Source organism: Nerophis ophidion, linkage group LG06 (genome assembly GCF_033978795.1).
Source record: "Nerophis ophidion isolate RoL-2023_Sa linkage group LG06, RoL_Noph_v1.0, whole genome shotgun sequence".
Lineage (NCBI taxonomy): Eukaryota > Metazoa > Chordata > Actinopteri > Syngnathiformes > Syngnathidae > Nerophis > Nerophis ophidion.
The window spans coordinates 61,090,387-61,213,080 of NC_084616.1; the positions used below are offsets into that span (position 1 = coordinate 61,090,387).

The 122,694-nt window shown below is 40.2% G+C and overlaps 3 protein-coding genes and 1 long non-coding RNA gene across 9 annotated transcripts in view; 1 reads left to right on the plus strand and 3 right to left on the minus strand.

Annotated features, from left to right (window-relative positions):
• The first annotated feature begins 7,007 nt into the window (after positions 1–7,007).
• On the plus strand, positions 7,008–28,506 carry LOC133555053 (mitochondrial glutamate carrier 1-like). 3 transcript variants are annotated; one of them, XM_061904484.1, is made up of 9 exons: positions 7,008–7,152; positions 8,200–8,325; positions 19,475–19,530; positions 21,712–21,802; positions 21,898–22,016; positions 25,036–25,231; positions 25,303–25,460; positions 25,536–25,611; positions 26,752–28,506. In XM_061904484.1, the coding sequence occupies exons 1-9, from the start codon at positions 7,130–7,132 to the stop codon at positions 26,909–26,911; spliced, it is 1,005 nt and encodes a 334-aa protein (XP_061760468.1). In that variant the 5' UTR covers positions 7,008–7,129; the 3' UTR covers positions 26,912–28,506. The 3 variants fall into 3 exon arrangements, with proteins under 3 accessions (XP_061760468.1, XP_061760469.1, XP_061760470.1); XM_061904485.1 differs by having other exon boundaries at positions 25,039–25,231; XM_061904486.1 differs by lacking the exons at positions 7,008–7,152; positions 19,475–19,530.
• On the minus strand, positions 22,545–24,225 carry LOC133555054 (uncharacterized). The gene is made up of 3 exons (XR_009807265.1): positions 24,042–24,225; positions 22,948–23,714; positions 22,545–22,857 (listed from the first exon to the last, which is right to left on the minus strand). It is a non-coding gene; the product is annotated as an uncharacterized LOC133555054 (long non-coding RNA).
• An 11,511-nt stretch (positions 28,507–40,017) lies between the features above and the next one.
• tspan2b (tetraspanin 2b) lies at positions 40,018–76,203 on the minus strand. 2 transcript variants are annotated; one of them, XM_061904489.1, is made up of 8 exons: positions 75,957–76,201; positions 55,706–55,808; positions 48,215–48,312; positions 48,056–48,130; positions 46,634–46,717; positions 42,493–42,549; positions 42,325–42,408; positions 40,018–42,243 (listed from the first exon to the last, which is right to left on the minus strand). In XM_061904489.1, exons 1-8 carry the CDS (start codon positions 76,023–76,025, stop codon positions 42,178–42,180), a joined length of 636 nt encoding a protein of 211 aa, XP_061760473.1. In that variant the 5' UTR covers positions 76,026–76,201; the 3' UTR covers positions 40,018–42,177. The 2 variants fall into 2 exon arrangements, with proteins under 2 accessions (XP_061760473.1, XP_061760472.1); XM_061904488.1 differs by having other exon boundaries at positions 48,056–48,312; positions 75,957–76,203.
• Positions 76,204–88,463: 12,260 nt separating this feature from the next.
• Positions 88,464–122,694, minus strand: part of ngfa (nerve growth factor a (beta polypeptide)) — an 89,133-nt gene continuing 54,902 nt past the window's right edge. For 2 of the 3 annotated variants that reach the window (XM_061902298.1, XM_061902299.1), the window contains 2 exons: positions 101,638–101,746; positions 88,464–89,703 (listed from right to left, as the gene is read on the minus strand). In XM_061902298.1, the coding sequence (XP_061758282.1) occupies positions 88,901–89,692 (792 nt within the window). In that variant the 5' untranslated portion in view covers positions 89,693–89,703; positions 101,638–101,746 and the 3' untranslated portion in view covers positions 88,464–88,900. The remainder of the gene's footprint in view (positions 89,704–101,637; positions 101,747–122,694) is intronic. The other variant, XM_061902300.1, reaches the window with a different exon arrangement.

Sequence of the window (122,694 nt, forward strand, 5' to 3'; positions counted from 1 at the left end):
GGGGATTGAACCAGGAACCCTCAGGTTGCTGGCACGGCCACTCTCCCAACCTCGCCACACCGTACCTGGACAGTGAGTACATAAACATGGTTAGCAAGCTAAAGAAGACACTCCAAACTCTGCCTCTGCTCATCTTTCAGCACTGAAGGTACAGACTCTGTCAATTCTCTTATTATACTATTTCATTCTAGACTTCTAGAGTGTTTGATTTTCACATCACTCTAAATGTATAGACTATAAAGTTCACAAACATAAAGAGGGATCCCAGTGGGCCAGGGCAATTTTTCCTTATCTCAAAACTAAAACTGGGGAAATGCGTAGAGTTTTCTGGGCTTCAGTATAGTGTTGATCTCCTGAAGACATGATATTATTTCACAATTCCTTGAGAGAAAAAAATGCCTGGTTAGGGATGTGTATAGCAGTATGTGTGCGGTATATAGTGACATGACATATAATCATGTCATGTGTGCCTTGCTTGAGTGAGGCCAGGTTTACGGCTATGTTGTGACATGTTGTTTGTATGTGGTTTGTTACTTATGTATGTTATGTTGCAGCTATTGAAAATACTTTTGTCGATTTTGTTCTGGCCCAAAATAAATTGGCCCTTTGAAACATATATTTGTCTTTGTGTGTTGTAAGTAGATCACATGGCTTAGCAGAGTTCAGTGATGCAAATGCATGTCAAATTGATCAACGGGTTGTATTATTCTCCAGTGCAATAACAGTACTGCAATGAAGGCTAAAAGGGCATTAATGGGAGCCTTAAAAAAATGTTTGAAAAAAGTGTGTACCCCGCCTTCCGCCCGAATGCAGCTGAGATAGGCTCCAGCGACCCCCCGCGACCTTGAACGGGACCAGCGGTAGAAATGGATGGATGGAAAGAAGTAAGTAAATAGTTACTTTTCACAGTAATACATTGCTTTTTGGTGTAAGTAACTGAGTTACTTTTGAAATAACTGTATCTAGTTACTGGTTTTCAGTAACTTTTTACAAGACCACATTAAACATAAACACATCATGAAAATGTAACTGACCAAAGGTAATTATTCAGTAATTGTTGTTAATGAATAGAACTTGAATGCGTCATAATACAATTTAATGCAGCCTGTCATGGGCACATATACTGGAGCACTGTCAAACAGTGATGTGTATAAAACAAACTGTCGCACCATTTTTTTTTTTTAATAAACTGCCGACTAGACCAGAGTGTGGTGAAGCCAGAAGACAGCTAACGTAGGCTCCAGAGTTCAGTGTGACCCGTCAGAGGTAATGTAACAGATATTAAATGAATGAACAAGTATTCTGTACTACTGGTAGTATTGTTTTAGTCCGTGGTAGTTTTACCTTCTCATCAAAAAGTTTTTGATGTCCAGGACCCCTACTGGCCTCCTTAAATCTTTTCAGGTGTCCGGACTTGTGTTTTTTGGGGGGCATCCTAACTAGGGCTTGGTCGTACGAACTATAACTCATCCGGCAATATACAAACCCCGTTTCCATATGAGTTGGGAAATTGTGCTAGATGTAAATATAAACGGAATACAATGATTTGCAAATCATTTTCAACCCATATTCAGTTGAATATGCTACAAAGACAACATATTTGATGTTAAAACTGATAAACATTTTTTTTTTTTTGCAAATAATCATTAAGTTTAGAATTTGATGCCAGCAAAGAGTGACAAAAAAGTTGGGAAAGGTGGCAATAAACACTGATAAAGTTGAGGATTGCTCATCAAACACTTATTTGGAACATCCCACAGGTGTGCAGGCTAATTGGGAACAGGTGGGTGCCATGATTGGGTATGAAAACAGCTTCCCATAAAATGCTCAGTCTTTCACAAGAAAAGATGGGGTAAGGTACACCCTTTTGTCCACAACTGCGTGAGCAAATATAGTCGAACAGTTTAAGAACAACGTTTCTCAAAGTGCAATTGCAAGACATTTAGGGATTTCAACATCTACGGTCCGCAATATCATCAAAAGGTTCAACCAACATTGAATGGCCGTGACTTTCGATCCTTCAGACGGCACTGTATCAAAAACCGACATCAATCTCTAAAGGATATCACCACATGGGCTCAGGAACGCTTCAGAAAGCCACTGCCACTAAATACAGTTTGTCGCTACATTTGTAAGTGCAATTTAAAGCTCTACTATGCAAAGCTAAAGACATTAATCAACAACATCCAGAAATGCCGCCGGCTTCTCTGGGCCTGACATCATCTAAGATGGACTGATGCAAAGTGGAAAAGTGTTCTGTGGTCTGACGAGTCCACATTTCAAATTGTTTTTGGAAATATTTGACATTGTGTCATTCGGACCAAAGGGGAAGCAAACCACCCAGACTGTTATTGACGCAAAGTTCAAAAGCCAGCACCTGTGATGGTATAGGGGTGCATTAGTGCCCAAGGCATGGGTAACTTACACATCTGTGAAGGCACCATTAATGCTGAAAGATACATACAGGTTTTGGAACAACATATGCTGCCACCCATGCACCGTTTTTTTTCACGGACGCCCGTGCTTATTTCAGCAAGACAATGCCAAGCCACATTCAGCACGTGTTACAACAGCATGGCTTTGTAAAAAAAGAGTGCGGGTACTTTCCTGGCCCGCCTGCAGTCCAGACATGTCTCCCGTAGAAAATGTGTGGCGCATTATGAAGCGTAAAATATGACAGCGGAGACCCCGGACCATTGAACGACTGAAGCTCTACATAAAACAACAATGAGAAAGAATTCCACTTTCAAAGCTTCAACAATTAGTTTCCTCAGTTCCCAAATGTTTATTGAGTGCTGTTAAAAAAAAGGTGATGTAACACAGTGGTGAACATGCCCTTTCCCAACTACTTTGGCACGTGCTGCAGCCATGAAATTCTAAGTTAATTATTATTTGCAAAAAATAAAATAAAATAAAGTTTATGAGTTTGAACATCAAATATGTTGTCTTTGTATGCATTCAATTGAATATGGGTTGAAAATGATTTGCAAATAATTGTATTCCGTTTATATTTACATCTAACACAATTTCCCAACTCAAATGGAAACGGGGTTTGCATTTTGGCTGAATATCGATATACGATATATTTTAGAAAGCGAATTTAGACAAAGTCAAACCCAAATATGCGTGTCAAGTTGTTTTATTGAAACCCATACTTAGTTTCATGCATAGATAGACGATAAGAACCCTTGAAAATATTATAAGAATAATAAAGTATAATTTTCAATCTTCTTTAACACAAACCTTTAACAATGCTCAAATCCCCAGGTAATAACAAAAACACAAAAGAAAAACCTTTAAAATAAAGTCCAATGTTAGGCCAATATTTTAAACATAAGCAGCAACTTGAAAATAATTTACTTGTAACAATAATGTTGTTTTTTTATCTCAACCTTATAAAAAGTGTATAAAACGATGACCAAGCTGCCGAAAGGACGTTCAAAATTGGCGTCTGTATAACAATGGCGACTGCCACACAACACAAACTGCTTCCAAATAAATTGTATTTCATTCCTAAAATTAAAATATAACCTTATAACTACATGTTAAAAAACTGGATTATGTGAAAAATGAATAATAAGAAAAAAAGTATCTGCAGTCATCCATCTTTGTGACTCTGAAGAAGCCAAAGAAAGAAGCCATCAAATGCCCAGTTTAGTAAAAGAAGAAAATGAGAAACGAGCACCTAATAAAGTTATGCAGATGTCTATGAGTGACGTGGCAGCGAGAGGCTAATTATTAGCCTGTTGCATAACACCCACGTCACTGGTATGTTGCTATTGGACACAGAAGACGCTATATTTGGTTTTTAGTTTTGCTGAAATAGCAACTATAAAAATGGAGGCATGATGTCATGCAACTAATTTCCCCCTTAGTCTAGTTTGCGTTTGCAACACAAGCAGTGCAAATTCACAGCCTGTGGCATTTTTTTTTTATTGCTAAACGCTATATGCTAAATTAATTAACTTCTAATTTACATTACTAACATGGCACTTTGTAACATACATGTGATATAGCTTTTTAAATAATTTGTAATGTGTCATGCTTGATTAATAGGATGTTAACAAATGTTAATAAAATGAGCATTATGGGAAATTTAATTGGATAACTTATTCATGTGCGATGTACAAACCCTGTTTCCATGTGAGTTGGGAAATTGTGTTAAATGTAAATATAAACGGAATACAATGATTTGCAAATCCTTTTCAACCCATATTCAATTGAATGCACTACAAAGACAAGATATTTGATGTTCAAACTCATAAACTTTATATATTTTTTGCAAAATAATAATTAACTTAGAATTTCATGGCTGCAACAAGTGCCAAAGTAGTTGGGAAAGGGCATGTTCACCACTGTTACATCACCTTTTCTTTTACAAGTGTTACACGCTATTGTAACTCTTGTCTCGCTGAAATAAGCAGGGGCGTCCATGATAACGTTGCTTGGATGACAACATATGTTGCTCCAAAACCTGTATGGACCTTTCAGAATTAATGGTGCCTTCACAGATGTGTAAGTTACCCATGCTTTGGGCAATAGTACACCCCCATACCATCACAGATGCTGGCTTTTGAACTTTGCGCCTATAACAATCCGAATGGTTATTTTCCTCTTTGATCTGGAGGACAACACATCCTCTGTTTCCAGATATAATTTGAAATGTGGACTCGTTAGACCACAGAAGACCTTTCCACTTTGCATCAGTCCATCTTAGGTGAGCTCGGGCCCAGCTAAGCTGGCGGCGTTTCAGGATATTGTTGATAAATGGGTTTGGCTTTGCATAGTAGAGTTTTAACTTGCACTTACAGATGTAGTGACCAACTGTAGTTACTGACAGTGGTTTTATGAAGTGTTCCTGAGCCCATTTGATGATATCCTTTACACACTGCTGTCGGTTTTTGATGCAGTACCGCCTAAGGGATCAAAAGTCCGTAATATCATCGCTTACGTACAGTGATTTCTCCAGATTCTCTGAACTTTTTGATGATTTTACGGACCATAGATGGTAAAATCCCTAAATTCCTTGCAATAGAAATATTCTAAAACTGTTCGAAAATTTGCTTACAAAGTGGTGACCCTCACCCCATCCTTGTTTGTGAAGTACTTAGCATTTCATGGAAGCTGCTTTTATACCCAATCATGGCACCCACCTGTTCCCAATTAGCCTGCACACCTGTGGGATGTTCCATATAAGTGTTTGATGGGCATTCCTCAACTTTATCAGTATTTATTGCCACCTTTCCCAACTTCTTTGTCACGTATTGCTGGCATCAAATTCTAAAGGTCATGATTATTTGAAAAAAAAAAAAAAAAAAGTTTATCAGTTTGAACATCAATTATGTTATCTTCGTAGCATATTCAACTGAATATGGGTTGAAAATGATTTGCAAATCATTGTATTTCGTTTATATTTACATCTAACACAATTTCCCAACTCATATGGAAACGGGGTTTGTAATTGTGATCTAAGTTACGTAGACCATCAATCTATTTTCTACCGCTTATTCCCCTTGGGGTCGCGGGGGGCGCTGGTGCCTATCTCAGCTACAATCGGGCGGAAGGCGGTGTACACCCTGGACTAGTCGCCACCTCATCACAGGGCTAACACAGATAGACAATTTAGTGTTGCCAATCAACTTATCCCCAGGTGGATGTCTTTGGAGGTGGGAGGAAGTCGGAGTACCCGGAGGGAACCTACGCATTCACGGGGAGGACATGCAAACTCCACATAGAAAGATCCCGATCCCGGGATTGAGCCCTGACTACTCAGGACCTTTGTGTTGTGAGGCAGACACACTAACCCCTCTGCCACCGTGAAGCCTTAAATTACGTATTTTATCTTGTAAATTCATCTGAAATATTTTGAAACGAGAGCACCCTCTGGCCAAAATGAAGAGTCAGATATTTCCACAGCAGCCACAGACATGGTTTTGAAGTTGGATGAGTTGTGAAGTGAAGTGAATTATATTTATATAGCGCTTTTCTCTAGTGACTCAAAGCGCTTTACATAGTGAAACCCAATATCCGTTACATTTAAACCAGGTTGGGTGGCACTGGGAGCAGGTGGGTAAAGTGTCTTGCTCAAGGACACAACGGCAGTGACTAGGATAGCGGAAGCGGGAATCGACCCGGCAACCCTCAAGTTGCTGGCACGGCCACTCTACCAACCGAGCTATACCGCCCCCAGTTATATAGATTATATAGAGATTATATAAGATTATACAATATACTGTATATATATAGAGAGAGAGAGAGAACAAGAGAGAGAGAGAGAGAGAGAGAGAGAGATAGAGAGAGAGAGACAGAGAGAGAGAGAGAGATAGAGAGAGAGAGCAGAGCGCGGGTCATCTTAGGGCTAACACATATAGACAGACAATTTTCACACTCACATTCACACACTATGGGACAATTTGGTGATGTCAAAATATAAGAATATATAAGAATTATATGTAAATAATTATATAATAAAATAACACAAATAATATATCATTATATATTGTTGTGTTGGTGGCGGGGTTTGGCGGTAAGTCTTTTTCAGGGATGGGGTGGTTTGCCCAGGGCGTAAAATTAGCCAGCACTGCCTTTGTGGATACGGGAGAAAGTTTAATGACTTGGACACGTATGCACGTTATTGCATCAGGCACACTTTGACTTCCCTGAGGCGAGCTCAACTGGTTCACTTTTTCTGGCAAACCTACACATTCTTGGCCATCTCTTTTCTTCCATTAGGAGTGGTAGAAGAAGCGACACTTACATGTACTCAATAAACTGATACCATAACCATATATGGTACTAAAGTCCTTAATCTGTTGTCCAATTTTGTAATTACTTTGTAACAATTATTTTTCATTACTTTGGAAATATTTATTGTACTATTTATGGACTTAACCGAACAAACTACATTCCACTGATGGATGTGCACAAAGTTACAGGTGATATCTATGATTGTGCTTTTTTGACTTGGGTGGAGACTGCAGAGTGATGAGAGTCGGATTTCACTCTGAATGAGCTCAGTTGGAGTCTCTATAAATACATACCACCTGTCTTCTCAGTGTCTCTGCTGTGGCGCCTCAGCCTGCTTTCCCTCCATCATTGGGCTTTTGCGACCTTCAACACCACAGAAACCATGGCTCAACAGCAGCAGATTAGGTAGGAACCTGTTTCTAATATATGTTTTCATGTCAGATTATGTGGTATATTATAATAATACATGATTTGTTTGTGTAAAATATGAAGGAAATTTGGTTTGTTCAATTTTCATAGCTAATAATAGGGGATGCCTTATTTAATATGTAGTATTACGTTGATATGTCAGGTTATTTACATTTGTTCACAATGTTTTTGCAAACCCATTCATAGCCATTCTCAAATTGTCTTTGATCTTGCTGCGTCAATGATTTTATAGTTTAATCAGTTCTCCCGTCTAAAGGCAAAACCTAGTAACTCACTTCTAGCTGATTTTCAGAAAACAAAGGAAAACCAATCTATCTTGATGCTGTCTTACAAAGATCTACAAAGTCATCAAACGTATAGATGTTTTCTTGAGCTTTCATTTTCTTGCCGATTGAGCCATGGATTGAATCTGCTCTCATGAACGTGTGCCCTTTCTCCAGATATTTTATCATAATCTCGGGTGAGCCCCATTCTGCGTTTGCACATTGGGCAAGAGCGTCCAGTTTTTATTTTGACCTCCACAGTTATCTGCCCAAAAGAGTATGCAAGGGGAAGAACCAAGAACAATACATTTAATGAAGGTGCTTGCAACGTCCTGGGCCAATCTTCCAAATATCCCCTCGTGCCATAATATCACATAATCAAGTTGACCGTCGGCCCCATTCGTGCAAATGTCTCATTAAAGACAATAAGGCGATTGACAAAGAAGCTTCGATTGGTCCCTTGAGATCATAGTTTTTCTGTTGTATCTACGCGGTTATGTGGTAGTTGCTAGGTCCTGCCATGCGCGTAACAGCTTACTTACGGAACAAATTACAATATCGCATACACTAATGTAAAGCATATCACCTAGGAACTCCAAAATTATTATCAGCTCAGTTTTGATCAAAATTGAGTTACTGGGTGTTGCCTTTGGACGGGAGAGCTGAAGTTACATAACTACAGAGTCACACTTTACAGTATGTACAGTATGTAGTAGCAACAGCAATGTCTGGTATTTGAATGAAGTTCTTCATTCTCCAGCCTTCCGGCTAAACTGATCAACGGGGGGATTGCCGGCATGGTTGGAGTCACCTGTGTGTTCCCAATCGACCTGGCAAAGACTCGCCTGCAGAACCAGCAAAGAAGTCAGCAACTTTACAGGAATATGTAAGAAACCCCACATAGCAACAGAGACATGACAGGATACCTGAACCTCTAAAACTTGTGCAGCCCTGTTCATTCATTATGTGTTGACAGGCAGCACGGTGGCTAGGGATTAGTGCATGTGCCTCACATTACGAAGGTCCTGAGTATTTCTGAGTTCAATCCCGGGCTCGGGATCTTTCTGTGTGGAGTTTGCATGTTCACCCCGTGAGAGAACGAGATAGACACAGTTTGGTGTCTGGTGTTATAAATCAAAAATACATGGTGAAGATGTACAAAAGTGGAAAAACCAAATGTATAATCTAGTGATTTTTGGACCCCTTAGTGAGAGTGAATCAGACAGTGAAATAGGTGTTAAAGGCCTACTGAAACCCACTACTACCGACCACGTAGTCTAGTTAGATAGTTTATACATCAATGATGAAATATTAACATTGCAACACGTGCCAATACGGCCGGTTTAGTTGACTAAATTGCAATTTTAAATTTCCCGCGAAGTTTCTTGTTGATAACGTCGCGGAGACGCGTGCACGTGACGTCACGGACTGTCAGGAAATATTAGCTCAGCACCAGTTACGGCTAAAAGTCGTCTCTTTTCATCGCATAATTACACAGTAATTTGGACATCTGTGTTGCTGAATCTTTTGCAATTCGTTCAATTCATAATGGAGACTATAAAGAACAATGCTGTTGGTGGAAAGCGGTGTATTGCAGCTGTCCTCAGAAACCGAGACACAGCCGATGTTTCTTTGTTTTTAACACAGAGCGGTCAAGCGAACATGTTTCTCTACGTCAACCAGCATGTTTTTGGATGGGAAAATTGTGATATATACATCATTGGATTATTCGTCCTCCTGCAGTAGCTGTTTAAAAGGCAGCTGTGAGCTTGGCTCCTTGGCTTCTCTCTGAGACACTGCGTGTTCACCGCAGCCATCCGACCTCGAGGTATGGCTTTAAAATCTCACTAAAACACTATTAAAACAATAAGCAGATAAAGGATCTTCCAGAATTATCCCAGTAAATGTGTCTAATTACATCTGAAATGTTCACACTGCCGCCGCCTGGAGCCGTCGCTTTTAATTTAATTTAATTTTTAATTTTTTTTCTAGTCCTTCGCTATCAATATCATCATCCACAAATCTATTATCCTCGCTCAAATTAATGGGGAAATTGTCGTTTTCTCGGTCCGAATAGCTCTTGCTGCTAGAGGCTCCCATTAAAAACCATGTGAGGACGTGAGGAGCCCTCACCCTTGTGACGTCATCGTCTGCGACTTCCGGTAAAGGCGAGGCTTTTTTATCAGCACCAAAAGTTGCGAACTTTATCGTAGATGTTCTCTACTAAATCCTTTCAGCAAAAATATGGCAATATCGCGAAATGATCAAGTATGACACATAGAATTGACCTGCTATCCCCGTTTAAATAAGAAAATCTTATTTCAGTAGGCCTTTAACGAGAAGTGTATTAAGTCATTTTACCAATGTTTCGATTGTGGTTTCCTGCCGGTACTCCGGCTTCCTCCCACTTCCAAAGACATGCACCTGGGGATAGGTTGATTGGCAACACTAAATCGTCCCTAGTGTGTGAATGTGAGTGTGAATGTTGTCTGTCTAAATGTGATGGCCCTGCAATGAGGTGGCGACTTGTCCAGGGTGTACTCCGCCTTCCGCCCGAATGCACCTGAGATAGGCTCCAGCACCCCCAGCGACCCCAAAAAGGGACAAGCGGTAGAAAATGGATGGATGCTGTGTTGACACACATTTGTTATATTGGTGTTAGTTCATGAATCAAATTCTCTAGCGAAGTCATTCTGACAGCGCAAGAAATTCATTCCTGCTGTTGCTGCTCTTGCCAGCAGTATTTAAATATTTTAATATGTCGTGTTTGGCAGGTCAATAGTAAAGTACTGGGTGACTGTATACTTATTTTGCTGTAACTGGTGATTCCGGTATTGCTCTGATTCCGGTAATACTCGTAGTCTGCCAAGTGACATCTTACCAGAAGTCAAAAAGACTGGTGCTCAAGGCGCCGAGATCTTCCTGCAAGAAGCAGATACGGGCAAAAAGAAAAAAAATTCCCCAATGGAATAGATCTCTATATTTTATCACAAAATGATTTGTTGAGTGATATAAAGGACTATACGTCCCTGGAGTTCCCAGACATGTCAAACTATGCTCCAGATGTCCTTTCTACACGACAAAACAGATAAAAACTTAGAAAAGCATGAGAGTCTACAACTTCTTTGTGTGTGGCTGGGTCCAAAAAAATTAGTTTTAAGGCACCCTGATGCAAACCCCGTTTCCATATGAGTTGGGAAATTGTGTTGGATGTAAATATAAACTGAATAGAAATATTTGCAAATCCTTTTCAACCCACATTCAATTGAATGCACTACAAAGACAAGATATTGGATGTTCAAACTGAGAAACTTTATTTTTTTTTTTTGCAAATAATAATTAACTTAAAATTTCATGGCTGCAACATGGGCGAAAGTAGTTGGCAAAGGGCATGTTCACCACTGTGTTATATCACCTTTTCTTTTAACAACACTCAATAAACGTTTGGAAACTAAGGAAACTACTAATATTTGAAGCTTTGAAAGTGGAATTCTTTCCCATTCTTGTTTTATCAACCAATGTTTACTTATATAGCCCTAAATCACTAGTGTCTCAAAGGGCTGCACAAACCACTACGACATCCTCGGTAGGCCCACATAAGGGCAAGGAAAACTCACACCCAGTGGGACATCGGTGACAATAATGACCCAGTGGGACGTCGGTGACAATGATGACTATGAGAACCTTGGAGAGGAGGAAAGCAATGGATGTCGAGCGGGTCTAACATGATACTGTGAAAGTTCAATCCATAATGGATCCAACACAGTCGCGAGAGTCCAGTCCAAAGCGGATCCAACACAGCAGCGAGAGTCCCGTTCACAGCGGAGCCAGCAGGAAACCATCCCAAGCGGAGGCGGATCAGCAGCGCAGAGATGTCCCCAGCCGATACGCAGGCGAGCAGTACATGGCCGACGGATTGGACCGGACTCCCTCCACAAAGGAGAGTGGGACATAGAAGAAAAGGAAAAGAAACGGCAGATCAACTGGTCTAAAAAGGGAGTCTATTTAAAGGCTAGAGTATACAAATGAGTTTTAAGGTGAGACTTAAATGCTTCTACTGAGGTGGCATCTCGAACTGTTACCGGGAGGGCATTCCAGAGTACTGGAGCCCGAAATGAAAAAGCTCTACAGCCCGCAGACTTTTTTTGGGTTTTGGGAATCACTAATAAGCCGGAGTCCTTTGAACGCAGATTTCTTGCCGGGACATATGGTACAATACAATCGGCAAGATAGGATGGAGCTAGACCGTGTAGTATTTTATACGTAAGTAGTAAAACCTTAAAGTCACATCTTAAGTGCACAGGAAGCCAGTGCAGGTGAGCCAGTACAGGCGTAATGTGATCAAACTTTCTTGTTCTTGTCAAAAGTCTAGCAGCCGCATTTTGTACCAACTGTAATCTTTTAATGCTAGACATGGGGTGACCCGAAAATAATACGTTACAGTAATCGAGACGAGACGTAACAAACGCATGGATAATAATCTCAGCGTCTTTAGTGGACAGAATGGAGCGAATTTTAGCGATATTGCGGAGATGAAAGAAGGCCGTTTTAGTAACGCTTTTAATGTTTGCCTCAAAGGAGAGAGTTGGGTCGAAGATAATACCCAGATTCTTTACCGTGTCGCCTTGTTTAATTGGTTGGTTGTCAAATGTTAGAGTTGTATTATTAAATAGAGTTCGGTGTCTAGCAGGACCGATAATCAGCATTTCCGTTTTTTTGGCGTTGAGTTGCAAAAAGTTAGCGGACATCCATTGTTTAATTTCATTAAGACACACCTCCAGCTGACTACAATCCGGCGTGTTGGTCAGCTTTAGGGGCATGTAGAGTTGGGTGTCATCAGCATAACAGTGAAAGCTAACACCGTATTTGCGTATGATGTCACCTAGCGGCAGCATGTAGATGCTGAAGAGTGCAGGGCCAAGGACCGAACCCTGGGGAACTCCACACGTTACCTTAACGTAGTCCGAGGTCACATTGTTATGGGAGACACACTGCATCCTATCAGTAAAATAAGAGTTAAACCAAGACAGGGCTAAGTCGGACATACCAATTCGTGTTTTGATACGTTTTAATAAAATATTATGATCGACGGTATCGAAAGCAGCGCTAAGATCGAGGAGCAGCAACATAAATGATGCATCAGAATCCATCGTTAGCAATAGATCATTAGTCATTTTTGCGAGGGCTGTCTCCGTGGAGTGATTTGCCCTGAAACCGGATTGAAAGGTTTCACATAGATTGTTAGACGCTAAGTGTTCATTTAATTGCTCCGCAACAATTTTTTCGAGGATTTTTGAAATAAAGGGAAGGTGAGACACCGGTCGGTAGTTTACCATGAGGTCAGGATCGAGGTTAGGTCTTTTAAGTTCCTATGCCTTGGGCACTAATACACCCCCATACCATCACAGATGCTGGCTTTTGAACGTTGCGCCCATAACTATCCGAATGTTTATATTCCTCTTTGTTCTGGAGGACACCACGTCCTCTGTTTCCAAATATAATCTTCAAAAAACGTGTTTTTTAAATCAACGTCGCTAATTGAAATTGATTTAAAACAATCTAATATGTGCTTGCCCCATAAAACAACACAATTTTAGGAAACTTTTAGATAATAAATATTGTAAACTAATTATACAATACAATTTACTACTTACAACTGCGATAGTTTTATAAAGTAATACAATAGTAATGTACATGAAGCATTGTAGAGTGGACTGCCACGGTAGGGATGGGAAATAAGATTTTGTAACTGAAATTTTTGCTTGAAACTTAAAGCATAACAATTAACAGAGAGACAGCTCTTATCTCAAAACACTCTTAAGTTGGGGCCCTCTTAAGTTAAGATACCAACAGCGTGGATCAGAGGGTCGAGCAGCCGTCCAGAATCTTGTGTTAATCACATGGGAAATAGCTCTGAAGTGAGAATTTTTTTTCGTCAAAATCTGATCTCAAAATCATCATTCATGCGTTCATCTCGTCACGCCTTGACTATTTTAATTGTGTTTTCATTTTAATTAACAAGTCAACTCTAAAGAGACTTAATACTCTGTAGAATGCAGCTGCCAAACTTTTGACTGGTGCGCTCTGAAGAGCCCACACTTCCGCCATTCTATTAAGACCTCATTGGCTTTCAGTCAAATTTCCCATTGAGTTTAAGATTTAAATCCTGAATTTTCATGTGTAGCATGGTGGGTGTCAGGAATCGTGAGTGTAGAACTCAAAACATGCAAAGACGGAAACCAGCTGACAGTCATCACCTCTTTAATGTTAAGATGAAAAGACAACAAAAAGTAATTGAGGCAAAAAAACTAAAAAAAAACACACTCTGAATAAACGTAGGTGAATACAAAAACTAAGGTGCGTCTGGCAAGATGGACCGACGTGGACAAGGTTACGAGAAGCGTGGTCGAAAAGACCGTCTAAATCATGAATGTCAAGGAACAACTTGTGCAGTGACGGTGTTAACCAGTTGTCGCCACTCAGCCTAAATAGCCGGCAACTAATTGAGATGAGGTGTGGCCAGACTCCTGGGGCCAGTGGCATGTCAAACTGTAGGAGAGAGAGAAAAATCAGGCGAGGAGAATGGAAACTCAACAGCAGGGACATAATCTAACAGTACCCTGCCATATACGTACGCCTCCTGCATCGCATCTTACTAGGCCTGTCTGAAAAACCTTGCAATCCATCCTCGGGATCGTACCCTTCCCAATCAACCAGGTCCTGAAAATCCCTGCCCCTTCCCTTCTTCTCACATTAAAGATGGCTTTGACCGTAAATGCAGGGTGACCTTCGACCAGCCACGGGGGAGGAGTGAGCACCTACGGAGGGCAGATTGAGCTTGGGGTTACTGGCTTGAGGCGGAAGACACGAATGATCAAGTTGCACTCGAGGGATTTGGGAAGGCAGAGTTTAATTGCAGCACGGTTGATGATCTTGACAATATGGTCTATAGCAATGGTTCCCAAACTTTTGCAGGCTGCCCCCTTGGCTCCCCAGTGAATCACCCCCCCCCCCCCCCCCCCCCCCCCCCCCCCCACAGACACATATGGAAACAAACACCTCTTTCTTGATATTTGGTATGGTGCAATTTCAAAAGAGAAAGGTTAAACACAAATGTGTATTTCACAAATAAAACCCAATTTAGTAAACCAATTTATTTTTTTGCAGTTTTAACTGTTTCAGCAATATAGAATGGTAAATAAACATTCCACCAGTAACCTTCATTGTCTCACACTTAATATTAATGGGATGGATGTGCTCGGTGCAGGGACATAAGCTTCTCAACATCAGGCTGGAACTCACTAAGAAGAAGTTGTAGATCCCCGCGGTCAGTAATTTTCAGTCGGTTTCTTTGCTTGGAAAGAAGCAAGGCGACTGCACTGAAGCCCCGTTCTACTAAATATGATGTTGGGAAGGCAATAAAGTACATCTTGACCTTGTTCCACATCACTTGATAGCAGTCAGAGATTTTTTTTTGTAACCAAAAATCTTGATATGACTTTTTGAACTTTGGCCTTAGCTCAATGTCATTTTGAATTGAAATCAGTTCTTCCTCTGCTTTTTGTCTGCTTTATCAGAGTGCATTTTCTTCAAATGTTCCAAAAGCCTCGAAGGTTTCATAGCTTCATTTGAAAACACTCTATCACACATTGGTTGCTGTTGGTTGTGTGGTGCTGCGACAAATCCATATTTCAGATATTCCACACTATATTGCCGACACTTCTTTTTTGTTTGCTGTACCAAGGCCATACTTTATTCTGGAACAAAAAAATAAAACCATGTAAAATACAGCATTTTATCGCATTTCATAAATAGGCCTACTTAAAGACAAAAATGACAACATTGAAGGTATGAAAAGCAATTTACCCTCTCACGTATTCATTTTCTTCCATTTACTCACAGAAAATGGTGGCGGACGTGATCTAAGGCACGCCACCCTCGCCACCCACACAATGACACACGCGCGAACACGCATATATGCACACACACACACACACACACATGCACACACAGGTACAAAGTCATATACATTCGTAACAATATATATTAGTGAATGCACCACCCTAACCAGCTCAACACAACACAACACGGCGCGTTCTGGCGAGTCCCCAATTTCATGTTGACTTGAACTCAAGATGATGTTGACCGCCAGAATGCGGTTTTTATTATAAGATAAAATTCTGAACATTACATGCTTGAAATTACAAACATGAGCTTTTGCTTTTGTAGTCTATGCTGTCGGATCTGACTGGGCCAGAGTGGCGTGTGGTAACCGGACCCTGATGCGTCGTCCACTGACTCGTCCTGCTGCACGTGTTGTGTACAAATCGTCAAACAAACGTTCAAACTTCTGACTGCGACTTCGGACTGCCGCCCCCCTACCGCCCCCTTCTTCCTCACCGCCCCCCCAGATCTTTCCACCACCCCCTGGGGGGCGGTACTGCCCACTTTGGGAACCACTGGTCTATAGCGAGGGCTAGGTCCCAGGAAAACACCACACAGTTTGTCCCACCTGGTAATGTGGTGTGGGGACGCAACAAAGGTTAGCGAGGCATTGGTTCCGCTCGCATTGGCGTCTGATTCCAGTGAGGAAAAAACTGGAGGCTGGTACACATATGCTGCATGGAAAGGTGTTAGACCTGTGGCAGAGCAGATGACGGAGTTGTGGGCATATTCGATCAATCCATCTCTTCCTCTTCAAACCGCGTATCCATCTACACAGCTCCACATTCACTATCACATTGTCACTTTCTGCCGGAGAACCTCTCAAAATAGCTGAGAGCAGACGGCTGCGTTGGCTCGTTTTATCTGAGCGCTCGGACTTCCCGAAGGGGCGGCAGTAGAGCTTGTGGTAGGCAGGACGCCAGCAAGCAGGGTGTTGAGTTGGACCATCAATGTGTCTTGTCATTCCGACAGTTTGTAGCCCCAATCTAATGGTCCTCCTGCTGGCCGATGCATCGCGCCAGACCTCAGGAGGCTTGTTCAAAATGTTTAATTTCTTCGAGATCCATAATCTGACCGACACCTTCCGTCAGGAATCGTAAGTGTGGATCTCAAAAAAGGCAGAGACTGAAACCATCAAACAGTCATTACCTCTTTAATGTTGAGGTGAAAAAACAATCAAAATTGATGGTGAATACAAAACAAGGTGTCTCTGGCAAGTTGGAGACTGGCAGACCTGATGTGGACAAGGTACTTAGAAGCACGGTTGAGAAGGTTGTGTAGATAATGGACATCAGAGAATAACTTGTGAGGTATCGGTACTAACCAGCTATCGCCACTCAGCCTAAATAGCTACCATGTTTTTGGGATTTAGGTGTGGCCAGTCTCCTCGAGCCAGTGGAATGTCAAACTTCACGAGAGAGAGAAAAAAATGGCAAGAGCAGAAACACAACAGCAGAGACAAAATTTAACAGTGTGTCCTCTCAGTATATCACTGATTTGTTGTTCCCCTACACTTCAGGGCGCATCCTTTGGTTTTCAGGCAAAGGTCTCCTAAAGATCTCCAAAACTAATTTTAATAACCAGGGAGACCTGACATTTCAGGCTGTAGCTCCCAGCATCTGGAATGACTTGCACCAGTCTATGTGTGCTTGACTGTTTTGACTCTTTTAAAAACAATTGAAAACTTCGCTTTTCAGAAAAGCTTTTAGTCAATGGTCTTTTTAACTTTTTTAAATCCTTTTTATGATCTTGCCCCTGTTGTTTTAATGTATTTGTTTGTTTTAATTCACCTTTTGTCCAGCAGTTTGTGATTTTTATCTGTGAAAAATTAATAGAATGTACCGGGGGCGTCGCCAGACATATTTCACTGGGGCATGTGCCCCACTGTTAATCTGCAGTGCCCCAGTGAAAATTTCACCAATAAAAAAAACGCTTCTGAGTTTTAAGTCTACATAACATAGACACCAGCGAACATATTACTTAGTATGGTAATTGATGGCTACTGTATTCGTAACAATGAGCACATGGCTATTTAATATGGTAATTTATTCACATGTGGATAGAGACTTCAGTTGAGAGAGAGAGAGAGCGAGAAAGAGAGAGAGAGAGAGAGAGAGAGAGAGAGAGAGAGAGAGAGAGAGAGAGAGAGAGAGAGAGAGGCGGGATGCGAATCACTGCGTGAGGAAGGTAACGTTAGCCAACAACAATTTGTTAATTACATTATTTTGATTTTGATTTGACTCAAACTGTAACTCCTAGATGGATTTAAGAAAGTTATTCGCCCGCAGAAGAGAAGAAGCAGCAGAAATGAGAGATGTAAGTGAAGTCCTAGCTGGCCAGGCAACATCATTGTCCTAAGTTGATGCTAAATTAGCTAACGTTATTCCTTTTATCAAGACAGACATATTAATTAAGTTGATGCTAAGTTAGCTAACATTATTCCTTGTATCAAGACAAACATATTCATTTGCTGTGCGAGCTGTCGGGGGAATTTCCAATGAACATGAAACATAATGTTGGTTATTGTCTGCTGGTTCTGCATCAATGATGATTTGGAGTAAGCATGTGTGAGTTGAGTTCTTCTAAAATGGTTTATCTTCAGGAAGAATTTTTTTTTTCCATATCATCAAGTCGTGAGCCAAATTTTTTAAATCATTCAAGTTTATTTCACAGACAAATAGCATAGTAGACTTGTCTTGTTAATCGGTGTGACTTTGAGTAAAATAATCTTGTTTTGTCACCAGAAAAATGGCTACAGCTAAAGCATCTGGTTTTCTTTCCAGAAAAAATAGTAACATTTCTGTATTTGCTTTCAGAAAGATTGCTGAAAATATCGGGTTTTGTTGCCCCATTTAGATTTTTTAAAAATATATTTCCATGTCTGTCCTGAGTCCTCCTCCAACTTGTTAGTCGGTTTGCCTTTTGCTAAAATACTCACTAATAGACACTAGAAAAATGGCTAAAAATATCTGGTTTTGTTGCCACAATCTGATTTTCTTCTCTCTAAACTTTTATTTTTTTCATGCACACATCTGACAGCGACTCACTGAAAATGACACACAATCCACTTTTATGTCACGACCCAGCAGTTGGGAACCACTGGTCAACTGTATAACAGTTACTGTAATATTTCCATGTCTGTCCAGAGTGATTGACCACTTTGCAAAAATACAGTTTACTTCCCAGAAAATGATTCCCTGAACAGACACACAACAGTTGTTCATTTATTCTACTACTGTGGCTTTATTGTTTTGTGTATATTTTATAGTTTTGTGTATCTGAAATAGGATTAGCCACATTGCCGTAAATGGAAATTAAATAATATAAAAGAACCCAGAGATGTAGGGGCGCTTTATTTTTTGTTTTACTTTTGTAGATGTTAAATTTGCAGAAGATTACTGCAATATATATTTCAAAAAGATTCATTGCTCTTCCTTTTTGCTTTTACCAGTTGCAGTTTAGAAGTCTGGAGTAAAAAAGTGCACAAGTAGGTCAAATGCATTAGTTAATTTCAGGTGGTTAATCAAAGATCCATACAACATAATCTGATATGATTTCATAGTTTAAAGCACTATTTATGTATTTTTTATGATAAATAAGTGCTAAAAAATGTTTTTGCTTGCGCGCTTTGCACACGCACATGAATTATTTGTGCCCCAGGTGTGCCCCAGTACAGTATTACGTCTAGTGACGCCCCTGAAATGTACATTTACTTGAGGGTTTCTAGTATGAATCCAGCTTCCACTTTTCGAGTCACTACCGTTGTGTCCTCGGGTAAGGCACTGGACCTACCTCGGTTTGATTGCTACCCGCACTAGTGTAAGAAAGTGAATTAATTTTTTTTGGTGGTTGGAGATGCCATAGGCGCAACTTTGCAGCTAAGTATCAGTCTGTATACCTCAGGGCAGCTGCGGCTATGGATGTATCTTACCAAAACCAATGGAATGTATAATAATGTATAATTCTCTATGTAAAGCGCTTCGAGTCACTCATAAAATGTATTATTATTATTATTATAGCCACTGTATTTGTCATGTAATTTCTTAACCTCCCTTTACCTCCTGAAATTAATTCTTTTTCTTTTCTACCAGGATGGACTGCCTAATAAAGACCGTTAAATCCGAAGGTTACTTTGGCATGTACAGAGGTAATCCTCATTTATTCTTTAAATGTCCATTTGTTGACTGTGTGAAAACAAAATGTGTTGTAAATCATCCATCCATCCTTTTTTCTACCGCTTATCCCTTTTGGGGTCGCGGTGGGTGCTAGAGCCTATCTCAGCTGCATTCGGGCGGAAGGCGATTTACACCCTAGACAAGTCACCACCTCATCGCAGGGCCAACACAGATAGACAGACAACAATCCCACTCACATTCACACACTAGGGCCAATTTAATGTTGCCAATTATCCTAAATCAATCATCTCTAATGTCAGCTGGACTCAAATGAGGTAGTAAGTAGTGAAGCCATTCTCATGGTAATGTCTGTTTTTTTGTTGCTCCAAAGATGGCACTTTTACGAAGTTGTCAGGTGTGCATTACATCGAATCATATTCGTCAATGCGGTAGCAGTCGAGTCAGACATGACTTTAGCGGTGTCCTTTTAATACAAGAGATAGGTTTTGTTTACCTTAAATAGGTAATGCTGGCATAAGGCAAAGACAACTCAGGTCTGTCAGACTGAGGTTAAAGAAGGTTAGAAGGTTTGTGCATCGGCAGTACTTTCTTGAGGATCTCATTGCCTTGAGCCTTCACCTACAAGTAGCAGATTATTTAGCATATGTTATTGACACTTTTACAGCAGGTAGTTGTTTTTGTAATGGTTTATGTTCACCGCCTGCCAGGTGAGGCACCCATCGGGCAGCTTCTTTCTAAGGTGCTGCAGGCCAAGTTTCTGCATGTTTCTCAGCCACGTTTACACATGTGCTATCTTAGCTGCAGTTTCCCTTCCAAAAAGAACATTCTTGGAAATGACATTGGTCCAGTACTCCAAAATTTTCCTCAGAGAACTCTCCTGAAGGAATCAATAAAGTACTATTTATCTATCTATCCATCCGTCCGTCCGTCCTTCCATCTATCTATCTATAAGGAGAGTGAAGTGAAATGAAGTGAATTATATTTATATAGCGCTTTTCTCTAGTGACTCAAAGCCCTTTACATAGTGAAACCCAATATCTAAGTTACATTTAAACCAGTGTGGGTGGCACTGAGAGCAGGTGGGTAAAGTGTCTTGCCCAAGGACACAACGGCAGTGACTAGGATGGCGGAAGCGGGAATCGAACCTGCACTGCAACCCTCAAGTTGCTGGCACGGCCACTCTACCAACCAAGCTATACCGAGCTATCTATCTATCTATCTATCTATCTATTTATCTATCTATCAACACATTCTGGAGTTTGTCTTTCAACTGGGCCTCACATCACCATGTCTATTTTGTTTCGTTTTAGAATTGTTAATGTCCATCCATCCATCCATCCATTTTCTACCGCTTTTCCCCTGTGGTGTCAATTTATATAGATAAAGTGACACATCCTAGATAAAATGAAATACGTTTGCTCTATCTAATCTAGTGTTTATATGTTCAATAGTTTAGGTCAAATAAATTATATCATTACATTTGCAAAAAATTAAATACATTAATACAATTTCAAGGTCTACTATAGAGGGTGTGTGAGGAAAAAAAGGTGTTTTACATACTGGCATTTACATAAAAAGGGTAGTTACTCTTTCAAATACTGTATATCTGTGTACACATCAGTTATTACCTGGGGTGCTGAACATTTTTTATCCACATCCTAAGTGCTATTCTTATGACCAATTCTAAAATGATTCAGAATTTTCAACATTAAAAGAAAAAAAAAGAAAAACAAATATATATATATATATATACAGTATATATATATATATATATATATATATATATATATATACATTAATAGTTTAAATAGTCTCCGTGTTTTGTGGTGGTTGGAGATGGCATAGGCGCAAAACACGGAGACTATTTCATCCCTTCAAGTCTGTTTCGCAGGTTTCCCTGCTCTTCAGGGGAGTTATATATGTGTGGGTGTCATAGGAGCTTGCAAGTGGGGCTGCTGTATTCTGTAACATATAATGAAAACGTTTTATAATTTTTATACTAAATAATATATCGTGAGAAATTAGTTTACATAAAGAATTGATTTTGAATCAAATTGTCAGGCCAAGTATCTGAATCTAATCGGGACTTGTAAGTTTCACACCCCTAGTAATAACAGTAATAGACCATGTTTCATTCTGAAAATGAGGTAATTGATGCAAATGTGCTCAGCATGATAAAATGTCCACTGTAGGTGCTGCTGTAAATCTGACCCTAGTGACTCCTGAGAAGGCTATCAAACTCGCTGCCAACGACTTCTTTCGCCACCAGCTAAGCAAAAATGGGTGAGTATATTCCACTAGAGAAAGACTGAATCCAGCCTTAAAACCCAGCAATAAATCGGTTTTATCGTGAAAAATGTGCATGTGTGTGTCCTTAGCGCCAAGTTAACAGTGTTCAAGGAGATGCTGGCAGGATGCTGCGCCGGGATGTGCCAGGTCATTGTCACCACACCCATGGAGATGCTCAAGATCCAGCTTCAGGATGCTGGCAGGCTTGGTAAGGCTGTCAGTATTTAAACATCCATCCATCCATCCATCCATTTCTACCGCTTATTCCCTTTTTGGCGTCGCGGGGGGCGCTGGCGCCTATCTCAGCTACAATCGGACGGAAGGCGGGGTACACCCTGGACAAGTCGCCACCTCATCGCAGGCCAACACAGATAGACAGACAACATTCACACTCACATTCAAATACTAGGGACCATTTAGTGTTGCCAATCAATATTTAAACACAGATACCTTATTTTTCGGACTATATTTAAACACAGATACCTTATTTTTCGGACTATAAGTCGCAGTTTTTTTTCATAGTTTGGCTGGCGGTGCGACTTATACTTAGGAGCGACTTATGTGTGAAATTATTAACACATCACCGTAAAATATCAAATATGATTTAGCTCATTCACGTAAGAGACTAGACGTATAGGATTTCATCAGATTTAGCAATTAGGAGTGACAGATTGTTTGGTAAACTTACAGAATGTTATGTACAGAGGAGGGAAGGAGGCGACAACCAGGGCACAACTGCGGTTCACAAGGTTTATTTAAACCTTTGATGATACATGGCGTTTGTATGCTACTCCAAGTGAATGAGTGATGACTATGTGTAATATTAATATAAATGTTACCAGGGTTTGTTGTCTGAGTGTTGGTTGTATCCTTCGTCGAATCCAGAGGGGCAAGGCGAAGAGGCAGTTCGTGAGCAGGCAAGATGTCGGGGGCAGGAGCGAGGCAGCGTGGTCTGGGTCCGAGCAGGGAGGTCGTGGATCAAGGAAGGCAGCTAGGAATCCGGATGGATGTCGACAGGCAAGTTACGATCACGGAAGACAGGGGAGTCACTGTGGAAAACACAAGGGACATGAACAAGGGAGACTCGGAGAGAGCAAAGAGCAAAGCACAGGGGAGGGAATGCCAGACGTAATGCTTACTGAGAAGATAGCGACTTTCTGGCAAAGGTTCCACGGGTCTGCTGGCTTTTATGCTGCTCCCTCTCATCAAATCCAGGTGTGTTGATTCTTGACAGGCTGCAGGCTTGTTGCTGCTTGGGCGTGCTGCACTCAGCACGAGTGAGGGCGAGTCTGAATGCACTGTCAACAGAGTCCTCCAGCCGCCGAGGAAACGCGGGTTCGACTCCGCGTCGTGACACAGCATGTTCTATATGTTATACTTATTTGAATGTGAGATGGACCCGAGTGGTAAAACATTAAAATCTAATGAACATGTTGCTTAAAACAAATATAAATATTAAGAACCCAATGTAGTGAGAGCAGCTGTCTTAAAATAAGGAAAGATGATTATACTCGTTCACAATTTATTACAATATAAATGAAAAACTGTCAAATTGTCAACACTAAAAATACCAATTGGTAACCAATACTAAAGGTGAGGGTACAGTCCCGACAGACGTAGTGGGTCTATATCCTGGCTCCGCCCACTTCCACGGCGTCCTCCTGCACACACAATTAAAATGGAGGCAGGCCACGGGGATAGAATCATCTAAAACCAAGGAGACGTTAAACCGGTGCTGACGTCACACTTACACGCGAGGCAGGGTTTCCGCGTCAACGTATTGGGCACGCCCACTCTCCTTGCCAGTCTCCGGTCACTCGCGGGACCTACGTAGCCGTACCCGTCCCGCTCCGCCTTCTGGTCACTTCCGGGGGTCGCCGAAGGTCCCTGGGTCCAAATCGGCCCCCTGTCCATCAGTGTTAATTTTGACAGCAAAATTTGATTTAGTTTTAGTCATAATTTAGTTATTTAAATTGTTTTAGTTTTAGTCTAGTTTTAGTTGACAAAATATCATAAGATTATAGTCGACGAAAACTACAGTAGATTTAGTCGACTAAAGGGTAATATGTAAACTTTCCCTTCAATTTCTGAAAGTCAAAGCAAAACAGCGGAAACATCCCCGATACAAGTCGTATTTTGATGAAAATCATGTCTCAAATTTAGTATATCACGAGTGAGCCGTGTAATAAACGGGATAACGTCGAGTGAGTTGTATGTTGTGGAAAATGCTTACCTGTGTGTGGATTTCGGGGGGATTTGACTGTAAATGTCGCTTCAAGTTTGTTGTGTTTTTCCCCATAATCCTCGCGCTGCATGTCTTACACTGCGTCTTGTTATCTTTTACGTCAAATATAAAAATTTCCCCATATGTCCTCTCTCCTCTTCCTCCCCGGCCTTGACATGTTGTCTTCTGCAGCGCATTCCCGGGTCAGTCTCAAACGCAAACTACGTTTACGTAACTTCCTGACCACGTCGCGCTGATTGGTTCTCTTCCCAACTCCTCCCGCCTCTTCCTGACGAAATGAGTTTCGATTGGATCTCGTCTCTGGCAGACATTTTCGTCTCGTTTTTATTCGTTGACGAATATGTCAATACACCTCGTCATCGTCTTAGTCCACGTAAATTATTTTTTATTTAGTTATTGTCTCGTTTTAGTCAGAGGAAAAAGTTTTTTGACGATAACTATGAAGAAAATTTTTCGTCAACAAAATTAACACTGCTGTCCACAGAACCACACAGCCAGCGTACGACACACGAGCCTGCAAGCCCACCACCCACCGTCCATGAATTGATTAACGTGGATCCAAACTTAAACAAGTTGAAAAACTTATTCAAGTGTCACCATTTAGTGGTCAATTGTACGGAATATGTACTGAACTGTGCAATCTACTAATAAAAGTATCAATCAATCAATCAATCAATCAATCAATCAATCCACAATTCACGGCACTTACTTGGGCGGCAGAGTTTCTTCTGCCCCTGCCTGTTGTGGACGTCTTGGAGTTCGTTCCGGTAGCCTGCAGGGTCTACTGTGCGGTCTGGGGGGTTCCTTCCCAGCCAGTTCGCGTCCACCTGGTCTTTGTTTTCCTTCTTCATTAGGCATTTTCGGCCGGTGCGACTTATACTCCGGAGCGACTTATACTCCGACAAATACGGTATATATTGAATAGATGACATATTATTTTTGACATAGCGATGACATTGTCTTCTTTTGCTTCATCCTCCAGCAGCCCAGCAGAGGTTGATGCCCAGTGTGGTAACGGCTCTGAAGATGGGTGGAACCAGTGCTGTCCCCAGCCGCTCCTATAACAGCAGCCCTGCGCCTCAGGTCACGAGAGTATCAGCCACACAGATCACCAGAGAACTGCTCAAGACCAAAGGCATCACCGGGCTGTATAGAGGACTTGGGGCTACGTTAATGAGGTAGTGGCACATCAGACTCTTCGTGAGTCTACATTGCTGCAGTTGACATGCTTTTCTGTCCCCCTCCTTAGGGACATCCCTTTCTCGGTTGTGTACTTTCCTCTTTTTGCACATTTACACCAGCTGGGCCAGCACTCATCAGGAAACCCTTCGGTGCCGTTCTATTGGTCCTTTGTGTCTGGCTGCTTGGCTGCGTCCGTTAGCGCGATAGCTGTCAGCCCTTGTGACGGTCAGTGCAATCTTTGTCAAAGTGAAGCGTTTAAGTGACGTGAACTCAGGTTGCATTTCTGTCTCTCCTACATAGTGGTCAAAACAAGGCTACAATCCCTCAAAAAAGGAACTAATGAGGAAACCTACAATGGAGTGGTGGATTGTATCAGGTAACGTGGACACCTTTCCATTTTAGAAATATTATGCAACTTTGATTTATGAACTGAATTAACTTGACAATGTTCCTAAATAGATAGTTTGTTTATTGAGGCTAGTTTGAATGTAAATTTTAATAATGGGTTCCCGCCTTGACAAAAGTCCATATTTCAGTAAATGTTTGTACACTTTGAACGCAATATAACACACAATACAGTACTCTTTATCAAACAAACATAACAAAGTCATACCACAACAAGCTTATGCCAATGCTTTGCTTACACATACACACTGTCACTAGCCCTGTGGAGCACTCAATTGGAAATCACAAAACTCCTTAGCTTTAACTTTAACTACGTTACAATGATTAGGAATAATAAATAAAATCTGCTTTACCTTGTCTGTCTACCTTGTCAAGGAGGGGGTTGAAAGGAATGGCATTGTCGAGAACGCTGTGGATACTTCCTGAATGTATCAAACAACACAACGCTTGTCCATTGCTTTCTTTGGACTCATATTGAGCTAGCAAATCTCGAAAAATATTTTAAAAAGCCCAAAACACATAAAACTCAAACAAAGCAGCACCGTATCTTACAGCAGCATTCTGGCAACATAAATAAACCAGTTTACCCACAAGATATGCGCTTCCATTGATGGGTGGATAAAACATTTGTACATGGAAACATGATTTGTACACCAAAGCATCATTTTATTATTGAGGGACGGCGTGGCGCACCGGAAGAGTGGCCGTGCGAAACCCGAGGGTCCCTTGTTCAATCCCCAACAAGTACCCACGTTGTCACGTCCGTTGTGTCCTGAGCAAGACACTTCACCCTTGCTCCTGATGGGTGCTGGTTAGCGCTTTGCATGGCAGCTCCTTCCATCAGTGTGTGAATGTGTGTGTGAATGGGTAAATGTGGAAGTAGTGTCAAAGCGCTTTGAGTACCTTGAAGGTGGAAAAGCGCTATACAAGTACAACCCATTTATCACATTATTTATTTATTTATTTATTCCGTGTGTGGTTTGTGAAATCTAAAAGTTCGTAGAAGGAGGGGTTTATAAATTGAGGTTCCATTGCAGCTGAATTGGCTAATTAATGTCACAAAGTCTTGACCCAAAGTAATCCTAATCCCATATGTTTCCTTTCATTGCAGAAATATCATGAGAAAAGAGGGAGCCTCTGCTTTCCTCAAGGGGGCAAGTTGTCGGGCCCTTGTCATTGCTCCCCTCTTTGGCATCGCCCAGGTGGTGTACTTTGTTGGAGTTGGAGAGATGGTGCTCGGTTACACTCCCTATAAAATCTACTCTGCATAGGGGAGGTTAGGTGTAAAGTATGGAAGGGCCAAAATGCGCCTCTATGTGGTCTCAAAGTCAGATTTCCTCCACTGGAATTATTGATTAACTAACTTGGGCCCCTTTCCCTCCATAATCAGATTTACAGAATGTCAAAAAAAACTACAGTCAAGAAAATAAGTATTTCAACACCCTGCTATTTTGCAAGTTCTCCCACTTAGAAATCATGGAGGGGTCTGATATTTTCACGGTAGGTGCATGTCCACTGTATGAAAGAGAAACTAAAATGAAAAATACAGAAATCACAATCCATGATTTTTTAACAATTTATTTGTGTGATACAGCTGAAAATAGGTATTTGAACACCTGTCTATCAGCTAGAATTCTGACCCTCAAAGACCTGTTAGTCCGCCTTTAAAAGCCTTCCTCCACTCCACTGTATTATCCTGAATCAGATGCACCTGTGTGAGGTCGTTAGCTGCATAAAGACACCTGTCCACCCCATACAATCAGTAAGACCCAAACATTCAGCATGGCTAAGAGCAAAGAGCTGTCCAAAGACACCAGAGACAAAATTGTACAACTCCACAAAGATGGAAAGGGCTCTGGAGAAATTGCCAAGCAGCTTTGTTAAAAAAGGTCCACTGTTGGAGCAGTCATTATAAAATGGAAGAAGCTAAACATGACGGTCAATCTCTATGGGAGTGGACCCCCATGCAAGATATCACCTCGTGGGGTCTCAATGATGCTAAGAAAGGTGAGGAATCAGCCCAGGACTACACAGCAGGACTTGGTCAATGACCTGAAAAAGGCTGTGACTACTGTTTCCATGGTCACTGTTGGTAATACACTAAGACGTCATGGTTTGAAATCATGCATGGCACGGAAGGTTCCCCTGCTTAAACCAGCACATGTTAAGGCCCATCTTAAGTTTGCCAATGACCTTTTGGATGATCCAGAGGAGTCATGGGAGAAAGTTTTGTGGACAGATGAGACCAAAATGTACCTTTTTGATCATGATTCCACTATGCGTTTTTCGAGGAAGAGGAATGATGCATACCATCCCAAGAACACCAACCCTATTGTGAAGCATGGGGGTGGTAGCATCAGGCTTTGGGGGTGTTTTTCTGCTCATGGGACAGGACGACTGTACTGTATTAAGGAGAGAGTGACTGCAGCGATGTATTGTGAGATTTTGGCCAAAAACCTCCTTCCCCCAGTCAGATCATTGAAGATGAGTCGTGGCTGGATCTTCCAACATGACAATGACCCAAAGCACACATCCAGGAAAACCAAGATGTGGCTTCGTAAGAACCATATCAAGGTTCCGGAGTGGCCTAGCCAGTCTCCAGACCTAAATCCAACTGAAAATCTTTGGAGGGAGCTGAAAGTCTGTGTTACTCAGCGACAGCCCAGAAACTTGACTGATCTAGAGAAGATCTGTGTGGAGGAGTGGGCCAAAATCTCTCCTGCAGTCTGTGCAAACCTGGTGAAGAACTATAGGAAACGTTTGACCTCTGTAATTGCAAACAAAGGCTACTCTACCAAATATTAATGTTTGTGTTGAAATACTTATTTTCAGCTTTATCACAGAAATAAATTGTTAAAAAATCATATATTGTGATTTCTGGATTTTTCTTTTTTGATTATCTCTCATACAGTGGTCATGCACCTTCCGTGAACATTTCAGACCCCTCCATGATTTCTAAGTGGGAGAACTTGCAAAATAGCCGGGTGTTCAAATACTTATTTTCTTAACACTTCATAATCCTAAACTGCCTCCTAGTGGACATTCTGTGATATTGGTGTGTTATCAATTACATATAGTCAGAGATTACCTCAAAATAAGTAAAAAAACAAAGTCTGACAAACACTGTATGGCTGTAGTGCCGTTAACCCTTGGTAAAACTAGAAAGTGGCAGATGCCATGGCGTAGTATTTAGTGTAAGCAATTTAATCATCAAGATTTTCAGAACACTTTTGAAGTGATTTGGAAATGTCCTTGTGGTTTCTGCTTCTCCTTGTTATCTGCTCTTGCAGAACCTGTTGTTTAAAGCGTAACTAAACAGCTCATTGGATTTTGGAGTCTTTTCCAGGTCAAGAATTTATAGAATTCTCCTTATGCAATGTTGCAAAGGGGACCTATGATGATTTTGAGGCGGTATAGCTCGGTTGGTAGAGTGGCTTTGCCAGCAACTTAAGGTTTCAAGGTTCAATCCGCTATTCCGCCATCTTAGTCATTTAGTCACTGCCGTTGTGTCCTTGGGCAAAACACTTTACCCACCTGCTCCCAGTACCACCTACGCTAGTTTAAATGTAACGTAGATATTGGGTTTCACTAAGTAAATCCCTTTGAGTCACTAGAGACAAGTGCTTTACATATATATATATACATATATATATATATATATATATATATATATATATATATATATATATATATATATATAAATAAATATATATATATATATATATATATATATATATATATATAAATATATATATATATATATATATATATATATAAGATGTATTAGATATGCTTCGGTGTGTGCTTTGCGGGAATTTGGCTCCTCAATCACTTTTATAACCTGTTTTTTTGAGTCTGTCGACAAGATGTTCATTTGTGGAGTCTTTCTCAGATTGCAAATTAAACGACACCCCACCCTCTCCAAAAGCAACAGATATATATCTTAAAAATGAACATCACTGTTGTTGTTTTTCAGTCACAGTCGAAAATAAACTTTATAAACTTTATATAGATTTGGCGGCCACAACATTAGGTATTGTTATTATGCGCATGCCATGATTATATGAAATTAATTCTTTATCCAAACTTTTTTTGTTTCTTCAAACCAAGTTGCAATGTCTGTGTCTTCATTTTAGTGGCTAATCAATTTCGTAGTCACCACAGAATTATTTATTTTATCATGTATATTTTATAGACATAAATCAGGCAGGAGAGCATTAAATGAGAAGACAAGAAGCTCCAGTGGCAAAGGTGAGGTAGCATGCCGACACAGCCTGTCCAAAATGACCATTAGTTTGCCCGTCAATATTTGACGTCACAAATGGCAGCAAAACACAGAGTTCACGATTACATTTTTCAGCCAAGTATATCAAAAGTTAAAGAGGAACATTATCACAATTTATGAAGGGTTAAAACCAATAATAATCAGTTCCCAGTGGCTTATTTTATTTTTCCAAGTTTTTTTCAAAATTTTACTCATCATGGAATATCCCGAAAAAAGGCTTTAAAGTGCCTGATTTTTGCTATCTTTAAATCCATAGTCCATTTTCCTGTGACGTCATTTAGTGATGCCAAATGGCGAATAGCACAGCAAGATATAGCGACATTAGCTCGGATTCAGACTCGGATTTCAGCGGCTTAAGCGATTCAACAGATTACGCATGTATTGAAACAGATGGTTGGAGTATGGAGACAGATAGCGAAAACGAAATTGAAGAAGAAACTGAACCTATTGAGCGAATAGCTATTGAAACTATTCGGCGATCACCTTCTAACCAACGATTGAGTGTCGCAGGGTATCCATACATCTCTGTGCCATGTCTGTCGTAGCATCGCTGGTAAAATGCGCAGGAGCAACTTAAATCTGTCGATTAGTAAGTGTTTGTTTGGCAGTAAATGTGGGTAGAGTGAAAGGCTGGATGCAAATATAGCTACAAATGTACATACAGCTCGCCTAAATAACATGTTAGCATTGATTAGCTGGCAGTCATGACGCGACCAAATATGTCTGATTAGCACATAAGTCAATAACATCAACAAAACTCACCTTTGTGATTTCATTGACTTTATCGTTGGGAATAGATCTGCTTTGAGTGTCGCAGGGTATCCATACATCTCTGTGCCATGTCTGTCGTAGCATCGCCGGTAAAATGTCCAGACGACTGACTTTTGGATCTTTTGACACTGGTGCAACTTGAACCCGTCGATTGGTAAGTGCTCTGTTTGGCACAAAACCAAAGTGCTGAGTGACACAAATCTAGCGAGCATGTCAAAGTGAAAGTAGCACATCTGATTTTTACTCCACTTTATGTTGTCTGATGGTTTTTATTGTAATTTTAACATAAATGTGATGCAACTTTTTGTTGGATGTCATCACTGGAACAGCAGTGAGATCTTCTTCTAGATTTGTTTTAACTTGAAATAATCCATAAAAAAACCATCTTTCAAATAGCTTAATTTGAGTTTAAGTTTGAGTTTGAGTTTATTTCGAACATGCAAGCATACAGCATGATACTTCACAATTTCCAGTTTCTCTTTTCAACATGTTCGAAAAGGAGTAGGAAGAAGCAGAGTTTATTTAATCCTACTTAGTTGAATAACTCTTAATCACCATAGGGAACATTTGGGAGTGGTTGTCATGTGAAAGCCATGTGGCTATCTCAGGATACTGCCCAAAATGACAGCGTCAGGTAGAGTAAGCGAGCTCATTTACAAAAGTTTAGTTACTTTTTTTTAACAATTAAATCTCATTTTAAATACGTTTTAAATTGTAATACTTTAATAGGGTGTCTAACATTACTGTTCAACTTTTCTTACTGGATTATTTTAATAATCCAGTAAAATATCGCCTGGATACCGGGCGGTTTAGCTCGGTTGGTAGAGTGGCCGTGCCAGCAACTTGAGGGTTGCAGGTTCGATTCCTGCTTCTGCCATCGTAGTCACTGCCGTTGTGTCCTTGGGCAAGACACTTTACCCACCTGCTCCCAGTGCCACCCACACTGGTTTGAATGTAATTTAGATATTCGGTTTCACTATGTAAAGCGCTTTGAGTCACTAGAGAAAAAGCGCTATATAAATATAATTCACATTAAATGTGGGTGGAGGGAAAGGCTGGATGCAAATATAGCTACAAATGAGGCATAACGTTGCAATATGTACATACAACTAGCCTAAATAGCATGTCAGCATCAATTAGCATGCCGTGCTAATCGATGCACACTCCACGTAAATCAACTTGAATCCGTCCCTGATCATGTTGTTACACCCTCCTACAACACACCGACGAGGCATGATGTCTCCGAGGTATGCAAAACAGTCGAAAAAACGGAAAATAACAGCTGATTTGACTCGATGTTTGTAATGTGTTTGAGAAAATGGCGTATTGACTACCTAGGTGGCGTCACGTTGTGACATCATCGCCCCGAGAGCGTATAATAGAAAGGCATTTAATTCGCCAAAATTCACGCATTTAGAGTTCGGAAATCGGTTAAAAAAAAAAAAATGTATTTTTTCTGGAACATCAAGGTATATATTGACGCTTACACAGGTCTGGTGATAATGTTCCCCTTTAAATACTGAATATAGGCAATTAGTTGTACTTAGAATTAAAATAATAACACTCACACCCTAATGCAATAATCTCATGCGAGTATCCTACATTGTAACAATATTTACAAGTCAAAAAAGAGAAAAATCATCATACATCCTCTTTTAAAGTTACAGGATACAGTGATGCGTGACTGAAGTTGCTTTAAAAGTGCAACATGCCTCACTGACCCACTTTCATTTTGTTGTTGACTGTGACTGGACCTGTCCATGTCACACGACCCCAATGCATTAAGAACAATGAGAACAATACAAACTAGGAGGGGGGAAGTGGTTTTAGATATTTTAACGTTTTATTTTTTATGTTTCATGCATATTTATTGAATAGTTGTCACAACATTTGTAAAACCTCAAATTGAGGAGAAACATTTTGCAAACTCAAATTGAGCCAAATGTAAAAACATTTTACAACTTTAAACCATTGGATCACCTACAATAGGTTTTTTTTTTTAATTATGTTTTAATTCATTGTAGAATTACACATGTAAATACAGAATAATAAATTCTGATTGACCATTCTCTGTGTCTTGTGAGCTTTATTTGAGTGAAACAGTCTGATGCAAGGTGTCACCCTACTCCTATGTGCACGCACGACCAGCGTGGACATATTTTGTACTGTTGGGAATGCTCATGCTGCAATGTTGGACTAACATGACCCTGAGTGAGGATCCTCTATAACACCATTTGCCAAAACTGTACCCTCTCCTGAGCGTTCAGCTGTTTTTACCACTCAAGTGCAGAAAGGTGAAACTGGGGACTTCCTCCATTGAGAAGATAGCTGATATTGTTGTGTCTCTGCCAGACTATATTTTGTGATGAAGCTACAGGAAACTAGCTGTGATACAAACTTACAATTATTTATTCAACCCCCAATTCCAACCCTCAATGGATATCATGGAAATGTGTATTTATTTCCATAATTCCATTCAAAATGTTAAACTTCCGTAGATTATTGATTCAGGGCCCACAATTATAACAATTTCAAGTAATTGGTTGTTTATTCGCACAAAAAATTGGGCGTCCAGCTCATAAAACCCACAAAAACAGGATTTAAAAAAAATGTAATACTGTGAAGAAATAACCATTTACTTGCAGATGACATAGTCATTGTTAATATTCTTAGCGGAAATGAGTCCAGCCATGGTCCTGTTGTGAGTGAATTTGTCAGCTGCAGCGAGGAATCCTTTTTACAGGTCAACATATCTAAAACAAAGGACATGATTATTGATTTTAGAACCCACACCAAAGCCAAACTTACCACAGTCATCAAAGGGCTGTCATATCTGGGATCATGTTTGGTTTAACTTATGTCCTGTTTGGTTTTTGGACTCTTTTTAGTATATGCTTTTTCATTCCCTTGTCTTGTTTCCATGGTTACCCATTAGTTTCACCTGTCATGTCACCACCTGATTTGTTTTGACTCACGCACCTGTTCAATCACCACAGTATTATTTAAGATACAGTTACCAGGTAGTCAGGCCGGCGACATCACCCTCGGTCACCCTCTACCACCCTCTCCCACCCTCTACGCACCCTTGCTCAATGCCGATGATCCAAGCCCATATCTCCTTCAAAGTACGTTTTTTGTTATTCATGCCATAGTGCTAGTTTTTTCTTTTCATAGTCAAGTTTTTATACCTCCTCTGTGAGCGCTTTTCGTTTGTTCCTTTTTTTGGAATAAAATTAAAATGTCATTACCTTCACGTCGTGTCCGGTCCAATCGCTTTGCATCACGGGAAAACAAACCGCACCCAGGTCACGTCATGACAAGGGCAGCCTGTGGACAGCTACAAATACCTTGGCACGGTTATGGACTCAAAGCTGACCTTCGAGATGTACTGCGAGACGGTGTGTAAAAAGGGACATCAACATATTCATTGCCTGAGGAAACTGTCACACCTCCACATAGATATACATGTGTTGATATTCTTTTATCAGGCATACATTGAATCGATATGTAAGCTTATTGGTAAGCCGCAACAAAACCTGACATCTATGACACAAAGCTGAAGCGCAAGGTGCACCCATCATCCTTTACGTAGTGAATCCCAGCTCCTTCGTTCTGGTCGGCGGTTCATTGTTCCTCTTTGTAGGACGAAACGTTATAAGAATACTTTTGTACCTGCTGCCCTCACTCGCTTACATAAGGCTATCACATGGGGATTTTATTAATTTTTTATGCCAGAGCACTTAAATCACCTTGAATTAAAAAAGCCGGCACAACTATTTTACCCCTGGGTAGTACCATTAAAGAAACCTTCCCTTGACCTTGAAAGGGGATCTTCACTTTTATTGAAATTTCGCGTATTGTTCACAATCATTATAAAAGACATGAGGACGAATAGATTTTTTAATGCATTGTAAATATTAAACAAACATAAATAAAAGACCTCTTACAGCGGAGCCAATGAGAGGTCCTCTATTTCACCCATAAGATCCAAAAAAATAACCATCCAAAAAGCGCCAACAATACTCAATTTAAATTTTGTTACTCCAATATCGGTAAGTATAAGTATTGGTGATATTTTTATCATAAGTTCTAACGCAGACAAAGTATTTATAGTGGCGGTGTAATCACAAGCTTGTGTTCTTCTGTTTACATCATCGAGCGAGCTGCTGCTTTCTCGTTTCCTGGCTCCCTGGAAGTTTATTGTAGATCATAAATCATGCATCTCACCTGGACAGAAGAGTCTGAGGAGGTAATCCGACAAATTGTTACACTTTGACAGCCATATAGGGCCCGGAAACAGCAAGAAAGGCACAAAAAGACATTTGGTCCCAACATACCCTTTTCTTTATGATTATGGTCATTCTTTTTTTTTTTTTTTTGTCCTATTCAGCTTTTCAGGCAAATCATATAGTTGATGTAGATGACCATATCGGGTGTTCAGATTTACTTTACAAAAGAGAAGTGTAGGACACTTCTCTTGTTGCCTTATTTGAATTTGACTTTATTAAATGTAGTTATATTATCATTTGGTGCAGCCGGGCCGGAGCAGGAGAGGATAGAAAGAGAAAAAAAAGGAAGACAGAGGTGGAAAGGATGGGAATAAGAGGGGGATTAATTAGACAGAGAGACAAAAACAAACAGTAAACAAAACAATAACAACAAAAACAACAACAACAATAGAACAACACCAGCACATACGATATGAACAAATATGATCGTAAAAGTGATAGCAAAGAAGCAGTTAGTGAAATAAATGATAATATAGAAATGACAAAGAGCATTTTTACTCTACAACTGGAGCAATACAAACACCAATAGAAAAGGTGCTATTGATAATGAACGATACCAATAATTTACCTCTATTATCGACAATTCAGTTGTTCAAATGCAACAATACATATACATAATGATAACTAGAGATAAAAAAAAAGGAATACTGAAAGACGGAGGGGAAGAGAGAGAGGCAACCTATATTAATCTTGTAGATTGTTATAGTAACAATGGTATAGTAATTATGGTCATTCTTCACCTAAATGGGATTATATGAACATCCCAGCAGTCGGCATCCCAATGACAGCAGATCTTGTACAGTAAGTGATGTTTTATTATGTTTGTTTGCTCTCACAAAGTATGCAGTGATATCAGTGATGAAGAAAAAAAAAAGCAAACATTTTGATTAATATTTCAATGCAATTTAATTAATGTACCGCATATGCTTAAAATTATCAAAATATGCAAATATTAAATGTTATTATAAATGGACCTGTTAGTACATTTCATACAGTCGCGATCAAAAGTTTATACACGCTTGTAAAGTACATAATGTCATGGCTGTCTTGAGTTTCCAATACTTTCTACAATTTTTATTTTTTTGTGATAGAGTGATTGGAGCACATACTTGCTGGTAAAAGAAAACATTCATAAAGTTTGGTTCTTTCATGAATTTATTATGGGTCTACTGAAAATGTGACCAAATCTGCAGGGTCCAAAGTATACAGCAATGTTAATATTTGGTTACATGTCTCTTTGCAAGTTTCACTGCAATAAGGCGCTTTTGGTAACCATCCACAAGCTTCTGGCAAGCTTCTGGTTGACATTTTGACCACTCCTATTGACAAAATTGGTGCAGTTCAGCTAAATGTGTTGGTTTTCTGACATGGACTTTTTTCTTCAGCATTGTCCACACGTTCAAGTCAGAACTTTTGGAAGGACATTGTAAAACCTTCATTCTAGCCAGATTTCGCCATTCCTATACCACTTTTCACGTGTGTTTGGGGTCATTGTCCTGTTGGAACATCCAACTGTGCCCAAGACCCAACCTCCGGGCTGATGATTTTAGGTTGTCCTTGGGAAGGACAACCTAAAACAAGTACAACGGATTGATATGCTTGAAATGTCGGAATATACATCGATCTATTGATCAATTGTTACACACCTAATAAAAGGTGCTAAGCAGTGTCTTTGCTGGGTGTAATTTATTCAAACTTGTAATAAATATTTCACCCCTATAACCCCTCAGTGTGCAATACCCTACCCTAATACCCAACTGTGCAATATTACCCTTCTAATGCAATACGTCCGACATTGATTGTTACTTTGTTACTGGTACTCTTGTCTTCTTCTGTATATTGTACAGTATTTTGTATATTGTTTTGTATATTGTACAGGATTGTAAATGCTTATTGTTTTATTGTATAATAGTCTGTTTATTTCAATTCTTATTTTTTATCTTTATCACTGTTGTGTTTTTGTTATTTCCCTGTCTTCTCCTTGTTGCCTTTTGTGTCAGTTTCTCCTCTATCCATTAGTTCCAGCGAGGCACACCTGCGACTAACCGCTACCCGGCACTATATAAGTTCATCACAGCCAGCTGCTCCTTGCCGGTTATTGACACCTGTGCTTTCCATGTGCTCATGCCTGACTCGCATCCTCAAACTCGGTACATTGTCTCTCTTTTTATCATCATTCCTTACCTCTTGTTTTTGCTCCCTAGTTCCTCAGTAATTGAGAGAAGCTTTTTTGTTGGAACCTTTTGCCAACCACCGAGGGTTCTCCTTCTGTTTTGTACTTCCATGGTGTGCACTTCTGCCCCATCGCCTTTAGTTAACCCCTTTTTGACTTGTTAAAGACAACTTATTTTTGTGATTCGACCTTGCCTCCTGTCCCTGCATCCTGGGGTCAAATCCTTGCTCAAAACACAACAATCACTACTTGTGTGATTCATTTTTATTCCATATTTGTTTCCACTACCGCACTTTAAGTTGGAGTCCTTAATCTCGTTGTATGCAAATGTAATGACAAAAAAGTCCAATTATTCATTCATTCATTCATTTATTCATTCATTCATACTGTCCTGTTCCATGTTAAAGACTTCTGAAATGGACCAAGTAAACGCATGACATATCTTCCAACATAATAGAGAAAATGACATGAAATAAGAGACGGGAAACCTTGTAAAACGTAAAATGTTTTATTTAACTTCAACCACATATTGTGTTGTCCTGAGAAGCCTGGAATGGTAATTAAATAAATTAACAAATAACTGACTAGTACAAGGCTTGACGGTGTGTACACTCTTTCTGGAAGGGAACATGACGCTATCTTGTTGCTGGAACAGCTGTGTGGATTGTGTTTATCCTGTTGGGTGTTTAGCCTGCAGCGTAACGTCTGCCTCCGCTCATTTGCTCGGGCCGCCACGAAAAAAAGCTTGTTTACGTCTATAAACAAAATCAATATTCTTTTCAACCGATTTTCCTCACACACTTCCGTGACATTTTAAAACACACATAAACAATAATAATAAAAATGAGTCGAGTGACTCATATAGTATGTGCTAGTCGTTGAAAAAGTGATAATTAAATGCTGTCCCAACGTCACAATCATATGGACAACATTGCTATTTCCTCTACATGCAGCAGCATGTTGTCTCTACAAAAGCTTGAAAAGGCACGTTAAGAGGCCGTGTTTTTGGCCGTGTAGATGTTTTAGCACTACAAAACACATTCAACTATTACAAACCTCTATCTAACACACAGCACAGTCAAATCATCCACATGAAATGTACAACTAAATATTCACACAATGGAGCGCTTACACTCACCCAAACAATTTTTTTTTCAGAGCACATAGGGTCCATGCTGATTACAGTTTTTTCCAATTGCTTATACACAAAATTTTAAATTTTCACACAGTTAACAAAGTCTACACACGGTGAGCAAAACCACCGTGCAGATTTGCCGAATATTAGGTATGGACTCTGCTTCACAGTTTTTGCAAAATATTCCACACAATGCTTTAGACACACCTTCCCATCTTGCACATGTGATGTGGATACGAAATATGGCCTGATCCAGCTAGACGGGCAGGTGATAATCAGAATCCGTAACTGAGGCTTTTGAGTACGTTCTTTCATAGAGTTGCTGTTGCCTAAGTCTGCACATGAAGGCTTTACTCTATGCTGTATTTTTAATTTATCTCCAGATTTTTCTTCAAACCTTTTTATTCGTCTCAGATTTTATGTCATTGTGGACTACTGGGATATGTAACTTTACTTTACTGTGGTTAAAAATACATATTTTCCAGTTTGCAGCATCATTGTTGAGCAGAAAAGATTACAGTATATTATTACTTTCTCTTTAGGTCCTTTCTTATAGGGCCACTTCGAAGTAAACAATGAGGATTTCTATGGATTTACCAATACATTTTGTCAAGTTACAGTAATCAATCATCACATATGTTAAAAAGGTTAGGCAAAATGCCCCAAACATGTGGTTTCTTATAATATAAAAGTTTTTTTTTTACAAATGTGTTTTGTATTCATTACTCTTCTGGGTAACTCACTCCAATGGGGTCTTATCATTTCAAGTTTGTGTGAGTGAGATAGAAATAAAACTGCATTTTTACAAATACTTGCTTTATTTTGATGAATAGGCATATGTTTTGATCGAAGTGTGTCATTCTGCAAATAATCTAGGAATCAAGAAAACTGAATGTGGTGTTTGGAAAAGTGTTTATATCTTTTGAAAAAGACACGCAGTTAGTATAATTGTGTGTAAGCAAATGGAAAAAAAACTGTAAAATCTTAGATAGGTGAATTTCCCCAAGCTTGTTTATGTTTGCCTGCCAACATGGTCACAAGATCTTGGCCTTCCGAACATGCGATTAACATACACTTCATGTTCCTTAATTTGGGTTAGCGATTGTTGAAAGAAACTGTAAAACTGACCAGAATATATTCATGTCACACCTACTTTCAAATGGTGATTAGATGTCAAAATCCATGTGCATAAAAAAATACTATTTTGTGTCACTTGTGAAAAATATTAGAGTTTTTAGATAAAATAATCAAATGCTTGTGTATTTTGTCATCTAATATACATGTTCCAACCTATTAAACCATGACATTACAAGTTATCATGATAATGTCAAGACTGCCTTTGTCATGATCCGTAGTCTGGATCATGTTTAGTTTAGTTATTTTCTGTTAGTTTGGACTCCCTTTGTTGTTTGTGTACCCTTTGTGAGTCAGTTTGGTCACCATGGCAACATATTAATTTCACCTGCTGAGGGTTCCAGACGCACACCTGTTTTTGTTAATTACTTCCTTATTTAAGCCTGCCTTGTCCCGTCAGTTGGTCTTGGTCCCTTGTTTGCGGTATGCAACTATTTCGTTGGTAATTACTAGATTTCTTGTTACCTGATCCTGTGCTAGTGTTAGCATTAGCTTCTGTGCTTTCGCCACGCGTTTTTCTGTCACGTGCGGGTCGCATTTTAATGCGGGATCGTTCCTCCAACGCAAACATAGACACTCCGGACAACAACTAAAAGGTAAGAATGATTTAATAACAAAATACTGGTACAAAAACAGACGACAAGAAACGCGTGGCGAAAGCACAGAAGCTAATGCTAACACTAGCACAGGATCAGGTAACAAGAAATCTAGTAATTACCAACGAAACAGTTGCATACCGCAAACAAGGGACCAAGACCGACTGACGGGACAAGGCAGGCTTAAATAAGGAAGTAATTAACAAAAACAGGTGTGCGTCTGGAACCCTCAGCAGGTGAAATTAATATGTTGCCATGGTGACCAAACTGACTCACAAAAGGTACACAAACAACAAAGGGAGTCCAAACTAACAGAAAATAACTAAACTAAACATGATCCAGACTACAGATCATGACAGCCTTGGATTTTTGGTTATTGTTTCCCTAATTTTCAGTATTATTTCCTGTCCAGCGTTTTTAATTTGTTTCCACTTCCTGTTTGCCCCTGCCGCTTCTGTAGTCCGAGCACTGGCTCCCTCACCTGTCCGTGTTTGCCAATCAGGATGCCTCTTAAGCCAGCTTCGTCAGTAGGACAAGGCTGGAGGATTTCCCTTTGTGCCTTTGACTGCATTACATTTTGTTTTTTGTGCACTTCCATGCTGCAATAGCATTCTTTGTGAACTACCTGTTATTCCTAATTCCTGTTTTTTTTGTACATTTACTCGTGGTCCACTCTGACTTCGACCACACTGGTGCTCCCTGGTTTGTAGCCTATCTAATGAATGGACTGTTTGCCTGGACTTCACCTTCAGTCTCTGCATCCTAGGGTCAAGTTGCAAGCAACACCACAAGAACATTACAATGCCGTGTGAAAATGTCAAAAAAAGTCATCTTTAACAACATGTAAAGATGGCTTATATCTATTGGCAACATGTTTTCCTGGATATAAGCCCACCAGGTAATTGCAATGTTGGTTTACATAGATGTACAGGTATTTTATATGATACAAGACAGCTCATTTATCAATGCTCTGATATCACAATTGTCCCGAGTATGATGATCAAATTTAAGTGATTTTATTGTTTTTATTTTAAGGACCTTACTTCATAAGAAATTATGTAATTTGTCTAAACTTTAGACTCTCTTTACTCTTATTCAAAGGAACACCATTCAACGATAACAGTTCCTTCGTTTTGGCTCTGACCAGGAGGCCGTAGGCGTTTGAAGTGACTAATCAGAAAGGAAAGGGAGATGGAATAATTTTAGGTGCCAAAAGGGTGGAACACCGTGCCTGCAAGGAAACAGAGAGACAGAAACAGAGTCCATGCAGGAGCAAACATTGTCTGCGCCAGCGTAAAATAAGCCTGGATTTTGGCACTGTTTTGACGCCATATAGTAGCTACTAAATCATTCATTGACTTTTGCATCATTCGTGAATATGCTCTTAGGTGAGAGTGTTGACAACATTCAAATGCCTAGAATTTTACTGACCAATTAAAAGAATATATTACCAAAAATGTTTAATTTGATAACTAAAGTGGCCTAGTGGTCAGAGTGTCGGCCTTGAGATCGGAAGGTCGTGACTATATAAATGGGACCAATTACCTCCCTGCTTGGCACTCAGCATCAAGGTTTGGAATTGGGGGTTAAATCACCAAAAATTGAACCCGGGCGTGGCCACCGCTGCTGCTCACTGCTCCTCATCTCCCAGGGGGTGAGGGTGATGGGTCAAATGCAGAGGATAATCTCACCATACCTAGTGTGTATGTGACAATCCTTGGTGCTTACTTAAAGCAACAATATACTTCTCTGCCTCTGTTTACAATATTACTGTTTGGTCAACCAAGACAGTTGCTGGCTGTAATTTCATGTTTTGCTGGCAAACATGAGCGAGCGTGGCGAAGATAAATAAACCTAATCTGGAGTCTGCTGTCTTCCCACGAACTGAGGGATCGTTATCAAGGCTGTTTGTAAAACCTTGTGTAAGTAATGTATTTAGGTTTCCAGTTGCCAAATGACCATGGGGCACAAAAGCAAAAAAAAAAAAAAAAAAACTTAACATATTAAAGGCAATGGAATAAGAGATGGGCTAAGTCCCATCAGCATGGTAGGAATTGGTGCCTGAAATGAAAGACAGAGGAGGACAATGCTCAGTTGAAAGATGATGGATTTTAGCTGCAGTCTCTCTGGGCTAAGTTCGAGGGCCAGAGTCCTTTAGATGACCTCCCTGCTGTTACGTACAGCACAGCAGAGCACCATGCTGAAGATCATCCCAATGATCTGTTACGGAGCAAAACAACTTGTTCAGTCAGGACCAAGCTGTGCATGATCTTTGACAAGCGTCTTTAAAGCTCGACTCACCATAACTCCAGCGATGCCGATGCCAACGTAGCCAATGATGTAGAGTTTACTGTTGAAAAAATCCCTGATGCCTGTCTCGCAGTCCTGCAGGATGGAAAGTGAGATTGAAGGATGTGGAGTAGGGAGCTCCATGTTTTTTGTTTTTTTCTGAAAAGCTTAAAACCTTACTTTCATATCAGGTTCTTGATCGGGACAGTTGTTAGCCAGCGTCCCGCAGCAGTTCAGCTATAAATGTAAAGTAGAATGTTTGATGACGGAAGAAAGCAAACAGACTCCCAAAATCATACATTTTGAACAATTTTGCAATGCAGTAATGATCAAATACAATCATTTTTCAGTTTCTAAACACAATCAATATATAGAAAAAATGACAAAAAAAAAAAGAAAGTTAAAAAATAAATACTGGTTTCCAGAAACAACATTTTTACTTCTGATACGATCCCAATGTAGCCCAGAGCCTGGGGGTTTTCAAAACCCTTCTTAAAACCTACCTCTTCTCGCTGGCCTTTGATCTGAGCTGAGTCTGCCCACTAGGCAACCATTTTCTAGTCCTACCCCCCCACCCCTTCGCTTTAGTTTTATTTTTCTATTTGTCGCACTTTTTATTACTGCGATTTTTATTTAGCAATTTGTTTTACTTTTTATTCGACCCCTTTTACCGTATTGCTTTTTGCACTATTTTGTTCAGCTCATTCATTGTTTATGTTCTTTGTTTGTTTTCTGTTTCTGTTGCTCTATGCTTTTTTAAACCTGTAAAGCAATTTGGTTCAATTTAAAAGTTGTTGTAAATGTGCTATATAAATAAAATTGACTTGACTTGACTCCAATACTGAATATTTGATTATTCGTACGTAGAATCATAGTATATACTTTAATTAGTTGTTATAAAAGACTTGCACAAGTGAAACTATCAGACTAAACAACAATGGTAGAAAGGAAAAACACTAATGACTGATTTACTTTTGAAGTGGAGTGATACTTTATTTTTGGCTACACCTAGTGGTCCCAATATTTGATTAAATTAAGCTCATGACGCAAAAAGTTCAATCATGCGAAAGTGGATACTTTCTGATACCTTTATGCTTTGGATACTTTGTATGTGTAAGTATTATGCAACTATAAATATTTGATGCGTATTTATATTGAAAAATGATGTGTTCTGGACTGCATTGTTGTTTAATTACGGACACTTATTACATATGTCCAGCTTATGTGCTATTGTGTGCTTAGCTGCTGTGTAGCTGCTAGCTCTTAAAAGCACATAACTTACCATGTTTACCTTTAGTAAATGACTTTATTAAAATAGAAGACAAACCCTGTGGGCTTGTTGGAGAACATTTAGATGTTAGTTGGCTGTCCAGCTTTGCAAAAGTTAACACTCTGCCGGTTTGCTTGTATTGGAGCTTATATTGGGGAATTTTAGATGCAAGCCAATATTATCTGATACTTGTGTTTGCTGATATTGGGCCGATTTCCAATATCAACATCTAACTGGGACACCACTGAAACACCCTTAATAATATTACATGATAAAGAAGCTGCAGTTGTATTTAGTCTGGATTCTTACAATACAACTAAATCCTAATCAATATAATTGCCAATGCATATTTAGATTCAGGTTCCAGATTCAGATTTATTATTATCATTCAAACATATAAATCTGATATGTACTGTGTAGAGGAAAGCTCCGAAACTTAACTGCAAACAAAGTGGTTTGAGTACAAAAGTTTTATTTACCCAATATCAAAAAGTACAGATTGGATTGAGTTGCAGATACCATCTTTCGAAGGATCCAGAGTCAAACGAAAAAACATGCAAATCATTTTCCTTCTCTTGGTGCTCGTTTTTTTTTATATGACTCCTCATGGGTCAAGGTTGAGTTGTTTTTGCCACTCCCGGCACCAACATAATCGAGGATCTCCTAGTCATAACAAATAGTCATAACAATTCTTAGAATGGTCACAGTGCCCAGAAACTGAACTTTGCCTTACATTCTGTTTCTCAGTGATTTAGAAATGTAGGCTTTTGGATAGACTTCTTTTTTTGGACTTTAACAAACACAAAATATGGTATAATTTAATCACAATAAAGTCAGAAATTCCACTACACTGCAGAATACAATTAGATTGCATTTGTTCAAGCCATGATAAAATCAAATTGATGAAAAAAATATAAGGAAAATAAACCCGTTTGAAAATGTTGTTCAAAAGTTATTTAAAAAGCTGGGAATACTTTAAATAGGAGAATTTAACAATGAAACAGTTGCACTCATTTTATTGCACCTGTATTTCTCTCATTTTTAAAATCTATGAATTATCGAAAAATATTTTAGAAATATTTAATTTAACAAATTTTAAACATAAGAATGTTATTGTGACTGAAACTAATATGTTTTACAATTTTTTTTCTAGTAAATTTGAACATTTGTTAATACATATAATAATTATGTTTTAGAGTTAAATATATCGTAAGAGCTTCATACACTGGTCTATTGACCATTTGGGGTGGTATAACTCGGTTGGTAGACCGGCCGTGCCAGTAACTTGAGGGTTGCAGGTTCTATCCCCGCTTCTGCCATCCGAGTCAATGCCGTTGTGTCCTTGGGCAAGACAGTTTACCCACCTGCTCCCAGTGCCACCCACACTGATTTAATTGCTACTTACATATTGGGTTTCACTATGTAAAGCGCTTTGAGTCACTTGAGGAAAAAGCGCTATATAAATATATTTCACTTCACCACCATTACAGAAATGTTGGAAAATAGAAAATTTAATTTTAGCAATTTGCAATGCTGTTAATTAAGGGCAGCTGTGGCAAAAACCTACATTGTAATACATTTGTTAAAGTGGACTTGCTTTTAATCTTCATATAACACACTTCCTTGAGGTCTATAAAGTATGTAATGGATATGCTTTGGTGAAAATCTTTCTCCAATGTCACATTAGAGAAAACCAGAATGTGCTCTCTTTGCTCAATGCAAGATCTTTTCACAATGCACACTGTTAAATATATATATCTGAAGGACAAACATCACCGCAATTTCATTTTTCCCCCCCAGGCGGGGTCGAAAATAAACTTCACAAACGAAAAAAAAACATTCACCGGTCACAACATTCCGTACACCTGCCCACTCTCTGATCAATACAAAGCAGAATGAAAAAAAAACACCTAAGGTGGGTGATGTGTTTTGTCCAAGGCCACAACAGCAGTGATTAAGATGGTGAAATTTGGCTTCAAACCAGGGATTCACTACCGTAGGTGGAAGTTTTTGGAAGTTTTTTAAAGGGGCTTTATAGGTGGAGTAAATGAAGTCTAATTACTTGCATTTGTTGCCTAATGTTTTCATTATTTAGAATGCAGAGAAAAGAAAAGGAACATTGTATTCTTGTCTCACATAGAGACAGATTAGGGGAGAAATAAAAAAGTGCAGTTTTCCTTAAATTCCTTAAAATGTCTGCTGTGAAAGAAATCAGTAAAACAATAAAAGTGGCCCCTGACTTGATAATGTAGGTGTAACCCGCCACCGCCAGGACCTGCTTCCATTCCGCCTAGGACTTGAACCTAGTTCCTCTTAGAAAGTGTTTGAAAGTGAGGTTTACTAACACACATACTGGCACAGCTACACTGTGGCCCCTGTTACAAAATACCTTTATACTAAAATAAATGACTGGGATACTACCTAGGAGTCTTGTTCCCGAGTGAGGGAAGAGTGGATCGTGAGATCGACAGGCGGATTGGTGCGGCGTCTTCAGTAATGCAAACGTTGTACCGATCCGTTGTGGTGAAGAAGGAGCTGAGCCGGAAGGCAAAGCTCTCAATTTACCGGTCGATCTACGTTCCCATCCTCATCTATGGTCATGAGCTTTGGGTCATGACCGAAAGGATAAGATCACGGGTACAAGCGGCCGAAATGAGTTTCCTCCGCCGTGTGGTGAGGCTCTCCCTTAGAGATAGGGTGAGAAGCTCTGGCATCTGGGAGGAACTCAAAGTAAAGCCGCTGCTCCTCCACATCGAGAGGAGCCAGATGAGATGGTTCGGGCATCTGGTCAGGATGCCACCCGAACGCCTCCCTAGGGAGGTGTTTAGGGCACGTCCAACCGGTAGGAGGCCACGGGGAAGACTCAGGACACGTTGGGAAGACTATGTCTCCCGGCTGGCCTGAGAACGCCTTGGGATCCCCCGGGAAGAGCTAGACGAACTGGCTGGGGAGAGGGAAGTCTGGGCTTCCCTGCTTAGGCTGCTGCCCCCGCGACCCGACCTCAGATAAGCGGAAGAAGATGGATGGATGAATGGATGGATGGATACTTACTACTTTCTGGTACGAGGTGATCAGTGTGCTGTTGGTATTTTCATTGTAGGTCGTGGCATAGAAGTTCTGAACATCTTCAATAATCTGTAAAATTGAATTAACATAAAGAAACGTAAAATGTATCAGGATTACTGTACGGTGCATCCGCTTCACTTTTTCAACATTTTGTTACGCTAAAGCCTTATTTCAAAATGAAATAAATTATATTTTGTTCTCAAAATTCTACACGTAATACCTCATAATGACAATGTGAAAACTTGTTGTTTTGGAAATCTTGCAATTTTACTGAAAATAAAAATAATAATGATAACAATAATTCAACAATATGTACATAAGTATTCACAGCCTTTGCTTAATACTTTGTTGATGCACCTTTGGCAGCAATTACCACCTCAAATCTTTTTTTAATACGATGCCACAAGCTTGGCACACTTATCTTCGGGCAGTTTCACACATTCCTCTTTGCAGCTCTCACGCTCCATCAGATTGGATGGCAAGCATTGGTTTTCATTCAGAATGTCTCTGTACATTACTGCATTCATTTTAGTCTGGTCACAGAGGTGACCAAGAACCCGATTGATTGTCTCTCTGTCAGAGCTACAGCATTAATCTTTGGAGCGAGGAGAACCTTCCAGAAGGACAACCAAACCAAACCACACTAAACCACCAATCAGGCCTTTATGGTAGAGTGACCAGACAGAAGCCATTTTTTAGTAAAACGTTTGCCAAAATGCCCCTGAAAAACTCCCAGACCATGACAAATAAAATCATTTGGTCTTATGAAGCAAAGATTGAACTCTTTGGCGTAAATGCCGGGCATTATGTTTGGAGGAAACCAGGCATCGTTCATCACCAGGCCAATACCATCCTTACAGTGAAGCATGGTAGTGGCAGCATCATGCTGTGGAGATGTTTTTCAGCGTTAGGAACTGGGAGACTAGTCAGGATAGAGGGAAAGATAAATGCAGCAATTTACAGAGACATCCTGAATGAAAACATAAGAAAATGTGGAAAACGTTACGCGCTGTGAATACTTTCCAGAGGCACTGTATTTCATTAAGCATCACACCACACTGCAAAAACTCAAATATAGTACTGTACGAGTCAGATTGAATATCGGAAATCAAGGTACAAATTATTTGTTTTCAGTTACTTAAGTCAGGCATTCATCTAACTTTTCCTATATTAAATAGAGTGGAATAATATCTGACATTTATTACTCAAATGAACAAAATAAACTGCAGAAAACTATTTTTTCTTCATTTTTTTTGTACTATGTACTTTATTTCAGAACACCTCAAATGAAATAAGATGACGCAATGTGTTAGTCAATAATTTTATTTAGCTATTAATTAATTATTATTATGCTCACATTTCAGTTTTTGCAGTGCAACGAGTCAGGCCATGAAGTCATTAATGTACCTTGTCCTTGTTTAGGAATCCAAACACGCCTGCTGCTACCTCAGCTCCAAAGATGATCAAAAGACAGGCAAAGAACTGAAAGAGATCCATTGAGGATGATTGGCCATCACAATTTTTAGAATTGATGGATTTAAGATCAGATGTTCTATTTGGACTCACTGAAGCCAGCAGGCACTGAGACTCTCGAACAGCTCCACAGCATCCAAAGAAACCAACCAACATCACCAGACTGCCTGCTCCAATCAGTATGTACACACCTGGAAAGACAAGAAACTTTTGTCAGTCTTCCTACTAACCATTTAATTATTTTAGAACGGAATGGTTAAGAAAGAAAAACACATGCTATCATTTTACAAACTTGGCGGTGTAAATCTCGCAGATGCAACTCATATATTTACCAGCAGAAAGTAGCATAGAATTGCTGTTAATAGGCTTTTGATTGATTGATTGATTGATTGATACTTTTATTAGTAGATTGCACAGTACAGTACATATTCCGTACAATTGACCACTAAATGGTAACACCCGAATAAGTTTTTCAAATTGTTTAAGTCGGGGTCCACGTTAATCAATTCATTCTTTACCTTGAATGGAGGTAATGTCGGAGATCATGAAAACAAAACACAGGTGAGTTATTGTGACAAACATTTCGTCTTCTGGTTTGTAACCAATGTCAATACTTTCTAAGAGTTTTAGGAAGCTTCAAGAAGAACGATTCACATCACTACAAACACCTGTTATCTTATTCACCATTTTCGACCATTGTCATGCTGTTTAAGTCATATTTTTGTGTGTCTTATCTGTACTTTTGAACGACTATTGGTAACATGTGCTTGCCAGTGGTGGTGTTCTTATACAAACCCCGTTTCCATAGGAGTTGGGAAATTGTGTTAGATGTAAATATTAACGGAATACAATGATTTGCAAATCCTTTTCAACCCATATTCAATTGAATGCACTACAAAGACAAGATATTTGATGTTGAAACTCATAAACTTTATTTATTTTTTTTTGCAAATAATAATTATCTTAGAATTTCATGGCTGCAACATGTGCCAGAGTAGTTGGGAAAGGACATGTTCACCACTGTGTTACATCACCTTTTCTTTTAACAACACTCAATAAACATTTGGGAACTGAGGAGACACATTTTTGAAGCTTTTCAGTTGGAATTATTTCCCATTCTTGCTTGATGTACAGCTTAAGTTGTTCAACAGTCCTGGGTCTCTGTTGTAGTATTTTAGGCTTCAAAATGTTCAGTGGGAGACAGGTCTGGACTACAGGCAGGCCAGTGTAGTACCCGAACTATTTTACTATGAAGACACGCTGTTGTAACACGTGGTGTGGCATTGTCTTGCTGAAATAAGCAGGGGCGTCCATGATAACGTTGCTTGAATAGCAATATATGTTGCTCCAAAACCTGTATGTACCTTTCAGCATTAATGGTCCTTCCCAGATGTGTAAGTTACCCATGCCTTGGGACGGCGTAGCACAGTGGAAGAGTGGCCGTGCGCAACTCGAGGGTCCCTAGTTCAATCCCCAACTAGTACCGACCTCGTCACAACCGTTGTGTCCTGAGCAATACACTTCACCCCTGCTCCTGATTGGTGCTGGTTAGCGCCTTGCATGGCAGCTCCCTCCATTAGTGTGTGAATGTGTGTGTGAATGGTTGAATGTGGAAGTAGTGTCAAAGCGCTTTGAGTACCTTGAAGGTATAAAGCGCTATACAAGTACTACCCATTTGTCCTTTATCATTTACTAACTCAACCCTATACCATCACAGATGCTGCCTTTTGAATTTTGCGCCTATAACAATCCGGATGGTTCTTTTCCTCTTTGTTCGCGAGGACACAAATGTCCATAGTTTCCAAAAACAATTTGACATGTGAACTCGTCAGACCCAAGAACACTTTTCCACTTCGCATCAGTCCATCTTTGATGATCTCAGGCCCAGAGAAGCCAGAGGCGTTTCTGGATGTTGTTGATAAATGGCTTTTGCTTTGCATAGTAGCGCTTTAACTTGCACTTGCAGATGTAACGACAAACTTTATTTAGTGACAGTGATTTTCTGAAGTCTTCCTGAGTCCATGTTGTGACATCCTTTAGAGATTGATGTCGATTTTTGATACAGTGCCGTCTGAGGGATCGAAGGTCACAGTCATTCAATGTTGGTTTCCGGCCATGCCGCTTACGTGGAGTGATTTCTCCAGATTCTCTGAACATTTTGATATTATGGACCATAGATGTTGAAATCCCAAAATTTCTTGCAATTGCACTTTGAGAAACGTTCTTAAACTGTTTGACTATTTGCTCACGCAGTTGTGGACAAAGGGGTGCACATTTTTTGGGAAGCTGTTTTTATACTTAATCATGACACCCACCTGTTCCCAATTAGCCTGCAGACCTGTGGGATGTTCCAAATAAGTGTTTGGTGAGCATTCCTCAACATTATCAGTATTTATTGCCACCTTTCCCAACGTCTTTGTCACATGTTACTGGCATCAAATTCTAAAGTTAATGATTATGAGCAAAAAAAGAAATGTTTATCAGTTTGAACATCAAATATGTTGTCTTTGTAGCATATTCAACTGAATATGGGTTGAAAATGATTTGCAAATCATTGTATTCCACTTATATTTACATTACATCTAACACAATTTCCCAACTCACATGGAAACAGGGTTTGTAATTGTTGAACCACTGGGATACTGCACAGCAGCTTTAAGCCTCTCATTAGGACATGCACTGTACATCATGGGAGTGCACAATATTGTTGGTGTGTTGCTAGGAGACGTTCCTGCGGTCCCCAAATGACGGGGACTCCGGTGGGAACAAAAGAGGACTACAGTTGGATGTGTTGTTGTTGTTCTTGAGGGTTAAACTTGAAAGATTGCATACTTTGAGTATCTGTAAATATAGAAATAATCTGCATTGGTTTGACTTTGAAGCTGTACATGCAACTCAGTTAAGCATATATTTAAAAAGTTAATTAATTGCTATAGCTCAATTCAAGAGGTGAAAGATGTATGATTCACTACACCCATCCATCCATCCTTTTTCTACTGTTTGTCCCTCTCGGGGTGTTTGAGCCTATACCAGTGGCACTTGGGAGGAAGGCGGTGTGCACCCTGCACAAGTCCCCACCTCACCACAGGATGGACTACACACAGGGAAATAATAAAAGAATGTATTTCTTAAAAATCTTCAAGATTGTAATTGATTTAGATGCACCTGTATGTTTACATTAGTCTGAAAAGAGAGGGTTTGTGTGGACAAGAAACTATGGGAACGCACACAAGTCCCAGTTGTGTTTGTGACAACAGCACACTCAGTGTCAAAGCCACGTGTAGCACTAAACCTGCCGTGAGGACCTGACCTTCTCCTGATAGCAACATGGAGAACTCAAAAATTAACATATGTAGTGACGTGATAAAATGCTTTTACAATGTCACCGTTTTGGAAGACCAAGCCTTTATTTTGCGGCAAACGGCCATATTGTATTACATGGCAAGTGATGAGGATATAGCATGGCTATATTCGGAAAATATAGCCATGTTCACAGCAAGCATTATCTCTGTAATGTGTGTGTGTGTGTGTGTGTGTATATATATATATATATATATATATATATATATATATATATATATATACGACCCCGAGAAGGACAAGCGGTAGGAAAATGGATGGATGGATATATATATATATATATCCATCCATTAACTACCGCTTGTCCCTTTCGGGGTCGCTGGAGCCTATCTCAGCTGCATTCGGGCAGTAGGCGGTGTACACCCTGGACAAGTCGCCACCTCATTGTATATTAAAATATATTATCAAATTACAACTCAAAAGGTGAGTTGTATGATTGTGAGTTTTCTATGATCCTCTTCAATAAAACATTATTTTGAGGTCCACCTGCTATATAATTAATATTATATATAACAAATAAATAAATATAAATATATATATATATATATATATATATATATATATATATATATGTATATATATATATATATATATATATATATATACATATTTATATATATATATATATATATATATATATATATATATATATATATATATATATATATATATATATATATATATATATCCATCCATTTTCTTCCGCTTATCCGAGCTCGGGTCGCTGGGGCAGTACCCTAAGCAGAGAAGCCCAGACTTCCCTCTCCCCAGCCACTTCATCCAGCTCCTCCCGGGGGATCCCGAGGCATTCCCCGGCCAGCCGGGAGACATAGTCTTTCCAACGTGTCCTGGGTCTTCCCTGTGGCCTCCTGCCGATCGCACGTGCCCTAAACACCTCCCTAGGGAAACGTTCAGGTGGCATCCTGAGCAGATGCCCAAACCACCACATCTGGCTCTTCTCAATGTGGAGACACAGCGGCTTTACTTTGAGCTCCTCCCGGAAGAAACTAATTTTGGCCGTTTGTACCCGTTATATTGTCCTTTTGGTCATAACCCAAAGCTCATGACCTTAATTGAGGAAGGGAACGTCGATCCACCGGTAAATTGAGAACTTTGCCTCCTTCTTCACCACAACAGATCGATACAGCGTCTGCATTACTGAAGACGTCACACCGATCCGCCTATCGATCTCACGATCCACTCTTCCCTCACTGGTGAACAAGATTCCTGGGTACTTGAACTCCTCCACTTGGGGAAAAATCTCCTACCCAACCTGGAGACGACACTCCCCTCCAAAGACAACCATGGACTCGGACTTGGAGGAGCTGATTCTCATCCCAGTCGTTTCACACTCGGCCGCAAACCCATCCAGTGAAAGCTGAAGATCCTGGCCAGTTGAAGCCATCAGAACCACATCATCTGCAAAAAGCAGAGACCTAATCCTGCAGTCACCAAACCGGATCCCCTCAACACCCTGACTGCGCCTAGAAGTTCTATCCAAAAAAGTTATGAACAGAATCGGTGACAAAGGGCAGCCTTGGCAGAGTCCGACCAAGACAGCCCCACAGCATCCAGAGCCTTAAGGAACTCCAGACGGATCTCATCCACCCCCGGGGCCTTGCCACCGAGGAGTTTTTGAACTAACTCGGCAACCTCAGCTCCAGAAATAGGAGAGCCCACCGCAGATTGCCCAAGCACTGCTTCTTCAAAGGAAGACGTGTTATGGGATTGAGGAAGTCTTCGGAGTATTCCCTCCACCGATCCACAACAGCCGCAGTAGAGGTCAACAGCACACCACCCTCACTATACACGGTGTTGACAGTTGACTGGAAGGTCTCACGCCCCACCGACACTGACCGCCCCGCCAAAACAGATAACAGGAAGAGGTGAGCGGGAGCTTGAGGTGGCTGAGTAACCAGGCTATGTGGCAATCAAGCCACAGACCTTCTCTAACATGTCGATAATGCGAGCACACCTTGAGTAAAACGGAAAGGCACGCAAGTTCTTGTGTTACAAGAGGATTGTCGATGATGGGCATTTAATGTTTTTAATTCCTCTTGGAGCCAATTCAATTCACATAAATTATTTGCAAAGGAATTGAACTGAAACCCCAAATTATAAATTTTGCACATGCCGGCTACCTAAGTTTTACTCAATCAATCAATCAATCAATGTTTATTTATATAGCCCTAAATCACAAATGTCTCAAAGGACTGTACAAACCACTACGACTACGACATCCTCGGAAAAACCCACATAAGGGCAAAGAAAACTCACACCCAGTGGGACGCCAGTGACAATGATAGGGGACCGAAAGCAATGGATGTCGAGCGGGTCTAACATGATACTGTGAAAGTTCAATCCATAGTGGCTCCAACACAGCCGCAAGAGTTCAGTTCAAAGCGGATCCAAGACAGCAGCAAGAGTCACGTCCACAGGAAACCATCCCAAGCGGAGTCGGATCAGCAGCATAGAGATGTCCCCAACTGATACACAGGCGAGCAGTCCATCCTGGGTCCCGACGAGCGGTCCATCCTGGGTCCCGACTCTGGACAGCCAGTACTTCATCCATGGTTATCGGACCGGATCCCCTCCACAAGGGAGGGGGGCAGAGGAGAAAAAGAAAAGAAGCGGCAGATCGACTGGTCTAAAAAGGAGGTCTATTTAAAGGCTAGAGTATACAAATGAGTTTTAAGGTGAGACTTAAATGCTTCTACTAATGTGTTAATGTTGGGTGTTCACAAATGCTCCACTTCTCGGCATTTCAAGTCATGTGACATATTCTTTTGACTTGATGCTACCAGTTACTACGGCTATCCGCTGACCCCAGATAGGCCTAAGTTCACCTCTGTGCACTGCGCTCATTTCCTGTTATTCATCTTCAACTGTGGGATGAAATACAGACAACAAAAGCAGTCTCGGAGTGTATGTACAGTAATTGTCTATAATCCAATCCAATCCACTTTATTTATATAGCACATTTAAACAACAAAATATTTCCAAAGTGCTGCACAACAACATTAAAAACAACATTCAAATACTCTCCGGAGCTCCACCAATGACTGAATAAAAACAAAAAATAAAAATAAATATACACAAAACCAATATAAAAACAATATAAAATAAATATGATAAAAACGATTTTAAGGCTGAAAGCAATTAAAACAGTAAATACAAATCAAAATTTTAAAGCACGGAGGGCAACAGTAGACCACACAACTCATGTAGTGTTAAAAGCCAGAGAATAAAAATGGGTCTTAAGACAAGACTTAAAACACTCCACTGTGGGAGCAGTTCGAATATGGATGGGCAGAGTGTTCCAGAGCTTAGGGCCGACCACAGAGAAGGCCCTGTCCCCCCTAGTTTTAAGTCTGGTCTTGGGCACCACGAGCTGGAGCTGGCACTATGAAATATTATAGGAAGGATTTTTCTGTAGCGGGCAGCACAGGGCAACAGGGGTTAGTGCATGTGCCTCACAATACGAGGGTCCTGAGTAGTCCTGGGTTCAATCCCGGGCTCGGGATCTTTCTGTGTGGAGTTTGCATGTTCTCCTTGTGACGGCTTGGGTTCCCTCCGGTTACTCCGGCTTCCTCCCACCTCCAAAAACATGCACCTGGGGATAGGTTGATTGGCAACACTAGTGTGTGAATGTGAGTGTGAATGTTGTCTGTCTATCTGTGTTGGCCCTGCGATGAGGTGGCGACTTGTCCAGGGTGTACGCCACCTTCCGCCCGAATGCAGCTGAGATAGGCTCAAGCACCCCCCGCCACCCCAAAAAGGGACAAGCGGTAGGAAATGGATGGATAGATGGATGGATGGATTTCTGTTGCGTCCAAGATTTGTGTGGCTTTTATGTGTGGTCATGGAGTGTTTTTTTGTGGCACCACGCCTTGCGGTAGGAATGTCTCTCGTGAAGAACGGCAAAGTGGAGCAGCATATAGACGTGTGTCCAATTTACAAGCCCTTTTCTTGAGGAAGAATAAGATGGAGGCAGGGTGGCTTGGTTCGGTAGAACATGACAACAAAGCAGTGCACTTACCCCACATTCAGAATAAACTTATGGAATGAAACGGTTCCAAGAAATACTGAATGTTATAGTTCGAAGTGGTACTTTAAACATAATCAACAGTCATAGACAATATGTATCTGTTTCAGATGGAAGTCACGGAGAGTTTTTGACTTATAGAGACAATAATGCAACATATGAGAAGTAGTAGTACATACCGATGAAGTATGTGTCCGGAGCCTTATCACCGTTGAGCAAGGACACAGTTTCTGGGTCAAAACGAAGCCAGAGTCCCACTGCCATAACAAAGGATCCCATTAGCTGTGGGGAGATTAAGTACAAAGATTGTGATCACATGAAACACAGAAATAAAGAATAACAAGGCACTGAGTCCAGAACAGACCTCAGCAAGGCCAGACAATCCTAATGTGGATCAGCACAAAAATTAACACTTAAAAAGATACGCACCTCCTGCATAGTGTGGGGCAAAAAAGTATTTAGTCAGCGACCGATTGTGTAAGTTCTCCCACTTAAAATGATGACAGAGGTCTGTAATTATCATTATAGGTACACTTCAACTGTGACAGACAGAATGTGAAAAAAAAAATCCAGGAATTCACATTGTAGGAATTTTAAAGAATTTATTTGTAAATTATGGTAGAAAATAAGTATTTGGTCAACCATTCAAAGCTCTCACTGATGGAAGGAAGTTTTGGCTCAAAATCTCACGATACATGGCCCCATTCATTCTTTCCTTAACATGGATCAATCGTCCTGTCCCCCTTAGCAGAAAAACAGCCCCAAAGCAGGATGTGTCCACCCCCATGCTTCACAGTAGGTATGGTGTTCTTGGGATCCAACTCAGTATTCTTCTTCCTCCAAACACGACGAGTTGAGTTTATACCAAAAAGTTCTATTTTGGTTTCATCTGACCACATGACATTCTCCCAATCCTCTGCTCTATCATTCATGTACCCATTTTGGTATAAACTCAACTAGTGAGCATTACAGAATATGAAGTGATTTTTGGTCTAGAACGTATGAATGTATTTAAATTTAAAGAAAAAACAAAACGTATTATGCATACCATTTGTTTAAACTATTGTTTAAAATCTTTTCCATGACACTTTTCTTCTCTCCTACAGCGGCCATTGTAATCAATTATGCAAATGAGGCGGTGATGTCACCCGGTGATTTATAGCAACTTATAGGAAAGTCAATAGCTACTTTTCCTTCTAAGGATTTGGCAAGACTGTTTGAGAAGCAGTGGTCAAGCATATAATTAACCTACTAGGCTTCTCTTGTAGTACGTTTTTCAGGGTGTTGGTTTTGACATTGTTGTAGATTTATTTCAGCACAGATTGTGAAAGCAACAACTTTATAATGAAAATGAATAGTGGCCGTGTATTTTTTTCTGCCTTATGCATGGCTCGTTCATTTTCCTGGCCTAATTGTGGTTTGTCCAACAAAATGCAGCAGATGTGACCAAATGTTTCCACAAGTGACCTCCACCCTTTGCTACTGAGCAGATGTATTTAGCAACATAAAAGTTTACTTTTGGTTAGGGCAAAATTAAATGGTGACCAAATGGAAAGTCACAACTTTTAAAAGGAGCTGGTTAGATCTTTGTTCCCCCCCAAAGAAATTATGCTCCAAACCGTCTTTGGTTTTGGCTGTGTGCAGCAGTGTGGCACCTTGATCCTAAACAGGCCCTCCTGTTTGTTTGGAAATGCGGTTTCATGCTGCTCATACTTTCCCTCATTCGGTTTACTGTATATGCTGGATAAAAGTGTTCTCAGCACAGTTCACAAGAAAACCATGACTACAGCAAAATGTTATTTTAAGTGGTCGGAGGAGTCTGATGTTGAATCTTCCTGTGAGATCGGAGGTGATGTGGAGGACAAAAACTGCAGCGGGCGCTCCCTTGACACCTCAATTAAAAAAGCTTTCACTAGAAGATGTCCTCTGAGGATAATCCAGTCAGTGCAGAGAGTCAAAACAACAATTCTGTAAGCTAAATGTCTTTGTTGTTGCACATGGGTTACAAACTTTATAATTATTGGGTTGAGGTAGTGAGGTGCGATGAGGTTCAAGGCACGTGAGGCACTTTTTTAAAAAATATTTCATTAATATCATGTGTATAGAAAAAGAAAAGAGAATGATTTAATTCACTTTCATAAAATGTTATCAAATACTTCTTAGTCACATGTATTTACTTTTATGAATATTGTCTAACCTTTTATTTGTATGTGACGTACATGCACCTGTGCTCTTTCAGAAAAAATGAAATTTTACTCCGTGGGGTCATTTTCCCAAGATGCAGACGGAAACTCCAGAGGCAAGGTGCAGGTGAGACAATGATTTATTCTCATTAATCATACAGCATACAAAACAAACAAAACAAGTGTGCTGATAGCACAGGAACCAAAGCTAAGAGCTAGCACTAAAGCTTAGCATTGAAACAGGCAAACCAAATGGCGGAGCTTAGCTCAGGAATCAAATAAGGTTAACGACGTAACTGTTGCAGGAAGCAAATAAGACAACCAGACTGAGTGTGGCGAAAATGGGAAATAAGTAGCTTTCTGATTAGTGCCTGGAAGAAGATTGAGCGTCCCGAATCGGAGGCAGGTGAAATTAATCAGCACCCATGGCAACCAATAACACACAAACCCAAGGGAGCTGAAAACAGAACTGAGGGAGTCAAACTAACAGAACAAAACATGATCCGGGCAACGGATCATGGAAAAAAAGCCTTTATTCATGTTAAGTACTGTACTTTGATCACCTTCTGTTTGGTCTAACACAGGGGTCGGCAACTCGCGGCTCCGGAGCCGCATGCGGCTCTTTGGCAACTCTGATGCGGCTCAGCTGCACAATCGCCTACCCCCCAGATTGCTGCGGGGAGATTCCGGTATTCAATGCCTCTCCCGGACATCACCCCAGGCATCACCCGGAGTCAACGTTCTCCAATTTTCACTCGGACTACAATATTAAGGGCGTGCTCGCGGGGTGTATAACATAGTCAGGAAGTTTCATGGATACAAAGGATTCTGGGTATTTGTTGTGTTGCATTTATGTTGTGTTACTGTGAGGATTTTCTCCCGAAATGTGTTTGTCATTCTTCTTTTGTGTGAGTTCACAATGTGGCGCATATTAGTAGGGGTGTTAAAGTTGTTTATATCACAACCGTCAGTGTACTCTGTGTCACCCAGTATGCCTTCCAGTCGTGTGCATGCATCTGCGGAAACCTCTCACAACATGTTACTGGACTGGCAAGCAGTTTGAACATGTTGTAGAAGGTGTTCAAGGCAATGGCTTCATAGCATGCCCTTATTTTTTTCATCTGGGTGACCACCAGCAGATGTTGGCGAGAATAGTTGCGGCTCCCGTCGTCTTCCTCATTTTGTGATAAGGGTCGAAATGGCTTTTTGAGTGGTAAAGGTTGCCGACCCCTGGTCTAACAGTTCATTGTGGAGATGTTTTGTGGTTTTATTCTCCATTTTGGTAGTTGCATACATTCATTCAGCAGCGCATCAAAATAGCTTTCTTTTATTTTCTTTGTATAAATATCGATTTTTTTAAAACCCAACCCGCTTTCTTTTTCTGTGAAAAAGGATGGTAGCAACAAGCGCCAGTTAGCTCACATATGCCACACCAATTCATACTGACTTTGTGAGTGTGGCGATTAAGAGTACTATAGCAACTAGAATCTAGAGTTTGATTATGTGTATAAAGTCTTGGTGTAAAATTAGCAGAACAGAAATAGCTACACCCTCAGCAGCTATTGGCGCTGAGTGCCGACTACTTCAGTCAATCAATCAATCAATGTTTATTTATACAGCCCTAAATCACAAGTGTCTCAAAGTTTTCATTCTAGCCTCTGGTGAGGGCGGTCACACTCTCCGTTCCGTCCTTGCTTGCTTGCTCTCTTTGTCTTTGTCCTTGTCTGAACTTTTTAAAAGCCTCTTTCTTTGCGCTGTCCTCTAATCCAAATTTCAATATGAATATGATCAGCTAGACTTTTGACGCAATTGACACTGTCTTTTCGACAAGAAAAAGAGGTTCGGGGGAGCCTGGCTGCCCTGACGGAACCATCGCTGCGGGTTACGTGAGGGACTTCTGGAACACATGGAGGATCATGTGCCTCTAAGCCCTTTCCATCGAGGACGTCAAAGACATCTACCTATTTTGCGCTGTGATTGCGGGGCATTTGCTGATTGGGCTGGGCATTGCTCTGGTGTATCGACAAATTCGGAAGACAATAGCAGCCACTCTAGGGGCCCAACGGCTGTTCAACACAATGGAAGGATTGGGTCGAGCTGTGGGAACACAGCGATTTCTGAGTTGAATCGCAAAATGGATCTCATCTTGGAAAAGTTTGCAGAAAAGGAATAATTAATTGGAATTGAAGAAAATCCAGCACTGACAACAGAGGAGATAAGTCACTATTTTGTCTTCTCGAAGGAAAACAACTTTTTATCTACGATTTTGACTCCCTGAATGGCCTTGGCATGGGAACAGGCTGTTATGAAGAAACTCTCCCAAAGACTCCTCAAAGATAGACGCTTTTGCCCTTCCTTTTTGTCAACATCTGTAGCCGAACTTTATCGGCCTCAGTCATACATTCATCATCTCTCCCAAGTTAATTGGGCTTATACGCACGCATAATCCCCACCCTTCAAATCAACGCCTTCACCACCGCTTAACTCCACTGGGGCTGTGGATGGCTGAGCGGCGCTATAGAGCGACATCTGGCCTCCGCAAACCCAACCCTCCCTCTGTTGCAAGTTGGTGTGATATATGTATGTTTAATGTGTGCCATGCTATGTGAGTTTTTTTCCTTCGACTCAGTCCAGACCTGTCCTGAGGGTCTAGCCTTAGAATTATATTTTTTTACTCCCCACCCCTCTGCTAATGTCACCCTTTTCTCATCTTTTTAAGGAGCGCTGTCTTGCCCCCCCCTGTAACTTATGTCTGCTCTTAGCGGGACTTTGCCGAAAATTTAATTTCAGTTCTGATGTGTCTTGTACATGTTGGAATAAACACATAAAGGATTTCTTCTTCTTCTTCATCTAAATCACAAGTGTCTCAAAGGGCTGCACAAGCCACAACGACATTCTCTGTTCAGAGCCCACATAAGGGCAAGGAAAAACCCACAACGCCGATGTGAATGACTATCAGAAACCTTGGAGAGGACATCAGATGTGGGTGACTCCTCCCTTTAGGGGAGACCGGATGCAATGGACGTCGAGTGGGTCTAGCATAATATTGTGAAAGTGTGCAAAATACTTGTGCATTAGAACAGACAGGAAAGTCTCGCTTACACGCTAAATGAGAAAAATATACTTTGCATTTTATTGTCTTTTTTTTTGTGATGTACGGTATTCCATAAGTGTACTCAGCACAAAATCTGGCAATTCGCCTACACTTTAAGCAGACAAGAAGGATTTCCTACATTGTAAATAATCAGAAAACATGGACATTTAATTAAGTTTTGCTTAATTACATTTAATTAATAATTTAATTTAATTACATTTTAAAATGTTGCGAAAAAACATATTGTGATATACAGAAAATACATTGTTAACACAGTTTAATGAACAAATATTAATATTAATTGTATCAATTATTATTCATCCATTTTCTACCGCTTATCACTTTCGGGATCATGGGAAGGGGGGCTGGAGCCTATCCCAGCCGCATTTGGGCGGAAGGCGGCGTACACCCTGGACAAGTTGCAGACTCATCACAGGGCCAACACAGATAGACAGACAATATTCACACACTACAGCAGTGGTTCTTAACCTTGTTGGAGGTACTGAACCCCACCAGTTTCATATGCGCATTCACCGAACCCTTCTTTAGTGAAAAATAAAATGTTTTCCTTTTTTCAAATTCAAGAAAAACTTATGTTTTTTTTATTGGTGCACAAAATGAACCGTGCATGAACATCACCTTGTTCACGGAACAAAACCAACACAGTGCATGATTGCACAACAAATTACACACCTTACACACATTACCATGAATTGATTAATGTGGACCCCAACTTAAACAAGTTGAAAAACCTATTCGGGTGTTACCATTTAGTGGTCAATTGTACGGAATATGTACTGTACTGTGTAAACTTTACTGTTTCATATAATGTATTCTCTTCCTTTGCAATCTGCTAGTTAAAAGTTTCAATAAATCAAAAAACCTGCAAATCAGATGGAAAATTAGAGGGAACATTGTTTGGGGGTATCCATAATACGCCGAAAGGGAGAAGTTTTTATTTACACAATAATTCGGATGTGTCTATAATTCCGTGGCGGAGGCTCCGCCAAACCCCTGAGGCCGACTCACCGAACCCCTGGGGTTCGATCGAACCCAGGTTAAGAACCACTGCACTAGGGCCTTTTAGTGTTGCCAATCAACCTATCTCCAGGTATATGTCTTGGGAGGTGGGAGGAAGCCGGCGTACCCGGTAGGAACCTACACAGGGAAAACATGCAAACTCCACACAGAACATTTTTTATCAAAACAATGAAGCTCTGTTTCACCTGTCTACCCTGACTGCATGTCCGTGGGTTCAGGCCTGACAAGACTTCCCACATTTGTATTCTTGAGGCCGTTTCCTCCTTTCTACAAATCCTTTGTTCCATTATCTTCATATCAAGTTCCTACTCCCACCACAACTGTAGGTCTACGGTTGGGGTAAAACAATAAACGTCTCAAATAAAATCCAGCCACTTCGTCAGGACATGTTGAGAAGTATGTTTAGAAGGTTGGGTTTATTTAGATGGATATTTTGTGTCCTTTATAGACATGGGCCTGTTTTGATGGTCATACATCAGCGTTTTTTTTCACCTTTATCATTATATGTGAGCCAACATGAATAGTTTAAGGACAGGTTTTATGTTCAATTCCAAACAGATTATCATCCAATGGGAGAGTATTTGGCTCTTTAATATTCTCCTTGTATATTTGGATTGAGAATTTGACCTGTGTGAGTAATCCACCGGCCACATTAAATGTACACCTGTGTTAAAGAAGTTTTATAGATCACTACTGAGCAGAGTCGGTCATCTTACCGTAAAAAAGTACTTAGTTACAGTTACAAACTACTTCTCCTAAAAAGTAACTCAGTTACCTCATTGTAAGAGTAATTAGTTATTCACCAAAGTAATTGTGATCTTATTTTTCATACCCTATTCTGTTTGATAACATTTTTAACATCAAATGTGTTAATATTAACTAATTGAAGAATAAAAACACTATATATCAATCAATCAATCAATGTTTATTTATATAGCCCTAAATCACCAGTGTCTCAAAGGGCTGCACGAACCACAACACAAACCACAACGACATCCTCGGTAGAGCCCATATATATGTGTGTATATATATATATATATATATATATATATATATATATATATATATATATATATATATACATATATATATATATATATATATATATATATATACAGTATTTTAGAACATTTGGCATTTATCTGAATGCAATAGATTGCAGTGTGCCTTAGGGTATGCAAATAAATAAAAATGTATAAAAAATTATTCAGTAAAGTAACAACATTAAAAACGGAAAGTATAAAACCCAATATGGTAAGAATAATGTCATCTTAGGTAAAAAATAGAATAGAATAGAAAGTACTTTATTGATCCCTGGGGGAAATTCAGCACCACAGTTTGCTCACAATAGACAATAATAATAATGGTAAATAATATATAACATATATTATATATATGATATATGAATAATATAAATATATTCTATATTTAAGTGCAGTCAAGAAGGAACATATGCATTATACAGCCTGAAAAGACACAAACAAACATTTAGTGGAGTGTTTTCTTAAGCTAATTTTAATAATGCATTCGGGTGTTCACCTGTGATTTAGCATGATTAACCCAAATTGTAAAATGGGATGAATCTGATTTTAAAAAATGGTTGCATTTGAGCTTGGGGTTTGGTTAGCAGCGTGCAACAAGTGTCATGTCGGCATTTGTTGTGGTGAGGTGCGATTTCAAGTTGCTAGAGGCAGACATGGACATTTTTTTCCCTGGTCATAGTGTGCATGTTACACAAACATTCTTGCCTTCAATTTCAATGAGCTTAAAGTAGGGCCGGTACTTGCAGCTTGAGAACTCTACCTTATACTTTCCCTGGCTGATACTTGTCAGTCAGATAGTGTGAGCAGGGCATGATCGGCCCACTTAGCCAATCTTCTTCATCAAATTTCTCTCTCTATTCAAATAGCTGATGTGCGGCCAAAACCTGACACCTTGAACTTCTTTCAGCCACACCGTATTAACCAGCCACTTCGCATTCTCAGAAATGGCAACGGCATTGCAACGATGGACACAGTAATTAATTAGAATACTCGTTAGTGAGAAAAAAAAATGTTGTTACTCTAAAGGCGTTATTAGTACCAACAGTGTGGCACACAACAGCTTATGAATACATAGGACTTTTTTTACGCATGTGCAAGCTTGTCCTCCTTTTTGTAATCGCCTCGATTACTGTAACGTATTATTTTCGGGTCTCCCCATGTCTAGCATTAAAAGATTACAGTTGGTACAAAATGCGGCTGCTAGACTTTTGACAAGAACAAGAAAGTTTGATCAAATTACGCCTGTACTGGCTCACCTGCACTGGCTTCCTGTGCACTTAAGATGTGACTTTAAGGTTTTACTACTTACGTATAAAATACTACATGGTCTAGCTCCAGCCTATTTTGACGAATGTATTGTACCATATGTCCCGGCAAGAAATCTGCGTTCAGAGGACTCCGGCTTATTAGTGATTCCCAGTACTCTGGAATGCCCTCCCGGTAACAGTTCGAGATGCCACCTCAGTAGAAGCATTTAAGTCTCACCTTAAAACTGTATACTCTAGCCTTTAAATAGACTCCCTTTTTAGACCAGTTGATCTGCCGTTTCTTTTCTTTTTCTCCTATGTCCCACTCTCCCTTGTGGAGGGGGTCCGGTCCGATGGCAATGGATGAAGTACTGGCTGTCCAGAATCGGGACCCAGGATGGACCGCTCGCCTGTGTATCGGCTGGGAACATCTCTGCGCTGCTGATCCGCCTCCGCTTGGGGTGGTTTCTTGCTGGCTCCGCTGTGGACGGGACTCTCGCTGCTGTGTTGGATCCGCTTTGGACTGGACTCTCGCGGCTGTGTTGGATCCACTATGGATTGAACTTTCATAGAATCATATTAGACCCGCTTGACATCCATTGCTTTCGGTCCCCTAGAGGGGGGGCGTTGCCCACATATGTGGTCCTCTCCAAGGTTCTCATAGTCATCATTGTCACCGACGTCCCACTGGGTGTGAGTTTTCCTTGCCCTTATGTGGGCCTACCGAGGATGTCGTAGTGGTTTGTGTTGTGGTTTGTGCAGCCCTTTGAGACACTAGTGATTTAGGGCTATATAAGTAAATATTGGTTGATTGATTGGATGTGTTCCTTTCTATGTTTAAACAGTAATTGTTGTGTCACTCACACACTCTGTGCTTCCCACTACTGCGGGAGCACACAGAAGCTCCGCTGGAAGCACCAGACACGCCCCCGCGCTCATCAAGCAGACCACGCCCAGACACACCTGACGTTGATGAAAGACAGCAGTATAAAGATGGCCGACGCTGACTCTTTGATGTCGGAACGTAAACTACTCCTCGTAAACTGCGTGTCTCTGACTACCTCCTAATCTTGCTCGTTGCCTGTTTCCTTGTGCCCTGTTGTTTCCCTGATCCCTGTTTCTCCTGCTCTTCCCAAAGTGTTCGTGTCACCACCGCTGTTTCCCCCCTGGCCCCATTTTGCCTTCCCGGCTCCTCGACTTCGTTTTTGGACTTTCGACCCGTTCTCCTGACTTTGACCCCCGCTTGGACTTTGGACTTCCTCTGGCTTGTTTCCCTCCGGATTTGAACGCTATTCATCCAACACGCACCTCAACAACCCCTCACGGTATTCACATATGGTAATTCAACACATAGCCATTCATGCAGACATGTAGTAGCATACACACTCCACGTAATCATCAAGTCTTCAATAAACCTTTTGAACTTGACATCCCATTGCTGTGCCGTCTCCTTCCCCAGTAGAAAACATAACAATAAAAAAAAACAAAAAAAAAACAGCTGCAGCCAAAATGAAACATTTAGCGAAATATGTTACCATACAAATGGCTCCTTTATTAATTGTTTGATATAGGTTGCCTCTCTCTCTTCCCCTTCATCTTTCGGTATTCCTTTTTTAAATGTTTTATTATTTCATTAATTTTATTATCTTTCTAGCTATCATTATGTATATGTATTGTTGCATTTGAACAACTGTATTGTTAAAAATAGAGGTAAACTATTGGTATTGTTCATGCACTTTTTCTATTGGTATTTGTAATGCTCCAGTTTTAGTGTAAAAATAAGGGGTGTTGGAAAAAATCGATTCGAATACGAATCGAATCGAATGCGTTGTGCGATTCAGAATCGATTCTCATTTTTCAAAAAATCTATTTTTAATTTTTTTTTTTTAATCAATTTAACAAAACAATACACAGCAATACCATAATAATGCAATCCAATTCCAAAACCAAACCTGACCCAGCAACACAGAACTGCAATAAACAGAGCAATTGAGAGGAGACACAAACACGACACAAAACAAACCAAAAGTAGTGAAACAAAAATGAATATTATCAACAACAGTATCAATATTAGTTATAATTTCAGCATAGCAGTGATTAAAAATCCCTCATTGACATTATCATTTGAAAGTTATAAAAAAAAAAGAACAATAGTGTCGCAGTGGCTTACACTTGCATCGCATCTCATAAGCTTGACAACACACTGTGTCCAATGTTTTCACAAAGATAAAATAAGTCATATTTTTGGTTCGTTTAATAGTTAAAAAAAATTACATTATTGAAATCAGTTGATAAAACATTGTCCTTTACAATTATAAAAGCTTTTTTTTTAAAATTCAACTACTCTGCTAGCATGTCAGCAGACTGGGGTAGATCCTGCTGAAATCCTATGAATTGAATGAATACAGAATCGTTTTGAGTCGGAAAAATATCGTTTTTGAATCGAGAATCGAATTGAATCAGAAAAATCTATATATTATCGAATCGTGACCCCAAGAATCGATATTGAATCGAATTGTGGGACACCCAAAGATTCACAGCCCTAGTAAAAATGCTCATTGTCATTTCTATATTATTACTTATTTCACTAACTGCTTATTTGCTATCCCTTCTACGATCATATTTGTACATATCGTATGTGCTGGTGTTGTTCTATTGTTGTCGTTGTTTTTGTTGTGTTTGTTGTTGGGTTTTTTTGTCTCTCTGTCTAATCCCCTTCTTATCCTCACAATTTCCCCCTCAGTCTTCCTTTTTTTCCCCTTTTTATCCCCTCCTGCTCCGGCCCGGCTGCACCAAATGATAATATAAATATATTTAATAAAGTCAAATTCAAATAAGGCAACAAGAAAAGTATCCTACACTTCTCTTTTGTAAAGTAAATCTGAACAGCCGATATGGACATCTACATCAACTATATGATTTGCCTGAGAAGCTGGACAGGACCAAAAAAAACAAAAAACAAAAACAAACAAAAACAAATGGCTCCTTTATTTACCTATTGTACTACACTTTTTCCATCAGACTTTCTTTTTATTGTTTATTAATATCTACAAAATATTTTGATTGAATGTTATTCAGTAAAATATTCTTATACATCAGTGCAAAATGTCATTTTGTTGCCCCTCTGTTAGCTGAAATATGGAACTGTGAGAAAGAAACGCAGCACTTATAAATAGCATGCTGCTAAGGGCCTAAGAATGTCCCTAAAAAAGTCCCATTAACCCCCTCGCTGCTGACCCCCAATCTTTACCCACTTCTCCCTTGAATCATTAGCCTTCCTGACGGCAGACTCACACCTCCCTCCCCTCCCATCCGAAATATCTCCGCCCGGACCTCCGTGTGTCCCCCCTTGCTCGACCCCACCTCTCCCCACGCCCTCCCGCCCAACTTCTCCCAGAGGACAAAGCCCCACTGTCTTCCTGTGACTATGGGGTTTGGCACATAAAAGACAAGCACAATGAAGGAGAGAATCAAATAGTGAAGGGAGGGTGTACACGTCATGAGAGGATCATCTTTTGTCCTGTGGACAAATACCCTGAAGTGCGGCCTACCTAAAGAGTGGCCTGTATATGTTGGGTTGTTTACTTGTTTCCTCTTTTCACTTCTGAACACTGAATGTACGGCTAGACTTTTCTAAACGGTCACACAAGCATTGTGCAGTGGCTTAAAAGGTTATTTCATGGTGTAAGGACAAGTTTTAAAACAGTTCAGTTAAATTGTGTTTATTGAGGAGGAATTTCCATGAGAGCTGCATGCATGAGCAAAACTGGCGCATGAATGTGGTCTCACTCAGGCCAGTCAGTGGAATTATTCCTATTTGTTACATAAGATAAGGCTGGGCCGCACGATGGATGAGTGGTTGGGTTACCATGTTGGCCTCACAGTCAAGGTTCGAATCCTGGTCGGGACATCTCTGTATGTTCTCTCTGAAAGGTGTTGCATTTTTCAAAATAACACCACCAGATAACATATTTCTAAATTGGTGGTTTAATAAAATGTTTATTTTTAAAGTATTTTAGTAACTTTTCACATAACTAGTATTTTTTCACAATTGCTAATTATATCAAACACAAATAGCTCGTCATGCCGAGGTATTTGACCGGCGTTCAGGCTTGTCATTCACAAATAAGAACGGTCACAAGGAAGCGACAAACAATTTGCAGTCACGTTGTTGTTATTGTAACAGAGGCCAGACAGTTGTAATGCTCCCTGACAACTTCAAGAGTGTATTGGATGCTGAGTTAGTGAGCCCAGGATTTTAGCTCGGTGGTCAGCTCACTTGCCTCTCATGTGGACAACCAGGGTTTGCGTCTCAGTGCGGGATGGGATAATCATCTCAACTTTTGATACAATGTACATTAGGCTGTAGTGGAATTGTTTTTACCGCGGTATTACGGTTTCAAAATCTTCTCAATAATGCATTAACTCACTTTTCTCAGATTTAGCTCATTTGCATCACATTTACTGTAAGTCTCAATAAAATGTTGACTCTAAATATTTAACATTTTAAATGTAAACCTATATTTAAATATATGTATATATGTTACATTTAAACATAAATCTTTAATCTAAACCTATATGTTAAATATAAACCTAAATGTTGAATCTAAATCTCAAAGTGAGCAGTAAATGTTAAATGTGAGTGCTAAATGTTAAATATAAATCCAAATCTTAAATATAAACCTAATTGTTAATTCCAAACCTACATGTTTAATCTAAATCTTAAATCCAAATGTGAGTACTATGTGATGCGCGAAGGCAAGGTAAAGGTAAGACGATGATTTATTCTCAAAAATCATCAAAAAATATAAAAATACAAACAAGCGTGCCGATAGCACAGGGAGCTAAGGCGAAACTCAAAAATATAAACAGGCATAAGCACCAGAAGCAAGGTACACACAAACATAACTTGTTGCTTACCATGAATTGATTAACGTGGACCCCGACTTAAACAAGTTGAAAAACTTATTCGGGTGTTACCATTTAGTGGTCAATTGTACGGAATATGTACTGAACTGTGCAATCTACTAATAAAAGTATCAATCAATCAATCAATCAAGCAAGCAAGACAGCCAGACAGTGTGTGGCGAAAAACAGGAATGAGGAGCCCTCTGATTAGTGCCCAGGAGCAGGTGAGCCTCCAGAACGCTAATCAGTGGCAGGTGGAACAAATCAGGACCCATGACAACTAAGACACAAACCCAGGTGTGCTGAAAACAGAACTGAGGGAAACTGTGATCTGGGCAACATATCATAACACGCTAAATGTTAAATCTATACCTAAATATTGTATCTAAACCTTAATGTTACATCCATCCATCCATCCATTTTCTACCGCTTATTCCCTTCGGAGTCACGGTGGGTGCTGGAGGCTATCTCAGCTACAATCGGGCGGAAGGCGGTGTACACCCTGGACAAGTCGCCACCTCATCGCAGGGCCAACACAGATAGACAACATTCACACTCACATTTAAATGTTAGATCTAAACCTAAATATTACATCTAAACCTAAATGTTAAATTTAAACGTAAATCTTGAATCTAAATCTAAATGTGAGCGTGAAATCTCTCCCCAAGAGTAAAGATGAAGATTTATAGGATGTCAATATTCCACAAATCCCTGCCCACATGTCTGCCTCTCGGTGCAGACGCTTCTCCACCTTTCTTACTGTGGAAGAAGGAAACATGACAGATGATTAATGACATCCATCCATCCATTTTCTACCGCTTATTCCCTTTTGGGGTCGCGGGGGGCGCTGGCGCCTATCTCAGCTACAATCGGGCGGAAGGCGGGGTACACCCTGGACAAGTCGCCACCTCATCGCAGGGCCAACACAGATAGACAGACAACATTCACACTCACATTCACACACTAGGGCCAATTTAGTGTTGCCAATCAACCTATCCCCAGGTGCATGTCTTTGGAAGTGGGAGGAAGCCGGAGTACCCGGAGGGAACCCACGCATTCACGGGGAGAACATGCAAACTCCACACAGAAAGATCCCGAGCCTGGATTTGAACCCAGGACTGCAGGACCTTCGTATTGTGAGGCAGACGCACTAACCCCTCTGCCACCGATTAATGACAAATAATGCCAATTTTCTTAAATGTATCTCAGGGCATTAAATTGATCGCAACTGGATTGTTTGGTTTGTCTCGTAGAGTTAGATTGGTCAGATCTAGTCCAACGGCTGGTGCCAAAACCCCAAATATTTATGTTCCGCAAACCAGAAGGGTGTGCCTGCGCAAGGAGGGTTTCGCCCTATCGTAGAGAGAAAAACAACAGTTGTTGAAAACTAGTTGCTGAAATACAACTGTTCTCAAAGAGAACTGTCCAGTTGCAAACGATTGAATGCCCTGAGACAGTGACCTGCATGAATGAGAACATTCGGACATCATTTTTTTTCAATGTTACCTCCATACGTGTGAGTGTGCATGTTGTATTCAGACAATTAGACACTCAAACATGTCAATGGTGCACTTCCACGTTTGACGATGAACGGAATTGCTTTTAAAGGGGAACATTATCACCAGACCTATGTAAGCGTCAATATATAACCTTAATGGTGCAGAAAAAAGACCATATTTTTTTAACCGATTTCCGAACTCTAAATGGGTGAATTTTGGCGAATTAAACGCCTTTCTGTTTTATCGCTCTTTTTGCAATGACGTCAGAACGTGACGTCTCCGAGGTAATACAGCCGCCATTTTCATTTTCAACACATTGTAAACATTGGGTCTCAGCTCTGTTATTTTCCGTTTTTTCGACTATTTTTTGGAACTTTGGAGACATCATGCCTCGTCGGTGTGTTGTCGGAGGGTGTAACAACACTAACGGGGAAGGATTCAAGTTGCACCACTGGCCCGAAGATGCGAAAGTGTCTGCCGCCAGACCCTCATTAAATGTGCCAGAGTGTCTCCACATTTTACCGGCGATGACAGACATGGCACAGAGATGTATGGATAATCTGCAGATGCATTTGCAACAATAATGTCAACAAAATCACAAAGGTGAGTTTTGTTGATGTTGACTTATGTGCTAATCAGACATATTTGGTTGCGGCGTGACTGCCAGCTAATCGATGCTAACATGCTATTTACCGGCGGTGCTAAAGCAGACATGGCACAGAGATGTATGGATAACCTGCAGATGCATTTGCAACGATAAAGTCAACAAATTCACAAAAGTGAGTTTTGTAGATGTTTACTGCCAGCTAATCGATGCTAACATGCTATGCTAATCAATGCTAACATGCTGTTTACCGGCGGTGCTAAAGCAGACATGACACAGATGTATGGATAACATGCAGATGCATTTACAACTATATTACGTTTCCTTCCACCCACATTTAATGCGAAAAAAACACTTACCAATCGAAGGATTTAGGTTGCTCCAGTGTCACGAGATGCGAAAGTCCTGATCGTTTGGTCCGCACATTTTACCGGCGATGCTAACGCAGCTATTTGGCCATGCTATGGCTATGAATATTGTCAATAGCTATTCGCTCAATAGCTTCAGTTTCTTCCTCAATACCTTCATACTCCAACCATCCGTTTCAATACATGCGTAATCTGTTGAATCCCTTAAGCCGCTGAAATCCGAGTCTGAATCCGAGCTAATGTCGCTATATCTTGCTGTGCTATTCGCCATTGTTTGTTTACATTGGCAGCACTGTATGACGTCACAGGGAAATGGATAGTCACATCGCAAATAGCGAAAATCAAGCACTTTAAAGCTTTTTTTAGGGATATTCCTGGACCGGTAAAATTTTGAAAAAAACTTCAAAAAAATACAACAAGCCACTGGGAACTGATTTTTATTGTTTTTAACCCTTTTGAAATTGTGATAATGTTCCCCTTTAATTACATCGAGGGATGCAGTCTGTTGGAATGCACCTATCTCTTTGTATGCGCTCTTACTTCATGATTGTGTCACATATGAACATGATATTGTTGTAAACAACACGGTCACATTTAGCTCACAATTAGGACATATTCTTTAGAACCGCTCCAAAGTGATTGTGTCAGCTGACTGCTGTTTGCAACAAACTTATAAGACAGTGTTGTTTACAGCGATAGCAAAGTTCATATGTGACACAATCATGAAGTAATAGCGCAGTGAATGGATGAAAGACACATATACATAGATGTATGTGTGTTCATGCACACTGCATGCCTCTTTGGCGTAAATCAATTCCATCCATCCTTCCATCCATTTTCTACCGCTTGTCCCTTGCGGAAGTGCACCCTTGACGTGTTTGATTGTTTAATTGTCTCAACACACCATGCACACTCACATGTTTGGAGATAACATTTACAAAAAATTATGCAACTTTATTGGCATTATTTGTCATTAAGCATCTGCCATGTTTCCTTCTTCCAAAATAAGAACAGTGGAGGACTGTCTGCATAGAGATGTGGGCGCAGCTTTGTGGCTCAGAGGCGTCGGATAATATTGATATCCTATTAATATTCAACTTTATACTGGGCGAAATATTTAGCACTTTGGATTTAAAATGTAGGTTTAGATTTAAGATTTAGGTTTAGATTGAACAGTTAGGTTTAGATTTAACATTCATGTTTGGTTATATCATTTAGCGATCACATTTAGACTTAAGATTTATAATTAACATTAAAGTTGAGATTTAACATTTAGGTATTGATTTATTTACCTTCTAGGTTCAAATTGAACAGTTAGCCCTCACATTTAGATGTAAGATTTACATTTAACACTTAGGTTTATATTTAACATTTACATTTAGAGTCAAAATTTACATTCCACATTTATCGCTCACATTTAACATTTAGCGCTTACATTTAGATTCAGATTTAACATTTTGGGCTGAAACTTAACAATTTGCGCATCCATTTAAGATTTAGCGCTCACATTTAAATTTAGAGTTACCATTTGGGTTTAGATTTAAAATTTAGCTCTCACATTTGGATTAAGATTTAACGTTTAGGTTTAGGTTTAAAATTTAGGTGTAGATGTACTTTTTAGGTTAAAATTGAAAATTCAGCCCTCACATTTAGGTTCAAGATTTACATTTAACATTTAGGTTTGTATTTAACCTTTAGATGTATATTCAACATTTATTTTTGCATTCAACATTTAGCGCTCACATTTAGATTTAGATTCAACATTTAGGCTTAGATCAGACCTGGGCAATTTAAGGCCCGGGGGCCACATGCGGCCCGTTAAGCTTTTCAATCTGGCCTGCCGGACATTACCAACTAATTTTTTTAGACCTTTATTTGTTGCGTTTCGCTTGATTGTAAGATATGTCAATCGAGAGGTGGTGTGACGTTCATATGTTGTCAAATTTCAGTGTTTTGTCCGTCATAGTTAATGTTGTAAATCCTACATTCTTTATTTTCATGTAGATTCTGGGTGTCCCGTTCAGTAAAAAATTTTTTTTTAATTTAATTCTGTTTTTTAAGACAGTCTCTCATAACATTTTTTTTAGCATTCAATCAGACATTATTGTGACTTTTTGTACTAGTTTTCCTAAAAATCCGATACCCCGGCACATTTTTTACTTTAAATGTGTCCCCCTTGAGTTAAAACAATTGCCCAGGCCTTGTTTAGATTGACCATTTAAGGCTGAAATCGAACAATCAGCCCTTACTTTTAACACTCACGGTTGCGATCAATTGAATTCCCTTTCGAGCATTGTGTCAAACCTTTCTGTAAACAGGACAAGTCAGCACCCTAATAGAAAACAGAAGTGTGCTTTGGCTTTTTGTGACAATGAGTAATGAGGCAGCTACAAGATCGAAAGCGCATGTAATGTTTAATTTGCACTTTGAACCTCACTGGCTAAAGTTTGTGGTTAAACAGGGTACAGTGGGGCAAAATAGTATTTAGTCAGCCACCGATTGTGCAAGTTCTCCCACTTAAAATAATGACAGAGGTCTGTAATTTTCATCATAGGTACACTTCAACTGTGAGAGACAGAATATGAAAAAAAAATCCAGGAATTCACATTGTAGGAATTTTGAAGAATGTATTTGTAAATTATGGTGGAAAATAAGTATTTGGTCAACCATTCAAAGCTCTCACTGATGGAAGGAGGTTTTGGCTCAAAATCTCACGATAAATGGCCCTAGTCACTCTTTTCTTAACACGGATCAATCGTCCTGCCCCCTTAGCAGAAAAACAGCCCCAAAGCATGATGTTTCCACCTCCATGCTTCACAGTAGGTGTGGTGTTCTTGGGATGCAACTCAGTATTCTTCTTCCTCCAAACACGACGAGTTGAGTTTATACCAAAAAGTTCTATTTTGGTTTCATCTGACCACATGACATTCTCACAATCCTCTGCTGTATCATCCATGTATCCATTTTGGTACAAACTCAACTCGTTGTGTTTGGAGGAATAAGAATACTGAGTTGCATCCCAAGAACACCATACCTACTGTGAAGCATGGGGGTGGAAATATCATGCTTTGGGGCTGTTTTTCTGCTAAGGGGACAGGACGATTGATCTGTGTTAAGGAAAGAATGAATGGGGCCATGTATCGGGAGATTTTGAGCCAAAACCTGAGCTTTGAATGGTTGACCAAATACTTATTTTCCACCATAATTTACAAATAAATTATTTAAAATTTCTACAATGTGAATTCCTGGATTTTTTTTTCACATTCTGTCTCTCACAGTTGAAGTGTACCTATGATGAAAATTACAGACCTCTGTCATCATTTTAAGTGGGAGAACTTGCACAATCGGTGGCTGACTAAATATTTGTTTGCCCCACTGTACATATTTTTCGTATTCATCGTGTATCCAAACTACATACAGCCACCGACTGAATTTATCTGTGATCAAGGTTAGGTAATCACAGCATGAAACAACTGTAGTGTGACACCAAACATCCCGCTATTCTCACACCGATTCCCCCTCCTATCTGGGTCAAGTTGATGCCAGCTGACCCTCTTTTCCCTGCATGTTTGTAAGCACACACGCACACTAATATCCCTCACAATCTCCCAATGACCTTTTTCCCTTTCTCCTCACATTTGCTGCATCCCGATCATCGCTTCTCAACCAACATGTTGTCTTTCGTGTTGCCATTGCCTCTCTTGTGTCTGCACACCGGCCACACCCATTAGGATGCAAGATTAGTTATTCTATGCTGGGATAGCAATGTTGGGGGGGGGGGGGGGGGGAGGGGGGGGGGGGGGTGCTCCATTTGGACGCTTATCCAGGCTGGAGCAGCAGGCTGAAGTGATGCCATTGTCCCGCTGTCACAATGGATCCATTCACACCGAGCCTCTCCACAGATGCTTGTTGGAAAAAAAATCTCTCCCTCACACACACAAAGAAGGAAAAGTTCCACTGTGAAGACAGTACTTCAAGGTGTGTGTGCAGCTCACCAGCACACACACACACACACACACACACACACACACACCTTCTAATTTCCGACACACTGAGCACTCACGGGCTTCTTGCTAAAAAAAAAATGTCGACACATGCAAGCTCACTTTATCATTCATCTGTGTGTTGCTGAGGTCATGTGGGACCAACTGCTGACTTGGATTTTTCACGCTGCACCAAACCAAACTCTCCATTCAGTCCGCCATTTGCTGAGATCAATGTTATTTTTTCCCACTGTGGAAAATCCGAATTGGAGACTTGAAGTAGGCGATATAAAGATGTGGCTGTCGCTCACAAAGCCACGCATGCAGAGTGCAACTCAGCCAAAACAATTGAGAAAGGAGCATGCATGCATGTAAACATTTCAATCAACATGATGATGCGGAAGTCACAGGTGCACTTGCTGCCCCTGCATCCCGGCATGCATCATCGAGCTTCACTTACCCAAAATATGAAGTTGAAGACGAACAAGAGATATTTCACACATTTCATCCCTCCTTCCACTTTACCCATGTTGGCTGATTGGATGTCGAATTTATCCACACAAAATGATGCAAGGTAGTTTGAGTTGATTCAGAACAAGATTATAACACAAGTCCACGCAAGTCAAAACACTTGTGCATCAAGAAGCGCTGTCATGGCAGCCTCTCTCTCTCCCTCTCTCTCTCTCACACACACACACACACACACACACACACACACACACACACACACACACACACACACACACACACACACACACACTTTCCAGACCGCCCCTTTCTATAATGCAGAGGGCGGGGGGCTGCAGGGGAGACTGTGTAATGGGTATTTGTCAAATGCTCACAAAGGAATGGAAAAAAACCCTCATCGCTCTCTAGCATGCTGTAATAGTTCGTACTGTAGCTACATCTGCACATATTTTTAAGACATTTCTAATGATTGATAAACTAATTGAAAAAAAAAAAAAAAAAAGGCCTGTGTTTTTCCCCACACGACACAACTCTTCCATGGACGTCTGTGCTCATGCATATTTAATACTTAAAGTACGTAAAACAGCGTTTTTAATGGCAGCCTTGGTGCAATTAAGAACTAACGAGCATGCAACGCATTAATAAAACATTAAAGAACAAGGAAAGACACTTAAAATAATCAGGCTTTCCTTTGCAATACACTGAAAAGAAAATTAGAACTGACGTGTTGACAAGCTACAAAACTTCTAGGATAGTGGTTCTCAACCTTTTTACAGTGATGTACCCCCTGTAAACGTTTACTTTTTAATTCAAGTACCCCCTGATCAGAGCAAATCATTTTTGGTTGAAAAAAGAGATAGAGAAGTAAAATACAGCACTATGTCATCAGTTTCTGATTTATTAAATTGTATAACAGTGCTTATTTGTAGTGGTCTTTCTTGAACTATTTGGAAAAAAAGATATAAAAATAACTAAAAACTTGTTGAAAAATAAACGAGTCATTCAATTATAAATAAAGATTTACTGTATACACATAGAAATAATCCTCAACTTAAAGTGCCCTCTTTGGGGATTGTAATACAGATCCATCTGGATTCATCAACTTAATTCTAAATTCTGGCTTCCTCCCACTTCTAAAGTTATGCACCTGGGAATAAGTTGATCGGCAACACTAAATTGGCCCTAGTGTGTGAATGTGAGTGTGAATGTTGTCTATCTATCTGTGTTGACCCTGCGAGGAGGTCGCGACTTGTCCTGGGTGGACACCGCCTTCCGCCCGATGGTAGCTGAGATAGGCACCATCGCCCCCCGCATTCCCAATGGGAATAAGCGGTAGAAAATGGATGGATATATATATATATATATATATATATATATATATATATATATATATATACACACAACCCCGGTCTCAAGGTTGGCAAGTATGTGTGTCGCCCTCCTGTTCCAAATTGCCAAGCCGTACTCCATATAATACATACGCTCGCAGGAAAGAGACTTATGTATGTGCACAATACATCCATGAAAAATTTTTGAAAATAAAGGCATTTTTTAAAATTATATATGTTGTTTTTTTAACACTATACTAAATAGCTAGCGTTTGTTTTGGTTCGTCTAAGGTGCAAACATCCATCATATTATTTGTGCGTTTGTTCATTAAAAATATATTTTAAACCTCAATTCAAAAGCAGTGTCAATTTGTTTTTAATCGTCTATATTCAGTATCATCACTTTTGTCAGTTTCCACTTATTTCACTGAAACTTCTAAGTTTTTAATTCCTTCTTTGTTTTAAGACTACTAACAATTTAAATGCATGTTTATAGTTAAAATCTACAAAATAATAGGACACATTTTAATAGTTTGTGAAATGACATTTTCATGAAAAGTAATGACATCACACCAAGTGCACCGAGAAGTGTCACTAAATGATCCACAGCTCCAAGATAAACACGAATATCCCCCCGCCATGCCGCTACAATGGAAACAAATAGTCCAGCTTATCTCTCAGAGAAATGTGGCCATGCTCTGAAAATGTCGTTGTTGTAGAACAAAACCAGGCCCAGGAGAGGAGGAGTCTGAGACAAAAATAGAGGGGGTTTCAACATGATCATAAAGATCTAGCGTTTTTGATTCTTTGAGGCTGAACCTCCAAAGACGGTGATTCTCAAACCTTTTTGAAACCAAGAGTTACTTCTTGGGTACTGATTGATGCGAAGGGCTACCAGTTTTACACTTTACATTTTAAGTGTTTATACATATATATAAATATATATATATATATATTGTCATTTGTAAGTTAAATGTAAGTGTGATTCAAACAAGAATAGCTAAATAAATAAATCTATATATATATAAAAAATGGGTATTTCTGTCTGTCATTCCGTCGTGCATTTTTTTTCCTTTTACGGAAGGTTTTTTGTAGAGAATAAATGATGGAAAAAAACACTTAATTGGACGGTTTAAAAGAGGAGAAAACACGAAAAAAATGTAATTAAATGAACCAAAATGAACCATTAAATGAACCAAAATATGACTTATTATATCTTTATGTAAAATATTGGACACAGTGTGCTGTCAAGCTTATGGGATGCGATGCAAGTGTAAGCCACTGTGAGACTATTGTTTATTTTTTTATTTTTTTGTGTAAATGTTTTTAATGATAATATCAATGAGGGATTTTTAATCACTGCTATTTTGAAATTGTTACTAATATTGATAATATTCATTTTTGTTCCACTACTTTTAGATTGTACCGTGTCATGTTTGTATGTCCTCAATTGCTCTGTTTATTAATTGCTGTTCTCAATGTTGCTGGGTTGGGTCTGGTTTTGGAATTGGATTGCATTGTTATGGCATTTTTGTGTATTGTTTTGTTGGAATGATTAATAAATTCATTAAAAAAAATAGATAAATAAAAAAACGCCCAGCGGGCAGCGGGCGACCCATCTGGTCCTTGCGGGCGAAGCGTTGGTGACCCCTGCACTAGTGGTACATGGGCTCTATTTAGTGGTATGCCAACAAAATCCCTTGATTAAAGTAGAGTGTTTTGTTTTCCTATGTTTGAACACAGTGTTACTGGTCAAACTGTGTGTAATGTTACAGTGGCCAAAACTATTTAATATACTGGTTTAAGAAAAACATTTGCTTTGTTTTTTAATGAATACTTGGGCCTATTATGATATTGTTTTATAAGGCAAATATTGAATCTATCATCAGTTATAGCATCTCCACATGGTTTGAAATCTCTCTGTCAAACTCAAAACCCAACATCAAAACCTTATCAAGAGGGCTGGTAAAACAATTGCCATGCAGCCATCTTGTTTCCTTCAAGAAATATTCTACAAGACCGTGAGGAAGCAGGGTCTTGAAATCACCCGTGACCCACACCATATACTTCAGAGTGAAATTGTGTTGATGCCAAATGGTAAACGGTACAGAACAACAACATACAAACTCAACAGGTATATATTTTCCCTGGTCCCACTGGCAATCAAAGCACTTAAAAGCAGAAAATTACTGTATTAACCTGATGCACAATAAGGAGTGCAATATTGGGACAGGGCGATACGGGAGGTGTACAATACAGCGGATCTACGTTTGTAATAACTAACTGGTATACCTGTGCACTGTTTACTGTCGTATGTATGTACGTATGTATGTACACTATTTTGCCAAAGTATTTGGCCACCCATCCAAATGAATGATGAATGAAGAATCAGGTGCCCTAATCACTTGGCCCGGGGTATAAAATCAAGCACTTAGGCATGGAGACTGTTTCTACAAACATTTGTGATAGAATGGGCCGCTCTAAGTGATTTACAGTGTGGAATTGTCATAGAATGCCACCTGTGCAACAAATCCAGTGGTGAAATTTCCTCGCTCCTAAAAATTACAAAGTCAACTTCATTTAAATTAAAGTAAAGAGTTTGGGAACAACAGCAAGTTAGCCACCAAGTGGTAGGCCATGTAAACTGACAGAGAGGGGTCAGTGGATGCTGAAGCGCATAGTGCAAAGACTTTCTGCACAGTCAGTTGCAATAGAGCTCCAAACTTCATGTCACCGTCCTATTAGCCCACGTACAGTATGCATAGAGCTTCATGGAATGGGTTTCCATGGCCGATCTAAGCCTTACATCACCAAGTCCAATGCAAAGCGTCAGATGCAGTGGTGTAAAGCACGTCGCCACAGTATTCTAGAGCAGTGGAGATGCGTTTCCTGGACTGATGAGTGCCGCTTTTCCATCTGGCAATCTGATGGATCAGTCTGGGTTTGGAGGTTGCCAGGAGAACGGTAAATTCCGGACTGGATTGTGCCGAGTGTGACATTTGGTGGAGGAGGAATTATGGTGTGGGGTTGTTTTTAGGAGTTGGACTTGGCCCCTTAGTTCCAGTGAAAGGAACTTTGAATGCTACAGAATACCAACACATTCTGGACAAGTCCATGGGATGGCACTTCAAGTTCATATGTGAGTAAAGGCAGGTGGTCAAATACTTTTTGCAATATATTGAATGTAAAATGCTGTGTCTTGATTTCCAAGACAAATTCCTCCTCTGAGACAATAAAGCTAATTATTATTATTATTATTACTATTATTATTACCTGGTATTTTTAATGTTGGTCATAGTACTTGGAGAGCCACATATCTCCTGAGGTAATACTTGGTAAAAAAAAACAACAACTTTGAGAACCACTGTCCTTAAGGCTAACTTAAATTTGGGAACATTTTGGGAGAAAAACAGTACAGTTTGGGTTTTAAATATGGCCAGAATGATGTGAAAAACCGCAATAATGTAAAGAGAAGTTGGAGTGCACACATGCACACACCAAGCACTAAAAGCTCTAAGGACATTACAAGGAAACTCACATGTTACTGTTCAATTTAGCAGGTGTACTTTGTTTTTGTTTTGTTTTTTGAAGAAAGTGAGATGGTGCTGAACTAAATTACATGTTTGTCTCTGCAACGGACAAGAAGATTTGTTGTGTATTATGTCTGTTGTATATTTGCAGTCTCAATTAATTCTGAGTCTGCAAAACCTTTGGCACAATTTGACTTCAACTTTTGGGTCCAGCCTTTGACTTGTGAAAATATAATCAATTCAACATTTTTGTCCTTCACTCTAAAATGGGTTGGGTCAGCAATAAAGTGGTTGGATTGTGCATGTTTGGGTTAAGACCTTTTCCTCTGAGGTCACAACTGAGGACAAATACCAGGGTGGAGAGCAGGGAGTGGGCCCTCTGTCACATTAGCGTTTCAATGACTATGTTGTGTTTGTGCTGTACTGCAGTTGTTAGACATGATTTGGATCACATTAATGTCAGCACCAGGCAAGACAGCAGATTACTTTTGATGTGAGAGACAACTTGTGGCAGTATAACGCCACCTTGTGGTATTACTGCAAACACTGACTGTTAGAAAACACAGTACATGAATGGACTGCAGCAAGACTGTCCAAAATGCCACCTAAATTAGAAATATAAAATAAAATTTGAAAAATTTAGAATGTAAGTGCAAAAAAAACAAAACACACTACTAATAAGCTTAACAGATAGATGACCATTGCAAATATGCACATGTCCATCTATTAGAGCAGTGTTTTTCAAACTTTTTTGAACGAAGGCACATTTTTTTCATTGAAAAAATCCAGAGGAACACCACCAACATAGATAGTTAAGAAATAAAACTCGGTAAACAATAAAAAGTCGTTGTCGCAATTGTTGGATATGAATTCAAACCATAACCAAACATAGAATAGAACAGAATAGAATAGAAAGCATTTTATTGATCCCTGAAGGAAATTCAGCACCACAGTTCACTCACAATAGACAATAATAGTAATAATCCATCAATTTTCTACCGCATATTCCCTTTGGGGTCGCGGGGGGCGCTGGTGCCTATCTCAGCTACAATCGGGCGGAAGGCGGCGTACACCCTGACAAGTCGCCACCTCATCGCAGGGCCAACACAGATAGACAGACAACATTCACACTCACATTCACACACTAACAATAACAATAATAGTAATAAATAATATAATATATATCATAAATGATATATATATAATATATGAATAATATACATATATATATTCTACATATATTCTACATTTAAGTGCAGTCAAGAAGGAACGTATGCATCATACAGTCTGATGGCTGTCGGTATGAAAGACCTCCTGTGTTGTTCCGTGTTGCATTTTGGGAGTCTGGGTCATACTTGCCAACCCTCCCGGTTTTACCGGGAGACTCCCGAAATTCAGCGCCTCTCCCGAAAATCTCCCAGGACAAATTTTCTCCTGAAAATGTCCCGAAATTCAGGCAGAGCTGGAAGCCACGCCCCCCCTAGCGCCATGTGGACCTGAGTGACGTGTCTGAGAGCGTGTCTGCCCAATGACATGATAACTGTAGAATGATTTAGGGCGAGTTTTTGGTTTCTTATGTGGGTTTATTGTTGGGCAGTTTCATTAACGTCCTCCCAGCGCAGTAACAACACACAACAACAGCAGTCACGTTTACGTCTACCACTCTACTGTAAGGCAGTTTGTCTGCCGTAAACAGCATGTGCCACTCTTAAACAGGACAATACTGCTGTGGAGAGACGGAGCCGAGGAGCCGACAGCAGGGTCGGACAAATGCCGGTCCTACCCGCAATGGCGGCCAGGAGGCGGGGCGTGTGGCGGACAGAGGAGGCAGGACGCACTCAGAGCGACGCTCCAGCCAAGTCAGGTGCGTTCACCACACACCTGCGCTCAATCTGCTCATCTATTGTTATAACACAAAAGAGGGGAAGGAGTTACGATTGGGGGGTAGTAGGCGAGGAAACCACGGCAACCAGACAACGAGCACGACGATAGAGGACAAGAGAGTGAGATGACGACCCCTGCAACGGACGCAAACGCCGGAAGCCGAAAGGCGTGCAGCGGTGGCAAGCGGGAAGAGCCCGTGCGCTGAAAAGTGACGCGATCGGATGGCCAGAGGAAGACAGGTTTATTGAAATAATAAACACAAGTCAAACCTGCTATGATGCGTCTTGTGTCCAGTGTCACGGCAACCCACACGGTGACGGCGGCTGGGAGTATGCCACAACTGTCATCTACTGTACATGATGCACCACAACACCTCCAGGCAACTTCAACCCTTTAATCCTCCTCCATTCACATCCCATCTCCCCGGATTGTAAATAACCGTAAATAATCAAATGTATTTTTAATATATGTACTTGTTCTTATGCTATGTGAACTCACTATGTTCTCTGCCGGCTGTACATATCCTACTAAGTCACACCTACACTGTTTCAATGTCCATTTCTCTGTTGATGCAATTGTTGATGACTGAAGTACTGATATCAATCAAAGCTCCTCATCCCACCCCCCGGATTGTAAATAATTCAATATACATACTACGATGATTAACTTGTGTGGTGACTGTATTATGCTGATAGTATATATTTGTACCATGAATTGATTAACGTGGACCCCGACTTAAACAAGTTGAAAAACCCATTGCGGTGTTACCCTTTAGTGGTCAATTGCACGGAATATGTGCTGTATTGTGCAATCTACTAATAAAAGCTTCAATCAATCAATCATGCATTTGTGACAATAACATCTACTTTAGAAAGTGCAGTGCACATCTGCGCACACAACAGCTGTAAATATACTACTCCCCTCTTAACCACGCAACCCCAACCACGCCCCCCTGACCCCCCCCTCCCCACCTCCCGAAATCGGAGGTCTCAAGGTTGGCAAGTATGGTCTGAGTTTTCCACTGAACGTGCTCATTCTCTCCGCAAGGTCCGAGTGTAGTGGGTGGGAGGTGTTGTCCATAATGGCTAGGAGTTTTGCTAGATTTCTCAGACACCACCGCCAGAGAGTCTAGTCCCACTCTCATTACATTACTGGCCTTCTTTACCGGCTTGTCCAGTCCGTTTGCATCCCTCAGTCCACTGACCCAGAAGGCCACGCCGTACAAGAAGACGCCCGCCGCCACCAACTCGACAAAGATGTCTTCAACATCTTTGTACAGACGTTGAAGGATCCTAGCCTCTGACCCTCCCAGTAGAGTGCCTCAGCGTGCATCACTATAACTCTTGTCTCAAAGTAGGGGTACTGTCACGACCTGGCACATCACGCCCTGACTTATTGCGCTCCTATTTTGGTGGCTTTTCTTGCTTTTTGGTATTTTCCTGTTGCAGTTTCATGTTTTTCTTTGCGCGATATTCCCCGCACCTGCTCTGTTTTAGCAATACAGAATATTTATGTTGTTGCTATCTTTTTTTTGTGTGGACATTGTTGATTGTCATGTCATGTACAGATGTACTTTGTGGACGCCGTCTGCTGTTCCACGCGCTGTAAGTCTTTGCTATCGTCCGGCATTCTGTTTTTGTTTACTTTGTCGCCAGTTCAGTTGTAGTTTTGTTCTGCATAGCCTTCTTTGGGCTTTAGAGGAACTCACCTTTTTTAAATTTTTTTGGTTAAAGCATTAAATACCTTTTAGCCTGCACACTGCCTCCCACTGTCGCCTGCATATTAGAATCATGACAAATCATCGTCGTCTCACACGACGTGTTCCCGACAAGCAGTTAGCTACCAGCTTCCACCTAATGATATTGAGGAGAATAAAACGGTTACTTTGCCGAGCTCTAAACAGCACACACACTCAACAACAACACATAATTTGCGGATTATAAATACTGGTTTGCAAATAATATTTTTAACCCAAATAGGTAAAACTACATCATCTCCCAAGGCACACCAGACTGTATCTCACGGCATATTAGTGTGCCGCGGCACAGTGGTTGAAAAACACTATTAGACCTAAGCTTGTACAGTATTTCAAAATGGCTCGATCATTTGCTAAAATACATGCTCCTAGCCCAGATTAAGTTAAAGTTAAAGGGGAACATTATCACCAGACCTATGTAAGCGTCAATATATACCTTGATGTTGCAGAAAAAAGACCATATATTTTTTTAACTGATTTCCGAACTCTAAATCGGTGAATTTTGGCGCATTAAACGCCTTTCTATTATTCGCTCTCGGGGCGATGACGTCACCTAGGTAGTCAATCCGCCATTTTCTCAAACACATTACAAACATCGAGTCAAATCAGCTCTGTTATTTTCCATTTTTTCGACTGTTTTCCGTACCTTGGAGACATCATGCCTCGTCGGCGTGTTGTCGGAGGGTGTAACAACACGATCAGGGATGGATTCAAGTTGTCTTACGTGGAGTGTGCATCGATTAGCACGGCATGCTAATCGATGCTAACATGCTATTTAGGCTAGCTGTATGTACATTTGTAGCTATATTTGCATCCAGCCTTTCCCTCCACCCACATTTAATGCCAATCTAACACTTACCAATCGACGGATTTAAGTTACTCCAGTGTCACAAGATGCGAAAGTCCTGATTGTTTGGTCTGCACATTTTACCGGCGATGCTAAAGGAGACATGGCACAGAGATGTATGGATATCCTGCGACACTCAATCGTTGGTCAGAAGGCGATCGCCGAATAGCTTCAATAGCCATTCGCTCAATAGCTTCAGTTTCTTCTTCAATTTCGTTTTCGCTATCTGCCTCCATACTCCAACCATCTGTTTCAATACATGCGTAATCTGTTGAATCGCTTAAGCCGCTGAAATCCGAGTCTGAATCCGAGCTAATGTCGCTATATCTTGCTGTGCTATCCGCCATGTTGTTTGTATTGGCATCACTGGATGACGTCACAGGAAAACGGACGGTGGCTTCACAGATAGCGAAAATCAGGCACTTTAAAGCCTTTTTTCGGGATATTCCATTATGGGTAGAATTTTGAAAAAAACTTAGAAAAATAAAATAAGCCACTGGGAACTGATTTTTATTGGTTTTAACCCTTCTGAAATTGTGATAATGTTCCCCTTTAAGGTACCAATGATTGTCACACACATACTAGGTGTGGTGCAATTTGTCCTCTGCATTTGACCCATCCCCTTGTTCACCCCCTGGGAAGTGAGGGGAGCAGTGGGTAGCAGCGGTGGCCACGCCCGGGAATAGCTATAGCGGAGAATTTGATCAAATATTCATTGATGAGTTATGTCCTCCATTATTACAAATTTACGATTCATCATTTGATAACACATATTTTTCTCTAACTTTCAATGTTTATCATATTACATTGATACATAAAAAAAGTCGACGGTCCATTGATTTGCAGTAACCATTGTTCTATAAATAATTACCTTTGTGACAAAGATCATAGTTACATATTTATCATTATCACATTATTAATATTATAATTATTGTATTTTTAATTAATGACTGTGATGGTGATGTAAATTATAAGTTATAATAGTAATATTATTGTTTCTGTTATTGTAATTTATTGTTCAGTAATCTTAGTCATTGTCATTATTATTACTATAATTATTATCATTTGTTTTTATTGTATTTAATGAGTTTCGTGTTTGTAAGGCTTCTTAACTGCTTGGTACATGTATATCCTAAATGATGTAACGCTGGGATTTGGGCTGCTAAATATCTTTTTTTATTCGATGAACATATTGTGTGATTTTTGTACATAAAATAAATGTGGAAAAAAATGGCTACCACCATTTTTTTAAGTATAAACTCAGCAAAAAAAAGTTTGGACACCCTTGACTACGGCAGCTGAGTCATTTGATGCAGAGAAACACATCGCGTTTCACTAAGAGGAATTAGCTTTTAAACTTTGACATTCTTTAATTGTGTGCACGTGGTGGCCAACCTGGTGGTTATTTTAAATTTACAGTGAAACTGATTTGAGTTGAAACAGTTACAACCTTACAAATCCAAAATAGACTTTAGCAGGTCTAACAATAACAAGATTTCTTTCTAAGAAATGTTTATAAACGAGGAACTTTATTTTTTAGTTCCCACTTTACTTATGATGAGCGCTGCTACTGTACTGACTTTAGAGAATAAAAAATATTTTCAGTGATCAAACTTTTGATAACAAATGCTTATCCTTCTGTTTAATTCAACATTTGCTGTGATTTTTCGAATTCTAGCCTCCTGCAGCTAATCGCCCCAAAAACATACAGTAGGGAGGGTATTCATACGGCCTCATTCCTGGATAGATCTCGGGTAAGAAGTTGAGGGGTGTTGGTCATTTTGCAATGCATTCTGCTTAAAATAAGGGAAGGTGACACTCTACATTGCAAAATAAAATGTGGTCAAAGTTGGAATTGCCAGAAAAATGTTTTCATTTAACACCCCACCTCCATCAGGTGGCTAAAATGGATAGTGCAACCTCCAATTTGCCACGTTTCATGTGTCAGTTAAACCAAGATGAATGGGGCCATATGAAACCCCTTCCTACTGTATGCAATTACAGAGTAACTAAATATACTGCATGTTAACTATTTTGAGGTGAGCTAGCATAAAACTATATCAGCTATACCAGGGGTCGGCAATCCGCGGCTCCAGAGCCGCATACGTCTCTTTGGCATCTCTGATGTGGCTCAGCTGCATAGTCGCCGACCCCCAGACTGTTACGGGGGGATTCCGGATTTTGGTGCCTCTCCCGGACATCATCTGGGGTCAACGTTTTCTGATTTTCTCTCGGACTGCCACATTGAGGGCATGTCTTGATGGTTTTACTATTAACGCCCTCTACAACATATCATCGCGCCTACCTTTCACGCAACGCTATCTGCGTGCCGACCGGACACATGCTTGCCAGTCCAGCGACATGTATGTGGCTTCCGCAGATACATGTACACGACTGCAAGGCATACTGGGTGATACAGTTTACACTGACGGTTGTGATATAAACAACTTTAACACTTACTAATATGCACCACACTGTGAACCCACACCAAACAAAAATGAAAAACACATTTCGGGAGAACATCCTCACAGTAACACAACATATACCCAAAATCCTTTGCATCCATAACTATTCCTAACTATATTATACACCCCGCTAGCACCAACCCCCCGCTCCCGTGCGTCGTTTAAGGTGGGCGGATTTGGGGGTGCCGGGGTGTAAAATATAGTCAGGAATAGTTGTGGATGCAAAGGATTCTGGGTATTTGTTGTGTTGCGTTTATGTTGTGTTACTGTTAGGATGTTCTCCTGAAATTCTTGGTGTGGGTTCACAGTGTGGTGCATATTAGTAAGAATGTTAAAGTTGTTTACAGTATATCACAACCGTCAGTGTAAGCTGTATCACCCAGTATGCCTTGCAGTCGTGTACGTGTACTTGCGGAAGCCACATACAACATTTTGCTGGACTGCCAAGCAGTTTGTGCATGTTGTAGAAGGCGTCTAAGACAATGGCTTCATAGCACGCCCTTATTATTGTTGTCTGGATGACCACCAGCAGATATTCGCGAGAATGGTTGCGGCTCCCATTGTCTTCTTAATTTTGTGAAACGTGTCAAAATGGCTCTTTGAGTGGTAACGGTTGCTGACCCCTGAGCTATACAAACAACAACTTCATACGCATGCTGAACCAAAATAAAAGGCCAGGAAGTCAAAAATAAAGCTGTCAAGTTGGTCATTTTTATCCATCATTCATGTAAAAATTCTAAATGTGCATATTCAAAAATTGATAAAACAAACCAGGCAAGTACAGATGTGTTGAATAAATAACAAAAAACAACAACAAAACAACATGTAACAACAATAAAATCTTGAGTTCGAATATGTACACATACTGTATATTTTCATATTTGACTGTATAAACCATAAATATAACATGCAATTCTTTTAATTTAAAACAACCAGGACTTCTCGGACTGAGGTAGGGTGAAGGGCGGGCACCGGGCTGGAACGAGGAAACTGTGTGTGTGTATGTGTGTGTGTGTGTGTGTGTGTGGGTGTGTGCAGACTGGGAACAAGGTTTACAGTATTGGCAAAAAAGCTGTCGTGGCCAAGAAACGTGTCATTGGTTCATATTTGGGTAGGGCAGGGCAAGTCAGTGTCCCGCCCAAGACTTCCTGCTGATCACGCACACACACGCGGCGTTGATGCGGATGTAACGCCAGGCTGTCCGTTCGTTGAAGATGGTTAGGGCGCTTACAAATATGTGTGAGTTGGTGCAGTAGGAGTTCCAGTGGCGACTGTCGATGCCGAGACAGCCCGAGTTGCCCGATTTAGAGCCCTGTTTGCCGCTCCGTCCCCCCATCCTTCCTCCCACCCGTCCTCCGTTTGCTGTCCCAGAGCCCCTGTGCGTCGGGGTTAGGCAGATGGTCTCCCAAAACCACTGTCGCTTCACCACATTGTTGATTGTGACATAGGGCAGCACGGTCACCTCATTCCCAGCGATGTCTGTGGCGCGGGTCATGTCGCCCACCCAGCTGTTATTGCTCTCACAGACTGAGTACTCTCCTCTGCGCATGGTGGGCGACCCCGCTTTGCGCCTCACCCTCAGCCCCCTCACCGCTTCAGTGTCATGGCCCTCGCTCTCCAGGGCGTCATGGGAGGGCGGCACCTCACTGAAGACAACACGGGGCGATGAGCGGTAGCGTCTCTTGGAAAAGAGCTTAGGGTCCACCACGGGGATTGAGGGGTCAGGCGTGTATGAGCCTGCCCAATGAGGCCTCTTGGTCCTGTGATGTTCAGCATGCTGGTCCCCTGATGCTGTGGACTGCTGATGCTGTCCTGCCTTGTGGTTGGCTAACCCAGCACTCTGGGCCAGTCCACCGCCCATGTTTAGTACAGCCTGGACGCCAATCAGGAGGACCAGGACCAGTGGTGACGACCTCATGGGCACACGTCCTGAAACACACCGCAGAACCACAAAGCGTTAAAATATGAACTCTTTCAAAGTTTGAATCGATGACAACTGAAATTCTTCTAGTATTTCTTCAGTTTTCAATTCCTGGTGCAGGCATCAGTGCACAGTGAAATTAAAGGCCTACTGAAACCCATTACTACTGACCACGCAGTCTGATAGTTTATATATCAATGATGAAATATTAACATTGCAACACATGCCAATACGGCCTTTTTAAATTTCCTGCGAGTTTCTTGTTGAAAATGTCGCGGAATGATGACGCGTACGCGTGACGCCACGGACTGTCAGGAAATATTAGCAGCTGCACCACTCGCGTCTAAAAGTCGTCCGCTTAAACCGCATAATTACACAGTATTTTGGACATCTGTGTTGCTGAATCTTTTGCAATTTGTTCATTTAATAACGGAGACTATACAAAACAATGCTGTTGGTAGAATGCGGTGGATTGCAGCTATCTTTAGCACCGAGACACAGCCGATGTTTCTTTGTTTGTTGTCAAGCGAACATGTTTTCTCTACGTCAACCAGCATGTTTTTGGATGGGGAAATTGTGATATATATCTTACCGGAGACATCATCAAATTATTCGTCGTCCTGCAGCAGCGGCAGCTGTGAGCTTAGCTCGTCGGCTTCTCTCTGAGACACTTCGTGTTCACCACAGCCATCCGACCTCGTGGTATGTCTTTACAATCTTTAAAATCTCACTATAACACTATTTAAACAATAAGCAGATAAGGGATCTTCCAGAATTATCCTAGTAAATGTGTCTAATTACATCTGAAACGCTCACACTGCCGTCGCTTTTTATTTTTTTATTTTTTTTTTCTATTCCTTCACTATCAATACCCTAATTCACAAATCTTTCATCCTCGCTCAAATTAATGGGGAAATTGTCGCTTTCTTGGTCCGAATTGCTTTTACTGCTGGTGGCTCCCATTATAAACAATGTGAATATGTGTGGAGCCCTGCAACCAGTGACATCACGCGCACATACTTCCGGTACAGGCAGGGCTTTTCTATTAGCGACCAAAAGTTGCAAACTTTATCATCGATGTTCTCTACTAAATCCTTCCAGCAAAAATATGGCAATATCGCGAAATGATCAAGTATGACACATAGAATGGACCTGCTATTCCCGTTTAAATGAGAACATCTCATTTAAGTAGGCCTTTAAAGAAGAACATGTTTAAGTTTTGCCTTGAAAAAGCATTTTGGATTAAAGGTGAACGGTATTCAACAACTAAGAAGTGGATTTGCCACTGATTTCACTTGAACTCACGGGTCTGCAGGCCAATATTTTGTGGCCCTCTACTTAACTTCATAATTTAGTGTAATTGTAGCCCACACACACTGGGTCACTATTACTTAAAGGTACCTAAGATGAATTTTTTATTTTTCACTTATTATTATTGTTACAATGTCGGATACTTGTGTTAACCAATGCCAAAGTATTAAATCATGAGCTTCAGGTATTTTAGGGTGAGCGTCCGCACAGTTTTAGATGGCTCTCTTCACAGGGTTTTGCATTTTGCAGGTGGACGTACATATTTAGATATTAGGTCAAGCACTCCACCAAAGTGCTTCAGGCTATGAAGAAACACAAAAAAAGTTGGATGAAGTATTACTTTCATCTGATCTTAGCATGCGCACAATAACGCCAATGTGCAACATGCATTGACAATTGCTGCTAAAAACAGCCATTTTTTTTATGTACTCTCTGATTTAATCAGCAAGTGTGCAGGTTTACCTAAAGTTGTGACGGGGTGAATCCTTGCAATGTTTATGAAGTTTATTTACAACAAAGTCTGGAAAAAAAATCATGTTGATGACTTCAAAGTATATATTTATACAGTGTACATTTCCAAAAGATAAAATTTAGATAGTTATGGAAAAGGTGGGGCATGGTTTCATTTGTAGATGAACATTTTACAAACAGACTCAAAAAGTAGGTTGTAAAAGTAACTGTGGAGCAAAATTTTGGCAAAATCTACACCATAGCACAGTGGTCCCCAACCACCGGGCCGTGGCCCGATTGGTAATGGGACGCATAAGAATTTTTTATTCATTTCTATTTAAAAAAAATAAATAAATAAATAATAATAATAATATATAGATATATATATTTTTTTTTTGTTAAATCAACATAAAACACAATATACACTTACAATTAGTGCACCAACCACAAAAACCTCCCTTTCTCATGACAAAAACGTCCCTTTTTCATGACAAAGAAAAAAATAAAAAATTAAATAAATAGATTCCCCCCATGGGCTGCGGGACAATTTATTAAGCGTTGACCGGTCCGCGGATACAAAAAGGTTGGGGACCACTGCCATAGCAAAACATTTCATATTATCTGATCCTGGTGTCCCCAAACTTTTTGACTCGGGGGCCACATTATTACACTTGTGTGGCATTGTGATGCCAAAATTTGTCCCCTCGTGGATGTGTGGACACGAACCCCGCAAAGGTAAGTTTAAATGACTTATTAAACTAACCAAAACAGGCTAAAAACAAAAATACTGGAGCTAAGAGAAAAACAAACCAAGGGTGCTAGCATAAAAGCTAGGAATAGCAAACAGAAAAACTAGGACTGGCACAAAGGCACACAAAGAGGAAAAACAAATCATCAGCGTGAGAGCTGGAGTACAACAAAGGCTTAGCGTGAAAAGCTAGCGAGAATATACGTACGTAGAAGAGTAGTCCCAACTAGTTGCATGTGAGCAAATTAGTATCCCAGAATGAACTAACAAAAGGGGCGAGCTTAAATAAGGAAGGTGATTAGTAAAGACAGGTGTGCAGGAACCGAGAGTAGCAGCTGAAACTAATAAGAAACCATGGAAACAGACTAAACAGGAACTAAGCAGGTGGAACAACAGAGAGTGATACAAAAATAGAGCAGTAAATAATAATATGTAGAGATCCGAGCAGCGGATCGCAACACAAATTGGGTTAAAACGATTTGGCCAGGGGCTGGGGTGTATACAGTATATACATATATATATGTATATATATATATATATATATATATATATATATATATATATATATATATATAGGTGTACCGCCCGAATGCAGCGGAGACACTGACAACATGCACCAGGAGGTCAAACTACGCCGACCTCTGGGTGTGGTCATTGAAGGCAAGTACATAGCTAACACCATTCTTAATCAGGTTGATGTGTGGCCACCTGCCCCAAGACAGCTGTGTCAGGTTGGCAATCACTGTTTGCTTGAATAGCACCTCAGTGTATGATTCATTGTGTGGCTGGCTCCCTGCTGGCAAAGGTCTGCTCCCATCGGGCGTTAAGTGTGTTGCTCCACTGAATTGTATTTTATAGATTAGTCTGCTAAAAGTGTAATATGTTTTAATCAATGGAATGCTGTGTTTCATTTGAATTTTGTGCTGATCAGAGATTTCTCTACTCCGGGTTCCAGGCAATTTAGGGGACCTGATCAAGTCTTTAAAAATGCAATAATTTGTTTTGTTTCAATGGAAACCCCAATCGGGAAACTTTAATTTAACTTTCATTCAGAAAAGTGACTGAATAAACCAATGCTGCTGTGTTTGAACACGAACAGAACTGTCTCTGGGAGGTTGGTTTTGTGACCGCACATCACAAGATATATATATATATATATTAGGGCTGGGCAACGATTAAAAATTTTAATCGAAGTTAATCGCACTATTTCTCCGATTAATCGCGATTAACTGCATTGTATACGCAAAGCCCAATAATGAATTCAAAAGTAGTGTGTAGTGCACCTTTATTGGAATATTCTCCCACATGAACAAAAGCGCCAAAACATTTGTGTTGCAAACACAATTTAAATCAGTCCTTGTTAAACAGTAGCAATTAAATTGCATATTTTATGAAAATCAACTCAAAAAATGTAAATACGAACATTTAAGCTTATTGCCACTGCCAGGGTATTTAAGTTATCTTGTTTGTTATGGAAAATAAATATAATCTACATACAAATCTCTGAGCCACAATCATAACATCCGAACAGGCAATTTCTGAAGTAACAGCAGAAACATTTTTTTTTTTATCAGGGATCTTATGTTTAAAAAACCTATATTATAGGTAGTGGGCTGTTTTAGGGAATTTTTGATCAAATTATCTGTAGTAGCAATATTAATAATGTTGTGTTTATTCTGCGTAGTGCACTTAAAATAATTATTACCATATCTAGGAATTGATATGATGGGAATTTTCCGATTGTTTGCTTGGTGCTTTGATAAACTGAACCTATCATATACATGGTACTATATTGTGATGGTATGAGCCAGGGAAAAAAAGAACTACCCTACCCAGCATGCAACAGGAGTGACGAGCATGCGCGGTAGCCCAGTATAGGTTGTGTCGCCATGACGGCATCTTGTATGTTGTGATATGCACGCTCTGAAAGCAAACGTTAAGAACTCAGCCAACACTCCTCGTCTGCATTATTCATAAATAGACAGACAACACATATACTCCGCTGCTTCACAAGCCGCTGGATGTAGCCGGCAAAGTATTCCCATGCTAGCTAGCCGATCTAGCAAGCACGCGTCATTCCGTCCAAAACGGCCCGATCTATCCACATCCAGAATTATCTGGCTGTCGTAAGTGATCCCGGAGTAACCACGCGGTAAGACAGCCATGAAATTTGCAGAATTGTCCGGTATTTTTGCCAAATGTTCCATCTTCGAAGCCCATCCGGGCGACGCCATCTTGTTAAGAAAAGCCGTTAACAAAATAGAAGCATGTAAACAACATACGCAAATGTGCGATAAAATAATTGTCGGCGTTAATAGATTGATGAGTTAACTCGTAATTAACGCATTAATTTGCCCACCCCTAATATATATATATATATATATATATATATATATATATATATATATATACTGTATATGCCTGAACAGCTAGGAGGAACCGAGCGTAACAAGCAGTAGAAAATACAGTAGATTAGAAAGGATATGTTTTAAAAAAATTATAACATGAAAAATACATACATATATATATACCGTATTTCCTTGAACTGCACCCGGGGCGCTAATTAATTTAAAACCTCTTCTCACTCTTGCGCTTACCAAAGGCATGTGGTAAAAGTAAGCATGCGCTAATTATTTTAAAACCTCTTCTCACTGCGGCACTTACCAAAGGTATGCAGTAAAAATTTGAGTGTGATGTAAGCTTGGATCTTAAATCCAACTGAATAGCGCTTAATCTTCTTCCCTTTATGTGATTTCAAATTACCGGTATTGAAATCAGCTTCCTCCATTCTGAAAATGATGACAGGGGAAGTGTCACTCGTGACGTCACGAGTTTGACCAGGCGGTAATACTAAGCATGCGCTAAATATTTGAGAAGCGCGTTTGACCCGGCAGTAATTCAAGGCAGGCGCATACTATATGCCCTGCGGCAATTCAAGGAAATATGGTATATATATATATATATATATATATATATATATATATATATATATATATATATATATATATATATATTTATATATCCTCCTTATATACACCAAAAGGAAGTTTACTGTTTATTGAATGTATCCCCATTAGCTGACTTCAGGGGGACTGCTAGTCTTCCTGGGGTCCATATAGGAGCATACAAAATTAAAATACAAAGAATACATGCATTACCAAACATTATACAATGGGAAAATACAACATAAGATAAAAAAGCTAGTTAAAACCAGTATTAAAAAGTTCACGTCATGTGGGCAGCTGCAATACGTGTATCTTCAAAGCTGTCTTGAAGGACACTTTAATTTACTTTGTGAGAGATTAATGTGAGATGGCAACCGATTCCAGAATGAAATACATCCATACATGACTGTATGTTTGAGGAGATTGGTCCTGGGAGCAGGAAGTTTCAAATAGCCATTGCTGGCATTCCTGGTGTCATGAATATGTGTGTTAGTTGATTTTAAAAACTGTTTGTAGAAGTAATCTGATGATTGATCTAAAATGATAGTTCTAAAGAACATAATGAGACTACAGTGCATCTTTTGTTCAACAGACAACCAGGACAGTCGTGAATGCATAAAAGATAGTGCGCAAAGAACATTTCAGTACCAGTCTAGCCACTCTGTTCTGAACAAATTGCAGTTTGTTCAAGTCAGACTTAGTCGTAGCGGACTTTTTTGAAGGACAGTAATGAAGATGACAGAAAACCAAGGACTGTATGACTTGACCCATTGTAGAGGATGTCAAGAAGGTGGAGCACTTTCTGACCATGGCTAAACCTCTTCCCATTTTCATTAAAATACTGTCAATATGATCGGACCATGACAGTTGACTGTCTAATAGCACACCAAGCAGTTTTGCTTTTTTGACCTGCACAATAGGTATATCTGACATTGAAATATGAAGCTGAGGGTCATCAACACGCGTATGCCAGGATCTAAAAAGAATGCTTTTTGTTTTGTCAATATTCACAAGTTTACTACCATTTACCCAGCGTGACACTCTCTCCAGGTCCTGATTGAAGTTATTTTTTCGGTCATTTAAGGTAGAGGCAGTACTGTATAGAGTTGTGTCATCTGCATACATAACCATATTGGCGTTTGTTGTAACACAGGGAAGATCATTAGTAAAAATAATAAAAAGTAAAGGACCTAAGCAGCTTCCTTGAGGCACGGTGCAGTAATTATACTTGTGTTCAGATACAAACCCCGTTTCCATATGAGTTGGGAAATTGTGTTAGATGTAAAAATAAACGGAATACAATGATTTGCAAATCCTTTTCAACCCATATTCAGTTGAATATGCTACTAAGACAACATATTTGATGTTCAAACTGATAAACATTTGTGTTTTTTGCAAATAATCATTAACTTTAGAATTGGATGCCAGCAACACGTGACACAGAAGTTGGGAAAGGTGGCAAAAAATACTGATAAAGTTAAAGAATGCTCATCAAACACTTGTATGGAACATCCCACAGGTGTGCAGGCTAATTGGGAACAGGTGGGTGCCATGATTGGGTATAAAAGCAGCTTCCATGAAATGCTAAGTAATTCACAAACAAGGATGGGGTGAGGGTCACCACTTTGTAAGCGAATTGTCAAACAGTTTTAGAACAAGCTATTGCAAGGAATTTAGGGATTTTACCATCTACGGTGCCTAAAATCATCAAAAAGTTCAGAGAATCTGGAGAAATTGCTGCACCTAAGCCAGGATATTACGGACTGTTGATCCCTCAGGCGGTACTGCATCAAAAACCGACATCATTGTGTAAAGAATATCACCACATGGGCTCAGGAACACTTCATAAAACCACTGTCAGTAACTACAGTTGGTCGCTACATCTGTAAGTGCAAGTTAAAACTCTACTATGCAAAGCCAAACCCATTTATCAACAATATCCTGAAACGCCGCCGGCTTGGCCGGGCCCGAGCTCACCGAAGATGGACTGATGCAAAGTGGAAAGGTGTTCTGTGGTCTGACGAGTCCACATTTCAAATTATATTTGGAAACAGAGGACGTGGTGTCCTCCAGAACAAAGAGGAAAATAACCATTCGGATAGTTGTAGGCGCAAAGTTCAAAAGCCAGCATCTGTGAAGGTATGTGGGTGTATTAGTGGTCGAGGCATGGGTAACTTACACATCTGTGAAAGCACCATTGATGCTGAAAGGTCCATACAGGTTTTGGAGCAACATATGTTGTCATCGAAACAACGTTATCATGGACGCCCCTGCTTATTTCAGCAAGACAAGTGTTACAACAGCGTGGCTTCGTAGTAAGAGTGCAGGTACTTTCCTGGCCCGCCTGCAGTCCAGACCTATCTTCCATCAAAAATGTGTGGCGCATTATGACGCGTAAAATACGACAGCGGAGACCCCGGACTGTTGAATGACTAAAGCTCTACATAAAAAAAGAATGAGAAAGAATTCCACTTTCAAAGCTTCAACAATTAGTTTCCTCGTTTATTAAGTGTTGTTAAAAGAAAAGGCAATGTAACACAGTGATGAACATGCCCTTTCCCAACTACTTTGGCACATGTTGCAGCCATGAAATTGTAAGTTGATTATTATTTGCAAAAAAAAAATAAAGTTTATGAGTTTGAACATCAAATATCTTGTCTTTGTAGTACATTCAACTGAATATGGGTTGAAAAGGATTTGCAAATCATTGTATTCCTTTTATATTTACATCTAACACAATTTCCCAACTCATATGGAAACGGGGTTTGTAGTCCAAAGCTGTAGTCAATATGTTCCCTATTTTCCTCTGCCCTCTTGTGGGGAAAACTGGCTCGTACAAGCACATGCATGTTAAAATCCTCCACTCTTGCCATTTCTAATAAAAAAAAATAAGGTGTTATAAATGTCCGTAGACTCGATATGGAAGTGCTAAAAACTTCAAAGACATTGTCCAAAGGAGCTTGGCCTGGAGGAGGGCTTTGGCACGTAAATAAGACTGCCCCGAAAAACTATGCATTCTGAAGAGGCAATCAGAAAGCAGTTTGAAGATGGTCTGTATGCAACATTTTGACCAATAAACCATTATTACTTGTTAGGTAGACTACAAGGACGTGTTCTAAAGGTAAAAACAAAAACAAATCTAAATATGACCCTTTAAGCTATGCCGCCCCCTTTAGGTAGAGTGGCCGTGCCAGCAACTTGAGGGTTCCAGGTTCGATCCCCACTTGGGCAAGACCTTTACCTACCTGCTCCCAGTGCCACCCAAACTGGTTTAAATGTAACTTAGACATTGGGTTTTCACTATGTAAAGCGAGTTGAGTAACTAGAGAAAAGCGTTATATAAATATAATTAACTTCACTTCACTTAAAGGTATACTATACCTCAGGGTGACTTCAACTGCTGGTAGAAGGAGCTCATAAATTTAGTCACTTGGTTAAACCGTGATTCTGGAGTGAATACTTCAACAACATTGCCTCGCTGTGACTCTATCTCAAGAAGCCCTCATGTTAAATTAAGTTTAAGTTAACTGAGACCCCTGGTCTACACTGACCCTGTGTTGGACTCAACCTTCAATACATTTGGAATAACAATTTCAGGAGTATGAAATCCTTTCCATGACAACCAATACAAAAGTGACCTGTCATTTCCCACGTATTTGACAGTAATTACAATGACCCTGAGAGACATTTATCACATTACAGATGCTCATTGCAGAAACGACTGAAAAATACAAAGTCATATGGAATGGAACTACAGTATGCGGGTCAATGTGTATTCCAGTTTGTATCTAGATTAGATAGTTGATGTTTGAGAACGGCAGCACAGTGGTACAGGAGTTAGTGTGTGTGCCTCAAAATAAGAAGGTGCTGGGTTCAATCCCCGGGCTTGAGTTCTTTCTGTGTGGAGTTTACATGTCCTCCCCGTGACTGCGTGGGTTCCCTCCGGGTACTACGGCTTCCTCCCACCTCCAAAGACATGCACCTGGGGATAGGTTGATTGGCAAACCTAGTGTGTGAATGTTGTGTATCTATCTGTGTTGGCCCTGCGATGAGGTGGCGATTTGACCAGGGTGTACCTCTCCTTCCGCCCGCGTGCGTGCAGCTGGGTAGGCTCCAGCCCCCCCCGCCACCCCAAGAAGGACAAACGGTAAAAAATGGATGGATGTTTGCATATGTGTCAAATCTTTTGACGGCTTACTTTGTTTTGAAGCCACTTTATATAGAAATTGCCCAGCCAATTGCACATCTATGGACTGGACAGGAGAATGAACCAGAGTCAAAGGAAACATCGCAGCCTTCGGATTCACTTTTCTGGTTATTTGTTCTACTTATGAATTTGTTAAGTATTTTACGATACACACACCAGGTAGGGTAGTAACATTTTGTATTGACACATTTATTGTGTCTTAATTGCATTCATGTTTATATATTGTTTTATATACATATAGTCATTATTCTTGTTCATTAGTTGTACATTTGTATTGTTAATTGTAATCTACAAAGTCTTTTAGGTGAGGGTAAATTAAAAATAGTGATTTCCTTGTCAGTGCATATGGGATGGGAATTGCACCAGCATATTTAAAGGGGAACATTATCACCAGACCTACGTAAGCGTCAATATATACCTTGATGGTGGAGAAAAAAGACCATATATTTTTTTAACCGATTTCCGAACTCTAAATGGGTGAATTTTGGCGAATTAAACGCCTTTCTGTTTATCGCTCTGGAGGCGATGACCTCAGAATGTGACGTCGCTGAGGTAATACAGCCGCCATTTTCATTTTCAACACATTGTAAACATTGGGTCTCAGCTCTGTTACTTTCCGTTTTTTCGACTATTTTTTGGAACCTTGGAGACATCATGCCTCGTCGGTGTGTTGTCGGAGGGTGTAACAACATTAACAGGGAGGGATTCAAGTTGCACCACTGGCCCGAAGATTCGAAAGTGTCTGCCGACAGACCCCCGTTCAATGTGCCAGAGTGTCTTCACATTTTACCGGCGATGACAGACATGGCACAGAGATGTATGGATAACTTGCAGATGCATTTGCAACGATAAAGTCAACAAAATCACAAAGGTGAGGTTTGTTGATGTTGACTTATGTGCTAATCAGACATATTTGGTCGCAGCGTGACTGCCAGCTAATCGATGCTAACATGCTATGCTAATCGACGCTAACATGCTATTTACCGGCGGTGCTAAAGCAGACATGGCACAGAGATGTATGGATAACCTGCAGATGCATTTGCAACTATAAAGTCAACGAAATCACAAAGGTGAGTTTTGTTGATGTTGACTGGCAGCTAATCGATGCTAACATGCTACGCTAATCGATGCTAACATGCTATTTACCGGCGGTGCTAAAGCAGACATGGCACAGAGATGTATGGATAACCTGCAGATGCATTTGCAACTATATTACGTTTCCTTCCACCCACATTTAATGTGAAAAAAACACTTACCAATCGAAGGATTTAAGTTGCTCCAGAGTCACAAGATGCAAAAGTTCTAATCGTTTGGTCCGCACATTTTACCGGCGGTGCTAACGCACCTATTCGGCCATGCTATGGCTATGAATAGCGTCAATAGTTATTCGCTCAATAGCTTCAGTTTATTCTTCAATACTTTCATACCCCAACCATCCGTTTCAATACATGCGTAATCTGTTGAATCGCTTAAGCCGCTGAAATCCGGGTCTGAATCCAAGCTAATGTCGCTATATCTTGCGGTGGTATTCGCCATTGTTTGTTTACATTGGCAGCACTGTATGACGTCACAGGGAAATTGATAGTCGCATCGCAAATAGGGAAAATCAAGCACTTTAAAGCTTTTTTTAGGGATATTTCGAGACCGGTAAAATTTGAAAAAAACTTCAAAAAATACAAGAAGCCACTGGGAACTGATTTTTACTGTTTTTAACCCTTTTGAAATTGTGATAATGTTCCCCTTTAACATTACCAAATTAAATCGTTATCAATGTTTCTGAATAATTCAGATCAATTTGGCAGATTATGGTGTCATGTGTACGTTTCAAATGATCCTGATCAAAATTGTATCTTATAACTTCCACAAATGATTGTTTCCTTTATACAAACAAAGTACATCCAAAAAACAAAAATAAAGAAAAAGAAAGTCTTTTGAACGACTTTTGTTAAGGAACAGTTCCTGAAGATCTGGCTCCCTTCAAAGAGCCATACATCCCATCTTTGATCTTATTTCTCTTCACCCACTGTTCTGTAATCATATCTTCCATGCATTACATCAGAGACATTCAAATCACACTTGCAGACATGGGAAACATCTTATGCTTTAGTATTTTGGGACGACTCAATGGCAACCTATAGAGTCTCCACATTTGGTTCCACAGTAGGATTTACAACTGTGTCCATTCAATCCTCAAGTCAAGTATTTTGAGATAGTATACAATAGTATATTCATTCAACCCTAGTTGTGTTATTTGCATTGCTGCAGTGAGTACATACTGTACCTGTGGAATGTGTCCAGTTAAAGTGGGAGCCTCAGTGGACTCTAGAGCCAGACTCCAGCGCAGGCCGGGCCCCTCATGCCTGCCATCTGGACCCCCCTGAACCACAGTTCTACAGAACACACAAACACGTTTTACTGTTTTCACAAATTAATTGCTTAATAGCTTTACTGATTAGAAAAGAGTCCATTGAAATATGTGGAATGTGCAAAGTATGTTGTTGATTGACTAAGGAGATTATGTAAATTACATTTTCACAGCAGCGGTTATTGCAAAGAAAATGTGATACAGAGCAAACACACGAGAGACAAGAAATGCAAATGTTATAGAAATAATAGAAATAATAACATTCTGGTCAATAGAGTTTATGCAGTAATGCGCGTTGGCGACACTAGAGGGAGCTATAGTGATGTTTAAATTCAATAGAGAACATTGTTTCAGAATACACAAAGTATCCACAGGTACAGACATTCAAGTAAATAAGTGTACACGGGGACTAATAGTAGGTGCATGTATGTACACATTCCATAATCAATGATTTTGTTGCAGTAATGTGGACAAAAAACAAGCTAATTATCACTGGGCTGAGTATTAGGCAAACTGCATGTCAAACATGAACACGAATAAACACTTAAATCAATGAGCAGATGGGGCTGATCTATTTGCATGTCAAAAAGTCCTGATACTGGGACCACTTGACCCCTCACCTGACTGACACAATTTACTAGGATTTGACCCTCTCTGTGTACTCACACTCACCATGTTTAACTGACTGAGCCGAGCACTAGAATGCTTGGCATCCCTCACCTCATTAGATGTCACACACACACACACACGCACACACACACACACACACACGCACGCACGCACGCACGCACACACACACACACACACACAAATATGTTCATTAACAAGATGTATACTGTATCAGACATTGTAATGTTACAAATACATCTATGCTCAGCTACAATCGGGCGGAAGGCGTTGTACACCCTGGACAAGTAGCTGAGATAGGCACCATTGCCCCCCGCGACCCCAAGGGGAATAAGCGGTAGAAAATGGATGAATGGATGATGCTCAGCTTTGGACGGTTGAAGGTTTGCTATCATGAGACTTCAATGGACTAAGCACGTATGAATATTGTTAGGCGTGTATAATAGATAAGTGTATTCAAACACTTATGGAAACTGATTTATGCATCATCCAAATTGGAAAGCATACTTTGGATAGTTGCACTTGCTTAAATAGTTTGTAAACCATACATCGCTATTTCTGTTGTATACTGTTATCACCGGGCAGCATGGTGGAACAGAGGGGTTAGTGCGTCTGCCTCACAATACGAAGGTTCTGAGTAGTCCTGAGTTCAATCCCGGGCTCGGGATCTTCCTGTGTGGAGTTTGCATGTTGTCCCCGTGACTGTGTGGGTTCCCTCCGGGGACTCCGGCTTCCTCCCACCTCCAAAGACATGCACCTGGTGATAGGTTGATTGGCAACACTAAATTGGCCCTAGTGTGTGAATGTGAGTGTGAATGTTGTCTGTCTATCTGTGTTGGCCCTGCGATGAGGTGGCGACTTGTCCAGGATGTACTCAGCCTTCCGCCCGAATGCAGCTGAGATAGGCTCCAGCACCCCCCGCGACCTCAAAGGGAATAAGCGCTAGAAAATGGATGGATGGATAGTTTTAACAACAACACATGCCAGGGAGGCTATTTGTGACAAAATATGGTAGTTGAATTATAAAAAAACAGACAAGAAATGTTATTCCAAGGTTTTTGACAAACATGTTTTGGGTCTAGTGTGGCAGGTGGTGACCAAAAGGTAACATTTCTGCCCGCAAGAACTGACAAGCATCCACCTGAAGTGGAAATAAATCTGAATTAGATTATTTATCCATCAATCCATGTTCTACAGCTTGTCCCTTTTTGGGTTGCAGGGGGTGCTGGAGCCTATCTAAGGTGCATTCGGGCGGAAGGCAGGGTACAACCTGGACAAGTCGCCGCCTCATCGCAGGGCCAACACAGATAGACAGACAACATTCACACTCACATTCACACACTAGGGCCAATTTAGTGTTGCCAATCAACCTATCCCCAGGTGCATGTCTTTGGAGGTGGGAGGAAGCCGGAGTCCCCGAAGGGAACCCACACAGTCACGGGGAGAACATGCAAATGCCACACAGAAAGACCCCGAGCCCTGGGATTAATTAGAATGAACTTGCAAAATAAGAACCACATTTATTTTGAAAGTACTCTGTACTGTAAATACTGTACAGCAGTGGTCCCCAAACTTTTTTTCACCACGGACCGGTTTAATGTATGCATAATTTTCAGGGACCGACGTTCCACTTGTGCCAGATTAATACAGCAAAAATAACTGTATGAAAAATGGAAGTCACTATCACGCTGAATTAGTGGGAGTTTATTTCTTAGCTTTGAGATGCAGATGGAAATCAGCCTTCAACTACGATCCGTCACATTTGTATTTGATGTGTTTATGAATGTGCATTGTGTCATGTTACACAGTTATAATAAATAAAACAACTTCCTATGAATAGCTTTATTGTTCATTTATAAACAAGCTTATTGGTGTGTTTAGTGGGACAGGCCAAAGTTTAGTCAGAGAAAATGCAGTCCTTTCACGGAACGGTACCGGTCCCCGGACCGGTGGTTGGGGACCACTGCTGTACAGAATAAACCTGCACATTATGTATGTCTTAAACAGAAAAATAAATGCAGCTTTAAGATAAAGGCCATTGACAAAAAGACCTATTACAGGATTCTTATTGTGACCACATAACCACTACCTGTCCCTGGACCCAGCAGAACAGTTCTGCAAATAACTGGATATCATTTAGCAGTATATAGTATAAGATGTATTGTTTGTGTCTGCCAAAAGCCAAACATTAAAAATGGGCCCAGGGGACAACAGATAATGCACTTTTGCTCTTCCTGTAAATGGACTATTTTACTATTAACTGTTGGGCTTTTTTATGATCTATTGTTTTAGAAAGTGACCCGCTGTTCTGGCTTCAACAATCACATACACACACACTCACATACAGACGGAGCTGATACAAAACAGGGAGTGGGCTGATTGATCCAGGCTGACATGTTGCTAGGAGAATCCTAATGTAAAAAATATGTGGCCTGTGTTTAATGCTGCTGGAGCCAACACAAACAACTGCTGTGTGAGAGCAACTCTGACTTACAGGATGACTTCTTCACCCAATAAAAGGATTTCTCTGTGACCCTGGAACACAGACATACAACTGTTGACAACCTTGTCTATTTATATATCCATCTATCCATCTATGAGGCCACTGGCCACTACGTGGACAGCGTGGCGCAGTGAAAGAGTGGGCGTGTGCAACCCTAGGGTCCCTGGTTCAATCCCCACCTGGTACCAACCTCGTCACGTCCGTTGTGTCCTGAGCAAGACACTTCACCCTTGCTCCTGATGGGTGCTGGTTAGCACCTTGCATCGCAGCTGCTTCCATCAGCGTGTGAATGTGTGTGTGAATGGGTAAATGTGGAAGTAGTGTCAAAGCGCTTTGAGTATCCTGAAGGTAGAAAAGCGCTATACAAGTACAACCCATTTATCATTTATGTGTGTGCTCTACTGTCGTACATTTATGTTGCACTGACCTGCAGTGAAGTTCAAAGTTGGTGAGACACTAATTTAAAAAACAAAATCAAATCAATGTTAATACATGTTGCTCATTATGATTATATAAGACATGTAAGTTTTGATAGAAATATTGATTTCAAATATTTATTACCTTTTTTCTTTTGTTTTCAGACAACTAAAAAGTCCAGTAAGGGTCGGCAACCCAAAATGTTTAAAGAGCCATATTGGACCAAAAATACAAAGAACTAATCTGTCTGGAGCCGTAAAAAGTAAATGTCAGGTTTCCCCCTGACAGTTTGTCTATGTTTTAGTTTTTCCGCTGCATTTGTCTTTCCTCTGTGTTTAGTATCTCCTGTATTTAGTTCCTGTCTAGTGCTCCTATTTTGTCAGCTTCCTGTCTTGTTCCCTGAGTGCTGTGTTCCTCCTCAGCTGCGGCTGCTTGGCACCTGGCCACACCCGTTGCCTATCAGCCCGCTCCTATTTGTATCTGCTTTGTCCTGTGTCAGTTGCTGGATCATTGTATTGTATTGTCATTTGGACTTGTCGTTGCCATATGTTGCTCTTGTCGTGTCGATTCTTTTCAGCTATTACCTGTCGTGCTACATTTTGTCCTGGTCGTTGTAGCGGTAAGCTGTTCTTGTTAGCCATTAGTTATTTCCAGTTTTTTTGTTTGCTATCCACTAGCTTCCTTGCTAAAGTTCCTTTTTGTTTTTCTAACTTCCAGTGCTAGCTCCCTTAGTTTGTTATTCCGCTCAAGTGCGCACTTTTTGTTTGTTCTTGTTTAGTTTTAATTAAAACATGTTTTCATATTCTATGCCTGCCTCCATCTCTGCATCTTGGGGTTGATCAACAACAAATAACTCTGACAGTAAAAGCCTTATATAAGTGTTAAAATAAAGGCAACACATAATGTAAATGTCTATATTAGCTACATTACAATGGTGTGCCGTCAGGGCCAGCAAGGCCGTGTCTGCGGGTAAACATAACCAGAAATTATGATCATAATAAAAGATAAAAGTATTTTTTAATTTACTTTCCCTAAATATCTGAAAGTATTCATATTCTCTTCATGTCATATTATGCTCCTTCCAGCGCTGTTGTTTTTAGGTTATTTAGTTTTTATCTTATCAGAATTCAGCTAGCTTATGTTGCCATGCTGTACCAAATCTGCCAGAGGCCATTTAGAATCAACAATGCTGGCGTCCGTGTACTGTAAGGGAACGGACAAAAATATTTGACAAACAGTTGCGATAGCCAATCAGATCACGAGTTGTTGTCAGTAAGGCCTTCCAGCTGGCCTAAGGCAGATATATATTGTGATGGTATGAGTTAGGTAAGAAAATAACACACAAACTTCTCGAAAAAGTCAAAACAACACACAAAGCATGCATGCAATGCAATGCACCATGATGCAACAACAGAATACACAATGGAACTATTATATAGCAACATCAACCTGACAATGCTGGCATAAGAAAACCTCTTGATTGCTAATTAAGAACATGTCAGAAGATCAGCGCTTTGACAGGAGGTAAAGTGGACAACAAGCATGACAACCGGAAGTCTAACTAGGAAAATAAGAGCATAGCCAGAAAACTACAAAAACATAGCAGAACACCCACAAACAAGCGGGCATGCAGGAGCATGACTTCCATGTGCCCATATATCCGTCTCCTGGACGATCTGCTACTTTGTCTGGAACAGTCCTCTTCATTTTATTTTAGTCTTAAAAGGTTTCTCAGCCACTTGGGGTATTATTCTGCACTTCCCAGCTTTTGTAGCTTTGTCTCGCTGTAGAAAGACGGCACCGACAATTTCAATCACATTTAACGTATGCTGCCGCCTCTTCATTGTGCGGAAGGCACAATGCGCGCCTCATCGTCTGTCAATAATCTGCATTTATTCTTTGATTAGCAAATAGATGGAATAAGTGGAATAAGAGAAAAACCTACTCATCCCTGTATGTTTGCTTATGCCAATCACTGTCCGCTATACTTATGACACCTCGCGTTCAGGTGTGTCAGCGTGACAAGTTACGTGCAATCCAATATGCCGCTGTGGTCAGTGCGGGTTGATGCCATGAAGAAACCATACGAGCGCGAGCTGCAGGAGCCTTCTGCAGTGCTTTGATCTACAGTCAGGACAACATTTTGAGTCGATGCGAACCGTGGAACCGGTCAGGTTCCCAAGGTTGAATGGCGAGCTATGAAGGAGGCCTTAGCTCAGTGGTTCTTAACCTCTTTGGAGGTACCGAACCCCACCAGTTTCATATGAGCATTCACCGAACCTTTCTCAAGTAAAAAATATTTTACTTTTTTTCAAATTCAAGACAAAGTTATATGTTTTTTTTTACTGGTGCATACAATGAACCGTGCGTGAACATCAGCTTGTTCAAAGAACAAAACCAACACAGTGCATGAGCTCACAACTAATTATACACCTGCAAATCAGATGGAACATTAGAGGGAACATTGTTTGGGGGTATCCATAATACGCCGAGAGAAGTTTTTATTTACACAATGAGTCGGGTGTGTCTTCTTGACCTTCTCGGCGGAGGCTCCGCCGAACCCCTGAGGCTGACTCACCAAACCCCTAAGGTTCGATCGAATCCAGGTTAAGAACCACTGCCTTAGCCTAAATAATCTAAATACTGGCACTGAAGCATCACTCTCTCCTGCCAGGCCGGTAGGGGGCTCTCTGCAGTCTTCAAATCTTTCAACCCATTGTCTCTCTCTCTCTCTCCCTTTTCCCTGCCTACTGACAAACGTATGCTTTACCCAGTGGACAATATCAATAAAACCCAGATGTGTTTTTTTCTTCATTAAACCGTGAGCATGGTTGGGTCCTGGTTTGGTATGCAAGGAACTATACTGTGGACAGATTGTGATAGCAGTGGTGTGCCATCAGGGCCAACAAGGCCTTCTCTGCTGGTCTAACGTAACCATAAATCATGATCATAATCAAAGATACAATTTTTTTTTAACTTACTTTCCCTAAATATCTAAAATTATTCATATTCTCTTCATGTCATATTATGCATGTTCCAGTGCTGTTGGTTTTAGTTTAGTTTGTATCCAATTAGAATTCAGCAAGCTTATGTTGCCATGCTCTCCCAAATCTGCCACACGCCTTCAGAATCAACAATGCAGGCGTCCGTGCACTGCAAGTGAACGGGAATATACAGTTGATAGACAGTTGCGATAGCCAATCAGATCACGAGATGTTGTCATTAAGGCCTTCTAGATGGCCTCACACTGAACGTGACATTTATGCGTCCCGTGACTGGATACTCAACGGGACCGTTAGCGGATGAGCTGTTCTGTTGCAACCAAAAGTTGTAAACTCTTAATGTTGAAGTGTGTCATGTTTGTCATTTAATTAACATTGTTACATGTGTATTTGTCACCATCCTGTGGTCAAAGCAGTTAATACATATTGGAGATGTGTGTACTTTGAATCAAACTTTATTGACCGGAAGTTCCATAAGCCAAGCAGATACATTTATGGTATATGTTTTAATTGGTGATGCGTTATAATTCATTTTTAAATGCGCCAGAAAATAGCCCGTTTTGTATACTGTTGATGTGGTTCAATGAAGAGTGGTGCGTGAATGTGTTCCTGAATAGTATTTCTCCAGCAATGAACATGTGGTGACATCAATTATGTTTTTTTGAGAGGTAATCATTGAAGTCAAAGATCATTGTGTCATGATCGGTGGTCTGGATTATGTTTTTGTTATTTTCTGTTTGTTTTGGACTCCTTTAGTTCATTATTGTGCACCACCTGAGTTTAGTCACCATGGTTACTTATGATTTTCACCTGCCTCTTGCGTTCGGGACACACCTGTTTGTAATCGAGAGACACTATTTAAGCATGCCTCTGTTGATCACTCGTCCTGGCTTCATTGTTTGCGTCAGGTTTATGCCAAGTAAGTTTTGTTCATTCCATGCCATAGCCCAGTGGTTCTCAAATGGGGGTACGCGTACACCTGGGGGTACTTGAAGGTATGCCAAGGGGTACGTGATATTTTTTTTTAAATATTCTAAAAAATAGCAACAAATCAAAAATCCTTTATATAAACCATATGAGTTGGATAATTGTGTTTGATGTAAATATAAACGGAATGCAATTATTTGCAAATCCCTTTCAACCCATATTCAATTGAATGCACTACAAAGACAAGATATTTGATTTTCAAACTCATTAACTTTATTTTTTTCTTTTTTTGCAAATAATTAACTTAGAAGTTCATGGCTGCAACACGTGCCAAAGTAGTTGGGGGAGGACATGTTCCCCACTGTGTTACATCACCTTTTCTTTTAACAACACTCAAAAAACGTTTGGGAACCGGGGAAACTAATTGTTGAAGCTTTGAAAGAGGAATTATTTTCCATTCTTTTTTTATGTAGAGCTTCAGTCGTTCAACAGTCCGGGGTCTCCGCTGTCGTATTTTACACTTCATAATGCGTCACACATTTTGGATGGGAGACAGGTTTGACCTGCAGGCGGGCCAGGAAAGTAACCACACCCTTTTACTACGAAGCCACGCTGTTGTAACACTTGTCTTGCTGAAATAAGCAGGGGCGTCCATGATAACGTTGTTTCGATGACAACATATGTTGCTCCAAAACCTGTATGGACCTTTCAGCATTAATGGTGCTTTCACAGATGTGTAAGTTACCCATGCCTCGACCACTAATACACCCACATACCTTCACAGATGCTGGCTTTTGAACTTTGCGCCTACAACTATCCGAATGGTTATTTTCCTCTTTGTTCTGGAGGACACCACGTCCTCTGTTTCCAAATATAATTTGAAATATGGACTCGTCAGACCACAGAACACCTTTCCACTTTGCATCAGTCCATCTTCGGTGAGCTCGGGCCCAGCGAAGCCGGCGGCGTTTCAGGATATCAATCAATCAATCAATCAATGTTTATTTATATAGCCCCAAATCAGAAATGTCTCAAAGGACTGCACAAATCATTACGACTACAACATCCTCGGAAGAACCCACAAGGATATCGTTGATTAATGAGTTTGGCTTTGCAGAGTAGAGTTTTAACTTGCACTTACAGATGTAGCGACCAACTGTAGTTACTGACGGTGGTTTTATGAAGTGTTCCTGAGCCCATATGGTGATATCCTTTACACACTGATGTCATTTTTTGATGCAGTACCGCCTAAGGGATCAAAAGTCCGTAATATCATCGCTTAGGAGCAGCAATTTCTCCAGATTTTCTGAACTTTTTGATGATTTTACGGACCGTAGATGGTAAAATCCCTAAATTCCTTGCAATAGCCTGTTGAGAAATGTTGTTCTAAAACTGTTCGACAATTTGCTTACAAAGTGGTGACCCTCACCCTATGCTTGTTTGTGAATTACTTAGCATATCATGGAAGCTGCTTTTATACCCAATCATGGCACCCACCTGTTCCCAATTAGCCAGCACACCTGTGGTATGTTCCATATAAGTGTTAAATGAGCATTTCTCAATTTTATCAGTATTTATTGCCACCTTTCCCAACTTCTTTGTCACGTGTTGCTGGCCTCCAATTCTGAAGTTAATGATTATTTGCAAAAAAAAAAGTTTATCAGTTTGAACATCAAATATGTTGTCTTTGTAGCATATTCAGCTGAATATGGGTTGAAAATGATTTGCAAATCATTGTATTCCATTTATATTTACATCCAACACAATTTCCCAACTCACATGGAAACGGGGTTTGTAAATATATTTATTGAATAATGATGTTGGAACATGGATCATGTCCACAAAAAATCTCTTCGTCAACACTAAATATTGCATTTTTGTATTTCTTTTCACACTTTATGAACCTGCATTCATATTTTGTTGAAGTGTTATTCAATAAATATATTTATAAATTATTTTTGAATTGTTCTTACTTTTAGAATAGTTTTTTAAAACATTTCACGTACCCCTTGGCATACCTTCAAGTACCCCCAGGGGTACGCGTACCCCCATTTGAGAACCACTGGACTACAGAATGTATCAGTTTCACTTCATCACTAATGCTGAAAATGGGCCTCAGTCTGCAGTTTGGACACCCTTATTTTTTAGGGTTTATTTTTAGGAACGTGCCAGTAAATCCTGCTCACATGTACCAGCAAAATGAATGACACTGGTGAAAATATATCACAAGTGACAAACACGCTCTGCTCCACATTACATTAATGCAGTCCAGCATAAACACAGCAGCTATTAAATATGGCTTTGTGAGTCATTACTTGTAAGGTCCGTAAATTGGCACCGCCGAAGATGTTTATGACTTTGTGTCTCCTTTCGCTCATTGAAAATCAAGACCATTCCCTATGAGTCACTTTCAAATTTGAACATCACATGAGAGTTGTACTGTACAGTCTGGTTACCGAAAAAGCGAAAAATTGTAAACATACGTGGGAAGACAACATACTGTAAGCGACAAGGTTATGACCTGGAAAAATATCATGGCCCGGGCTCCCTCTAATCCACATTCATCTGTGCAGCTGTGCCGGTCCACAGCTGCAATCAATCAGCAATCTGCACACCTGAAGCATGATGAGAGGCCGGGCTTCTTAAACCAGAGCAAACCTGGCCTGTTCCAGTAAAGTAGGCTGTCGTATCTATCTCCTTGCTCATTCTCTCTCTCTGTGTGTTTTCTCCTCCCCCGTGTTCATTTGTCTCGTGTTCCCGTGTCGTTCCAGCAGCATTCCTCCGTGCCCTGATTGCAAGCTGTGTGTCTCGTCTCCCCGAATTCCCCTCTGGTTCCCTGGCTGCCCCTTTTTGGATCTCGACCTCCCGCCTGGATACTTTTGACGCCTCACTTTTGCCCCTGACTTCCTGCCTGTCCATGGATCTCCGAGCTTGCCTTGCACCCTTGGACTTCCGCCTCTCGCTCAACACTCCTGGTAACACTCAGTTAATCGCTACACATAGTTACACCATAAACATATTTGGATTAAAGTTCACACTTCATAATAATTTATTTAATAAATATAGCTAAACTACATCCTGCATCTGTGCTGTCTCTTTCTCCCCCCTGTACCATTACAAAAAACAGTCCTTAGGGAACATGAGAGGAAACTAGTTACTTGGCCCCTAAGGCCAGGGAGCGCGGCCCCAACTTGACATGTACTGGATGCATTTGCAAAATGACTGCACATGGCTGCGTTGTGTTTGCGGTAAAAGCCAGATAAAACACAATTGTCGCATTGAGCGAGTGTTGTGCATGCATGTGCACGTGATGCAGCAGTCATGGGTTACAAAGCCCCCGCTAAAAGATAGAGCGCAGTAGCGGCAGAGTGTCAACAGCACCCTTGAAAAGCACACTTCACTTCTACAGGTGAGGACAGCAGCTTCAGATAATGAGAGGGCGTGAAAGCGAGGCTGACAGCCACAAGGATAGGGTGAGGAAATGGAAAGGAAACTAAACGTCTTTACTGTGTTTCAACTGAGTGAAGTGTGATTCATCCTTCAATACCTAAATTATCGTGAGGGATGATTGCCAGTGTCAGTTCAAAAGGCTTACTTTCACACTAGCACACACGCAAAGTACTGAACGTACTGACAATGTTGGTGGTAAGAGCTTCATTGACATTATTAATTGCATGGATGGTTATTAGTCAAGGGTATTGCATTGAAGTAAATGTTTATTTGAAAATGCAAATGACACATTTACACTAGAGTAAATCCGAATAATATGTGTGAACTGAAAATCACAGATGGATTCCTCATGCTTGGATATTTATATATATATATATATATATATATATATATATATATAAAAATATATACATACATACATACATATATATATATATATATATATATATATATATATATATATATATATATATATATATATATATATATATATATATACATAATTGGATTATTGTGAGTGTGAATGTTGTCTGTCTATCTGTGTTGGCCCTGCGATGAGGTGGCGACTTGTCCAGGGTGTACCCTGCCTTCCGCCCGATTGCAGCTGAGATAGGCGCCAGCGCCCCCCGCGACCCCGAAAGGGAATAAGCGGTAGAAAATGGATGGATGGATGGATGGATTATCCAGAGAATAGTGCTCGGTACCGTGGTCGAGCGCAATATGTATGTGTGGGAAAAATCACAAGACTACTTCATCTCTACAGAACTGTTTCATGAGGGGTTCCCTCAATCGTCAGTAGATACACACACACACACATATATATATATATATATATATATATATATATAATGTGTGGGTTCCCTCCGGGTACTCCGGCTTCCTCCCACCTCAAAATACATGCACCTGGGGATAGGTTGATTGGCAACACTAAATTGGCCCTAGTGTCTGAATGTGAGTGTGAATGTTGTCTGTCTATCTGTGTTGGCCCTGTGATGAGCTGCCGACTTATCCAGGGTGTACCCCGCCTTCCGCCCGATTGTAGCTGAGATAGGCGCCAGCGCCCCCGCCACCCCAAAAGGGAATAAGTGGTAGAAAATGGATGGATGGATGGATAAATATATATAGAAAACATCACACAGTTTATACAATAAAAACTTTAAAACTTAATTAACTTCGGAACAGATAAATAAGACCGTCAACATAATATCAAATCATTTTAAATACCTTAAACATATTTTTGTACATCCACAACTCAGACGCTGAAACAGGAATTATTTGTTATGATGATATTATTTGTATGAGGGCTGTCAAAAATAACTTTTTTGCTTAATGACAAAAAATATTGCATTAATCATGTACAGCCTATTAGTCACGCACATTATTCCGAGCGCACATGCTCCTTTACCTTAACTGCGGATGGTGACCTGAAAGGTTTAGTTGGCTGTTCTATGGTCAGTCATGCATGCACATGTACATACAAAGATGGGGGGGACTCTGACTGGCAAATTGTGCTTCAAAGATAACCCTGACAGGACTTAAAGGTGACATAATATGATTTTTTTTTGTACATTTCCTTGTAGTCTACATAACATGTCATGATTGTTTTCTGGTCAAAACGTTGCATAGATTATGTTTTACGGACGTTCTTCAAGCTGCTTTGTGACCGTTTTTTCAGAATGTGCCGTTTTGTGGGCGGTCTTATTTACGTGGCTACTCTTTGAAAGCGTCTTCTCCCCGCCAGCCATGTTGTAGTTTTAGTGCTCCCATTTGGAGTATACTGATGGATATAAGTTAGAACTATGCCCAACTTTGTATTAGAAATGGCAAAAGCACAATAACTTATTGACTGCAGCGTGGACCACAATGGCAGACTCCTGCAAAGCACTTTGGGTAAATTCCTACACTGATGCCACAGTTGGGAAACACGACACAAATTCCCAACCGCTTGTTTGAAAGAAGGCAAGATTGTTTAATAAATATCGCCATGCTTCCATTGACTGATTTCACATTTTCAGGAATTATGTTTACGCAAAAACTGGTACAAATACTGTAGGCAAGAAAAACTGTTTTTGCATAGTAGGTCCCCTTCAAACTATTTCCAAGTGTTGGGCAATTAAATTATGTGCATAAATCATAAAACATTAAAAATGAGAAAATGTTCCTGGATGACATTCTGAAAATAAAATTGTATTTGTGTCAACATATCGGGTTTCTTTTTTGAGGAAAATTTGAATAATATAAGCAAATAATTTACTGTAATTATTATCATTAATTCAACAGTATAATTCATTGGATAAAAAACAAAAAAATAATTTCATCTCCCCCGCACACCGTGACAACCGCTTCCCCGAATACAGTTGGCACTCCACTTAGTGACAGAAAGTACTGTGAGTATGGCTTCCTGCGCTTCGTGCACCTTACTCATGGATAGGTTGGCTCTGCTAGAGAGCCGTGTCCGCCAGTTAGAGCAGTGTAATTTCGTAACTTTAGATGTTGTGGACACATCTGCTAGCGTTAGCTATAGTGAGCTAATTAGCCCAGCTTGTAGCAGCTCTAAGCGGCCTACAAGCTACGGTGCACCGGTTGAGACGCATAACAGATTTAACCCTTTAGCTAGTCCTACACCCCAGTCTACCGAGCACCACACTTTAGTCATAGGGGACTCCTTCACCCGAAATATAAAGCTTAGCAAACCAGCCACAATTAAGTGTATTCCCGGGGCCAGAGCACCTGACATTGAAGCTAATCTCAGGGAGCTAACTCGCAACAGGCCTATTAAACACGTACGACAGGCTAATCGCACCACTAGTTATGCGAACATAGTTATACACGTTGGCTCCAATGACACTAGGATGGGACAGTCAGAGATTACAAAGAAAAAACATAGCCAGGACTTGTGATCTCGCTAGAAATAAGTCCAGGCATCGAGTAATTGTCTCTGGCTCCCTGCCTGCGAGAGGCAATGATGAGAGTTATAGCAGATTAGTCTCGCTTAATAAGTGGCTGGCTAGCTTCTGTAGACAACAGGGACTAACGTATATTGCTAATTGGCCCTCTTTCTGGGGCAAACATGGGTTGTTGATGAGAGATGGCCTTCACCCAAACCAGGGGCGCGATCATCTTTTCTGGAAACATAGATTTCTGTTTGAGTCACACTTGACTAACTGCACTAGAGCAAGCCCGGTCACAGACAATTACAGAGCCTGCTAGTCCGGGTGAGGAGTCAGTTAAGTTAGAACTAACCAGCGCCAGGCTGGATAATCCCTGCACACATAACATTTCTCTTAGAATAATACACAACTCACATCATTTTTTTTCTGCTATGACTGTGTCAGAGTTGGACATGTGTTCTACTGAGGTGGCAAATTATGATGCGTTCAGTTTATCGCAGCACCAGGCAAATAATCGGAAAATTGCCATCATATTATTTCTTAGATATGGTCGTAATTATTTTAAGTGCACTACGCATAATAAACTCAACATTATTAATATTGCTACTACGGATAATTTGATCAAAAACTCCTTAAAACAGCCCACTACCTATAACATGGGCTTTTTAAACAAAAGATCATTGTCTCTCAAAATGTTATTAGTTAATGAGGTCATTACAGACAACAATCTTAACACATGCGGTCCTCTCCAAGGTTCCTCATAGTCATCATTGTCACTGTCACGGACGTCCCACTGGGTGTGAGTTTTGCCCTTATGTGGGCTCTGTTCCAAGGATGTCGTTGTGGTTCGTGCAGCCCTTTCAGACAATTGTGATTTAGGGCTATAAAAATAAACATTGATTGATTGATTGATTGATTGATTGATTGATTTGACAGCACATATTTTTGTACATTTATTATAAATTCCACAAATGGTATTTGTTGTTTTGAACGTAAAATATTTGTGGTAAAGTGTGCTTGGTTTTTATGTTTGCAAAAGACCTGTTCATCCCAGATGCTAATGTGGACTGTGAATGATGCACTGTTAGGACAGACAACCTTCACACACAACATTCATAACAGTAAACATTGAGCTGATATAACGTCATCTGAAAAAGGCTCAAGGCTGTTGGCTCTTGGCAAAACAAAGTCAAAACATTGGCACTTGTCATTGTGAGGTCATTTTTATTGATGCTTCTGAATTGAAATGTGAAGAAGTATAGTGTTTGAAAAACAGTTCTGGCATGGATACATTCATTCATTTTCTCCAACTTTTTTTTCAGGGTAGCAATAGTACACCATGGACTACATGGTCAATCAAAAGTCACATGTTTACAAGTCAGGTCACATTAGTAACCTGTGACAGTAGGAACTTACAACTAGAAAAACATGTTGTCATTGGTCATTTAGATATGTTGTACAGATCTGAGCTTTATTCCATTACATTAACATCAGTAAAACTGTATTTTAATAGTAGTAGATGCAATACCTAGCAGGGTGTTGTTGACATAAATCTGCCTGGTCCAGCAACTCAAAACAAACACAGCCTGATCCACTAAATGTTGGTGTGTATTAAAACACGTGCAAACGTAGCGCACGCACGTCTGATGAAGTGAAGTGAATTATATTTATATAGCGCTTTTTCTCTCGTGAGTCAAAGCGCTTTACATAGTGAAACCCAATATCTAACTTTCATTTAAACCAGTGTGGGTGGCACTGGGAGCAGATGGATAAAGTGTCTTGCCCAAGGACACAATGGCAGTGACTAGGATGGCAGAAGCGGGGATCGAACCTGCAACACTCAAGTTGCTGGCACGCCCGCTCTACAAACCGAGCTATACCGTCTGATCTACTATGCTTGTGCGCAGAGCGTCTCTTAAATGAACAAAATAGGAAATACACAATCCATTCTTCCTTCTCCTTGGTGGCATGGTTTGTTAGTTTGTCTTTGACAAACAAAATTGCACTAACTCAAATTGTAAAGTGGGCTAGTAAGCTAATAGGTGAGCCGCAATTCAACTTATCTGACATCTATGCCACACAGCTGCAGGGCAAGGTGAGCTCTATTACTCACCACTGCACCCATTATCCTTTATGCAGAAAATTCCAGCTACTTCGCTCTGGTGGGCGGTTCATTATTCCTCCTTGTAGGACTAAACGATATAAGAATATTTTTGTACCAGCTGCCATCACACGCTTAAATAAGGCTATTAAATGGTGATTTTATTTATTTGTTATGCCGTAGCATTTTAATCACAATGATTGTATTAGGTTTATTAGGTATTATATTTTACTGTTCTACAGCAGGGATGTCAAACTTGTTTTCATTGAGGGCCACATCGCAGTTATGGCTGCCATTAGAGGGCCGCTTGTCACAGCAAATACTGTATGAATTTGCCTCTGGATTTCATTATTAATTGCCGTATTTTTCGGATTATAAGTCACAGTTTTTTTCATAGTTTTTCATAGTTTGGCCGGGGGTGCAACTCAGGAGTGACTTATGTGTGAAATTATTAAACATCCATCCATTTTCTACCGCTTATTCCATTTTGGGGTCGCGGGGGGCGCTGGCGCCTATCTCAGCTACAACCAGGCAGAAGGCGGGGTACACCCTGGACAAGTCGCCACCTCATCGCAGGGCCAACACAGATAGAAAGACAACATTCACACTCACATTCACACACTAGGGCCAATTTAGTGTTGCCAATCAACCTATCCCCAGGTGCATGTCTTTGGAGGTGGGAGGAAGCACATTACCATCAAATATCAAATGACATAATTTTGATCATTCACGTAAGAGACTAGACGTATAAGATTTCATCGGATTTAGCGATTCGGAGTGACAGATTGTTTGGTAAACGTATACGTAAACGCATGTTCTATATGTTATAGTTATTTCAATCAATCAATCAATCAATGTTTACTTATATAGCCCTAAATCACTAGTGTCTCAAAGGGCTGCACAAACCACCACGACATCCTCGGTAGGCCCACATGTGAATTTGAATGACTCTTACCATAATATGTTACATTAACATACCAGGCACCTTCTCAGTTGGTTATTTATGCGTCTTATAATGCATTGTTTTTCAACCACTGTGCTGCGGCACACTAGTGTTCCGTGAGAAGCAGTCTGGTGTGCCGTGGGAGATTGTCTAGTTTCACCTATTTGGGTTTAAAATATTTTTTGCAAACTAGTAATTATTGTCTGCAAATGATGTGTTTTTGTTGAGTGTCGGTGCTGTCTAGAGCTCGGGAGAGTAACCGTGTATCAGTAGGTGGCAGCAGGTAAATAATTGCTTTGTAGATGTCGGAAACAGCGGGAGGCAGGGTGCAGGTAAAAAGGTGTCCTATGCTTAAACCAAAAATAAGCAAAAGGCGAGAACCCCTAAAAAAAGGCATTGAAGCTAAGGGAAGGCTATAAAGAACGAAACTAAGAATGAACTGGCTACAAAGTAAACAAAAACAGAATGCTGGACGACAGCAAAGACTTACTGTGGAGCAAAGATGGCGTCCACAATGTATATCCGAACATGACATGACAATGAACAATGTCCCCACAAAGAAGGATAAAAACAATAACATATTCTTAGTTGCCAAAACAAAGTAGATGGGGGAAATATTGCTAAAGGAAGACATGAAACTGCTACAGAAAAATACCAAAAAAAGAGAAAAAGCCACCAAAACAGGAGCGCAAGGCAAAAACTAAAACACTACACACAGGAAAACAGCAAACAACTTAAAATAAGTCATGGCGTGATGTGACAGGTGGTGACATTCCACCTACTTTGAGACAAGAGCTATATTGATGCATGCATGGTTATGGTTTAAATTTATATCCAACAATTGCGACGACTTATTACTGTCAACTTGACTTTGTTTTTTAATGATTTCTGCTGGTGGTGTGTCTCCAGATTTTTTCAACGCAAAAAATGGGCATCGGCTCAAAAAAGGTTGAAAAACACTGATATAATGTACACTTATTCAGCCTGTTGTTCACTATTCTTTATTTATTTTAAATTGCCTTTCAAATGTCTATTCTTGGTGTTAGGTTTTGTCAAATACATTTCCCCAAAAATGTGACTTATACTCCAGTGCGACTTATATGTTTTTTACCTTCTTTATTATGTATTTTCGGCAGGTGCGACTTATACTCCGGAGCGACATATCCTCCGATAAATACGGTATATAAATTGTTTCAGGTAAACTGTCGATTTTACAGTAAAAACTATACATTTACAACATTTTACTGGAAAAAGATAGCAGCTTAGTTGCCAGAATTTTTGTGTTAAACAATATTACAACATAATATTGTTCATGGAAAAACAGTACAAGTTGTTTTTTTTATTCTGGCAACTTCGCTGACAGTTTTTCTACCATAAAAACAAATGTACTGTCTTTGTATTTACAGCTTAGTCAACAGAATTTTAACGCAAAAAACAGTAGAGTTTTTTCATTGATGGGTAGTTTGCTGGGCAGCATGTTAGAGCAGGGGTTAGTGCGTGAGCCTCACAATACGAAGGTCCTGAGTAGTCCTGAGTTCAATCCCGGGCTCGGGATCTTCCTGTGTGGAGTTTGCATGTCCGACCCCGTGATTGCGTGGGTTCCCTCCAGATACTCCGGTTTCCTCCCACCTCCAAAGACATGCACCTGGGGATAGGTTGATTGGCAACACTAAATTGGCCCTAGTGTGTGAATGTTGTCTTTCTATCTGTGTTGGCCCTGCAATGAGGTGTTGACTTGTCCAGGGTGTAACCCGCCTTCCGCCCAAATGCAGCTGGGATTGGCTCCAGCACTCCCCGCGAGCCCAAAAAGGGACAAGCGGTAGGAAACTGGTTGGATGGATAGGTAGTTTGCTGTAAAGTTAAGTATTTTTATTTAGTCAAAAACATGTTTGGGGACTGTGATAACATACTGTAATATTTGTCACAAAATTGGATACTAGTAAAGTTGAAAATATTTCAATTTCAAGCAGTACATTTTCTGTCAAAATGAAAAAAATCTATTCCATTTTGTGAGAAAATATTTAGTGCTTTATTGAGAAAATTTTCAGGTGTTTTGGGGTGATGATCTGGCCCAGATCTGGCCCCCGGGCCTTGAGTTTGACACCCGTGTTCTACAGTGTGCCTGAGTACTGCTGATCGTTTGTGTTTTTTTTTTTTAATGTTTTACATGTTTTATATGATTTGTGTTTGCTTTTTTAATTTTGTCTTGACACTGAATTTCAAAATGTCTGCTATTTCACCTCCGGGTACCATTAAAGAAACATTGAACCTTGATTTAGCATGTCTGTCTTCGTGCATAAGTAGAATTGATGAGGATTTTAAAATGCCCACAATACTGGGAGGAGGAGATGCAATTAACACAGTTACTGCAAAGACGGACACTTGACCGAGAAAATATTTTGAATATTTGGACTGTCAGAAATGAAAATATTGGACACATAATCTGTTCGGCAATGATATATTATAATTGTATAGCTGCTGGGTGACTAAAGTATCTGCCAGGGTTTTATTAATGGTGTTTTTTTTAGTTACAGAGATATATTAAAATAATATATAGTCTACTCCAATATGAAAAAAAATATTTTCATTATGCATTTTATTGCACCTGGATCATTCCCGAAGAAACATCACATTACCACGGTGCCTTCCAAAGTGTACCTTCTTCGTGGTAAAAACGGGTTCTGTTGTTTGGATCGTGCTTCAAGCCAAGAAAAGGTGTACATATGCATGTCCTGAACATGATGAAACACCACAGGTTGGACCATATAATAACATAAATGTAGATGTAAATGAGTGTCTCCATGGTAAAAGCCGGTATACTCTACTGTAAAAACCTCATTTAAATAAGGCATTCCGCACCACACTTGTTACCATATGTACCCACAGTCTTGGTAGATCACCTAAGAGACGCCCACCGATGGTCCACACATTTTTATAGTTTGCAGACATTGTTTATCTTTTCATTTTTATTTGGTCTTTAGTTAATCAGGCCCTTAGTAAGTCTGCTGCTCAAACACTTTCTTAGATATGCTTTCAAGAAAGTGAAATGTTTAATTTGACGTCTTTAGGCTCCATCTCACACCACAAACTTTAAAACTCAAGTTTTACGTGCTCATTTCCCAGAAGCCAAATGTACAAAATACAACGCACATATTCCAACAGCATTATGTTCACTAAAATAGCGTAAAATATCAAGCATTCCGAACAAACAATTTCTGTTGTAAACACTTTATTCGGATGATAAATCCACAGTTTTATAGCATGTTTCTCTGCCAACTGGTGCCTTATTAGAAAATGAAGTCTGGGATGAATTTAGTGGAAAGGCAGATTTATGGTATTAGGTTACAATTCGACCAAATATGAAATATGCCTTGAGCTTACAAACTCCTGGTGTTTCTCCCAGAAAATGACCTTTACTTCAACTTATCTGGCAGAGACACTGAGACAAACACTTTTATAGCAAAACCTCAGAAATGCATCGTATTCTTTTGATTAGCAGAATATGTTTTGCATTTATACCCTGATATATTGCATTCATGGCTTGTAGATCCGCGACACATACATCTCACTATTTATTTATGTTCGTTTTCTGAACCTTCACAGTTAAAACTGTAGCTCCTGCTTGAGAAGTTGCAAATAGTTTCAGTAAAGTTGAGCCAAGCAATTTACATTTCCAGTGAATATGTCGACTGGCAATTAAAATATTTGAGACAGTTGGACGTATGTGTGCATATGGCTTCACTTTCACCACTATAACACTGTAAAACCACAAACACGAATACTCAAAATGGAAAATAAATGTTTAGCTCAACAAGAGCACAAAAATAAAGCCACTTTTTAAATTCTGATGAAACGTTTTACGTAATTTCACTTCCTAGAATCATGGACATGGTTTGTCTTTAATTCAGATCTAGCAGATACTACACATTCACCAATGATCACCGTTCTAAGGTGTGGTCTTATTTGTTTTTAACTTGTCTTGGAGTGATATCCAACAGCAGAACATTTCAGTTGGTTTGTGTTTGAAAGATCACGACTGAGACAAAGCAGATCAGTTGCTCCCACCCATCAGCATCCATCAGCATCAGCACCGGCTCCCCCCAGGGCTGCGT

What these genes read in the sequence shown, in the direction of transcription:
- LOC133555053 (XM_061904484.1), top strand. Translation starts at nt 7,130, where the DNA reads ATGGCTCAACAGCAGCAGATTAG. An exon ending in CACCAGCTAAGCAAAAATGG is followed by an intron (nt 21,803 to 21,897) that starts GTGAGTATATTC and finishes GTGTGTCCTTAG; the next exon opens with CGCCAAGTTAACAGTGTTCA. An exon ending in GGAGTGGTGGATTGTATCAG is followed by an intron (nt 25,612 to 26,751) that starts GTAACGTGGACA and finishes CTTTCATTGCAG; the next exon opens with AAATATCATGAGAAAAGAGG.
- tspan2b (XM_061904488.1), bottom strand. Translation starts at nt 76,025, where the DNA reads ATGGGTAAAGTGGAAGGAGGGATGAAATGTGTGAAATATCTCTTGTTC. An exon ending in TCCGGACACATACTTCATCG is followed by an intron (nt 48,313 to 55,705) that starts GTATGTACTACT and finishes TTGTCTTTCCAG; the next exon opens with GTGTGTACATACTGATTGGA. An exon ending in ATCAAGAACCTGATATGAAA is followed by an intron (nt 42,409 to 42,492) that starts GTAAGGTTTTAA and finishes TCCATCCTGCAG; the next exon opens with GACTGCGAGACAGGCATCAG.